This window comes from Myzus persicae, unplaced genomic scaffold, assembly GCF_001856785.1.
Source record: "Myzus persicae strain clone G006 unplaced genomic scaffold, MPER_G0061.0, whole genome shotgun sequence".
Lineage (NCBI taxonomy): Eukaryota > Metazoa > Arthropoda > Insecta > Hemiptera > Aphididae > Myzus > Myzus persicae.
In genome coordinates, this window is record NW_019102665.1 from 13,348 (window position 1) to 157,526 (window position 144,179).

Below are 144,179 nucleotides of genomic sequence, written 5' to 3' on the forward strand. Positions count from 1 at the left end.
TTTATATGAGCATTTTAATTTGGATTTCCAATGATTTGTATGGAGTGATTTGCTTATTTATTGTTTAATTCAAAAACAAATAACTGTAAATACTTGATATTTACACCATATGTTTGTTTAGTCATTTAATATACTTTATACTATTTTTACTTGTTTTGAGCTTTTTACAGACATGTTCAATTTTCAATGTTTTTTAGTTTTTTTTTTTCTTAACTGCCAATAAAATATTATTTGTAGGGTCCACAGGCTTGTTAAATACAAGGCTCCTGATATATTGCAACAAAAGCAGTTGAAAAATATTTTAATTTCAAATACATTTTTATAAGCATTTAAAGTTCAAATTTTAATAAAATGGATCAAATTGAAAATGTAAAAATGATTTTGGAGTTGAAAATGTATAAGCTGTTCAAATTGTATAGCTAAAGATTGAAAATTTAAAACCATATTCCAGGTAGGTAAGTAATCCTGTAACCAAAAAATCTAAAAAATATTATGTAAACACAGTTTTTTTTTTGAACAAGTTCAAATTTGGATGAAACTACATAGCCAAGTATAACAATTTTAGTTATTTTCATGTAATTTAAAAATATTATTCGAGGATAAATTTTTTAAGCAAAGGATATTTACTTGAAACTTCAATAGTAAATTATTATTATACACAAATATGATAATAAGCAAAATGATAATAATTTTATTACTGGCTACCGAATTAATAATATCAGTATAAATATAATATAAAATATCTTGGGCTGACAAACTGTCTTCGTTCATAATTTTGCAGGTAAAGTTACAATGATAATGATATTATATCATTGAATTCAAATTTAACACATCAATTACAGTGACCCAATTGTAACCTACTGCACAGCACAGTGTCACCTACTTACCTCCCTTTGTTCATTGAACTATCGTCTATTATTAATAATGGATAAATAAAAATATAGGTACATAGTTATCATCAGTTATTGACGTGAGACTCTCATGATATCAGAAAACGAAAATATTATTTATTTTACCATTTTTTAACGTAATCGTTTTGTAAGTTTTTATTATTCTTTTGAATAACAACATACGTTTTTATTTTAATACTCCAAAACAGAATATTATTCGAAATATTTTGTTCAATACAAAAGTACCTACCTATCTAATTTATTAGTTAAAGGTATTTACAGTTTAGATGAGTGGAGTGGTGGACCAACAATTAGCGAGTCACCAATTCGTACTCCACCTATCTTAGCTTTAGTATAACTTATAAGTTATAAGTTACAACACTTATTAGAACTCATAAAAAGCTAGTCAAAAATTCGATTTTTTTTATGTATCAAAGCAGCTCCCCAAAAAATATTCTGCTTTTGAATGGGGATTTAAAAATGTGTAGGTACCTAATCGCATAAAAAAGTTTAAAAAAATAAAATAATGATAACGATCGAAAGTGGTAAAAATATATATATATATTTAACGACTTGAATACACGTCAAATGTTTTTGAAATAATGAGTGTCCTGCAGCGTTAAATGGGACACCTGGTAAAATATTATATTATAATATAATTAAAAAATATAAAACTAATTTAAATTAAAACTTGATTAACTCCCTGTGAGTAGGCGTAATAGGTATAGTAGAGAAAATTTAGTTTTAAGCTTTATCAGAACAAAATAACAACGTTGCTATCCAAAACATAAAGTATGTAAGCAACTACTATTATATTAATACAAACGATGATTGTAAACGATTACACTAAAGCGTTTTTAATCATAAATTTGAAAATAAAATGTGCGTTGATATAATTTAAAAATGAAATTGATCAAAAAATAATATCGATGTGGTATATTATGTTTATTATACTGGTTATAAGTTAGTACCAGTCACCAGTGGAATTTATATGTTTTTCACAGGTAATAAATAAGTCGTAGGTACCGGTAGAATTTACGATCGTCCACCAGTAAGTACCGTTAATGATTGAAATTATTATAATATTATTACCCACTTATATAAACTTATATTATTATCTTAAATGTTAATATTACCAGGACGCGGATTTTTAAATAATAAAAAAGTCAATATATGTAATAAAAAACATGAAATATAATATTTACTCAACAAAAAGTTTATATTCGATATTCATATTTTAAACATAGGTATAAAAATAAAAGTACCCACTAAACAAACAAACGAGAACAATTTTCATTGGAGTAATAAATTGTTTGGTAACAGATATGGCAATACTATTGAATCAAATATCGCTAAGGTATTTGTTATAGTAGATTGTAGGTATCTATCTCCGTAATCTTTTTTTTATGACGTTCTCAGCTTTAACTATTATAGCGGTATTGCGATTTACGACGGATTGAATTCATATTTCTCACAGAATTTTTATTACTGTCAATATGTTTGAGAATAAGTAATTATGAAAATATGAAATATATTTAGCAGGGTTACTTATTGGTAAAATATTTTTAAAAAATATGCAACATCTTGTAATGATTATTAAGATTACATTTTAGCGATAGACCTACTACCACTTTTTTGCAGACAAGATAAGTTAGAAAGGTACTACTTATATTATGTATTATTCTGTCTATTTTATTCAATGTTTGCTATTGTGTGTGTTGTAGGGCGTGTTTAAATGAACAAGATATTTTTATTACTCAATTTTATAACATAAAAACGCTTTTATTATACTAACGTAATGGTTCAATATACGAGGAGATAATTATAGTGCGCAATAATGGTTATCGTAAAATAAAGATATTATCAAGATAACAATAATTGTATTATGATTCCATAAATTAGTTTTTATTTATATGGATCAAAAATTAAAATGGCAAATGTCCAGCTCCAGATAATTTGGGGGAATTTTGAAAATACCATAGAAAGTGCACCGAAAAATATTGAATAATATTTTAGAATATTAAAATACTACATTTCCAAAAAAAAAAAAAACACTTTGGTAGATTAAAAATGTTCATTTAAGCAGGTACGCTTAATTATCTTAGTATAAAAATATCACAGTTTAAAAAAATATAAAAGAACAGTAAATTATAACAGTTTTTTTTTTTTCTTAAGAATCAATTTTGATCAACACGAATAATGGATTAACTTTAAATTGCTTTGGCTTTAAAACAAAAGTCAAAAGTTGCATTCTGATACTACATATTTTTCACTTTTCCGTTAAAAATACCCAAGCTAGAATTTTTCCCTATTTTTCTGAAAAGCCAAAGTTCTTTTAACAAAAAATACAATTCTGTTTGAAAATTTTAAATGTAACAAACTTTTCACGATTTTCTAGAAAACTGGGTTTAAGTTAGGATTTTTTTTTTGATCCTTAGATACATGATATTTATTATATTTATCGTAAATCGTTCATGGAATATAATAATTGTCTCCTATGTAATTTAAAATTATTACTGTAAAAGCTGTATTTACAATTTGAGCCCGGGTCAACCATATTTTTGCCCCCCCCCTCACCAAAAAAATTTATCTACTTTTTTGATTTTTCTTAACACATTTTTAGTTATAGTTCTTTATCCTTATATCATAGTTGGCTATCTACAACAGTGGTTATGTTAAAATAATATTGATATATTCTATGCACTATCACTTATCAGTTATCGCTGATAGACAAATTATGACCGTAACACAATATAAATTCTTTCCAAAAAAAAATATAACTATTGATACAATATTACACCGGGCTAGAGCGGTGTTCGGCCACCCCCATAAATAGATCAATATTTAACCATCCGGGGCAAATGTCCCCATACCCCCCCCCTTTATACGGCCCTGTATACTGTCTCACATTTCTTCTTGAATATTGTTTAAAATTCATCCACCATTAACTAGCGTGTAACGTAGTTTTTATTTTTACAAATATATTTAAACTTTAAAGTAACAAAATATACATTTAAAAATAACATAAATTGGAAATGTACCTACCAATACTTATCAGTTTGACGGTTTATATATTATCAACTCAAATACAAAAAAAAAATGTTTGTTGATTTTATTTTATTATTACCAGCTAAATAGAAAAATTAAACTTTTTTTGGACAACTTTTGCATTTTTATAATTCAATTTATTTTGAAATTATCTCTTATTTGTTGATGCAATTATGTAGTTTTTATTATGCAATGTTTGTGTGTTTTTAATGCAATCTAATCCGGTGTTTAGTAATGCGAGGTATAGTAACTAATAATGAATTTTGAATAGGTAGGTTCGTTATATTTTCTTTAGGATGTTATCAAGCGTGTTCGTTTTTATAATCAGAATTGGGAAATTTGCGTTCAATACAATTATGCGTTTAATATTTACATACAAATCCATGCTATAATAATTAGTTTATTATTTTACAAAATCTATTTAGGTACTGTAATCAAAGCTACTTCCTACAATAATATTGCAATAGTACATGACAAGTAGAATAAGTGTTGTACGTGATGTGTGTAATAATTTTAGGTAGGTAGGTAGGTAGGTACCTACTACCTACCTACGATAATAATTAAATTATACAACTTACTTTTGCTTATAATTGTTAACCTTGTCCCGACGGGCAGTGGAAATAAGCTGTTTTTAAGACGATTAAAAAATATTGTAGACAGTTTCTACGAGCTTTTAAACTTTTGAAGTTCAAATTTTGTTGAAATTGGATATATTTTATAAAAGCTTTCTCGGTATTTACGTCTTATTCTTGTAAGTTTTCTGTACAAAATATAATTTGTGCAATATCGTATTATTCTGAGCTGGCTACAGCTGTTAACAGATATAATAATTAATAATTAATATTAAATAACTGTAACCTACTAGTATTAATCGATTAATAAGTATAGTATATTAGTATTGTAATAAGTTGTTAACTTTATAACTGGAGATTAATTTAGTAGTTTGTTTCGAAAATTATACCTGGATACTCTCTAGCGATTGATAATTATATTTAATGATTTTAATTTAGTTGTTTTCGCATTAACATTTATCATATTTATTTTATAGGAGCTTCAAATATTTGATTTTATAAATAACCTGAAACTATCAAATCAATGGTGACATTTTATTTATAAAAAAATGCATTTTTTAATTTAAAATTTAATTTTAATTATTTAAAATGAATGCTGTAAGATTGTAAGATTAAGTTTTAACTACTTATCTACATGTTTTAATTCATAAATAATGTTTACATTCACTACTTATACGAAAGAAAATATGTCACAAACAATTCTTTATCATCAAATAGATAGTGAAACAAAAATTGAAAAATTAAAATACTTTGACCTCCCTTTGACAAATTCCTGCGGACGCCCTTGGTTAATCATAGAAACTCGAAACCATTAAAGTATCACTAAAATTATCATTTACTTTACACAATTAAATTTTCCAAATATTTAGACTACTATTTTATACCACGAAGTTACGCGCCTATTCACACCGCGCGTACGTATACATTCGTGACTATACATTGGTATTATATATTATAAGTCAACAACAATTACAATATAGTATATAATCTATAATAACTATAATACAGAGTGTAACAAAAAGATATGATAAATTAAATATCATATTTTTTTTTAATCAATATTTAAACATTAAAAAAAAAAAATAATTTATAGACATTTCTTTACAATTACAAGTACCTATAGGTACCAGCTACAATAATGTTTTTTTTATTCTGAAAATAGCAAATTGTTCTTTGTCTTTTATCATCATAAAAATGATGCAATTTTTGACATCAGCATCTTTCTTGATAAAAAAGTGAATCTGGTTTGTACTTTTAAAAAAAAAATTGAAAAACAAAAAAAAGGGAAAAAATCATTATTTTGTCGGTGTAACTCAAAACCTAATAACCATAAAAACTTGAAATTGTCATCAAATATCTATAATTTTTATTTTTATTTAAATTTGAAGTATATCAACGAATTCCAATTAATCGATTTTCATATTTAATTGTAATTCAAATACTAATATTCGTAGACATTTGAAACATTCACCAATTTTTTAAATCAGCATTTTCCATACATGGTTAATTTTTTTAAATATTTGAACACTTTTTGAGTGATTTTTATAGCCATTAGACATTTTCGAATTTTGTAAATTGTTTCAAAATTATTGTCGATAAAAACTTTTTATTTAATAAAAAGCTTGAAAATCTATCTTTCAGTTTTTCGTATGCAACGGTTTATCATAACACATCCACCACAATAACATAAGAACGCAAAAACTTGCATGCTCATTGCTCGTACTTCGCCACCCGAAAGACAACAATAGAACAAATCTGTTTTTTTTCTTATTTATATCAACTTAAAACTTAAAATAAATAACATTAAAAGTAAGAAGGTACCACCATGCTGTATTGTAGGATTCGTGTGTTACTGTAGCGGAAGTGTTGAATTTGAATACAATGATATAAAATAATACAAATATACATTTTAAATTTTGAATTCTCAAAAGAACCTACCAACTAGATTCACTTACCCGCTAAACAAAATACTTAAGGTATCTGAAGTACTAAGATACTACAAGTTAGGCCGTAGAAGATCGTAGTATTATTTCCACTACATCTACATTCCAACAAAAATAAAAAATACACATAACTCATACTATATAACTCAGAAAAAGTTAAGATCGTGTATGTTAAAACAATCCTAAATCTGCACCTGTAGTAGAGTTATAAGTTATCACATATAGGAAATATTTAAAATTAACTTATCTGTAACGTAAATATCTTATCTTTCACTTATAAGTTAAAAGTTAAACTAATGGCGTACACAGATATTTTCGATTGGAGATATTGAATTAATAAATTACGTATAAATCAAATATTTTTTTAAATTGTATTAAATTGTGTTAATTAATTTATATGTATGTACTATGTATAGTAATTTACTAACTACAAAATATAGCAGTGGCGTAGGCAGGATTTTTTTCGGGGGGGGGGGGNAAATTTTTTACACAGCGGTGGTTTAGTTTTTGATCGAATTCCATAGACCAGCGTTTCTTAAACTGTGTTCCGTGGAACCTCAGGGTTCCGCGGAGGTCACTTCAGGGTTCCCCGAAACTTGTGGCTTTTATTCAAAATTTTAAATGTTGACACATAATTATAACTTTTATTGCAAATATTCCTTACATAAAATGACGCATTGAAAGTATTGAAACAATGTAGTGGTTCTAATTGTCGAGCTGTAATAATTTATTGTTAAGAGCTCAATAAAAAAAAGCTAAAAAAAGTTAGGGGTCCACGGTGAAAGTGCACATAAAAAAGGGTTCCACGGATAAAAAAGTTTAAGAAACGCTGCCATAGACCATTAAAATAATTTTTAAATTGCATTAACAGTTCGGGGGGGGGGGAGCTGCAGCCCCCTAAGCCTCCCCTGGCTACGCCACTGAGATATAGTTAGACACTCTTCCCTCGTGTGTATATATACCACTGAATTGAGCCAATTTCGATTTTTTAAATTACCTTTTATTTGATTTCATTTAACTTCAACTTTACTCATTTGCCTCTACTTTAACTTGAAATCAATTTATAAGTTTATTTTGAATTATTATTATTTAGTTTACCACCGTTAATAATATTATAAGTTCGTAGAATATAAAAACTAAAATTACCTAGGAGAATAAAATTGTTAGGTATGTTTACGAAGAACTTCGTATTTATATCTATCGATAAAAACAAATTTATCTTACTACTTATATTACTATAATATTTGCGAAACATTAGACTTCCGTGTACAGACACCACGTGCTCACGATTCACGAACTATATTCACAATAGGCACTTGTCACGTCATATAAATAGTTACTAATATACGATTATCAAATAATATTATGTGTTGGTGACTGTTTCGATGTACATATTATTGTATCTCGAAGGTACCCATTAGTACCCACATTATTATACTTTTTTACATTTTTTTTCTTCGCCCACTCGTTAAACTTCTGCTGCATTATAATTAAAAAAGTAATCATTGATTAGTTTACTTACTGCGACCGGTCATAGTGTACTAGCTACTGCAGAGGTATACTACCTACTTACCTAATAATTGTTTTGAATCACCTAGCATAATAGCTGTTTGTTTCAAGCTCCAACATTTGCTTTAGATATTATTCGCGCGAATAAATTGAATATGTCACACCATCAATATTATAGGTAAAGTGATGGTTAATAAACTATAAGAGATACATCAATAATTTATCATGTGAAATACATATTTGCTTATAAGTAATTAATAATACACTTAGAGTATGTAGCTTTTTAAAAATTTTTTATATTAGTGTTCGAGTTACCTATTTATCTTGTAGATTTTAAATGTTAAATATTACGTATTTATATAGTTATCACATATCGATGGTTGAGATACCAAAAGTTGTAAGTCCAGTTTTTACAAGATCGTTTCATAAGTAGTCCATTAAGTTAATCTGGCCCGTCTTTTTCATTCTGCAAAACATTTTAATTAAAATAGGTTTTTTTGTTACTTATATTGTATTTACTTATTTTAGCTCAAAATAGGTTTATTTAGGACACACTTTAACAAGTCTTGAACGTACGAGTTATAAAAAATACAGTAAATATTTTATCGTGATCTAAAATGTATTAAACTGACAAATATAACAAAAGTCCGGAATTGTTACTTTTGTCAAAAATAATTCAGTCAATTGATTCAAGTTTTTTTATATCAAATCAACAATTTTTAATATGCGGATAAAACCTTGTAAATAATACCCATAGTATTTAAATTAAAAATATTCGTTATAATTACGTTGAAAAAATTCATAAAAAAAACCTTTTGTAATCTACAGTATAATATTTTACAAATAAATCAGTTATAACTCTGAAAAACAAAAAAACTATAACACACACCTATTATATTTGGTTTAAAATAATTGAAAAACTTAAGACTTTTCTCTTGTAAATTTGATAGTTTGTGACATACGAATTTCGGCTTCTATGCTATCGATATTTACACTTGAATACAAACTTAAATGATTCCAAGACAAAGCACCTAGACAGGTTTTAAATACATACTTACATTCAGGTAGTTAGGTTTAATAAATTACTATCTAAGTGATAATATATACATTAATAAATATTATTATATATTTATTAGTATACCCATATATATATATGTATAGTTATTTTAATATTTTATGTAATTTTATAATTGTTTAATTAACTTAACAATTTATACCATGAAGTTAAGTTGATGATACGAGTCACATTAAATTTTAAACTCAATTGGTGTATTCAAGAATCAAAATGTTTTGTTAATTTAATTTTTAACCTAGATATAAAAAAAAATAATGATAACTTAACTATGTAAACTGAGTTAAGTAATTTTATTAACTTTCATAGCGCTGTGACTTCTAATAAAACTAGAACAACACATTGCACAATATAGATTTATGGAAGGTACCTACCTAAATGTATGACCATAATATAGACTGTTCAACACATCGAATCAGGGTATTTATTATTTTTACATTTTACAGATTTCATTTGTTCGCTTGAACGCCGCGTCATATATAATATATGACATATATTATATATGTATAATATATACACACCTACTGCATGGTTACACGCGGAGGACTAATATTATATTGAATGCAACGCCTAATTAAAATATGGTCGACGCGACGAAATGAACCATTTATCATAACTTATAATTAGTAGCAGTGCACATTATTATTATTATTATTATTATTATTATTATTATTATGATAGAATGATAGATTATTATTTTGTCACGACCAGTATTAAAGGTGGCATCACGGGTGTCAAGGACGTCACCAAACAATAAGACGCACATAGACCCATAAGTGCATGCATGTGATGAGTATAGACTGTTGTAGTTGTAGGCGTAAACCGTCAATAGTTAAACGCGAACGATGTACAATGCCGTACAATTTTCCGTCACTAAAATATTATTGTTTTGAAATACCCACCTGCCCACTTATGAATAAAAAAAATTAGGTTATCACTCGCATCCGTGACGTGCAGACGAAAGCCGTGGGTTCGTAACTAGGATTTAATAATCACAGGTACCTACTATAGGAAATCCTGCAGCTGTAAATAAAAGTTGAAAATGAACCCTAGTGTAAAAGCGCGTTCCTCCCTCGTTATTAAAAGTAAGATGTCAACAATAAAATAAGTATGATTTTAATGGGTGTCAACTATAGTTGCGTCCCGCGGTATAAATCCGAATTCGGTCTTCCGAATTGCAGCACTGATTTTTAACGTATTTAATTTTACCACCTAATCAAAGATTGTTTAAATATGAAATTATACACTCTAAACTTAATTTTTCTTCCCATTCTAGTACAGACTTTAAGACTGTCTGTAGCATCGATACTGCAGTAGGTTAAACATAATTATTATGTTTTATTTTTTAAAATTAATATTTTGGTTGAAATGATAAAAACTTATGTGACTTTTTCGTTATGTTAAAATGTTATTTTGGCTATGTTTAAAACGATTTTCGTGAGTAGGTACTTATTTTATTCAATTAATATTATGACACCGGTAAAAACTAGTATGATATTATTTTTTTGTAAATTCAAGTTTGGCAATTCGGCTTTCTTTCGACTGTTTCAAGGCATTAAAAATGAATGGTTCTTTTTATAATATAATTTGTATGAATCCTTAAAAAAGAAATCCGACTCAGCGGTGAAACGTTCTCAGCAGTAGAAAAGCTATGACTAAGGTGTTTATTTGGTAATCTGATTTCTGGTATCTACATTGTACTGTCGTCTGTCATTATTAAACAGTCAAGACAATTATCTTGAACAAATTAAAATAAATGTGATGTAATGCTATAAGCCTATATATATTATGACTGCTTGCTGTCGTTATTAATGTACGGGAACAATAATAATATTAATAGGTGTATTATACCCTCCGCAGGGTATGAAGCAAAAAAAAAAACTCGCACAATAATTCGATTTAAGACTTTTTTCGTAGTTATCTTTGGGACTTAACTAGAATGTAGCCATTTATATTTTATGCAACTGTAATCACCTATCTATATTTAGACGCAAATGATTATAAGATATCATTATCGATAATCTTATTAGATAATTATCTTTATAAATGTATTATAAGCAGATCACTGAATTCGTTTAGGATTACAGTCGATTCGAGGTATGTTTTTATTCTCTAGTTACATTAAACTCGTACAAGGTACATCCTCTACATTAATATATTGCAAGGCGTGTGCAGAAAGACCTGACAAATGAAACAACTTTTGTTCTGGTCAACATTTGAAAATTTCTATCTGATTTACTGACTCGTGTAATGTACGTATAATAATATCACGTTATTTATTTTTATTTTTTTAACACTAAAAATAAAATCTGATTTAAATATTTTTTGAAAATGACAAAATAGCCAATTTTTAAGTCTGGTTTTTAGAAAACGTTTGATTGTGACAAAAAAAAAAAAATGTTTCAAACAATTTTAGAAAATAAACCACATTCCTTAAGTAAATATTTGTACACTCAACATTTTTTTATAAGTCACATACACAATTTGGCCATTTTGAATTTTTCGAATAAATTCACATCAGAATTAATTTTTTTTATTTTCGGGATTTAAAAATAAAAAATATAATATAGGTACTATACGCGTGGCGTGAGCATCTGTAAATAATACTTAAAAAAAAGTATTGATAAGAACAATCAACTAATTAAAGTTATTTCATTTGTCAGATCTTGTTGTTAACAAAAACAGTTGGTAAATAGGTAACCACTCAACTGCGCGGTACCTATGGTTGTCGAGTGGATCTCGTCTATGTGTAAGCTAGTCAGCTAGTGTACTGCGTGAGTTAAATTTGAATTCAATGATAAATAATTGCATGTGAAAAGCCGTTCTGAGAGAAAACGGTTTGTCAGCCTATATTACTAAGTACCTATAAGTACACAGTCTTATCGTATTGATATTATAGTAATATATTTACCATTAGTAATACGGTAGGGTGAATTAATTTTTGCGAAAAACATTGCATTTGCTATAAGTAGGGCTCGGGACCAGCGCCGTATTTACAATTTTTGCGCCCTGGGTCAATCATAATCCCCCCCCCCCACCAAAATATAGATCCGCTTTTTTATTTTTCTTAACACATTTTTAGTTATAATTCATTATGGTTAAGTCATGGTTGTCTATTTACAACCTTGGTTATGTTAAAATAATATAAATTATATTCTATGCTAGCACTTATCCGTTATAGTTGCACTGCTAAGTTCACAAGGGTCTATAGATTCTTTCGCAAAAAAATATTTATTGATACAATACTGCACCGAGTTACAGCGGTGCCCGGCCGTCCCCCAAAGAGATCAATATTTGGCCGTCCGGTGCAATTGCACCCCCCCTAAATACGGCCCTGCTCGGAACTTATAAGTTATAGTATTAACTATTTTTAATGATTTGACATACAATCTAGCAGAGAGCTATAGAAGTGTACGTCATGTTACAACGCGATCAAATATGAAGTTTGAAAGTGTATTTTTTTTGCTTTTTTTAGCATGTTTAAAAAAAAATAAAAAATGATAACTATTTTGTTGCATTTAGTCATCGATTAAAGTATATTAATAAGTACCTAACTGTGAAACCTCTATAAAGTTACCAAGTTACTTATTAGCTTAAAAAATTTTTATATGAATAAAAAAGTAACTCATTTTTAACTCAACGAGCTAAAAAAAATTGTTAACTTGCCCAACCTTGGGTATAATCATATTAAAATATTTATATTTTATAGTATCATATATTATTGTTATCTTCTTTCAGTTAATATCAAATTATCGTAGAACGGTATGAACAACGAACATGTTCACACTGTTCTATAGGAACTGATAATAAAATAGCATACAATGAATTTAAATATTTTGAAAATGTAATATTATGTAGAAGTTTAGGTACCAATCTAACTGTATAGAAAAATAAAATAACATACGTAAAATATGTTTAGTTAAGTAAACTATAAATATTATGTATCAAAACAATTTACATTACCACAGTAAATTAAATTAATAATTATTATAATTAAAATATTTTAATAATCAACAATTTAAAACGTAATTATAAATAAAAAAAGATAATAATTTATTATAATTATTATTATTACTATGATAACAGATCCTACGATAAATTTCGAGAATCTTGCAGTGATGTGTTTGTTTTTTTTCTTGTCTTTCATCAAGTCACCATACATTTCCAGTAAGGGTAGCACAAAGTTTCTCATAAATTTCGTTAACGGAATCTTAAAAATATTTAAGATCCATATGCATGATTAGTTTTATATGCATTTTAAGTTCAAATTTTGAAAAAATTCATCAAATTTTTAGTTATATTAATGTTTAAATGTTTTCTTTTTACACCCAACATTAAAAATGCTAATAAAAAATTCCATGCTAGTTTTTCTACATTAAACAAAAGATACACCGTTTACCAAAAAGGAACATTAATTTTTTATGTGCGTTTGAATTTATAAATTTTACGATATTTATTTATCTTATCGATTTTTGATATTTTGTTGTAATCTAAAAAAAGAAGAACTATAGTCTCTTAACATTTTTACTAAATATTTAAACTAGCGATTTCCATACATTGTAAAATATTCAAATTGTTTTCAATATTTTTAAGCTATTTTTTGAAAATGTATACATTTTGAAAATTGTTTTTCAGTTAGAAATTCATAAACGTTGTTATTTTCATACCCTACATTAGACATTTTAATAGATTATTTCCTGGCAGTTGTTTCTGCTTTTATAGAAAAAAATTATTTACTATGAAGTTATGCTTTCAATGAGATATTTTTTTTAAAGTTTTTAAATCAGAATCGTTTTTCGAATGCAATTGAATTCAAATTTAACACATTAATTACACGCTCTTAATATTGACCAGTATGAATCTATATAATAAAAACTTATATTTTGACGTATAATATATATTTTTAATGCTGGCTGGTATGAATTTACTTCTAATAGAACCGTTATTAAAATTATTTATTAAATTCTGAAATATCCTATCTTGATATCGACCATTCGACCATCTTAATGAACTATAATCGTCTATGTTCTAGTCAGACGGACGGATGGACTGATACAACATAATACAGTGTTCTAAACTCGTATGTTTAGAAACCTAAAATTAAGGTTGGAATGAATAATTATTATTGAGTTAAAAAATATAACGTTAGTTTTTAGATACAAGTGCACATTATTGTAACAGTTAAAGTGAGAAAGAGAGTAATAATAACGCAGATTATAATAGGTATTATTGTATTACCAGTGTCCAGTAGGTACTCGTATTACATTACATTTACGTACACCTACGGCTCACTACGGTAGCAGTGTAGCACATACTTATAGTATAACATTAGGTATGAAGTATTTTGAAAAACTCATTTCAGAAACCATACCTGTACAAAATTTTTTTATTTATAGATTGGGCGTTATGACTTATGTAGCTACACTAGTATTAATTGGATTAGAATTTATCAAGTAATTTAGAAAAATTATCAACTTTGACAAAAAAAACCAATATTGATGAAGACGAGAAAAATTAGACTTACACGTTTGATACATAATATTAAATATATATATATTGATATATTATGTTATAAACCAGAATCCAGGCTATAACCGAATATTAAACTTAAATCGAAAATTATGAAAATTTTAACTATAAAATTAAAAAAATTATCAAAAATAAAATATTTTGTAAAAATCGTTTGATTTTAATAAATCATATGACCAAAAGAAACGTTTTTACCATCATATTTTGTCTAATAATTAAATTTAGAAATTATGTTATTTTATATTTTTCCAAAAAATTTAATAAAAATAAAAAAAACTTATTTTTCTATTCGACTTCCTTAGACAAATTCAATGGCAAGTAGCAAGTAAATGTTTACGTAATATGTGTCATCAACAGTAATTGTTTTATATTTATTCATAGTTAATAATTTATATATTTACGTAACTTGGAATTTATTAAAAGTAACTCATAATGTATCAAGTTTATATCAATAATAATCTGTTAAATTAAAAATCAACTAAACTATAACTTTTTAACTCGTTTATGCCCAGGGTTAAAGTTTAGTATGTTAAAAGTACTATTCTATAAGTCTTCATAATTTAGATTAGAAATACTATATATTCATTTTTGATGTTCACCAAATTTACAGTATATTATATTATATAATATCGTTACTTGTGAAAAGCAGTATAAACTTTAAAGTAAATAGGTATCTATAAACATTATATAAGCAAATTCTCATACACGTAACTATAAAAGATAAGTAGTTATAACAATTTTCTCATTTTCTGAGAAGACATTAATCGAATAAGTAACTTCATAAATAAGATTACATTAATCGAAAAAGAAATCAATAAGGACAGAACTTTCAATCATAAAATAAATATTGTATTTAAACATAAACAAAAAAAAAATGTAACAGTCTTGTTATTTATATATCCACAATTAGTTGGTTACTGCAGGTACACCGGCAGTTGTTGAATTATCGATACCACATTCGTTTGTGCTCGTTGAATTTTGAGAAAACCGTTGTCAACGTGTGTGAAGTTGCCCCCCCTCCCACTTTAACCCAGTAACTTCAAACCACTCTAGAAAAATTGCTATAAATTTGCTAGAATTTGCTATTCACTTTTTACAATTTGCATGTTTTTTTGGTTTTCCCAGGAAAACATTTTTTTACTTGGGGGGTCCGTTGTCACCTCACCGAGCGTTCCACGAGTTGACCATCAACCAATACGGGGTTCCGTCTTCTACACCCCAACCGATCAACTTCGCGGCGTGGCCTCCTAAATATGTTGCATTTTTTGATCGAACGTAAACACCTTAAAAACATGAAATGTCAGCAAAAAATATTATAAATATTAAAATAAAAACACATATTGTGTAGGAAATCGTCTAGGCCGGCTTATCTGACTTGTAACCGGGGAAATCGTCGTACACATCGAACGATGCTCCAATTGGCCCGTAAGTCATAACGTACTTTTGGATGCTGCCGTAAGTTAGGTAGTAGTATAGTCACGTGCTATAATCATAATCAAAGCAGATTACTCAAATGCATGTAGGTAATAAAATATTAACAAAATAAATCATACTTTATCTGTGGTCTCCGTCGAAATCGAGGTATTGATTTCCGTAGCACATTCTCGCGCTTCTGTGATTTGACTCTATTGGCTGACCTGCGCATGTATTATTTCCATCATCGCTATAAGGACACACCCGGGGGGGGGGGGACTCTGTACGGTTCACAGCCCTAAAAGCGACGTAGGTATTCTCGATTGAACCAAATATAATGTAATAAAATGTAAACACTCTTATCCGAAAAATTCACTAACCTATCCCGATTTGTAGTCACCTCCAGTTACTAGACCGTGTTTACTAAAACGTTCCCATGCTTTTATCGGATAACCAGTAACCACCTTCACATCGAAAACCACACGTACGACAGCAGAAAGCGATTTCTTCTGCGGATAACAATTCGTTGAAATCGCCATTTGTTGCTACACACAGACGGTCAGCAAAAGCCAAGCTCGTGGCCACCGCCTAAATAAATGATTTGTTTGAAATAAGATTAATGTTCAACTCAACTTTCGACCCGTATCATTTGATATTTGTCTATACCCAACAATATTATATTATCTATATTATGAAATCAATGATAAAAAATTGTTTTAAGCGATGTATGAATTTTTATGGTATCTACCTGACATTATGTTTAAAATTTGTTAAATATACATTAAGAATCTATTTAACCTTATTGAATTATAATAATTTATTACTACGAAAATAAGTTGTCATTAACAATATTCAATTTATAATACAATTTGTTTGTGTACGTTTTCACTATATAATATAAATTCCATAACGATAGGCACTAAATATTTTTTTTACATCGTTTAAAGTGTTCTCGTGTGGTTTTTTAAAATTTTTTTTGTGTTAACTATTTATTACATACTACAAAACAGAATATTTTTCTGTGCGCCTAATTTTCCAATTCATAAAATTGAATTTTGGACGAGTAATTAGTTTATGATTTATAAATAGGTATTTAAAGTTTATTTGAGTGGAGTATAGTGTCACGTAGTGGCTTCTCCGAAAATCACTGAGCCATTACTCCTCTCACCTAAACCTTAAGTATTTTATTCATTTGCTATTCACGGAGAAGAAAAATGCTTTAGTCACAAAAAAATAAACATTGAGTTCAAACGGGAATTTTAATCGAACCCAGTTTTTTAAGAATTAGATTTTGTTGTTTTGGGTGTACCTAACTCAAAAACAAATAATCGCAATACTGAAGAAAGTATATTGTACACGTACAATGCGTAATTAGCTTAAACGATAATATGTTGACTTCGCTAATCCATACACATGACATGACATTTTTAATATTTAGAAGTTTTTTTTCTATAAATGTGTATAATAATAAACAACATAATATAATTCAAAATTCCTTATGTATATGTGTTATTACTAGACGCATACCTATAATGGTAATAAACTGTTGTAGAAAGTATTTTATTTATAGATAGGTCATAGGTACACTGTTTTTTTGTATAATCATAAGATTTCTATTATTTTTACATTTTGGCTATAAGTGCATAATCTTATCAACGAATAACAGTGTTTTTGGAATACAAACCCTTACGAAGGATTTTACTATGCGCTAAATATAATTATGCACGACATTTATAAAAACATAAATAGTGAAGTAATTATTATCTTCCACGTAGTTGCTTGTTCATTGGTTTTGTTGATGAAATCTTCTTGTAAAAAGTATGCTTGTTCCGTCACATAGACGCTGATAAAAATCACAGACAATAACATCAACACTCTAGCCATGGCTGCAAATTTGTTGCTTTAAATGTATTGTTTCACAAAACCAGAGTGTTTCTGCACAAACAATACAGTATATTGAATGAGTCTAATGCATTGATGTTTGCCATTTATAAAGGTACAATAAATATTACATACTTGATATTGTATATGTAAACGTTTCTCCGAAAATTGTGTGCAAAGATCTCTAGTATTTTCATAGTGAATAATCATTTAAATAATATTATCAAATAATTGAATGACAAATGAGTGATGATACACTTAAAAATGTTATTTTGTTTATTTGAAGTGATCGCTTTATATTTTTAAGTAAAAGACTCAGTAAATATATTGAAACTTTAAATTAATAGAATACTATTATGAGAAATTATTTATGAATATCTTATGATTAACCCTTTATGTACTGAAAAAAATTAAAAATGCAAATCATTGTAAAATTAATTGATTTATGGCTGAACTCAGATTCTAAAATTATAGACATAATAATAAGGGAGTACCTAGAGTTGGACCAGACCAATTATCGAACCATACATTTATTATGGTTTTTTTTCAATATTTAAACAATATCAATAAACCATACAATTTAATTTATTTATATATTAAATGATATATTGTTCATTATTTTCGTTTTAATATTTCTTTGCAAATCAATTAGGTTGTTTTAAATTATTAAATGTATATAACTATTCGTATACCCATTTTTCAATTTTTGATGGTCAATACATTATACATGAATATAGTTAATTATATTTTATATTCTGATGAGTTAAAATCATTGACTAATATTTAAATATTGTAGTTGATTAAGAGTAAAATTCGTTGAATTTGTTTGAAGTGTATTTAAAATATTAATAATTGTATACACTTTAAAAGCATTATTCATGCAAACTAATTACAAAAAATAAATATTTTTTTATTGATTATGATCGTTAGATTAAGATGAATAATGTAGGTACTAATTCCGATAGCAAAATTTGCTAGAATTATTGGATATGAAAATACTAGAAGATATTAATTAGCAGTATCTTCTAAGTATACCTTTAATCAAGTATTTGATTTGAGTATCTACCTATCATAAAATGAGTACGGATATGCGTATTAATATTTTTTTTATTGTTGTCCATACAAGCACCAACAGTGGGTTTCGTGTTATTTTTCATTCGTCATGTGATTTTTCAGCAATACAATTGCTTAAATAATATTAGTGTATTCCACAAGACCACAACTAAGTATTTTTTACCAACATAATTCTTTTACCCTGCTAATTATTTAATTTATATGTATTTAGAAAATATATAATATATAATGTATTTAGTTACCTGAACCAAATTTTTATACTTCTTAATATCAAGATTTGTTTTTATAATCTCCTTCCAATGAATTTTTGAGAAATGTATTCTCTGATTTTTAATAACTTTAACAAACAAATAAAAAACGAATTTGTTAACCAACACAACTATTGTCATTATTTTTTACAAACTATTTGTATCAAACACAACTATAGTCTGTAGTCTACTGTTGCGGGCTACGAATTTCTATCAACCATAGGTCTTCACATAAAGAGTTTTTTTGGTTTCCAAGAGAATTAGACAGGGATCGCAGGTTAGGTAAGGTTATTCTTATCAGCAAACAGGGACAAACAAATAATATATAATTATATAATATCAACAACAATTTGGGTTAAAAATAGTTATAACTTTAAGTATCGAAAACATCGTTTTATTGAAATGAAATAACAAAAATCAAATATCACATTTCAGAATCGCGAACTGATAATTTAATACATAATATGCATACCCACCTATCAGTTATTTATTTATTTATTTTAATAAATGTGCACATAGGCCCCACAACTCACAAGCCTACAATAAATAATTTATTTAACAATATTATAAGAGGAATTAAATTTAGATTCGTTACATGCAATTATCTCTAAAAATTATCAGTTACATAATTTTTATTAAGACATAAAGTTTCTCATTTGAAAACCAAACGTGATATCGACTTAGAATAGTCATGTAGCGAATTCGCAGATCAGTGATCACATAATATGTGTGGGCATCGTCATTCGTCACATACTGTAAACATAATTTTTGCTAATGAGGAAGACGGTATAGTCATCACTCATCTGGATACTCATAAACATCTTTACAATTGTATACATATTATATAAGACACCCACAATGTAAAGTTTGACAGTGACCATGGTATTCGTAAGTCATAAGTCATTTTCTATTACTTAAGAACTGTGTGATAATGAAACATATAAAAGTGTAATGGAACTTAGTTTTTGATCTATCTTTCATGAAGCTCCCTATAGTTACGGTTAAAGTATAATCTAAAGGGCTTTGAAAACCCACACTGAATTATTTAATTCCCCAACCACGCTACAACCACTTTGGAAATCTAGTTGATTATCCGAATACTTTTATTTCAAATACATTTCAAATACTTTTTTACGAGTGTATTTTAATTACTTTAAAAATACTTTTTCTTAATGTTTTTTTGGTAATTCTGGTTACATGGTAGAGTCTTGCTATTCCGATCTCCATTGAACCCGGATATCTAGTTAATTCGAACAATCAATTTTGTTTATTATATACGCATATTATGTCATAGCCACGTCGTGAAATCGATATTTCCATGAAAATATGACCATTTCATGAAATGGAAACGGAATTTTTACATTACATTCGAAAATATTTTACAAAATAGTCACTTTTTCATGAAATGATCACTGTAATTTAACATTGTGTCATTTTTTGTACAATAAACTTTGTTTACTATTTATATTCTATGTGACTATCATACTGCAATAAATTACTAGAGTATCTGAAATATGTAGATGATATTTATTGAATTTGATAAGTCATAATCATAATGTCACATCAGCATTTACGTAATATTTTATATTTTAATATTAAAGTATATTGTTGCTTCGTGGATCATTCGATCAGATTATATTCTAAAGGCTAGAGTACCTCTACGTCTGTAAGTTGTATATTAAAAATTGACGAATTTAATGAAAAATTGAGTTTTCCCAAGAAAATGGAGAAATAAAATTTGGATAAGCTTGGTAAATTCCATTTATCTATGGCTGATAAAGTATCGTCGGCTTTATGACCCGGGATTTTGAGTTCGAAATCTGGCAGGTGTCTGGAGTAGAAAATGAAGCAGCCGACGTGGTGTCGGGTTGTCTGACCGGACCGAATACCATTGAGTCGAAGACAAAAAGTCGTAGAAGAACTGCAATACCCACGATTCTCCGGAAGTTTGGCATGGACCAATTATCTCTCAGTGAGGAGTGGTCCAACCGAAGAAGGACGACAGAAAGGTAAAGCTGCAAATAGTCCGAGACTGAAAACAGAATGAATGTTACACGCACTATACACATATCTTGTTTTAAACGTTTTTTAGTTAAATTGAACATTCACTTCGTGAAATTGGGTTCATAATTTTGGTGTCTTACACATTCGATTTTAATATTATATATGGTTATATTTTTAAGTATGAGGTTTATATTGTAAGAATTTTTCATTAACCATTTTTTTTTAGTTTTAATTTATTTATATTTTGTAATTTAAATTTAGTAGGAGTAATAATTATGTAATAAGGTATTTCTTGTACATGATTTAATCAATCTATAAAAGTATAAATTTTCTGATCAGACACATCTACTACATTATTCTGACAAAAAAAAAAAAATTTTAAGTAGAATATGAAATAAAATACTTTGTGTTGTATAAAATATGTTCAGGCATGGACAATAAAAATGGGATATCGTGTCCAATATGATCAAATTTAAATTTCAAAATACTTTTATAATAATTAAAATATTATCATTACCCGAAGATAAAGTTGAAAAAAAACTATGAAAATTGATATCCTATAAATGACAATAAAAATTACAGTTTATCGATTTAAATTAATAAACCAAAAGAAAAATATTTAAATAACATAATTAACAATGAAAAAAAAATATAAATAAACATATTAAATAATAATAAATAAAATAATAAATAAATAAAATTATAAATTAATTAGTATAAATTAATTTATTCAGCTTACACATAACTTGATTTATATTTATGTATTTTTTTTTCTTCTTTTTCCTTAAAGTAGCTATACTAATGTAACTCTCTTATTTATTTATATATTTATTTAAAATGTAATTGGAATTTATTCCGTAATAAAACATATTATTATTATTATTATTATTATATCTGCACTCGTGTAGATAAATGTTACAATACAAGAGTATTAAAAATAAAAGCATTTTTTATTTCAAGCAGTGGCTCACAGTGTTAAAGAAGAGTTACAAAGTGGTCCTCCCGCTGCTGTTTATCATTAAAAATTGAAAAATAAATTTAATAAAGCCAAATGAAATTACAAATAGCTAACAAAGACTTAGTATTGGACTATACGACTAAATATATTTTAAGATATTATTAACAGAAGGTACGGTTAAGTTGTATTATTGTAATTAAACAATTTTAATATAAGTTATTAATGAAAAACATATTGTAATTAAAAATAAAACTGTGTGTATTAAATACAGTAGTAATAGTACTGTACCCACTTTAAGAGTAACAAGTGTATCGATCAATTATATTTTTAAATTATAAATAAATAATTAAAAAAAATATTTTTCGATTAAATATCTAATATCATATATTTTTTAGATTTTTTTAGTAAATTATATACTGCAAATGGGAAACCTAGTTTCAAATGTCCAACTTTTAGCTAAAACAAATGATTATTAAAAATTGTTATTCAGTTAATAACTATAAAATATACTGAAAATTTTCAATACTAACGAACTTTGTAAACATTTGAATTCAGAAAAAATAATCATTGATGCTCTAGTGTGAGACTCAGTAATAACTATGTATTTTTAGTATTTTTAAATGTACACAAAAAAAATTTATGATAAATACGGTATTATATTTTTAAATTTTTTAATACCTACTAAAAAAATTAAAAATAATTTTAGAATTAATGACTAAAAAAGACCATAATAAAAGAAAACTGAAAACATCTTTACACGAACCTAGGAGATCCATTTAAAATCGAAATGCCAATGTGTAAATATAACTGAGATGCTGGTTATTAAGTATTTTTTCAGAAAATTCGTATCCCGCAATAAATTATTTAAGTTGATTTATTTAATAAAGTCATATTTTTTGATTGTTAAAATACTAAAAATCAGAGAGTAAATTATAAAATATCATAAAAACATATGTTCATATTCAAAACTATAAGAAATAGGTGCAGTAACTCACTTTTATAGGTAAATGGAATAGTTAGTCGAGTAAACAAAATAAAGTTGATAAAAAATACTTAGTTGTAGAATACACAAATATTAAAAAAACAATTGGTGTTGCTAAAAAATCACACGAGAAATAAATAACAGCAGAACGTTCCCCAATAAAATGAATTTTATTTAAACATAAGTGATAAAAATTGAACAGTGTTCTTATTGAAATATCAACAATTAGTTGGTTACTGGAACACCAGCAGTTGTTGAATTATCGACACCACATTCGTTTGTGCCTCGTTGAATTTTGAAAAGACCATTGTCGCCCCAATCTTCGTTCCATGAGTTGACCATCAACCAATACGGGGTTCCGTTTTCTTCGCCCCAACCGATCAATTTAACGGCATGACCTCCTACATATGTCGCATTTTCTGATCGAACGTAAACACCTTAAAAACATAAAATGTCAGTAAGAAGAAAACAAAAATATTAAAATAAAAAACATATTTCGTAGAAAATCGTTGTTGCTGGTTTACCTGACTTATAAACAAAGAAATCGTCGTATACATCGAACGATGCTTCAATTGGTCCGTAAGCCATAACGTCCTTTTGGATGCTACCATAAGTTAAATAGTAGTAGTCACGTGCTATAATTATAATTTAATGCATTTAAAAAATTTAACGACATATTGTACTCAGTTTTAAAAGTAAATCATACTGTATCTGTGATCGTCATAGAAATCGATTGACTGATTTCCGTAACAGCTTCTAGTGCATCTGAGATCCCATACCGATGGTTGCTTTGAAGATGTACTATTTCCTTCGTCGTCATTGGTAGGTGGGAATTTGTATGGTTGACAACCCTTAAAACATTGTAGGTAGGTATACACAGTTAAACCAATTATAATATAATATTATGTTAACACTCTTCTCCGAAAACAAATTTACCTCTCCTGAGTTGTACTCTCCTCCAGTTACTAGACCGTGTATACTAAAACGTTTCCAAGCATTAATCGGATAACCACCGTGACATCCAAAACCACAAGTATGACAGCAGAAAGTGATTTCTTCTGCGGATAAAAATTCGTTGAAATCTCCATTTGTAGCTATACACAAACGGTCAGCAAAAGCAGAGCTTGTGGCCACACCCTAATGAAACAATCAGTTCAAAATTAAAGTTCTCATTTCACCACGAAAAAATCCATATTTGTACATACCCAATCCGATCCACAATTTCCTTGGTCAAGCACTTTTCCAATTGTGTCACAATGTCTCCATTTTCTCCTAGCATCGAAGTGCTTAGGAATCCTGCCAAAAAAGTTGTCGTAAGCTTCATCGTGAGTCTTGTACAGCTTAGAATTAACTTTGTCTGGAATTTGCACTCCTTTTGATCCCAGAAGTCTTATGAGGTGATCATGTGGAGTATTTGGGTCGAAATTCACACCAGCCTTATTAATTTAACGTTATGGTTAGTATAATAAATTATTTATTAAGTGTATTATACGATTTTCATTATAAATATTGATTTTCATTATTTATTCAAATATTAAGTACATTATTCACTTTTTTATATTGTTCTTTCCAATTGAATCAAAATAGTTGATTTTACACGGACGATTGATATTTGTCAATCACAAATTAAAAATCTCTAAAGAGATAACCTAACCATAGTATCACTATACACATAATATTTATCGTACGAATATAACAAGTCATCATATGCAGCATACTATTTATAATTAAAATTTAGATATAATTAATATGAAATACAAGATAATAACCTAACCTGATTATAATCACTTCAATTATATACTTTAATTATAATGAATTAATACTGGAACGAAATATCTCAAGCTTTATTTAACATGGTATTTCTCAAATACAATACAAACAAATCAATGACTTACCTTCCATGTAGTAGCTTGTTCATTGATGTTGTTAATGAAATCTTCTTGTAAAAAGTATGCCTGTTCCGTCACATAAACGCTGATAAAAATCACAGACAATAACATCAACACCCAAGCCATGGTTGCAAATGTGTTGCTTTAAATGTATTATTTAACAAAATTAAACGCAAACCTCACTGTTACTGCTCGTGTAGACAACAGTAGCAGAATAAGTTTCAATTTTCAAATATTAAAGTATTTATACGCATTTAACGATAGGTAGATACTCAAACTAAATACTTGATTTAAGTATACTCAGAAGACATTACTAAATATTATTTCCTTGTATTTTTATATTTAATTATTTTACAAATGCTTATTATCAGAATTAGTTGTTAGTACGTTATTCATTTTAATCTAATGTTCAATATCATTAAAAAATATAAATTTTTCAGAATTTGAAAATAAGTTAATATATGATATATATGAATTTAAAGTGTTGGTAAACAGTTATTCACATTTGAAATACACTTCAAACAAATTAAATTACGCCACGGTCGGATATAAATGTTTGAGGGGGACTGCAGACGTCGATGTAATTATTGGCCATAATACAATTAGTCAAAATAACCGGGGTATATCGCTTGACGAGGAATGGTCAAGCAAATCGTGAAAAACATTTGAAATCGACAAAAATGTAGTTTACACGGTTTTATCCAGATGGCAGAGGAACATTGAGATCAACACAAGCACGTTAAAGAAGTGCAGTAGCTAATGCATGTCACATTATAGAAGGTGTTTTGTCTGAACAGTGGACAATTTTGTATGTTGTAAGTGATCAGAACTTTTTTATAATCCTGCTGACGTTTCCACCTAGTCCATAAAAGAATCACACTCCCTGGATCTTGGAATGTATTTCTTCGGATTGCCATGTCCGAAATGGGTATACAATTTGGAAATAAGTTCATCAACTAAGAAGGACGCAAACTACCCAGTTATCGGAGTTTAGATGTCAATGATAGAATAGTAAGTCCGTATACCTACACACAGTAACGCTATGTGATTGCTATCAACACACGATACTTATTGGTCATCGCGTTAATGACTTCTTGGATACCCACGTCCATTCGTTGCTCAGACAATTTATGGGCGAACACTTAAACGCGGGATTGATACTCAGACAGCAACCTACGAGCAGTGTCGGAAATTATCTAGATAAGATTGTTTTAATTAATTATCTTTTAACGTGTCTAGATAATTATTTTATGATTTATCTAATGTTTTCTCAGATAAAAATGGTCTTATCTAGATAATTTTAATATTCTAGAGCTCCTACAAAAAATTAATTTAATGAATAATTATAATTTTTTTTAAATTTCTCTATTATACTACAAACATGAAGAGGCATATAACTTATGATTATGAATATAATAAATGTAACTAAAATTCTAATATAATGCAAATTATTAATAAAAATAAAGAATTAAGTGAACAATATTTCTCATTATTATTGCCAACAACTACAATGCATGAGTTCTTAATATCGTTCTCTAAGCCATACATCATAATGGCCATGATAAAAATGTATTAAGTATAAGTTTATTTCCCCGTCTAATAAAAATAACCAAAATTAAATTTGTAAATAAAAATGAAAAGATAGGTATGATTAAAAAAACAAGACGAAATCAGTTGTCATCATAAATATTATACTATAGTGCCATTGTATCGGTATCATTCTAACAATCAAAAAAAGTTTGAAAAAAAAACAACTTTATTTTCATCTAAATAATATTTTGTTAAAATTACCTTATTTTATCTAGATTATTTTATAGTTTTACTGTTCGGACAGTCTTTGGTGATATGAACATAGTAAATTTACATAGTAAAGAACGCATTTATCGAAATCACTGAACCTTCATGGGACACCAAAAAAAATGTACATCCAGATCCCAGCTTTTGAAATATGACATTCACTTGGAATGGTCTAGACGTATTTGAATCTGGGTTATCCAGTCGTTACCTAATAAAATCAAGCATATCTCGATGAAGAACTTTAATTTGTCCGGGAAATGACACAGAATCGTGAAAACGTTCTAAGATCGAGGAATAGATGATTGCGTTGAATCAAAAAAGGGAAAAACGGGTTGGCTGAACGATCAAATTGGTGATGTGTTATGATTTACTAGACAATTTGTAGGCAAAGATGTAGATGAATAAGATCCACCAGATATCACTCCACATTTGTACAACATCGTCAGCCAGCTTTGTGAGATTACCGGATGATTCATAATTAGTAATGATCAGTTGGACACCCTGGGTCTTGAAAATTATGTTGGCGTCTCCTAATATGGTCAATCGTGTATCGGTGAGGTGGTACTGTTGGAGACATTGGGAGAATTTCTCTCCAGTCCCTAACCGTAACTGTGATGCAGTCTTTGCATGGTTGTTGGCCATATCTGCGGCCACCTCCTAAAACATTGTAAGAATAGTCTGGTCAAATACGAATATCATTGAAGACGGCGTTTTGAATTGGTTGATGGAAAATATACACCAGACTTTGATGAGACAATAGTTGTAATAATAGAAGATGTCGTAATTGGTGGATTTGAAGTAGTGACCGTATTGGTCATGGGTATTATAGGCATCTTCATCTTGCTGGATTTAATAGAGCATCAAGCATTTGACCGGGTGGATTGCTCTCACTCTTTCCTGTACTCTTCATACAATATTATAATAATATAACAGAGTAGTAAAAATAACGCAAGAATAAAATTTAAATATATCTAAACAAAATGTCCTGGTATTTAACAAAACAAAAATAAAACACGAGTATATATGGTACATGCAATAAACATGTATTAGTTATCTCGGAGAACCATTAAAACAATAAAAAGAAAAACAAATTAGCAGAGAAAAGGAAGTAAGATCATTGATGCATTGAACATAAACACTACTGAATAATTTTCAAAACGAATACAATATAAATCAATTAGCAAATAGAATATAAAATAGTTCAAAAAGTAAGGTAACTCTGTCGGCCGGAGAAAGTGGGAGAAAGTAGTGATGAGGCAATTTAAAAAAGAAGTTAAGAATACTCAATACTACATAAAACAAATATTATTAGGTAATCATTTATTTCTAGTTATGTCTCCTTTGGTTAATTGACCGGCCAGCATCAGATCAAAAAGTATGTTAGTTATGTTAAATAAACACTATAGAGGAAGGGATGTCAAACTCATTTACTTTATTTTGTTATGAGCAATATCTTTTTATTTTAAAAACTCTGTAACTACTGCGCATTTCTTAACCAAAATTATTCAAATTGTTGATAAGTCTTTTATTATTTTATTTAAATACTAACTTTCTGTTTACAAACAAGTACTTTGCAAACAATAAGTGTTCAATCAAATTAAATAACTAGGTACAAATTTATTAAGTAAAAATTTGTAGAAAAACAAATAACAAAATAATTATACTCAGGGATGACTAGGGGAAAAATTGAAAAATTGAAAAATCCATGTACAAGCTGTTTATAGAAATATTAAGAAACACAATACTTTGAAGATTTCATCATGTCTTAAAAATTATAAAATAAACCTTTTGGGAAATATTTCATTTACTTTCGGTTATTTCATTTTTTAGGAGTACTTAGCGAAGATTACTTATCAGGGATTACATTTCGCAGTTATGAAGGAGCGTCTCTTTGAAACTCCTTCACAGGTGAAGTATAATTCACAAATACGAGTATGTACGTGAGCACTACTAAATGATCCAGAATGCGGTGTTTGAAATTGTTTGAACAAAAAATCAAAATGATTATAATATTATAATAATAATATTTAATATAAGTAAACAAACAACGTATTGTACCTAAAAGTTATGAGTATGCTAGAGGCATCATGGTGCTCAAGAATCAACAAATGATGCACATTTAAATATTTTTGTTAAGGTTCAAGGAATTTAAAAATAATTCTATTAAGAACCAGTAAACTAAACACTTAAATTTAGTGCCAATGTAGAAATAGCGCTGAGATACAAGATGTTTATTTTTATAACTTTTTAAAATTCATTCCCTGAAATAATTTACGGAAGTTGTGTTGGGAAAAAATCGAATTACTTAAAAATACTAAAAATCAGAAAATAAATTTCTCAGGGCATGCAACTAGTTTACTTGCGATATAAAATTGATTTGATTGTGATTTTTTATTTTTCTCTTTATGTCAGTGTGCATTTGAAAGTCATTTAACTAATCGTTGAGAATGGCACAGAAAATTAGTCATGTAGTAGTGATATTTGACTCATTCGGCTATCATTACAACAATTTACAATTAAAAATTCTTTGATGTCAATCAATATGGGAAAAATTCATAGGAACTCTTCACTGGAAGTTTTTGAAAAAAAAATTCTGAGTATTAAGTGACAAATTGAATAAAAATGTTGAATCATATAGAATTAGTATTTTTAACGAGCAACAAAGTGCAAGTATTAAAATATACAACATTTTGTTGCTGAAAAATCACATGCTCACTGATAAAGAAATAAGAGTAGAACGTTCCCCAATAAAATTAATTTTATTTAAACATAAATGGTAAAAGTTTAACAGTGTTCTTATTCAAAAATCAACAATTAGTTGGTCACTGGCACACCAGCAGTCGTCGAATTATCAACACCACATTCGTTCGTGCCTCGTCGAATTTTGAAAAAACCATTGTCACCCCACTGTGTGTTCCACGAATTGACCATCAACCAATACGGGGTTCCGTCTTCTTCACCCCAACCGATCAATTTAACGGCATGTCCTCCCAAGTATGATGCATTATCCGATTTCACATAAACACCTTTAGAACGGGAAATGTCAGTTAGAAATAATATTATAATTTTAAAAATAGAAGCTCAAAACACTTCATATTATAATATGAAACAATATTTGGTGCTTATCGTTTACCTGACTTGTAACTGGGGAAATCGTCGTAGACATCGAACGATGCTTCAATTGGTCCGTAAGTCAAAACGTCCTTTTGGATGCTGCCGTATGTTAAGTAGTAGTAATCACGTGCTACAATCATAAGTAAATACATTAAATATATTAAAATACATGTACTACTTTGACCAAATAAATCTTACTGTATCTGTGATCGTCATTAAAATCGATTGACTGATTTCCGTAACAGTGTCTCCTGCATATGTGATTTATTGCCAACGGTTGATCTGAGGATGAACTATTTCCATCATTGCTAGGTGGGACTCTGTATGGTTCACAACCCTAATAGTGACGTAGGTATACACGGTTAAACCAAATATAATATTATAAAAATAAATGTTAACACTCTTATCCGAAAAATCCACTAACCTCTCCTGAGTTGTAGTCTCCTCCAGTTACTAGACCGTGTGTACTAAAACGTTTCCAAGCTTTAATCGGATAACCACCGTGACATCCAAAACCACAAGTATGACAGCAGAAAGTGATTTCTTCTGCGGATAAAAATTCGTTGAAATCTCCAGTTGTTGCTACACACAAACGGTCAGCAAAAGCCGAGCTCGTGGCCACCGCCTAAGTAAATAATTTGTTTAAAATAAGATTAATGTTCAATTCAACTTCAGTTCAAAATTAAAGTTCCCCTTTCGACACGAAAAAATCGACATTTGTACATACCCAACACGATCCACAATTTCCTTGGTCGCGCACTCTTCCAATTGTGTCACAATATACCCATTTATTCCTAGCATCGAAGTGCTAAGGAATTCTGCCAAATAAGTTGTCGTACGCTTCATCGTGAGTCTTGTACAGTTTATGATTAACTTTGTCTAGATTTTGCACTCCTCTTGATCCCAAAAGTTTTATGATATCATCATGTGGAGTATTTGGGTCGAAATTCATACCAGCCTTATTTATTAAATGTTATAATGTGTATTAGTGTGGAAAATGAATAAAAAAGTAAAACTTAAAAATTATATATTTATGAGTACAACAAATATTCAACTGTTTTTTTTTAAAATATAGTTAGTTGTATTGATTTTAGAAAAACAGTTGATGTATCATAATATTGTTAAGCCTTTTGCCCACTTACCCATAAACAATATGAAGGCTTATCTGTGTATTATTAAATCAATGTTAATAGGTAAATGATTCACTTTTCTTTATTGTTTTATTTTATTGTTATTTATTTATGTAATAAAAATTCGTTTCGAATTGCAATTTTTGAATATGTAATATAGGAGATATGTTCAATATTTTTTCAATTATATATTGTGAAACTCTTTAATGTTATCGTAATTTATAACTATGATACAAAATTGTTTTATACAGGATTCAATCTTAAGTTCAATAATTGCTTATTTATTTAGGGTCCGTACACACGATATTCTGTGTGATCCATTAACCAGAGGACACTTATGTTTTAAAAATTATTGTCGTTTTTGAAAATATTTATTACACGGTTTCAAGTGTGATCAATATTGTTTTGCATATCAATTTTTAAGTTTTTAACTGTTTTAAATAAGTACCATAACATTCAGTTTTAATTTCGTATTCGAATGCACAATGTTTTTCAGTTTTTCTTAATATTTAATACTTGGATACATAAAATTCGAATATCGGACTAGTAGTATATGATTCATAAGTATTGACTTAAGTTTATATGAACGAAGTAGAGTGTAACTTAGCTTATCAAAACTTTAAATATTTGTCTTTCATAAGTTACTCGTATAATAGAGAACAATGTACATTCTTCAAAAGAAAATTTATATCCAAACGAAAATTGTAACGTGAAGCCATTTCTCAAAGAAATAGACTTTGTCTATAAATTGTAACAAATGTTTTCATTAGCTTACATTATAATGTTTTTAAAAATATTTTGAGGTTTTTTGAGCTATAAATAGAGTTTATATTTTATTTCAATACTATACTACAAATATTACAGACATGTGATATTTTCGATTGTTTTGAGTTTTATTTTCTTTAAACGTCATTATTTGTAATATGATTTTGCTTGGTTGAATAGTACCTTTTAAAATTATATTTGAGGTTCCTCATCTTTATGTATTATTACTCTACATAAATCGTACAAAATGAGCATAGAAAGTATTCTGTTTATATATCATATTTTAGGTATAATTATAAAATGTTTATTATTTTTTACACGCACATCACATTATTAACACATAACAGATTCTTCGAAATAAAAAACTCTTATCAAATATTTGATAATGTAATAAATATAACTAAAAACGATATTTATTGTAAAAATAATAATTAGCTAGGTACATACCTTCCATGTAGTCGCTTGTTCATTGATATTGTTAATGAAATCTTCTTGTAAAAAGTATGCTTGTTCCGTCGCATAAACGCTGACGAATATCACAGACAATAACATAAATACTCTAGCCATGATTGCAACTTTGTCGTTTTAAATTTATTATTTAATAAAATTGAATTAAAACCCACTATTGCTGCATGTACAACAGTAGTAGAATGAGTTTTATTAATAAACACCTACCATTTATATAGGTGCGTCTGAATACTCAAATTATATATTCAATAATAGATAAATAGGTACCTACCTAAACATTTCTCAGAAAATTGTATCTTGAGATGTCTATGTATTATCAATATATCAATATATATTACATCTGCGTTATAATTGATTTTTATTGATGTATATTGAAATGTGAATAATTGTATGCACTTTAAAATCATATTAATAGGTAATTAATAAGTATTTGTTTTATTAATGACCAACAAATTGAGACGCAAAATGTACCAATTACCAACTCTGATAACAACAATTTCTAGAATTATTAAAATTAATGAAAATACAGGAACATATGAGTAGTGTCTTCCGAGTACACTCGAATCAAGTATATAATTTGAGTACCTGACCAAAAATGTGTATATATACATTAATATTTGAAAATTGAAGCTTATTCTACTACTGTTGTCCACACAAGCAGCAACAGTGGGGGTTTCGCCATGCTTTGTACAAAAATACAGTCTGCAGCTAATTAACAATAATTTACTAATAATATTAATGATCCAACAACTTCGGTTTGTAGCAATGTTCGTACTGTGAATTATGCCTGCCTCGGATTGTTACATTTGTGGGCGAAAGTCGCTTCCTATCAACACGTCGATCGGGCCTGGCACATCGAAATCCGGATCATCGAACGCCAAGTGATCGTTTCACCCACGCACCGCCGTAGTCGGTGTATTTTGTAAATTGATTTTGAATAAAACACCCCTTTTGAAATACCTCGCTATTCGCCCGAGCTCAAAGCACGTATGTCTGAGTGACGTGAATGTGTGGTGATGCTCAGTACTCATCAACTATGGTGCATTTACTATTACTGTTTGCTTATTTTCGGTATAGTAGAATAGTTTCAAGAATAACAAAAAAAAATCCTGTGTATTGTTGCGGGACACGAATACCAAGAAACTTTACCAATTCAGATAATTGTCATCGTAGTGTTATTGCGAAAAACACATTGACACTTTGTTATAAGTGGTTAATTAGTGGTTTGAAATATAATTGTTTTTGTTATTCCCGGAACTATTCTACTACTTTTATTAATTTGAAAATATTAAAAATACATATAGTTCTTAACTGGGGCTCGGGATTAATGTTCTTTGAAAAATAAGTAAATAATAATGATTTATAATATTCATGATAAAAGGTAGACATTTTTTGTTAGCATTTGAAGTTCAAATGTTGACGTAATTTGTCGGTCTTAAAAATGTACAAGTTATTTTTTAAAGTTATAAATTTAATAATAGTTTCAAATTATCTATTGTTATTGCTAAATCTTGAAAATGTAAAACTAAGTTTCTTTATTATAGTTCAAAATTTACCAAAAAAATTTAAAAAATATATTAAGTCAGTTTTTTTGTTAACATTTTAAGTTTAAATGTGGTCGAAATTATATATTTGAACAAAAAAATAGTTTTTTAATTATTTATCTATAATTTAAATACATTTATTGGTTTGCAAGGCTGGGCATTAATGCGTTAATAATTTAAGTTGAGTAAATTTTTTTTTATGAATATTAACTTAATTATTAACTTTTGAATTTAACTTGAGTTAGTTCTATGTTTAAAAAGTTAAGTTAATTTTAATTTTAATTATTATGTAGGTAGGTTAGTATATGTTTTCAATTTCGTATAAAATATATATATTTACTTATATTATGAAATTAAGAATACTATCAATTCCCGTTATATTTCGGCATCGTCGCCGTTATTTGATTTTTATCATTTTCTTTTTTTTTTAATATTTAATTACCTACCAATATTGTGTCAACAAGGGAGTTTTAAGCTTTTAGCTTTATAAAATATATTTTATTATATTTATACAATTTAAATGTGTAATTTAAAGTGAAGTTTATAATGCTATTTTATTATTATAAAATTGAAAATAATGAACAATTAATACTCAGGAATACTTGCAGAAAAACAATAAATACCATTTCAAATGTGTATAGTAGGGTGTTTCTTAGCCATATACGAGAAAAAAAAATGATATATTTTTAGTCTCCCCTCCCCTAAATGTGTGTGTATATACCTATAAAAATGAACTGCAAGAAATTTTAAATAAAGTTAACCAGTGCATGGACTTGAATTTGAAGTTGGTCTTAATACATTTTTAAATAATTCTAGACATTTTTGGTATTTCCGTAAATATTTCGTAAGCCATTATATTATATTTTCATAGTATGTTTTTTCAAGTAAATGTTTGTTCAATGCCAACTTCAAAATCTTTGAGACCCGTAAATCCACACCTTAAGTAAATACATTTCTATTGTCTCATTTTATCTCCGAACTTTCGATATCTTGATTAGATACTTTTAAATTTTATATGAATAATTAAAAATGTGGATTTATTTCATACCCAAACTGCGTTAAGTAGTTTCCGGTTGAATTATTTAAAATGTGTAATATTATTAATTAACTCGTTTGTATAATAAAATATAATAAGTAGTTTTTGTAAACAAAGCACTATCCGAGAACAACGCATTTGAAACTTTTTTATTTTAAATGCTATAAGTGTTATCTGTAGTTGGATACAGTATTTTCCTCCAATGCGAAGAGGTGTATTCTGATTTCTATGAAGATACTGATTATGACTTTGCAATTAACAATAATAATTAGACAGATAACCAATAAGTTATCAAAAATTGAAGTCAAATTAATAAATAAACAGTTTTACCTATACGCACATTTTTGAGTGGGATCTTATTCATGGGAATATAATATTTTTATTTTTTTAATGTATTGTTAAACGTTTATGGAATTTTCAATTTAATAGATTATTAATTATATATTATACTATAATATAATATAAACACTTGACAATATTATAAAAGTTTCTTCTGATAAATACTCATTAACCAATAATGTCAAGTTTCTGAGATGTACATAAATATAGTAATGTATACTTTAATTATGAGACATTGAGACTTGTTCTACTCGCAGGCTGCGTAACTGTGCGTCGAACTTTATTTTATTTTTGTTTCGTCATGTCATACATTTAGAAAAATAATTTGAACAATGACTAGGGTATTAATAATAGTGTCAGTTATTTTGATCAATGCTTATTTGACGAAACAAGCATATTTTTTGGAAAAAGATTTCATCGATAACATCAATAAACAGGCAACAACGTGGAAGGTAAGTAACTTATCATTTAGCTACTTACGAGTAAACTTATAATGATGTCTAAAGACAGCTATAAATGTCCACATTTTTGAGAATTCAATAATATTTATAGAACAAACACTAAAAAACATAATACGTGTCACAAATGTTTTTAAAAACTTTAAAAATAACATCATGTATCCGGGGTTATTTTTTATTAAATCACAAAAAGAAAGTAAATCATATTTTGACAAAAAATCATTCAACATTTTACACATAAATATCTAAGTTAATAAAGATTTAAAGTTCAGAGGCACATAAAAAGTATGTTTTAAATATTTATAAAATTACATTTTTTAATAATTAAAACAATAAATTATGAGAAACCTTGTATTGCATTTTTTAATGTTGAATGTGTGTACCTACTAAACATTTGGGAAATTTTTAAATACAAAATAATTTGCAGTTGTCAGTATTATAATCATAAAATGTGTATTTAACGAAATACGTAAAAAATCAATCTCAAAAAAATATTATGTGAATTAATGCTCTACTTTATTTTTTTTTTCATTAAAAAGTACTCATTAAAAAAAAATTAAAGAATTGTTAAACTGTTTGTACCAAAAAATTTTTTCCAACATTTATATAATAAGCACTAAAAAACTCAAAAATGTCAAATATGTACAAATAACTCAAAAAGAATCAAAGAATTTAGAAACCTACACTAGGTACTTAAAATTCTAATGTAATAAGTAATAACTAATACAATTTGGTAAAAACTTCAAATATCTACTGTTTTTTCGTTTTTAAGGAAAGAGGAAATAAAAATATTTTACATGAAATCACTGTTTTCCCTATTCATTGACCTTTTAAAAGCACCTACTAAATTCAATTATTCCTATCAAAAATGATATTGAAGTTAAAAATTGAAGCAATATTTCTACTATATATATATGATATAGTGTACTCATACGTGAAAAAATTACAACTGCGCTTCGTTCAGAATATAAAATTATTTCAATCAAATATTATGTATCAATTTTTATTCAATTTAAATGTAAAATATTAACTATTCTACTTATCGTATTCAACCAATTAGGCTGGTGTTAATTTTGATCCAAATACGCCAAAAGAACACATCTTAAGACTTTTGGGATCGGAAGGTGTGCAAATTCCAAACAAAGTTAATTTTAAAATGTACAAGACTAAGGATGACAATTATAATTCTTACGTAGAAATTCCCATTAAATTTGACTCGAGGAAGAAATGGACACGTTGCAAAACTATTGGAGAAGTTCGAGATCAAGGAAATTGCAGATCGGATTGGGCAAGTTAAAATATATACCTAAGAGATTATGTTAATGTCATACGTTCAAATTTAAATTATTCCATTAGGCGTTGTCAACGAGCTCAGCTTTTTCGGACCGCCTGTGCGTGGCTACAAATGGAGATTTCAATCAACTTTTATCCGCCGAAGAAATCACATTTTGATGTCACAACTGTGGTGATGGATGTTCAGGAGGTCATCCGATTAGAGCTTGGAAGCGTTTTAATAAACACGGCCTTGTTACCGGAGGAGATTATAAATCAGATCAGGTGACTTTGAAATGTGTTTTTATAATATATGACTGGAGTATGATGAAGTTGTGCCGTACCTATAATGGGAATTGTAAGTAAATTGTTAGGTATTGTTCATATTTCGACTTTTTCAAAGCACATCGTCCACCGGTCGTCGTCAGTGCCAAAGATTTGTTTTTTCACAATTATGTTTGTAAAATGATGTGTATAACATATTTGAGATAATTCTATTACAATTAATTGTGATATAATATTACCCAATAGCAACTCCATAATGAACAAAAAAAATATGCTTTTTCGTGTGCTGAAAAAACAAACAATAAGCGAGCTAAATTTTAGCTACCTGGGCATAGGGAATGAAAAAATAAACACCATTTATTCTCGACGATCGATTGGACATAATGAAACATATCGACCAAATATAAAGATAAAATTATAAGTTTATATTATTATATTTATTATATTTATATTATGTAACATATTTCAACCATTTTATAGAAAAACAAATACTAATTTTTACTAATTTGTTAATATGGCTATACTAGCTATAACACCTGACGTTGCCCAGGAAAACATTTTCTTTAAGTAAAACTTCTTTACAAAAGGCACGGAAAAAAAACGATTGTCGTTTTACATATAAACCTTTGACTCTAATTTTCTCGGAAACTACTCAAAAGTTTATCTTAATTTTTTTTTTTAATAGAAGATTATATCTCGGAGAAGGTTCGTATATCATTTGTCTAAGTTAATAGACAATTGAGTGATTTATTAATTTAAATAAATATGTAAATTGTATACCTATTTACACATAAAAATAGTAAAAATAGTAGTTGGCTGAAAATAAATAATAATTAAACTCGACAAAAAAGGATGCTTCCAGGCAGGTCAGTATCGACTTTAAATAATAAATAAATAATAATTATTAAAATGATTTAGTTTAGCCTAAAAAAAAAACAATTAATTTTATCTCAAAAACAAAAAGAAAGATGTTTCTTCTCATAACACTCACATTTTTTTAAAAATATGTATGTAATATATCCTTAGGCTGGATTGAATCCTTGTTGTGCTGTCGTATGTCTGGTATTTTTTTGGGTGTAAAAAAATCTAAACATTCAAAACCGGGTTTAAGTGTCTACCAAGATCTCTTGAAAATCGATTTACGTAAAATTTGGTCACTTAGGTAGGCTACCAAAATAAAATATAAATAGTTTATCAGGTAGGTAATGCATTAGCGTTGAATTGTAGATAGGACGGTGAACTGCAGTAAATGAAACTTAACTACCGATCTATGTAGGCGATATATATGAACTATGACCATTAAATACTCGTAATATTTACAATTAATGTATCAGAAAGATCACCAATGAATATATATATATATATAACAACAACGAATAAGTAATTGTTTTTTAACATCATTATTTCTCACCTCAGTACGTAGTTGTGGTAAGATAAGACCAAAAACATTAACGTTTTTCAAAATATCAAAATAACTTTTTTTTAAATGTTAAGTACTATCGATCCCAGTTAATTGTATATATATTATAAGTTTAATCATACATCCACAATTTTTAGGGATGTCAACCATATACAGTCCCTCCTTGTCCATATGACGAACAAGGGAAAAAAACATGCTCAGATCAACCAATGGAATCTAATCATAAATGCATGACAACGTGTTACGGAGAAAAAGATCTTGATTACCAAAAAGATCACAGATACAGTAAGATTAATTTTTATAAATTATGACATAAAGCAAATGCTTGGGTAAACGTTGAAATTATGATTATAGCTAGAGACTATTATAACCTCAATTATAGAATTATCCAAAAAGACTTGATGAATTATGGACCAATTGAAGCATCGTTCGATGTGTATGACGATTTTCCCAGCTACAAGTCAGGTAAAATATGAAAATTGAGTGCATAGTATCCACGATATAATTCACTACTATTGTACATCAATTTTCTTTCATACATTTTATGGATTTTAGGCATTTACGTGAAATCAGAAAATGCCTCATATTTAGGAGGACACTCCGTGAAGCTGATCGGTTGGGGTGAAGAATACGGAGTCCTATATTGGTTGATGGTCAACTCCTGGAATTCAGATTGGGGTGATAAAGGTTTATTCAAAATTCGACGAGGCACAAATGAATGTGGAGTCGACAATTCAACAACAGGAGGTGTCCCCGCCACTTAATAAATTATGCATTTATTGAAAAATATTTTTAATATTTTTATGTATGAACACTGTCATATTATATTTTTGATTGTTACCACTTCAACTATAATGTTAAGTATAGTTGATTTGACGTTTTTATACACCGCGGCGATTTTATGTTGTCTGTACAGAGGAGATAATTGTTGTTTTCTTACACTATGACATGTTACGATCTCGTTAAAAAAGTGTTGCTAAATCATAATTATTTTTACCAAGAATATTATATTATTTTAATACTTCTTTGGTCTATTCGTGTATTACACGTGCACATAAAAAATATTGCTTACTTATTTACTGATCTTAGTTTAAGTTTTTATTCAGTCTACCATAATATATTATTAATAAATAAGCTTAGTTCTCTTGGCGTTTATGGCATTTGCTTTCGTTGTTTGGCTCTTTTTTACCATATAAGACTCAAAAATGTAGACCAAATATCGTCACGGGCTGAAGTTAGCCTCATGACATTGCCTGATCTATTCCGGACCAAAGATATTGTTTTGCAACTCATTGGTAACACTCTTTTCATAATTTTTAACTCTTCACTTTGGGCCCTACACAATTTTTTTCATGATAATCCTTTTTGTATGTATGGTTTTGTACCTGTATGACACTACAGCTACAGTAGCCGAAAACTGCAATCATGATATGCTTTTAGATAAGGAGTATGGTATTCGTTGGTTCACAAGTCGAGAATTGTCTGATTAATGTTGAAATATTAATATTAAGTGAGTGGTTGCGTGTTGGAAATATACGATAGAATAAGGAAGTTATAAATAAATTGTTTTTAGTGGTATACACCAATGTGTAATGCGTGCCAAATAGTTCATAATACTAAACAACAAATCTTAACATAACTTTTATTTTAATAAACAAACTATCCGTGGCATCTGTGACCATTGGACGTAACGGTACATTATATAATATATAGACATATAGTCATTAGCCATTTTATTAAGTGCCTAGGCCAGGGATGGCAAATCCATGGCACACGTACCCGAGGTGGCAAGCGAAAATAATTTGTGGGCACGTGAAAATTTTTACTGTTATATAACCTACGACTGCTCGCGCATTACTTTCGCGAATATTATAGGACCCATAATAACCTAAACTAACCTTTTTATACAAATACATTAATTATAGAATAAAATTAAAGTATGACAAAATATAATATTTTTAATATTTTTTTTCATGGCACGCTCTAAAAAAAAAAAGGTTATTACTAATTTTGGGCACGCAGTGTTCATAAAATTTGCCATCCCTGGCCTAGGCATATATCCAAAGAATTTAATGTTTATGAAATTTCACTATCCGCCTAGGCATTTAGTTAAATATCTAGTCATTTAATTAAATGATTAGGTATTTGATTAAATGTCTATTTCATGTCAGGCAAATAATAAAAAAACATTTTGTATTATTTTAAAAATTTTAATATATTTTCTACCAGTTATTTATTGCTATTTTATATATAAAAAGGGATGTATTATTTATTAATATAAAAAACACGATGGTATATGAAATAATATGTTAAATTTCGTGTTAATTATTACTATTGTTTTAAAAATGAAACCATAAATATATACAGGTATACCCTCAGAGTCAGGAATCTGTAGAAAGATCAAATCAAGATTTTGAAAACAAGTTACGAGCTTGGGTCGTATAAATGAAAGTACCAAGTGGTCAATCGGAGTTTATTTTGTACAATGGCAAAAAAACATTTCACATCATCGAATTTAAGGTCGTTCGCCATATTGAGCCTTGTTTGGTACTGGACCGAAAGTAAGTCTTCGTTCTACAAACTTACCTTCCAAAATTAATCAAAAATTATCAAATGAAGAAGACTTTGAAAATATTTTACAAGACAATTCAGAACATAATATTGACAATATACCTTCAAAGAAAAACAAATATTGTGACATAAATAATATCTGCAGTGTTTGTGAAAAATTAGGTAGTGAAATCAACTGTACTATATGTAAAAGAAATATTCATTCTGATAATTGCAGCTATTCTATAAATAATAGGAACGATATTGAAAATTATTTTTCTACTATGCAATAATGAAAAACAGATAAAGTTAACCACATTGAATCTTACAAACGACAAACGATCGCAGATAAAAAAAATGGCAGAAAATAGTGGAAAACTATTTAAAGAACTAAAGGTTGGTGATCAAATAGTAATTAGTGTTCCAAAAGTAGACCGAGGACCTCTAGATAATCAAAATATAAATTAGTGATGAACATTCGGAACTGCGTTTATCAAATTGGCACAGAAGTTGGAATAATAAAAAATTGATGTTGAAGAGAAGAACTTCAACTAGTGTCAAATAATGGCTTAGAAGACAGCATAGTGAAAAAAAGACGAATTTGTGTCCATACGTGAAGCAGTAGCAAACTTATCAATTTGCAGCGATCAAGGTTTTGTTAAATGTCAATGTCAATCAGGAAAGCGGCAATGCCAAATCAATCGGTGCTCATGTTTTAAGAAAAATCTCAAATGTTCCAGCAAAAGCCACCAAATAACAACATGTGACAACAAGTAATAGGTAACAAAAGCTTTTAATAATATTATAATATAACTTTTTATTTATTTTTTATTATTTCATTTTTAAAACAATAGTAATAGTGAACACGAAATTAAATATATTATTTCACATAATTATTATATTATTATTATTATTTTCTACGTGTTTGACATATTTTATAAATTATACATAGCTTTTATATACATAAAATAGCATTAAATAACTGATAGAAAATATATTAAAATATTTAAAATAGTACAAAATGTTTTTTTAATGACTAGGCATTTAACTAAATACGTATCTTCGCGGATAGTGAAATTGCATACAAATTAAATTCTTTGACTATATGTCTAGCCATTTAATAAAATGCCTGATTTGACTATATGGCATATATAACATATAACATGAATTTTTAAATGATAATATTCAGAAAATTTCACTAAATATTGTGATAATTCTGTCATCTACTTTAGAGATGGCGTTATATTCAATAGATAGGAACTGCCAGAGCTTCTGTAGAATATATCGAAAATTTTTTTGATAGTTTCCATTGAACTGAAGTTTCTTTCTTCACATATGATGGCTATCCCGAAGCGTCATTTGATGAGAGATGCATCCATAAATGTGTGAGTTTGTGAATGAGTGAGTGAGCGAGTTATCTTTGAATACATTATTGTAAATGTGAGGGCAGGTAGGTTTTTGGGAAATCGATGTATTTCAAGATTAATATTAGTGCTGAATTGCTATAGAAGGCATAGATAAGTCTCAAATGGAATTATGTTTTTATGATAGTATTTTATTTATGCTTTGTTGAAAGTATGTTTAGGGTGATGTATTGAGAGGATCTTGAAATTCTTGCTGTTAATAAGTAAGTTTGTTCTCTCCACCGTATTTCTATGTAGGGAATTCAGTATCATTTGTGATACTTTTGATGGGGCAGGAACGGATGGAAGGTTGCATTCCCGAATTATGAATAGGCTCAAATATTTTTAATTGAGTAGATTTTGCTGATGAAAAGATAAAGTCCTGGAATGTAATTTTAAGAGTATGAATGCGTTGTGTATCATAATAATGATTTGAGATTGAGCTCTCCATGAGTTGTGAGAGTGAGTTTTTCTTATGTTTAGACTTGGAGAGGCATACCATTTTTGGATGTGAGGAAGCCATGAAGCTTTATGGTTGAAAATGACGCTCAATATTTTAACACTGGGTTGGTTTTCTATATTTGGTTTCCGGTGTTAAAATGAATTTTCGACGTAGTCCTTTTTTGGTTGTTAACTATAAAGATGGGTTTTTTCGGGGGAAAAACGAAATTCAGATGTTTTCGACCAGGGCATGACTTTGTTCGTGGAATCTTGAAGTATCTGTTGGATAGAATTAATGTTTGTACTGTGGCAGAGGATAGTGAAAATTGAATAAGATACCCTCAGCTACTTTGAGCCCAGCGGATATTGTTTCAGCTGTCTTTTATGTGGAATTAGAACGGAATATTGGTTTTCTTGAAAGAAAAATACAAAAACGGTTATTCGATATGTGGGAGACGAAAACAATGTTTTGACGAAATTATTTTTCTATGTTTATAATATAGTCTCTTTGACGTATACCGTCTATTGAATTTAACACAAGGGCTTCTTCTCTGCTGGAATAGTTTTCATTAGCTGCTACGGAAGCGTAATTTAGGTTTGCGTTTTGTTGGATACGGTATTATCAGCGTAGGAGAGTTGTTTTGGCGAACTTGTGATTCCGCACCACGGAGGACTCAACGACCACATGTACCTCAAGCTTGTCGTTCCTGTGCTTCAGGATTGCCTCGGTTAATAATTGTTCTTAGCTGTTGATAAGAAATCAGCTCGTGTTGTTGAATTGGGGCTGTAAATATTATTGTATGGTTGTTGTTGTTCGTGCTTAACATTTTTATTTTTTTATTTCTAAAATTCTTTTTAAGTCATTCTTCGATTTGTGTGCCACTGACAATACGGCCTCAACCTCTGATCTTAATAGTGTCATAATTTTATGGTTTTGCTGTTTCTTGCCACGCTGTCAACAGGGACCAATCCGATGATATTTGTTCCGATTATATGATTTATGTATATAAATAACCATTGAATATTGACTACAATATGACAGATAATTATTGTTCGTATTTTAAACTATAGGTATACAAAAAATATGTGTATAGAGTTCAACGTTTTGGTGTTCTTTTTACTTTATAACTAAAAGCTCAACTATAGTGAACTGAAAAAACTTACATGTACGTATAATGGCACATACAAAAAATGAATATATGTGTTTGTATACTAAGTATATTTTAATATTATCAATATTTTTATTAAATTCTGAATATGATTTAAGATAGTATGACCAGGAGATACAATTATAAAAATTGTATCACGAGTCAAAGAATCACGTGGTCTACAGCATCTTTCGTGGTAAAGAAAAATTTGTCGAAATGTTCAATAAGCAAATAATTGCTAATAATAATAACTAATAATTAGTGTTTATTTTGTTATTTACCTATAGACTTTGATAATAATTAGTGAACAGTCATTAATAAGATGAGTAAATGACACACAAACAAAATAGTTCACTAGAAACGCTAGTTGGTACCCACCACTTGGAGGCAACCATAAGTATTATCTTGGATCTTTGAGTCAATCATGACTTATCACACAGCGTTGTGAATTGGTTCTTACAATATATCTTAGCAAAATTATTCAAAATTTATTGAAAATTTAATTTCATAAGATAAAATATCATTAAAATATTCGAAAAGATTTTATTTCATATTTTCGAATGACATCAAACTACTGTAGAATCTCCCTGATGTAGACTTGATGAGACCTGACTTCAACCAGCTTATAATGGGTTGAACAGAATAACATTTAATTTTGCTCATTTAATCATATTTGTTGTAACTAAATGACTTTTTTTATACGTGCATCATGTAAATAATTAATTGTTTAAATTAACCGGATGCCTGTATCAGTGGAGACTTCGACTTTAACTAAAATCGTTATTCTTTTTTAAAAAATAATCAATAGAAAATTACCGGATACAGCATCTTAGTGGCGAACTATTTTTTACATTTATGAATAAATCTATATTTTGGTAGATTAATATTAATTAAACAGTTTGAAAAATAACAGTTAAATTTTTGTATTACAAGTTTAATAATAAATAATAAATTACACATTTACTTGGTCATATAAGTTGTATTGCATGAACATAATACTATCTACTACGTAACAACTTAATTTTTATTATCAATAAATGCTTATGGATTAATATTGCATTTAATAATTTTCAAAAAAAAAATTAAATAATATCCTTTCAAGAGACTGTTATTCTTAGTTCTTAAATTAGAAAAACTCTGAATTGTTTTATTCGATTTCAATACATCGACATTTTTAGAAAAATTGATGGTTTAACAAAAATATGTACCTATGAACTAATTTGAAAAACCAATGTTGGAATCGTCACAAAATACTCCCTAAATGTTACGGACAATTTAAGTATTCAAAATATGATGAAAATACCATGAATTAAAGTTCTTCAATTTTGAGTAACGCCTAAAACTAAGTTGATTTTTCAAAAACTGATTGTATATAATTATAATTCTCGTTTTTATTTACATTTTTTTTTATATTTAAAAATCAAAAGAACTATTTCACTGTTGATCCCCAAAAGTTTTAACTAGAATAAATGTTCAACCAGAGACCATTTAAGTTGAAAATTGAATCATTTTTACTTAAAAGGCCAATGACGATAACAAAAAAAATTAAAATTAATTTGTCATTATGCTGCCAAAACATTGATCGCTCTGCTCAGAATTTAAAATAAGAAATAAATGTTCAAAAAAAATTATTTGACACCTGATATACCATTGAAAACCAATTGCAATGAACACTATTATAACTACCTACAAAATAAGCGTCCACATTGACAACTAATCCATAATACATAATAAAATATTATAAATTTATTGCACGTAAGCAATAGTATAGTCATGTGATTATAATTTCATAGATCAAAACAATATTATTATACGTTTTGTTGATTAATAAGATAATGAGAAAATAATTGTGACTTTTCAACAGCATCTTTACCATAACATATTTAAAATTTGACAAATTTTCTTCTCCATACATACAATAGTATAATATTTTCAAAGTGTGCAAAAGCGTCAAATCAATCATTAACAGTTGAAAGTAATAAAAACAAACATTTGACATTGTTCAACCACAACAATTATATGTTTTTAATACAATTTATTATTGAATGATTAATTTATTAAGTGGCGGGGACACCTCCTGTTGTTGAATTGTCGACTCCACATTCATTTGTGCCTCGTCGAATTTTGAACAAACCTTTATCACCCCAATCTGCATTCCAGGAGTTGACCATCAACCAATATAAAACTCCGTATTCTTCACCCCAACCGATCAGCTTCACGGAATGTCCTCCTAAGTATGAAGCATTTTCTGATTTCACGTAAATGCCTAAAAACCGTAAAATGTAAAAAAGAAAATTGATATGCAAAATGTAGGGAATAATATCGTGGATACTATGCACTCAATCTTCATATTTTACCTGACTTGTAGCTGGGAAAATCGTCATACACATCGAACGATGCTTCAATTGGTCCGTAATTAATCACGTCCTTTTGGATACCTCTGTATGTGAGGTAATAATGGTCTCTCGCTACAATCATAAGCTCCACGTTTACGCACTCATTTATCTCTATATGATAAATTGAAAAAATAAATCTTACTGTATCTGTGATCTTCGTCGAAATCGAGATCTTGATCTCCGTAACACATTCTTGTGCATCTGTGGTTTTTTTCCATTGGTTGACCCGAGCATGTATTATTTCCTTGGTCGTCATTAGGACAAGGTGGAACTCTGTATGGTTCACATCCCTAAAAATGATGGGAGGACGGTTAAACTAAAATGTATACATATTTAAAGAAGTGTGTACATGTTGAGTGAGTTATGGTAGAGCACTTCATTTGGAAATCATGTTATGTTTAAATGTGTTTATTAGAGTTGGAGTACAAATGAATACAAAAAAATAATTATATTTCTAAATTTGGATACAAAATCTAAATATTTTAACATTGTAAAATGTTATTTTGGTTTTTCCAAGAAGTCATATTTTACCATATTATCCCATAGTTGTGGTATTACGGAATATGATGTATAAATAAATACTTTTATAGTATTTTATAAATAATTATATTTATTATTTTTTTATGTGATATTTTTTCTTTGTGAGTAGTTACTCAGGTAGAAGTGATATGTAGAGAAATGTTCCCTAATAGATATCTGATACCTCCAAAAAGTAGACGTTTTTTTGTGAACAAACTGCTCACTTATTACAAACTAAACATCTGAATAGCTAGAAAAAATTCGACGACTGAAAGTTTCCGGTACTAAAAAGTTCCATTGTATAATAAATTGTACAATGGACCACAATGAAGTTATTACAAAGCAGGTTCCCCGTCTTCCCCCAGGGGCATGTCCATGGTTGTATGGTTTGGTTAGAATTCAACAAATACTTTAGCATTGAGAAATGTTCAAACAACCTTGCAAAAACTTGAATATAAAAAGTTCATGTAATTTACATTTTTATAAAATGTTAAATTTGTTTTCTTGAAATGATGTATTTATTTATATTTTTATTTTTATGTCATAGGTAAATATTCGTATAAATTATAAAAAGTATTCACTGTTTTTACAAAAAAATAAACAATAGCCAACACAAATGCAAGTGTATTTTTTGATATTGATCATCTAAGTATTTGAACATTTTTTTTAAAAATATTAACAATAAATAAAAATCATATTATGCATAAAACAAAACATATTTAATAGCCAATCAAAGTATAACAATGTTGTATTGTCTCAGAATATTATCAACATTGATTTTTAACAAAGTTATTGGCTTTTCCCCTTCTCCTTGCCCTTCACAACTTGTGAATACACCACTGCTTAAGTAATAATTTAGGAAAGATAAACTTCATTATTAATGTAATCTTCACAAGTTACAACATTTTCTTTAACAATATCTCCGAGGCTCGGATATGTTTTGTGATAGAGCATGTTTTTTTCTATGAATCTAATTTAATACTGACCTAAATACAAATTTGATTCGTATTGTACTGAATTTATTTCGCATAATAGGTATGCATATTTAACTGTTTCAGAACCTAAATTGTTGAATATTTGTATATAAAAATTAATGTTGGTCTGTCTGTCCTTTATGCCTACCTAAACGATTGGACAGATTTTGTTGAAATGTTTTGAGTAAGTTTGTGTAGTTCCTTGGAAGATTAAGATTCACAATTGAACCCGATGAGCTCAAACAGAGATTTCGAAATGTACGAAGGAAATTTATGTTTATACATACTTGCTATTAGTTTGTAGGAGAAATATAAATATATTTAGTAAAAATTGGTAATTTTTTTTTGTTAATTGGTTGCCAGTGGTTCATCGGGCAGATCAGGTCCAAGAATTGCATACAATTTAATTTTCGCACATTGCCTACCGAGGTGGCTGAGTTGCCCTTATAGCTGCTCTTCGGTGCGGATTTTATTAAAATAAAAATAAGTAAATAAAAATCAAATATATTATTTTAATGGATTACGCATGATTATGCACGAGCCGCAGGCACCAATAGGCAAGATATACTGCTTGCATTATCACAGTTGAGTCTCACATAGAGTTGGCGTTTTCACAAATTGCAAAGGCTCAGCTAGTTTACAAAAGTCTAAAGCAACTGTGAACTAAATATCTATGAACTACGTAAAATAATATAAATCTTATACCTAAACATTGGATTTATTCCAAATATTTTTAGATTTTACATGATAACTTATCGATGTTGATGATTGATATGTAGGTATGTAAGGACGAAGTATTAGGTAGTACGATTGCAACCACTGTGCCTGTCTACTACAGACGAGTGTTGTGTTTTTTCCATGGTTAGCTATACTACATTTAATTTAAATATGCCAAAAACTCAACTATCTTGTCCGGATCGTCTTAAAGTTCAGGGATGACGTATTTCTTATGAATGGTTCGATTCTGTATTGTAATAGGTGTGTGAAACCAAATTCAGTTTTTGAGTGCATGTTTTAGTGTTTTTATAAGTAAAAGTGCACATTTAGGTAAAGTTTTTTAATTCATGCATTTAAGTGCATAAATATCGGAACCCTAATAACAAGTAATTCGTAACTAATAACTTCATAATTACGAGTATAAGCACTATAAGCATACAATTTTCATAGTTTGTGAAACAGTGATTTTTCTTTAGTTCTACATCGAAATTTACTGATTAAAATATCCTGATTTAGTAACAAAAATAACAAGGCAATATTTTTGCTGTCATTAATAATTGTAAACTATATTAATACAAAGGGACAGCATGTATTGACAGCATAGTAAATAAATATAAGCAACAGATTTACTTACAATTCCTGTCTTACCTTACGACTTCATCTCCAATCTCCCTTAAATATAAAAAAAAAGTTTCCAAATTAGTCACCTCTCCAGATTTATAATTTCCTCCTGTAACAAGTCCGTGTTTTTTATAACGCTTCCACGCTCTTATCGGATAACCACCAGAACATCCATCACCACAAGTGTGACAGCAAAAAGTGATTTCTTCGGCGGATAAAAGCTGATTGAAATCTCCATTTGTAGCCACGCACAAGCGGTCTGAAAAAGCTGAGCTTGTTGACATCGCCTAATGAAATAACACATTTAAATTTGAACATTTGACATCAACATGATTTTCGTTATATATTTTAACTTGCCCAATCCGATCCACAATGTCCTTGATCTCGAACTTCTCCAATAGTTTTGCAACGTAACCATTTCTTCCTTGCGTCAAATTTAATTGGAATTTCTTGATAGTTGTCATCGTCGTCACCGGTTTTGTACATTCTATAATTAATTTTATTTGGACTTTGTACGCCCTTTGATCCAAGAAGTCTTAAGATATGTTCTTTTGGTGTACTTGGGTCAAAATTAACACCTGCCTAATTGATTTAATACGATAAGTAGAATATAGTTACCACTCAAATAGAATAAAAACTGATGTAAATATTGATGTATGTTCAAGATAAGAACAGAGTATATGTACTGTAGTATTTAGAATAAACTTTGAGCGGAACGATGAATTGTTGATTATTCAATGATGTGTGTTTTTTTTCGTGTCATCGCAGTTATTTTTTACCGACATTTTAAGTTCAAATTTGGACACAATTACATGTTAAAGCCCAGATTCATTATTTTAGTTATTTTGTTGTCATTTGTAAATATTATTCGTGGAAACTTGAGACTTTTTAAATACATTATAGTATTGTATAAAGTATACACACAATTACATTTTCAAATACGATTTTCAGAGCAAAAATTAATTTAACTTACTGTAGTATTAACTATTAATACCTAATAGTAAAATTAAATATTTTAATCACAATTATATCATAAAATTTATTTAGTAAATATTATAGGCCGACAGATTGTGTATGCAAACATGATTTATAATATAAAAAAGTATTTTATTTTAACTATATATTATGTTCCGGTCAGAAAGTAAATCTAGATTCTTGATAGTACCTACGTTTAGAAAGGTGAAATTAAAATCGTAATACATTTAAAAATAATTAGGGAAAACAAAACACAATAAGAAATAACTGAGATTTTTACAAAATAACGATTTAAGATACTTAAATTTTCTTCGATTGTTTTATTTTAGAATTTTCTGCATGTGGTATAACTTTTTTTAAATATTTCCACTATTTTTAACCATTTGATGTTTATGATTTTTTTTTAGTTTTTCTATAAATACCTTTAAATGTTCAATTTTTCAAAATGTATTATGTAAATGTTTCCACTTAAGATTTTATTAAAGCTATTTAAAAATATTAAAGGTAAAGAGGCATGCATTTTTTTTTTTTTTGAAGCATTTAAAGTTCTAACTTTGATTGTATAATAATTTTATAGTTACAATCTCAATAAAGGAACTCTCACAAATTCATCATTATCATAACAATTCTCAACTTATTTTGTAAATATTAGTTTGTTTAATTTTTAATTTTTATACTAAGTCTTGATAATTTAGTACAAGTTTCCTTAAATGGTCATTAGGTAATACTGGAAGTCTGGAACCAAAATATATAAAAATGTAAAAACAGATTTTAGATACCGAACGAAGGGAATGAATATTTGAAAGCGCCATAAAAAACAAAAAAAACAAAATTATAATTTTTATGCACAACTAATTTTTTAATTTTATTTTTTTGCTTGAAGACAAAAACTAATAAATATAGATACTTGAGATTTTCTACCAAATATTTATATTAGTATTTTGAATGCATGGAATAACATATAAAAATAATTTTAATTTTATATAGTTAATTACATATTTTACGTATTGATTTTAAGTTTGTTTTTGAATTTCTATGGTTGGCGATATTTTACGAGAATAAAAACATATCAACCTTGTAACACTACCTATTCGAAAAATAATTACTAATTTTATATACACATAATCTTAATTATTCTGAAATAAACAATTATTACCTATAGGCATTCCACATTATATATTATAATATTACGACCCAATATTATAATATACAAATGAGCTCCGCATATTTCGATGTAGAATAAACATATTATAATAATTACCGTCCATGTAGTTGCCTGTTCATTAATTTGGTTGATGAAATCTTTTTCCAAAAAATATGCTTGTTCCGTTACATAGCCATGGATCAAAATAATAGACGCTAAGATTACCACCCAAGCCATAATTAAAATTGTTTTTTTCTTAAAGGTATAACAACAAAAAAATAAAATAAAGTATTCACTGTTAGGCGTGTGAGTACAACACTAGTTGTACAACAAATTTCATTACTTAATTATTGTACTACATTTATACACATCCCACACCCTTGACTGTTGAGAATTTATCAGAAAAAAACTTTTAAAATATTTCAAGTGTTTGTATATCAAAAAATGTAAATAATTCCATAATCATTCAACAATAGACTGAAAAATAAAAATTATAAAATTCCCATGAATAATCACTCGAAAATTTGAGTATAGGTGGGTACCTACAACTATTTCTTCATCAAGTTTGGCTGAAGTTTTGATAACGTCTTGGTTACATGTCTTTACGTTATTGTCAATATTTAAAAGTTATAATCAGTTTATTATCTTAATCATAAGTCGCCTCTTTATGTTGGAGGAGTATAAAGTACCTACCTACCGATAACACTAAAATTGTACAAGAAAAAGAACATTTTTCTAACGCATTTTTCTATGTTCCCTGTGTGTTCTATTTACAGTAAATACTTATTATATTTTGTAATACAAACAAGGAAATTGTGATTACTATTTATACTACGCATTTCAAATGATTCACATGCCATCTGCAACATGATATGGATATGAAATTAAAATACATTCTCAATAATTTTTTACGCATAATATAAACATTGACAGGTATATAATCACGGTTAAATCGTTTATTCTTAGCCATATTTAAAATTAAAAAAAGTACTTGTGAAATAGGTAAATATTTTATCGACGAACTGTCATGGAAAATTTGAAGTATGTTGGTAGGTAGGTATATAATCTAACAAAATAACTTACGCTATTATAGGTAGAATAAGTGGGTATGGTTAAACATTTACATAAAAATTCCTTACTAGCGACCCGTCCTGTCTCCGCACAGGGGCAATGCTATTGTTAAATCGCCTAAATCTGTAATATCCCTAAAATATTCATTTAAATTACATAATGTAAAGGGCAATACTGATCTATATCAAATGCACAATATATTTAAGGTAATTAATTGGATGAGGATTAATGCTGTATTGCTTAAAATCGCTTCGTAAATGAGCCATTATTTCTCGTAAAAATTAAAGGATAAAAAATGGTTATTGTGGGTTGCCTCTAAAGGGATAGGACTTTATTGTAGACTTTTTTAAGGTGAGCAATATACAGTGGTACAATTATTGTGATATATCGGTTCAGCCAACGTTTGCAAAACGTTTTCAAAAAAAAATGTGTTAATTTACTACATCACAATAGAAACCATTAAAATTATCAGTGTTTCTCTACTATATTATGCATGTTACGTACACATAAACCTTCCCCTTGAATCACTCTATCAATTAAAAAAACCCTCATCAAAATTTACCGTGTAGTTTTAAAGATCTAAGCATGCACAGGGACAGACGACAGACTACAACGTGGAGCCACTTCGTTTTGTACTATGCAGTGATGATAGTGATATAGTGATTATAGTTTTATATTAAATCAAATTTTCATGTACATATTATACGACCTCCAATATACATAACATTCACAAATAACCTCGTATATTATATTATAGTCAAACCTGGGTGGCTGGGCATAAACGAGTTAAAAAGTTAAAGTTGAATTAATTTTAAATTTTAAAGATTACATTATTTTTCAGTAACTTAATTTTTAACTTAAATGATTTTTATTGATATGAACTTCATAAATAACGAGTTACTTTCAATCAAATCCAATTTCGTTCATTTATAAATAATTAAAATATAATAAATATATGTATAATACAATTATTATTGATGATATATATTGCGTAAACATATACTTCTAATTATTTTAAACCATAGATACACCTAGAATCTAGATCCTAGATACCTAAAAAATAAATAAATAACTTAACTGAGTTTAAAAAAAAATTAGGGTAGGTAACTATTAACTTAAAACTTTTTAAAATGTTTTCTGTCAACTTAGCTTAGTTAAAAATAATCATTAACTTTCCAAGGCTTGATTATAGTACTAGCTGTTCAACTGCAAGTGACAAAAGAAAAATTATCATAATGCTAAATTGAGCATTGAGGTTGATTTTATTTTTGTAAAAATGGTTAAATGTAAAAGAATCCAACCTGTTATTGCTTTTGGATAAACAATTGCCTAATAATAATACCTTATCAGTGGTATAATTGTGAATTTAGATATAGAACTAGGTATATTTTCAATCGTTATTCAAACTACCCTCAACATTTTCTAAAATTTCCAATAACAATTTCTAATACTTTCGTCAACATCAGTAGATTAGGTTTTAAGACTTTAAGCAACAAACATAAAGACGTCGTCTTATTTTGTGCTCTTCAATATAAAATATGGATTTTAATAACACTTTGGAAAAATGTCACAGCAAGTTGGCTTTCCTGCAAGTTTGTACCATTTTGTTTTAAATGTTCGAATTTTTATTTCACCGGACAGATGGTTCTTCTGGTATTCTTCTGTATTGTCTCTCAATATATAGTGAATTTGACTCGATTACCACATCAGTAATTGTTATATAATTAAATGATTTGTACAAATTTGTAACCACAATTATTTTGAAGTATACAATATTTACCTTCCTGATTGTATGAAGTAATTTTAATTCATTAATGTAAATCCAACTATTATTAAAGTGTGTTCATTGTTCAATGAGCTATTATTTACCGGACCATACAAAAAGAAGACTCAATTTCGCGTACATCAATTCCACTTGAAGAAAGGCTATCTCAGCTATCTGTTGCATTAATGTATTGACTAGGTACTAATCTTATAACAAATGTATTAAATTTAAAAAATACAAATTCAAGTAACAATTGTACTTTGTTTTAATTAATAAATATAAACAATTATTATACATCTTAATTTTCATGTAACAATCACTTTAATACATTAATGGCGGGTAAGTGGTTAATGCTTTACTGTTCATAAGGTGTTTAGAGAGTCACCGTAATAGATGTGTAAAATATTTAAATTCAATGACATAAAACCATTGTTTACAAAAAATGATTTTGAAGGTCTGTCAGCCTATAATATTAACATGTAGGTATATTTTATAAAATTATTGTGATTGGATTTTCTAAGTTATAACTTAAATTACAAACATATTTTATTAAATTGCATTACATATAGACTTATTTATAGCTTATAGCGTATAATACATTCCTTTTAGCTTATAGCCATATTAGTATAACTGTCAAGGTGTTCTATCAATTGAATGATGAGGTTGGCTATAATGATACACAGTTAGATTTATTTAATTTTACTGTATTTATCTTTTTCTTTCTATCTGTTTTAATGATTTGGTTATTATATTTCGATTTAAAACTTTTATTGAACTTTTCCTGTTTGAATAAATAAATAATTAAAAACATTTGAGTAGGTAGTGTTTTTAAACATTTTTAATTAATGAAAAGTTCATACCTATTATCTATTTAAAACTTATAATATAATAATCATTATTATATTAATATATACCTAATAAATATGTAATTGGCTTGTTATTGGTAGTCAAATTTCTTGGTTATCTTACTATTTTACTATTTTAGTATTATTAATTAAATATAATTGTATTATTTATTAAAATATACCTGCCTAATTCATGATATATTATTTAACATTTGGTATTCACTATACTCAATTGTACTAAGTATTAACAATTAGGTAGGTTTCATTGTACCAATGGTTGGTCTATTGTATTTAATCAGTATTACTTAGATAATATAATAGGTATATAATTATACCTATAATTAGGTAGGTTGTGGTAGGTTGGTACTGTAGTATTTCTATAAATCTATAATGTATAATACAACTTTTAAATCATATATTCCGGCATTGTAGGTATACATATATATTACATACTACTTGCTTACCATCATAACTAATTCTTAAGCCCACATACTTACCTACACAATCACTATTTTCATTAATAGTTTATGTATGAAAACATTTCAACATCATTACATAAAATATTATTATAAATCTCAAAAGTAACCAATAAGATTTTTTTGTTGCACATATTATGTTCAAAAAAAAAAAAAATGTATTTATTAAGAAGTATTTATTAATTTGCTCATTTGTAGACCATAGGTCTCAAACTCAAATTTAAGTATATAATGAAAGAACAGAATGTATTAAAATAATGTTAATATTATTAACGTTAAATTTTTGTAAGTACTTCTACTCTATAGAATATTTGTAAGAACAGGCATGGAGCTAGAACTTCATTCCAGTGGATGCTGAGTGGAGCATATACATTTTGTATATGATCTAAGGTTTTTTCAAAAACTTCAGAAATTATTCAGATAAATTATTTAATTTATTTAAACATAACATAGCCACGGTAGCCCACATTTAACTGTTTATAACACTCAGTAGTTTTTGTATTCTAAGTTCTAAATAGTTAACAGATATGAACTTTTCATTAATTAACAACGTTTAAAAACACTACCTACTCAAATGTTTATAATTATTTATTTATTCAAACAGGCAAAGTTCAATAATAGTTTAAAATCGAAACATAATAACCAAATCATTAAAACAGAAAAATAGAAAAAGATAAATACAGTAAAATTAAATAAATCTAACTGTGTATCATTATAGCCAACCTTATCATTCAATTGATAGAACACCTAGGCATTTATACTGATATGGCTATATTCTACAATAATTAATAATATCACAATAATTTAATCAAATATACCTACTTATTAATATTATAAGCTGACAAAACGTTAAAATCATTTTTTTGCATACATCGGTTTTATATCATAGAATCGAATATTTAACACATCTACAGTATATGTATAACAGTGGCTCTCTAAACACTTTATGAACAGCACCCATATTACCCACTTATCCGCCATTAACGTATTAAAATTATCATAATGTGAAAGTGAAAATATAAAACTATGATTTATGTATACCTATTAATCGAAACAAAGTTTTAGAAGTACCTTTTAAATATTTATCTAGAAGAAAAAATAATATGATTTTAAATTTAAGACATTATAGACAATATTGTAGGCTGATAGACCATCAGAATCAATTATGGATTTATATGATTGAATTCAAATTGTACACATCCATTACACTATTACAGTGACTCTCTAGACCAGCAGTTCTCAAACTTTTTTTCGCGTACGACTTATGTGCATTATTAATCAGTCGCGTACCACTTATGTGACCATTGTTCAAACACAATTTAAAATATTCATTTATTTACTCTGCGTTCTATATCTTAGTGGCCTTTCGCATATCGCCATGTAATCTTCCGCGTACCATAGTTTGAGAACCTCTACTCTGAACACCTTAATGTAGAGCAGAGCGTTACTCACTTAGATACCTTCTATTTATGTGTAAATGTTATTATAATATGAAAATGAAGATTTATAATAATCGTTTATATTTATTAATCGAAACAAAGTACAAATTTAACCTGATTTTGTTTATTTTTAAATAAATACATTTGTTAAAAGAATATGTTAGATTTATAGTCAACACCTTAATGCAACACATAGCCTTTCTTCAAGCGCAATGGATGTACGCAAAATTGAGTCTTCTTTAAGTACAGTCCGGTAAATAATAGCTCATTAAACAAAGAACAAAATTGTATAACAGTTGATTTAACATTAATGAATTAAAATTACTCCATACAATCAGGAAGGTAAATATTGTATACTTCAAAATAATTGTGGTTAAAAATGTATATAAATCGTATAGCAATTACTGATGTGGTTATCGAGTCGAATTCACTATATATTAAGAGACAATACAGAAGAGTACCAGTAGAACCATCTGTCCGGTTAAATAAATTTCGAACATTTAAAACGAAATGGTACAAACTTGCAGGAAAACCAACTTGCTATGACATTTTTCAAAGTGTTATTAAAATCTATTTTTTTTTTTTGAAGAGCACAAAATAAGACGACGTCTTTATGTTTGTTGCTTAAAAGTCTCAAAACCTAATCTACTGATGTTGATGAAAGTATTTTAAATTGTTGTTGGAAATTTTAGAAAATGTTGAGGGTAGTTTGATCAACGATTAAAAATATAACCTAGTTCTATATCTAAATTCACAATTATACCACCGATAAGGTATATATTATAAGGTAGGCAATTGTTTATCCGAAAGCAATAACAGGTTGGTATTCTTTTACATTTAACCATTTTTACAAAAATAAAATCAACCTCAATGCTCAATTGAGCATTATGATAATTTCTCTTTTGTCACTTGCAGTGGAACAACTAGTGCTATAATCAAGGTTAGAGGGAGGTGTACGAATTTTTTGATCGTGGATATTTGTACAAATTGTTTAACAATTAATGACGTTGTTTTCGAGTCGAATTTCAAACATCCGTGTGCCAGCGTTACGCACCTTATATAGTGGATAAGGTAAATACCTATACAAAACTGTGTTTAAAATCTGCACCGTATATGTAAATGTTTAAATTGAAAAAAAAAAATTAGAATCCGTTTGGTAGTGTAGAAAGATTCTTCTCTTAAGTGATGACAGATCAGAATCAAAATCCCTACGATAAGTATATGAATTGACAAGTTCAGAAAGCAAATTAAAAACCCACCAATGTACCTAATAACTGTATTTAAAGGTAAATTTGTTTTATGATTTTTTTTTTAAATGTCTTTGTAAAATATTTGTTGTTAATTATTGTAATCATTTGTATTTCTACTGAACATAATAGTAACATAATCATCAACTAATGGCAACTAATTGAATAAGCGAACAATTCTTATAATTGAAAAATTAATTTATAAACTTACTCCAAGTGTCAAAGAATCAATTGGTACACATTTATTGAAAACTGTCCAGTCAATTTTGAGTAAATTAATGACATTGATTGTTTGATACAAGGACACAAAAAATAGATCAATGAAAACGAAAATATTAAACTAACAGATTCGACTTTATTTCAACACAAAAGATGACATAGCGTTATTTTTTTATTTTAAGTAAACTTAACTAATACTCTTAGTTGGTAACTGGTACACCAGCAGTTGTCGAATTATCGACTCCACATTCGTTTGTGCCTCGTTGAATTTTGAAAAAACCATTGTCACCCCAATCTTCGTTCCATGAGTTGACCATCAACCAGTATGGCACTCCGTATTCTTCACCCCAACCGATCAATTTAACGGCATGTCCTCCCAAGTATGAAGCATTTTCCGATTTCACGTAAACGCCTTTAGAACGGGAAATGTCAGTTAGAAATAATGTGATGATATTTAAAAAATAGAAGCACGAAACACTTCATATTATAATATGAAACAATCGTTGGTGCTTATCGTTTACCTGACTTGTAACTGGGGAAATCGTCGTATACATCGAACGATGCTTCAATTGGTCCGTAAGTCATGACGTCCTTTTGGATGCTACCGTATGTTAGGTAGTAGTAATCACGTGCTACAATCATAAGTAAAGAGATTAAACACATTTAACCAAACGGAACACGTTGACAAAATAAACCATACTGTATCTGTGGTCTTCGTCGAAGTCGAGGTCCTGGTCACCGTAGCACATCCTGGTACACCTGTGGTTTGATTCCATTGGTTTACCGGCGCATGTATTATTTCCTTGGTCGTCATTAGGACAAGGTGGAACTCTGTATGGTTCACAACCCTAAGATCGACGTGTACAAGGTTAAAATCTTTTAAATTATATCATATATTTTGGTTAATGCTCTTTTCCAAATATGTCGCATACCTCTCCAGATTTGTAGTCTCCTCCGGTGACTAAACCTTTTTTACTAAAACGTTTCCATGCTTTAATCGGGTAACCACCGTTGCATCCGAAGCCACATGTATGACAGCAGAAAGTGATTTCTTCGGCGGATAATAATTCGTTGAAGTCTGCATTTGTTGCTACACACAAACGGTCAGCGAAAGCCGAGCTAGTGGCCACAGCCTACATAAATTATTTGTTTAAAATAAAATTAATGTTCAACTCAACTTTTGGCATTTATCAACTGATTTTTGTACATACCCAACAAGATCCACAGTTTCCTTGGTCACGGACTCTTCCGATCGTACTACAATGTCTCCATTTTCTCCTAGCGTCAAAGAACCTTGGAATGTATGTGTTGTCGTAATCTGCATCTTCGCTCTTGTACAAATTCATATTATTTTTGTTTGGAATTTGTACTCCCCTTGATCCCAAAAGTTTCATGATATGTTCCTTTGATGTTTTGGGGTCGAAGTTCACACCAGCCTTATTTGTTAAATATTATGATTAGTATATAAAACTATTAAAAACAGTGCAATACAATGTAAACATAATATTTTAATTAAATTTGGGCATGTAATATGTATATTAACGTACCTACTTCGATCCCTTAATTTCTTTTATTAAAAAAATTTTTTTTCATATAAAGGCAAAGTTACATTGTTGTTAAAATGATTTTTAAATATTAAGAATTTTTTTATAATTGTCATCTGTGTATGTATAATATTACGAATCTCGTTAAACTTATTATTACTCTACTGATAAATTGTTATAAACAGTAGGTAATCTCTTTAAAGTTTATAAAATGCATATAATTTAATATTAGTTTCTGAGCGGTGAGATGAAGGTGCTGAATTAACTATGATTTCGTTATTATTTCTTTACGTTTTTGTACAAGATACATAGTTAAATTAATATTCTACGATCATCAAAAATAAAGCTAGACATTTTAATGTTCTGATAAGTGGACAATTTATTTTAAAATGTAAATTGTAAATTAAGTACAATGCAGTCTATAGACTGTAAATTGTAAGTAAATTACTTGATTAAAAAAAAAAAATATTGAAATAACTTCACTGCTTTATTTTCAACTGCGTTTCAATTCAAAACTTTTGAAATAATCTAGAAAATGTGCACATAATTTTGCAGTAGAAAAAAATATGAAATGTTTAATCTTATTAACAGCCCAGAGCTTATGCATTAGTAGGTGAACCCTTAAGTAGTTCTAAATCCAAAAATATATATCGGTAAATAATTGCAATATTCATTTTAAATAAATTGGATATGTTTTAAACAAAGAACAGCCTTTTTAGTAATTTTTTTGTAAGTGGAAAATATTTTTGTGTAGACTTTTATTTTTTATATACACATTGTAATTTTCAAAACATTTAATAATATTATATGGAATTGCATGTTTATAGTTCATACCATATTACTAATACTGAAATATAAAATTGGATTATAAGACCATCTCCGGTCAGAATCGTTTTTTCGTATTTGATGCTTTGTCATTGAATTCAAATTCAACATATCCATTACATTTATCTACTCAATGACTATGTACGCTCGATTCCAACTTTACTGAAGGACGCTTACCTGTTCCTTCCCCCCTTTTAAATTCTGAGTGAAGTTATAAATCATAAATGTTTTTAGTTTTTTTATCTTTCATTACGTATTTCTGCGGCAAAAATTATTTTCAACATCATCTAATTGAAACTGTCAAATTGAATAGTTTGTTAAAAGCGAATTGAAAATTGAAATAAAAACCTGGGATTCTTCGTAAAATCACTTTTCGGCTAAATTTAATTTGTATTTTAAGAGTAACACAAAACTAATGACCCTATAGGCTATAACATACATTAAATTTTCATCTTATGTTTATATGAATATTTCCATACACGATAATAAATGTTTAATGAGTCAAACAACTTGAAAATGAAGTACAATGTGTTTGTAAGTTCTTTTAAAAGCATTTAAACAAATAAAAAGTGAAAAACACGTGTGTGCAATTTCTTCTTTAAAAGCATTTAACGTTCAAATGTTGACTAAACAATTTCAATCACAAATGTTAACTGAATAATTTCAATCACGTAGAAGTGATTTCGGAGCAAAGAATGTTTTGAAATATTGTCTCATTCCACATAGACAATGAACATTATTTGACATGATATTTTTTGATTACAACATAAATAATGAATGACTTACCTTCCATGTAGTCGCTTGTGCATTGATATTGTCAATGAAATCTTTTTCCAAGAAGTATGCTTGTTCCGTCAGATAAACGCTGACGAAGATCACAGACAATAACATCAATACCCTAGCCATGATTGCAACTTTGTCGTTTTAAATTTGTTACTTAATAAAATTGAATTAAATCCCACTGTTGCTGTTTGTACAACAGTAGTAGAATACATTTCGATTTTCATATACCAGCTTATATATACACATTTTACGATACTCAAATGAAATACTTGATTCAAGTATTTCTCAGAAGACGCTTACTAATTATTATTTTCTTGTAATTTCGTATTCGATAATTCTTGTTATTTATTTATCAGAATAATATTTTAAAATGTATATGATACTTAACTAGGGAGTACATCATTCGTTCATTGGTTTTTCGTATTTTAATCTAAAATGCATCATCAATGTAAAAAGCATTTATTTTTCCTAATAATTAGATAAATGAATACTTATAATATATATGATATAAATGTATATTATACAGGTAATCTATTATTCACATTTTATACGATCTTCAAACGAATTCAACGAGTTTATCTATGATGTGTATTGCAGTCATCGACTATGAAGTTTACTATTAGTCATTGAAATTTAATTAAATAATCATCAAAAATGTAAAGATATAAAATTAAAAATTAAAAATATTTTAAAACAATTTTCTAAGATAATAATTATTAAAATAAAAATTATGTACCTATTTACATGTATTTGAATATTTATAATTTTCTATCCTGTTCTTTTATTCAACAATATGATGAGGTGGTGCCATTCCTGCCTTAAAATAATAAACTAAACACAAACTTTTACCGTAATATTGGTCAGTGGTAATGTAGTAATCGGCGTTATAATACAACTTTGGGTGGTTCTACAAAACATTGTACCATAGTTTTCATCTTTGAAAAAATTACATTTTGTTGTTATTTTTTAGATTAATAATGTCTAGACATAACTACTAACCTATATTTCTCACCATGAAATGTCGACTAATCAAAAAACAAACGGCTGTAAAAACTTGAAATTTTCACCAAATGTTTATTTTATAATTTCTGTACATGATAAAATTTTCAAAATAAATTGATTAGTTTTGTTCTTTTTATAGATATTTTAAATGTTTAGATTTTTTTCTATACATGTCAATAACATTTTTTCTATTTATATCTATAAGACTTAAAAATGTAAAACAAAGTTTCTCATAAATATTTCATACTGCCACACAGTTTTATTTTATAATTACCTACTTTAGGTTCAAAATCGGACGACATTAGATATTTAAACGAAGAACAATGAATACAGTTATTTTGTTTTAACTTAAAATTATTATACCTGGGTACTTGAAACTTTTAAAGTATATTGTTTACTGTATACAAATTCAATTTATTTGGCAAAAATCAATTAAGCTTACTCTTTTACTTATGTCTAATAGTGAAATAAATAACTTTATTAGCAATTACATCATCAAATATACTTTGTAATATTATAGGCTGACAAACAATCTTTGGTTTTAATCGTTTTTCATTAACAATGATTTTATATCATTGAATTCAAATTAACCCACCCCGTTACAGCGACCCACCTAGACATTTACTGCGCAGCAGAGTGACTTCCCCTGTTTTATTTTTATTTTTGTTATGTGCATTTAATAAATCTGTAACTACTCTATATTTCTGACTCTTCTATTACCTACACTATTCAACTTACGTATTGAGGTATTTGCATTGTTTATTTAAAATGGAATTTATTGTTCTACCAAATAACATGCATAACTGAACCTTAACTTTACAACAATTTTTATTCGTTCAAAATGTGCTTAACGTTCAGTTTTATTTTAAAAAAAAATGAATTTCTCATAACGGAAAAAAACTTAGACAATTTCCACGCTTTAAATGGATTTTCTACAAAACTTCAGAGATATTTTGAAGTCACTGGCTCGAGGCTTCATCCCTGGCCATAGTGGATAGTTGATGTTCATAAAAAAATTAGGAATAATAGTATATTAATTTTATGATGATAAAACAACAGCTACCATCCGAAATGTTTTAATTAAATATTATCATAATTCCGAGCAATTACTTCAAACAAACAAGATAAGGCTATAAGTGCATGAAAAGTGATTTTTTAATTAAATAATTTGACAATATTTTTTTAATGATTATTCAATACGAAAATACTAGAGATCTTTTCACACAATATTCTGAGAAATGATGGCTAATACATTTTCGATTATATGATTCGAGTATTCAGACGTACCTATATAAACTGTAAATATTGGAAACCGAAACTCATTCTACTACTGTTGTGGAAGCAGCAACAGTGGGTTTTAATTCAATTTTATTAAGTAACAAATTTAAAGCGACAAAGTTGCAATCATGGCTAGGGTGTTGATGTTATTGTCTGTGATCTTCGTCAGCGTTTATATGACGGAACAAGCTTACTTCTTGGAAAAAGATTTCATTGATAATATCAATGAACAAGCGACTACATGGAAGGTAAGTCATTCATTATTTATGTTAGTACAGAAAAATGTAATTTTAAAATATAATGTCAATTAATTAAAATTATCTATAAATCGCTCAGAAATAGTCAAAATATGTTGATATATTATAATATACAATAAAATATATGTCATATTTGGAAAATTTTAACCAAACCCTTTATTAAACAGTATTTTCAAGTGTAATCGTTTTTGAGTTGCATCAAAAATAAATGATTGTTTGATGAGATATCTGTTTTCATACCAGAATATAATATTTCGCCAAAGTTTAACCTTCAAACGATCAAAAACATATTAATTTAATTCTGAATAACGCCAAACTTTTTTTTTTCATCTAGAAATAATAATTTATAAAAAACATTGTTTTAAATTTCCAAATGTTAGGTAGAAATATTTAAGGTTAAGTATATTATGAATTTTTACCTGAAAAATAATTTACACATTTTTATGATAATGTTAAATACATATGCGATAAGTATAAAATATTATTACATAAACCAAAATAAGTCAACAAATTTTGATAATGTAATCTTGTGTCCCAATATAAACATTTGTTATAAATTTAATGTATCTACGATTACTGAATTACACTAAGTATCTAATAAATGTTTATCTTTATTTTTGATGATCATAGAATATTAGTTTAACTATGTATCTTGTACAAAAAAGCATAGAAATAATATCGAAATCATAGTAAATTCAGCACATTCATCTCACCGCTCAGAAACTAATATCAAATTATATGCATTTTTTAAACTTTAAAAAGATTACTATTTATAACAATCCATTATTAGAGTAATGAACGAGATTCGTAATATTATACATACACAGATGACAATTATAAAAATATTCTTAATATTTAAAAATCATTTTAACAACAATGTAACTTTGCCTTTATATGAAAAAAAAATTTTTTAATAAAATAAATTAAGGGATCGAAGTAGGTACCTTAATATACATATTACATGCCCAAATTTAATTAAAATATAATGTTTACATTGTATTGCACTGTTTTTAATAGTTTTATATACTAATCATAATATTTAACAAATAAGGCTGGTGTGAACTTCGACCCCAAAACATCAAAGGAACATATCATGAAACTTTTGGGATCAAGGGGAGTACAAATTCCAAACAAAAATAATATGAATTTGTACAAGAGCGAAGATGCAGATTACGACAACACATACATTCCAAGGTTCTTTGACGCTAGGAGAAAATGGAGACATTGTAGTACGATCGGAAGAGTCCGTGACCAAGGAAACTGTGGATCTTGTTGGGTATGTACAAAAATCAGTTGATAAATGCCAAAAGTTGAGTTGAACATTAATTTTATTTTAAACAAATAATTTATGTAGGCTGTGGCCACTAGCTCGGCTTTCGCTGACCGTTTGTGTGTAGCAACAAATGCAGACTTCAACGAATTATTATCCGCCGAAGAAATCACTTTCTGCTGTCATACATGTGGCTTCGGATGCAACGGTGGTTACCCGATTAAAGCATGGAAACGTTTTAGTAAAAAAGGTTTAGTCACCGGAGGAGACTACAAATCTGGAGAGGTATGCGACATATTTGGAAAAGAGCATTAACCAAAATATATGATATAATTTAAAAGATTTTAACCTTGTACACGTCGATCTTAGGGTTGTGAACCATACAGAGTTCCACCTTGTCCTAATGACGACCAAGGAAATAATACATGCGCCGGTAAACCAATGGAATCAAACCACAGGTGTACCAGGATGTGCTACGGTGACCAGGACCTCGACTTCGACGAAGACCACAGATACAGTATGGTTTATTTTGTCAACGTGTTCCGTTTGGTTAAATGTGTTTAATCTCTTTACTTATGATTGTAGCACGTGATTACTACTACCTAACATACGGTAGCATCCAAAAGGACGTCATGACTTACGGACCAATTGAAGCATCGTTCGATGTATACGACGATTTCCCCAGTTACAAGTCAGGTAAACGATAAGCACCAACGATTGTTTCATATTATAATATGAAGTGTTTCGTGCTTCTATTTTTTAAATATCATCACATTATTTCTAACTGACATTTCCCGTTCTAAAGGCGTTTACGTGAAATCGGAAAATGCTTCATACTTGGGAGGACATGCCGTTAAATTGATCGGTTGGGGTGAAGAATACGGAGTGCCATACTGGATGATGGTCAACTCATGGAACGAAGATTGGGGTGACAATGGTATTTTCAAAATTCAACGAGGCACAAACGAATGTGGAGTCGATAATTCGACAACTGCTGGTGTACCAGTTACCAACTAAGAGTATTATTTTAATTTATTTAAAATCAAAAATAAGTTCATGTCATTGATGTCTAAATAAAATCTGTTTTAATTATTTAAACCGTTTTGTTGTTATTGCTTTTGTTGATATTTGAACTTTTTTGTTTTGAATATTACCTTTATAATAATGTATTCAATGTCTGTGTGTTTAGTGTGCGTGATCCAAGTCTGAACTATGAATTAGACTAATTTGAATGAATAGTCTCAAGTATAGGTATAACAAATTGATCATTTTTAATTTACACTGTTCACAGTGGTGTATGTATTGATGACAGTTTATTTTTTTCTTAAACCTTTTACTAACATAAAAGAAAATATATGGTAATAATAATAATATTTTAAGAAATCTTCAATCAATATTTTTTTCATTGGCAAGTGACGGTCAAAACAAAAGTTAAAATTTATATTCTATTACAATCGTGTAAAAGTTAACACTAATTACTATAAGCAATTAAGTGACTAGAGCAAATACGAACTAAAAAATTTGGATTATTTATCGCGTCCATAAGTATCACTTTAAAATTGTATTTATATTTTCAATTCATATTTTTATAATTAAATTTAAATTTTTTTTGAAATTACACGTGGTGAATTAATAGCTCGTAAATGAACTTATGAATAAATAAGCTACATAATTTAATAAACGTCTAAAATTTGATGATTCGAAACCAATAGTCCTTCACTTAATAATTTCCAACCCCACTTCAGCCTTACTCTAAAGTCTGGATAAAATGCCATATTGTTCTCAAAAAACGGATGCGTATTTTTTCAAGTCTATAGACTATATATCCATTCAATTTAATAAATTGACTAAAATATTTTGCATAGGATTCCAAACAACAAATGACAACTCTAAATCCAGCCTGACGAGAGATAAGTTTAACCAAAATTTATATTTTTAAAACCAAAAGAATTGTTTTTTAAATAAGCAATAACACCTAAGTTTTTGCAATTTATTATTTTGTAATAAATTACTGTACTCGTAATCGTCACTCATGTAAGTATTTATGTCGAGAACCATTGCACGAGCCGCGATTAATGTTATTCGAGCAAATAACTGAGTCTTGCCGCAGCTGTGCAAACGTTCGAGGCTTTAAAGAGCTAGACGACTACGAATTGTTTATATTGTGTCACAGTTCCAAATGATCCGACTTCGCTGTACCATGCGGGCGTGTATTACTTACTTGACACTTTCGTCTACCTCCACTCACCTAAGATCAAGATATAATTCATATTGTTAAAAATCCGAACACAAAGATAAATCGTTAATACAAACTCACCGAATTTCCAGTGCACTATAAATGTGCGAATGGAACATGAATTTGAATTCAAAAAAAAAAACAAAATTAAATTACAAAACTGTAAATATGTCTTACCTATTTCTCTAGTTGCATTAAAATTAATTCAGAACAGCATTCATCATTCGGAACTATGTTAAGAAATACGAATCATATAGCAATTTCAATGATTATTTTACATATTCTGAAAACATTAAAATAAACTAGAATTGTATATAATTATGAATTTTAACCATCTCATTTTCACCATTTAATACCGCGTACATAATATTTAATTATAATACATCAGTTATTACTCACTTAATGCACTTAAGAATATAAACAAGCATGCACTTATGCGCTTAAATAGTTTAAACCTGCCCTTATTTTTTTTTACTCACAATTTTCATGAATACAATTTTTTTATTACAAAATATTTTTATATTTTACAATTTGTACTTAATATATTTTAATAAAAACTGGGAATTGTATGTTAACTAAGTATTTTAAAAACTTGATACATTAATACCTAGTGAAAACTCTCAAAATAAATACAGGTTCGTGAGTACATTTTAATTTATTTATTTTTTTATAACTAAAAACTACAAATTCGATAAATATGCAAAAATATATGCATCATGAACTTTTAATATTTTTTTTGTAATGTCATGAAAATAATTTCAGGCTAACTCACCAATAAATCGAATACCCCCCCCCCAACCCAAAAAAAAAAAAAAACAATGCGATTGCAGCAATATTTGAGCTCTAGCACTTATTAGCCTCCAAGACTGTTTAAATTATAGTTTTTTTCATATGTTCTGGACTTTCCAGAACACTAACGGTTTTGACTTGTGTCCTAAAGAGATGTCTCGAAAATTGCCAGATTGAAGTTTATAATTTTGAAAACGCCAATATCATATTCAATATTTTCTTCATATTATTTCAATTTCATTTTCATATAAAAATGTTGATAAATTTAATTTGTCATAAAAATACTTGGTGGTTTGTTGAAAGCCTGGCTTATCTAATCTTACTTTTGTTTTTTTTTTAATTTTTCGTTGTGTCATATTATCTATATAGGTCGTATAACAATTTATTTTGATATTTTTCAAATGCCTTGTGCCATAGTTCCCTGTATTCGCTTGATTTAAGGACACTTGCAAATGTACCTGTTAAGCGATGGAAAGATAATACAGAAGATTAGAATCTATCCAAGATTTCTAGATAGTAGTAATTTATTTGTTATTTATTATTTTTAAAAATGTCCCGATTTTGAGTAATAATGATCTGATAACCCTATACAGTGTAAATATAAAATAAAATAATACCTATGGATATAGTTATATTATTCAACGTGTAGAATTAAAAATTAAAATTACTGTTGGAAATTTAAATCGTAAAACATTTGAATCACTTATGGTTATTAACTACCTTTTAGTATGTGATATAATGTGATGCTATTTCAAAATTAATTCTTAAGTTTTGACTTTCATCTGAATGTGTTAACGTGTTACAATAAACAATAATGTAAAGTGGTAAGTATGCTGACCGGAGCCGATAGACATGGAGACATGTCTCTTACACTTTCTACTTAACTCTGAGATTGTGGTATTAGTCGAACACTTTTAAAAATAAGTGGATAAATCTTTTTTCACGACAGTTGTTGTTCCAACCCTGTCAAGGGTGATAATAATATTAACACATTTGTGCAGTAATGAGCGACGCCCTATTATTTAACTACTGGAGTTTTACATAATACTACATAATGTACCTATATAAACAATGAAAAAATAAGTATTTATTTATATTGATATTTTAGTCATGTGAAAAATGTGTATATTGTAAATTGTAATTATAACAGTTAATAATAATAATTATAATTATAATAGTTAATACCATTAAATATGTAAATATTTATTTCAAATTGTGAACTTATAGCCACAAACGAACATCTTCAGTGGGGCCCATTACAAACTAATAACTAGGTATAAATTGTTTTGATGATAGTAAGTAAGACATATAAGTACCTACAAGACCAAAATAGTGAAACAGACAATGTTTGCAATTTGTATGAAGACCATATTGGTGTAACTAAGATTTACTAGTTACAAGTTCTAGATTCAAATAATGCCGACATTTAAAACAAACCTCCATACTCAACATCACGAGAGTGTCATAGAGAGTCTTTTTAACTGCAACTTAAAAGAAACCATAATATGGTGTAAAAGTATCCCTACACTCTTGTCCCCTAGTCGTGAAAAATAAAACGTGAACGATAAAATAAGTAACAAAAAATATATCAAAACTGCTTTATGTAATATATGAAGTTAATGAATACGTTAATTGATCTAATAAAATAAAATAAACAATTATAAATTTATTATTCAATTTTTCAAGCATATTTGTACAGTCATAACATCATAATATGACTAAAATAGTCGTTTACAGTGATAATAAAATATTATTATAGCTGTTCACGCTACTTATGTAGGTAAGTGTTTTTAGGCTACTTACGTATGTGTCATCAAGCATTTGAATTGGATATTTTGATATGAAATATATAATAACAATAACCGATAGTGAGACCGGGTGTGCCATCTTCACGAACTCACGAACTATGTCTATTTTAAGGGCAGGAACTCAACTTCAACAGTTTGATTATTGATCGTATAAAATTATTTAGGATTTATTTGATAAAATATCTATCTAGTGTGTAAAAGAGTATTTTTGATAGTTAACAAAAAAAAAAATATTTTTCTTCTTACAAAAATATTGAAATGTAATCGGTAAAAATAAATAAAATCTACGTCATGATTAAAATTGACAGTGAGCAATCAAAAAAAATAATAAAATATTTTCAATAAAACTAAAAAATTTAATGCGGTTGTATTAAACCATTAACTATAAACTACATTAATTAATTGTTTTCGTTTTACTTAGTAAACCACTGGAATACCAGCAGTCGTCGAGTTATCAATATTACATTCATTCGTCCCGCGTCGAATTTTGAAAAGACCGTTGTCTCCCCAATTTTCGCCCCAAGAGTTAACTATCAACCAGTATGGCACTCCGTATTCTTCACCCCAACCGATTAACTTCACAGCATGTCCTCCCAAGTATGTAGCATTATCGGATTTCTCATAAACACCTGAAATCCACAAAGTTATGGTTAACTGTATAAAAATGACAATTCTTCAAGCACGTGTTCCCTATTTTCTCCTCAAAAGGATTCGATAGAGACCACATATTTTAATGAGTTCAAAAAAGCCAACCTAAATCTAAGATTCGTATGAATATACTGGGCGCTAGTTACAAGTTTGTACTTGATGGGCAAACCTAGTTTACTGTGACAAGAAATCTAAAAACATATATAGTACTAAAATATTCGATATGAAATTAATATAATCACACTGAAGATACGAATATTCTTAATTTTTTTAAGTCTTAAAAACAAATTTAAAGAAAACATTAGATCATCATTTTGGTATAAAGTTAGACGATATAAATTAGTAAGCTTCATGTCGGATTCAAGTGTGTTTTAAAACTAACACTATTAGTTGTATGCTTATAATGTAGACAAATATAGGTTTGTTTTCGTAAAAATAGTGGTTCGAATCTCCTTAAAAAAAAAAAAACTGGGAAACCATAAGTTGTAGAATGATTAGTTATTCATATCAATCCACTTTTACCCGACTTGTAACTGGGAAAATCGTCATACACATCCATTGACGCTTCGATCGGTCCGTAAGTCATAACTTCTTTTTGGATAATTCCATACGTTAGGTAGTAATAGTCTCTAGCTGTAATCATAATTTAATCGAATTTAAAACGCATAGATAAGTAAGTTTGCCCAATAAATACGAAAACAAATCATACTGAATCTGTGGTCGTCGTCATAATCGATTTCTTGATCTCCGTAACACATTCTCGTGCATCTGTGATTTTTTTCCATTGGTTTACCCCTGCAAGTGTTGTTCCCATATTCGTCATTGCAAGGCGCGATTCGGTAAGGTGCACAACCCTAACAGTCCACGCGAATAATTAAATTAATGATGCACGTAAGCAGTGCACTTAGCGCGTTAGTATGCTTTTCTTCCAACTCGTTTCATTTCTACTTACCTCTTCCGACATATAATCTCCTCCTGTCACGAGACCATGTCGTCTGAAGTAGTTCCAAGCTCTAATCGGGTAACCTCCGTGACATCCGAAACCACACAAATGGCAGCAGAAAGTCAACTCTTCTGCGGATAACAGTTCATTGAATGCCTGGTTCGTAGCTATACACAGCCGGTCGGCAAACGCTGAACTCGTAGCAAAAGCCTAATGAAAGTGTAAGTAAAACATATATTTTATTGTTACGGTTCTGACTCAATCTTATCATCGTTCATACGTACCCAACACGACCCACAATTGCCTTGGTCTCGGACTTGTCCGATGGTGAAACAACGTCTCCACTCTCTCCTCGCATCAAACCTCCTTGGAATTCTGCCAAACAGGTTCGCGTAAGCTTCGTCATCTGATTTGTACATTTTAAGGTCGAGTTTGTGTGGGGCTTGCACTCCTTTCGATCCCAATAGTTTTACTATGTATTCCATCGGTGTTTTCGGATCGAAGTTAATACCAGCCTAATTGTATTATTTTATCTTAAGGTTAATATTTTTATCTTTACTTAAAATAATATAGACGCTATTTTATACTGTACAAACTTTGGTTTATTAACTATTACAAAAATATAGTTTATAATATATTTCATGTAATGTTAAGAGTGTATAGACAATCTCATTGGTTAATAAATTGTGACATATATCCGTGTAATTTTATTTGTTTAGTAGTAAAAATATCAAGTTTTAAAAAAAAATTCTGATTTGCATTTGATTTTAAGATTTTAGTATGAGTACGTATTTCATTGTGATGTTAATTTAGTAATCACAACATTCACAACGCACTAGTAATTGTAATCTATAAAAATTTTGAATTTTGAATTATAAATGATTGATAAAATATTTTCAATCTATAATAATGACACAGTACCTATACTTATTTAATAATTCAATAATAAACTAGTATATAAATTATAATTTATCTAGGTACAGAATTAAAATAATTGAATTTGTGATATATGAATTATGTCAACATTATGACAGCTAAATTAAAAGTTCATAGTTTTATATATCTAGCTCTAGCAGCTTAAAGTTTATATTATGGGACAAAATATTAACTTAACTTGGATAAAAAAAAATAATTTTAGATTCTGAGAGCAGCGAAGAAAGATTAAGTTTTACAATAATCAGTGTGCTTTTTTCGAGTTTGTCGTCACCTTTTGAATCCGATGAAAACATTGTTTCATTATGAGCTATTTTTTTAAATATTTGACTTTTTGTTTTTTTTTTTTTTGATTACCTGTATTAAAATTGTATTATGCATAATTAAATTTATAAAAGTTTTAAGTTAAAATTGTGACAATTTGTTAAGTATTTGAACAGAAAATAATGACTTATCCTACAGAAATTTTAGTTATTTTGTTGTAACACGAATAATTGTGTGATAAGTGTCTTAACACTTTTCCCGATTACATTAATATTAGATACCTAAAAAATAATAATAACAATAATTATATTAAGTATTATTTTCTAGGCCTACAACGAGAATTGGAAAAATATTTCGATTAACTGTACTATTTATATTACAAATTCATTCCCACTGTTAAAAAATCGTACCTATTGATATTTAATACATCTCAACTGCCATTATCTCAACTTACGAGGAACAACATAAATTTAAATGTATTAAATTTTCTATCATTTTTGACACAAAATTCATGGACATTTATAAAAAAAAAGAAATCTAAATACAAAATATTTTTAACATTGCAGAATGACGTATGAACAATTATAAAATAAGCATTTGTTGAAAATTTCAATTATCTACTGTTAATGGTTTTTTGAATGAGAACCAAATAAGGAGATTGTTCCATGACGATTTGTTAATTTATGGGTGAATGGCCAATGCCTGTAGCCTATATTCAAACAATCAGAAGGAATTTATTTGACTTTACTGTAAACCTTTTTTTTTGTTAATTGTTATAAAAAATTGTTTATTAAAAATAGTTTGCAAAATGTTTGTGATTTTGATGAATTTAGTCGGAATTCTAACTATAGATGCTCATAAAAAGTTTTCATTGTATTTAACTTTCTCTTTGATTTCCATTGAAAGCAACACCGGAGGAACCTTGTAATAAATTCAAAGTATTTTGACCGATCAAAAAAATTGTTATCGACAGTAATTTAAAAAAAAACTAATACAATTAAAATTGCCGGGTTCCTATAAAAAGCTCAACAATTGTCAAAATATTTAGAAAACTGCTTGGTTTATAGAAAATTCTGATATAAATATTCGGTTAAAGTCGTAAGGGTCTTATTAATTTTTTTTATCGCCTTAAAAAATTGTTGAACTAAAAAAATTTCAAATAAAGAAGAGGTGGTCTTACCCCAACTTCGAATAGTATAATTTTGTCAGCATTATCGTTGTACGGTAGCACAATATGATGTTGTGTATACGTAAACACATGTAGTTAATATATTATGTTTGTATATTTTGTTTTATTTTTTTATTTTAAAATCATATTAAAGTAGTTTTTAATTTTAATCACAGTTACTTTTTACATAGATATAAATACTTTTTTTATAATACGATTAAAATTGTAGACAAATGATTTTAATTGATCGTATTATTTTTAAATAAACTGAAAAAACTAAGTTATCATAGTTGGCATTTTAACTAGTTACAGTGATTATGTTAACTGGGAGATTATATTATTATCTAATTAGTTAGATTGGATGATAAAAAGAAAATTCAACTTTTTAAATAGATAATTTGATTGCTTCTCTTTGCAAATTGAAAAGGACGTTTAGTATTCGTCTGCGTGCCTCTTATTAGTATTACATGTTCTTACTCAGGTGAAATTAATTACGTATCTACCTAAGTAGATTATTCTTAAAAATGGTTATATTTTTGTTCGATTTAAATCCATCTACAATAAAAAATAACTCTTTATACGGTGTAATAAATAAAATTAGATGGAAGCATATAATTTAATTTTAACTGTTTTTTTCTTGAGGGTTATAACATAATAGAATACTTCTTTTTATAGTTATATTGTAATTTGTAGGCCTCAGATTTAAACGCAAAAAGCGTTTTTTTTGGGTCCTCGAAAATTATAATTTTTCGTTTACTTTTTGAAAGCTTTTTTTTGGGGGGGGGGGGTATTGAAATAAAAGTCTTAGTAAAAAAAAAAAAACATTTCATGATGGTTTTATCTCTTGTCTCAGAAGTTTTCAATCTCAGGTCACGACCCAAATTGAGGTCACGAATGCGTAATTCGCATATTATTTCAGTATGGTGTGAAAAAATCGTCCTGAATATTGTAAATAATGGGTCAACTCGTTAGTATATATAATTTCTATTTTTTTTTTAAATTTTATACTTTATTTTAGTGTAGTCAACGAACGTTGAATTTAAAATGTTAGGGTCGCACTCATAAAAGGTCGAGAGCTACTAGGCCATCTATTTGCCATCTTGTACAGTTTATTAATTAGGTATTGAAATGTGCCTCGCTGTTATAATAATGTTTTATACTGTGTGTAATTATCTCACCGTCCACGTCTTTGCTTTTTCGTTGATCCCTTCGATGAAATCTTCTTCCAGAAAATACGCTTGTTCCGTCACATAGACGCCGAGGAGTAAAATCACAGACAACGGAATCAACGCCCTAGCACCCATGGTTCCGGCAGTCGTTTGTGTTTTCTAGCAAGCCGGAGAAAATGTCGTTCGAAATTATTTTTCGGTGCCAGCAACAATAATTATTGTGGGTACCTGTTATTGTAATAGGTATGTATGGTCACCCGTCGTCCGTCGTATAATATTACAGTCGCCGTCTGTACACGTAGAACGAACGTTGGGCGATTAATGTTTTACATCGTGTAAAATATGATTTAGTAGGCGTACTGCAATGTATATAGGTGCATCATATTATTAGTATTTTAATCCCGTTCATCGGGTACATCGAATAAAGATATGCGATACTACACATGTAATAGTGCCGTTGTAAATATTTCAAGGCAAAAACACTTCAACTCCGACGTCGAGTGTGTGACACTGCTTCGTATCAATTTATCATAATATAGGTAGGTATAGGTAAATAGTTGTATCATACAGGTACACGTAATCGAATTATTTGTGTATTAAGGAACCAAAAATGTACACCGTATAATAGTGTATAGGTACTGTGTAGTTAATACATTTATTATGCGTGTTTTGTTGCTAAAAAGCACTTGACATTTAGTTCCGATCACCGCATTTTTAGATTTCTTCACAATTTATTGTTAACAATGATAATGTCAAATAATATGTAGTACAGTAAATAATATTTCTGAAATTCCGATTCAATTTTTAAAGTTTTAAATGAACGTTTTCATAAATGTATTTACATCTTAAACCGTGATGTACCTATATTTGTTTGTTTTCATTTGTCCGGCGCGTTTATACAACACTTACAATTTCCTTATTAGTTTTTCTTAAAAACTATAGCGAAACGAGGGCAATCGGCTGAGTCTCCAGTGTATCCATTGGTAAACAGGAACTATGTACTGTCTACTGTTTAAAATGCAAAACACGTACTAAACACTCGTACGGTCGAGCGAAAGTGTACATTGTAAATTGGGCAACATTGTACAATCATAAAATTCTGAGCATTAAAGAGTTAAAAAGTTTTAATTTATCATAAATTATATTATATACAATTCTATAGACGTCTATACATATATTAAGTAGTATAATATATATACATATATTACATATATATTATTTAAGAGTGCTAAGAGTACAGTATAACATTTTTCATTTTTTTTATACTGAAAATAAAAGAATTAAAAATATATTAAATTTTTTTTCGAAAAATTCAATTTACATAGCTAATTTTTAAATCTAATTTTTGGAATAATATTGTTGACAAAAACTTATACCTATATAAGTCGGGTAGTTTATTTGTTTGCAATTTTTTTAAATGTCAATATTTTTTTTGGAGTACCTAAACTAATTTGTTTTGTGATATTTTAAAAACATTCTTTTTGGGAATTTTGAGTAGTCATAAATATAGATTTTCAATTATTCGTTATCGGTTGAGTTCTGCACAAGCAACACGTATGTTTCGCTTTACCTAACTAGCTAGGGCATCTGGTAGGTACATACGAGCATTCAAATTTTTTAAAAAGTCTACCCTTTCAACAAGTTTAGTGATCGAACTATTGTAAGACTTCCATATTCTTGGTGAATTTTCATCGACATTGTTAGTGCGGCAGAAATAGCAATTCCGGTAGCTATCGCCTATCAATGGTCTACCCTCTAGAAATAAAAAAAACTATAGCGAATAAAATGGCATAGTACACCAAACCCAACGGATAAGACGGAATAAAATAGTGTTGGAAAAATTCTTGACGTATTCCTCGACGTAGAAAAAAGATTCCTCATCAAATGATCAACTGTCACATACCTGATGTGCTCTTCTTGAATCATACTTGACCGACAGTCAATTTCGAGTCAACAGGAAAAATCCATAACCGAATACTGTTGTAAAAACGTGTCAGCTGGAGTATCGCAAGGTAGTTTTTTAAGACCTATCCTGCATTTATTTACTCTATATATATTTTTTTTATTTATTTAATCTATAAGGCTGATATACCAAACGATGACAACACAATGTAAGCTATGTTTTCCAACGATACGGCAATTTCGTCTACACATTATAGTCGGCTCACTGCAACTCATAACTCACAGAAGTCAATTGACAATATTAATATATTTTTTTTTTTGACCTGTTCATAATAGTTAATCGCCTTTTGAAAATTCTTCGAAGTGTATTGCATTTTAACATCATATTCAATGACAAAAGAATGTATGGTGGGAGAATCGATCTTGAGTTAACGTCATAAAGAATTCAAGTGTTTTCAGATTTCTTATCACATTAATTTTGTAGTAGGTCTAATTTAAACTTTGCCAGAGAAAATTGGAAGTATTTAGGTCAACGAGATCTTGTATATAAAATACCGTATATTTAGTGTAGGTACCAAAATAACTGATTTTATATTAAAGTTTGCAATCTCGATGTTATATCCGGTTGTCGATAGCTTTCATGTAATACCTCTGTTATTTGTTAATATTTTTGAAACTGATTTGGTACTTATACTTACTCTATCAACGAATTAATTGTAAACAGTAACGGTTTTGTTTTTGGGTTGTCTTAGCTCAAAATTAAACAATTAAAAATAATTTCGTGTAACTTGTTTAAGAACCCGAGATTATCAATTCAATTAATAGTCATGCTACCTATATAGTTGTATAACATAAAAAGTGGGTGGTCGAAGAAAAAATTATAATACTATACAGTGCAATTTTCCTAGCGTGTTCGCCATCCTTTTTCTTTGATAATATGCAATTATTCAAAATCTGATTTTTGGAAATTTTAAAACCTCTACTTAAAGACTATATTTTCGATTATATGAAATATTTGTACCGTTCAAAGTGCGTTTCGTAGTGATACAAAGTTCTGTTTTTCAAATGAGTACACGTCCTTTTTACTTTAAAATATTTTGGCAAGCGATAAACATTTGACGTTTCTAAATCAAAATTTTAACGAGTAGCTTACGTGTTATTAAGCATAATTATTAAGAATAATAAATATAATGCTTTTTTTAATAGACATAACATAAAATAAAATAAATTATATAATATTTATTTGTTTATATTTGACGAATAAAGTTATATGAAAGATTTGATGAAACTGGAGTAATATTCTGTATTGTTTGCACTATATAATCGATTTAAGTAATTATTATAGTACCTCCTTATATAAAGTATATTAGGTAATCTCTTCGCATCTTAAAACAATTTTTAATAATTGTTTGAATAATAAAATACAATGAGAACAAGTTCAAACAAATATAAAATTCACTTAAATTTTAATTGTATGTATAACCATGATAGTAGATCGTTCAGGCTATTATGATATACTTCAAGTGCCTAAAACAATATTATCCCATTAGTAGGTATATCATAAAGCTTAACAAGTCGAAAACTATAGTCGTTCAAATTTGGAAAGCTGGGTGATTCAAATATTTGTTTTAACTTGTTAATGTAGAAAAATGTTAGTTAGGTATGTTAAAAGTTCAAAGTTAAATTTCCTTTTTTTAAACTTGAAAAGTTAAAATAATAAAAGGAACTAAACTTGGAGAAAAATAAGTTACTTTTTTTCATGTGAAATTAAAAATTATACTTTTTTTTAAAGATAACAAAGAACATTGGTAGTAATTTAATAGAGGTCTAACAGTTTTAAATAAATGTATGTATTAAAATTTATGATTGTAAGTAATTATATATTTTAAAGCTTTTAACGCTTTAGTAGATACTTTAATCAATGACTAAATACAACAAGATAACTATTTTTATGTATTTGTTTACCTAATGGTCCACAATTACGTTTACTAAATTATAATTAATTATTGGTGTATAATTAATTACCTATACATATTATAATATCAAATATTATTCAACTCTGTTGTAATTGTATGAATGGATATAAATATAATGATAGGTAGGTACGTAATAGCTGTTAGTGATGTAGATAAATGAGTACTCAAACGTGTATGATACACTGAGAGAATAGTTATATTTTTCTTTTCTCAATGACACGGTGACCCATATCATTTTTTTTTTTTTTTGTTAATATAATACATAATATAATCTGTGAAAATGAAATATTATAACCATTATTACAAATTATTGTTCATTATATTTATGAATAATATTTGATTATACTTCCGATTATTGTTATATTTTTTTATACAAAACCTTTTTAAACACAATGGATTATGTTTTAAATCTGTGGTTTTAGGAAAATATAACTGAACGTGATTAACTCATAAGTTACTTCATAACATGAAAAATAAAAAGTAACTAGTTGCGCAACATAGGTAGGGTTGTTAATTTGTCCCGAATTCGTGACTTGTTTCCCCAGTGAGAGATATCTGGACGTAATAATGTACTAGATTAATGTTTATAGTGTTGAAAACGTCGAATTCGGTAAAATGCATAGACAAATTTGATGAACACAAATTGCCATAAAAATGAGGCCAGAAAGCAGCTTATCTAATCTCACTTGAAGATACTTTAATATTTTGTTCTATATTTAATTTCCCGCGGAGGCGTATAGGTTTTATCTGTATTTATGTTAAGTAGTATATAGTTATTTATTTTGATCTTGCACATACTTTGAGTCATAGTAACATATATTCACATTATTTTAAGGGCCTAACTGCAAATTTAAGTGTTAAGCGAAGCAAGGAAATAATAATAAAGTAACGGATTGATTAGAATAGAAGGTAATACTATTATATGTTAGATAGTTGCTCGAGATAGTAATGATTGGTTCGTTACTTTCTTTTGACATTCTGAGTAGAGCGATGAATGTATTGATTTTACATAAACGTGTGCTTTTTATTTTTTTTATATTTTTTATATTTTTCTTGTATCTGTCATCACGTTTTGAGGCAGTACAAATGTTTTTATTTTCTTCAACAGCAACTTTTCTGATAGGAAATCTAGTTAGCCCTTTTGGGGGTCAAAAGTAAAAAATAAACCTAACATTAACCTTCATACAATTTTTCGAAAGCTTCAGGAACAAAAAAACAAAAAATTAAGGAAAACCGGAATTTTCACAAAAACATGGTTTTCGACAAAATTGATTTTGGTTTTTGATATAAATCTATAAAAAAGTACAGTGAATACATGCAATTTTTAGGGAAGGTTTAAATCCGAGTTTTCTATAGATACACCACTTTAAAATGTAATACAAGGTTCCTCGTAAGTTGTTGTTAGTGGAAATTTAAAAAAAAATTGAGCTTGAATCCACAATAATTTGTCAAGAGCGTCTGAAGTTAAAATTTTAATAAAATGATCAAAATCAAGAAAATTGTCGAATTATTAATCATTAGAAACTCATAAAAATAATGTTAATATGTACTCGTATATTTAAGATTTGTACAAGATTCCCCGTAAGTATTTCTAGATTCAAACATTTAAAATATTCACAAAATTCGTAAAAATCACGAAAATGTGCAAATTATTTTGAGTTAGTTCCTCATAAACATTTTTTTTTTGCACCTAAGATTTTAAATTTGAATACAAGATTCCTTATAAACTTGTCTATCTTTGTCAACAAAAAAAAAAATTCTACAAGAGAGTCAAATTAAATTTTTATGAAAGTTGAAATTGAAATTTTTACAACATTTTATATTCACTCCATTTCTCATATTATATAGGTTTACTTATTTTGTTGTAATGCAAAATCGAATATTTTCAGATACTTTAAATTTACACCATATGTCCATATGTTTATATTATCAATTTATATACTTGATAAGATTTTCAAAATATTTTGACTCGTTTTTAACTGTTAAAGGACATTTTCAATTTTCAATTTTTTTTAAATTTCTTTTTTCTATAATTGTCAATACAATTTATTTGTTCAGTCTAAAAGCTTGACATTTTGATACAAAGCTCTTTAATAATATTAACAATATCAGTTGAAAACTATTAAAAATTCATAGGCATGATTTTTTTTTATAATCATTTACAGTTCGAATTTTGACAAAATTCAGATCTAATTCAAAATTCACAAATAATTTCAGACTTAACATTTTTTCAAATTTTCAACTTTAATAGCCAAGGGTTGAAAATATGTAACAATGTTCCACGCAAGTAGACTATTCTGTAACGAAAAAATCCAAAACTATGTAAGCACATTTTTTTTCCTTATTTGTTCTGTTTTCTGATGTGGACGAAATTACATATGAAATATCCAAGAATAATGATTTGTGTTATTTTGTTGCAAATTAAAAATATTATTCGTGGGTACTTAAAACTTTTTAAGTATACTACTATATTTTATACACACAATGACTTGTCAAATGTATTTTTTTTTTTGGCCAAAATTAATTTAATCTACTGTAGTAGTAATGCTTACTAGTAAAACGAATTAATTTGATTACAATAATATCATCAAATATACTAAATTACTGAGTAACAATATAGACTGACTGACAGTCTTCGCTCAGAATCGTTTTTCATATAAAACGATTGTAAATCATTAAATTCAAATTTAACACCACCCATTATGGGAACCCACTTGTAATCTAAGTACTGTACAGCAGAGCGACATCCACCAGATTTTTTGAAGTATGTCCCGGTTTTGACTAGTTATAATGATCGGGTAACCATAGACTTAAAAGTAACTTAACTTAAACTTTGTGACAGCCTTGAAATATATATTTGTATGCACCAACATTTTCTAAGATGTTTTAAATAAATAAATAATTTGAAGAACAAAAGGGAGCAGTTCCCTTTTGCAAAACAAAAGTTTGTATCACAGGGCACAAAAAACCTCGAGAAAGTATTCGATAAAATAACATAATTATTTTTTAAGACGTATTCTTATGCAATTAAAAATTACAAAAATCAACTGATTTGAATAACCGCAGCTGCATTATTGGAGAACAAAAAATTGTTGAGAGCATGATCAGTGAATCACTCTGTATACCGAGCTATTGAATAATATAGTCCGCGGGCGTGGTGACACGTTCTCTAGGTATTACAGCTAATATGACGTGTTCGTGACATATTTTCTTATGAACTTAATGAAAAAAAAAAACAAACCGCAGAAGGTTTCGTAGCCAAATTGCATACCTATTTATTATATATTATTATTATGTAGGTACTCTTGACGAATGCAGTAAATTTATTATTACGCATATTATACCAATTTTATTTACCGACACGCCACGAATTATTATAGTTATGACGAATACGGTTTATTAAATCCTTTTAATCGCGATGATTTTGGCTTTTATTCATATTATATTAGGTATGTTTTCACAGCACTGTCAACACTACTGCAGCAATCGATATGATATCATAAATAAGTACAAGTAGGCTGCGTTTTTAGATAGCTCGTGCATTTTTAAAATTGAATAATCAAATGTGAAGTACCTATGCCTACCAAATATCAACAATTATTGATAGCGTGTACTGTAATTTTGATACTCATAAGCTAGGGTTAGGCTGTTTGTGCACTGTCAAATTAATAAATACGTATGCAGTTATGGACCAAAAAAATAGCTGCTAAATATGAGTGAAATAATTGAAAAATAATTTGCGCTAAACATTTTTTAAGTTTTTATTATTTGATGAAAACATTATTTTCAAATTCTCGGGATTCTTTTTAGAAAAATGGGCCACGTGTTGTTTAGCACCTTTTTGCTGTATGTTATGCAAGAAAAATTTATATTCATTAATTTATAAGCTTATATACATTCAGCATATGTTTACAGTTTATTTTTGAACACCACCAAATTGCGACTTCGTGCCCATTTTCAATGTTTTTAATTCGCTCTTAAAAACATCGAATACCTCGGTGAAAATAATATGTGAAGCAAATATCTTATGTTAAGCAATCTTCAAGTTTTATTACTGATGAACGATGTTGTATCAAACATAATAGTTAATATGACTAATAAAAAGAAAAAAAGTCTTAAGTTGCAGATGTTTGTAAAAAACTCATATACTACAAAAATATTTTGAACCTTTTAATCACATCATTAATCGTATATTGAAACATTTGTTAAATATCTCGAGTATCTACGATTATTTGATTTTGAATTTCAATAAAAAAAAAAAAACGATCGATTTTTTTCAAAAACTAATTTTGAGTAAAACTATTCGTTTTTATATTTTTTTTTTTTTTTGCAGTTTGTTTCAAATACTTATTATTACATTTTTTAATTGAAAATATTAAATACAAAATTCGTTAACACTTGTAAATTTTGATTTTTGGTTTTTCTACTATTTTTTCATCTCATAAATGGCTTTTAGTCGACAAGACGACCCTGTACGGTACTTATAAATTTTGTTATCGACGACGGTAATTGTAAATATTTGACAAACAATCAACCACATAACGGAGAAAATAATTTTTGTATAAAAATGTAAGTATTCAATACATTTTTATAGATTTGTGTTTGTATTTAAACCAGTATTAGTTGAAGTACTTAAATACCTATTTAAAATACGAAAGAAAATTTATCAGAACACCTTTATGAAATCCTAATCCAAATAGATGCAACCAACAAAGTAATTAATTTTTAAAAAATACAAAATTATATAAACTAATATGCTTATAGGTAGTAATAAATTTGAAAAATATAAGTTGTAATAAAAAAAAAAATGTAAATATACTATAAGCTAGATAAACTTTTTTGTAATCATAAGAACTATATAGGTTTATACCTATATATGTTAATTCGACTAGACAATACCTAATAAATAGAGCAGTCATGCAAAACTTTACTAAATTTAAAATAAACATAAACATAATTCAAAAATGTGTCTACTCTAATACTCTACTAAAACCAAGTAACTGTGTATCAATCACCGATCACCCATTGGCCATTGTCTATAACAAAAAATAATACTAAATATTAATAATTAGTTTCCAAAAACATACATATCTTTTTTATAGTAATTTATGAAGGGCTGACATAATTTGATACATTTATCAAATATTTGTATTATTGTTTTTTATACATTTTATAATTTTATCAAAACCATAACAATTCGCAAATTGTATTTATTTTTAAAAAATTTAAGCCAAGATACCTCATACGTTTTTTATATCAATTCAAAAATACATTTTTTTTATATCGAATGATAATCATGAAGAATTGAAATAAAATAATTATTGTTATTTTGTTAATACTTAACCATTATAAACGTAAACCAAAGAGAGATGACCGATAATGATGATACGACAATTTGTAACGACATCACTCGTGCAAATAGAGTTAAGAATCTTTATTATTTCCTGGAAAACAAAAATGGCAGAGCTGTGTTACATCCTTTGGCTTGACTTAAGGTAATGACTTAACACATTCGGCAGTCATCAGACAATTTGGATTTACCACTCAAAACACAATATAATATAATGTAGATAACTCTCAACTCTCGAGTATCTATCAGAAAAAGTGTATTTATCTCCACATTTATTATTCAATAGTCCCTTAATAGAACCCTTAAAAGTTTAATATAGTGTCGTCAGAAAATTGAAACAACTTCCAATTTTTATTTTTTTTTTTTTTGAAGTTCGGTTCGAATCGGTTTTTTACAACTAAGGTTGACTATCATACTCGAACTGAACACCTTTAGTTCGGTTCAATTTTTCGAACTTTGAACAGTTCGACCCACTCCAAGTGTACCTATAGGTACTACGTTCGTCATGATTCAAAAATAAAAAATATTGACTTTTATAACGTAAAATACGTACACAAGATCGGCGCATGTATTTTCGTCTACCTATCGCCGTTCATTTGTGTTGGCCACTGTTGCGTGTCCATGTGAAATTGATTAGCAGCCAACCGCCACTATAATACGCCAGGCGAACGAATTATTAATAATAAAAATGCATTATTGCCAATGAATTAAGTACCTGTCAATTTTTTGTATTCTTATACCTCTCGGCTCTCGGTTTTCAATACTACAGTATAATTCATATTATACGAAACCGTCGTCGTATTATATTGTGCAACCGCAACTTTTATAATTATACAGTATGTACGCCATTTGTGTTGCAGTTTACAAATTATACACTAAAACTATTCATTGACTTTAGAGGTAGTCTTAGAACTCGAAAAATTTTAACTGTAGGCAGAGCAGGTAGTTTATGAATAATAATATATATGATTATATGACGTTTGTAAGCGGGTAAGTACCATTCGTGTTTTGGGTTGGTGGATCGTAAGTTTGAGGTGAGCTGTGTTGTATTTTGCGAGTTGATTGCAACTGATCTGGACTATTTTATTACTAAACGTTTTTAATCATAATAAGGCACCGTCTTATCAAATATTCAAATCTACAGTTGTAAACGTCCAAGTCAAAATAAAAAAATAATACGTATGGGTACATTTTATTTAGTATTATATGTATCTATAAATACGTTTTCAATTTATAAGATACATAGTATAGGTAATAATAATATAAAAGTATGATGAAAATAAAAATATGCTATTTTATTTATTATTATTATTATTTTTTTTTTTGATTCTGAACAGTAAACACGGATTCTTCAATGCCGAAGGTGGATTCTGAATGTAAATTGGATCTAGCTTGCAGTTTGTGCTTGTTAAGGTTAAAAAATATCCACAAACTTTTTTAAGTAATTGGAAAATACTGCTAACAAAATACGGAACAACGGGAATATTTATGCAACAGCAATTTTTAACAGTTTTGACAATTTTGATCAGATTTGATTTTCTCATTGTAATTAAAAAACAAATAATTGTATATATTTTAAGTTTTTAATAAATATTGACATATAGTATAATATTTAGAAAAAAATCGAGTCTTGAACACTGTTCCCTGACAAATCATATTATAATAGGTACCAATACAAATAATTAATAATATTTTTGATTATTAGGTACATCATAAACTAGTTCCAATCATAATAATAATATATTCTACTTCATTCACTTTTAATTGAAGTCCGCTTCCCATTCCTTGCCCACTGTACACGGACTTATAGTGAAACATTTAACGTGTTAGAATTTTTTGGGGGTCGGTTAATTTTTTTTTAAAACTAAATTCGATTTTTTGAGCACTGAACAGTTCGAAGCACCACAATTTACAACCTGTTATGTTGTTGATAAAATTATTTATTTATTTTATTTAAAGTTTAAACGTAAAAATGTAGTACAGTTTTACAGCAGTGTTCTTATTTTAATAGGCCGGTACCATTATATTATAAGTTAATTAGTCACTGGCACACCACCGGTTGTCGAATTATCGATACGACATTCATTTGTGCCTCGACGAATTTTGAAAAGACCGTTGTCTCCCCACTGTGCGTTCCACGAGTTGACCATCAACCAATACGGAGTTCCTTCTTCAACACCCCAACCGATCAACTTCACTGCGTGTCCTCCCAAGTACGAGGCGTTTTCGGTCTTCACGTAAACGCCTAAAACCAGTAAAACCCATAGTCAAGTAAGGGCAAGTTAAGATTAAAGGTCCAGTTACAAAGACATAATTAAAACTATTATTATTCGTTATGTGTCATTCAAACAAAATGTTATAAATATAAAAATGACTGATAAGATTTCTCCTAGCATTTACCCGACTTGTAACTGGGGAAATCGTCGTACACATCGAACGATGCTTCGATTGGTCCGTGAGTCATGACGTCCTTTTGGATGCTGCCGTAAGTCAGGCGGTAGTAGTCGCGTGCTACAATCGTAATTCAATCACATATTTCAAACAAATACTTCGACTGAAAATCGTAAACATTTTCAAAATAGTTCATACTGTATCTGTGATCGTCGTCATAATCGAGGTCCTGATTTCCATAGCACATTCTCGTACATCTGTGATTTTTTTCCCTTGGTTTACCAGCGCACGTGTTTTTCCCTTGTTCGTCTCGAGGGCACGGTGGAACTCGGTATGGCTCGCATCCCTGCAATACGTATACACATTACGCAACGATCATACAATAATAATTTTAGGTATTTACTGGAGACCAAAATGTCGGCAAAAAAAGGATTCCTAAAAAAAAACCTGAAAAACCAAGAATAATTTTAGAATATTCGGTACGTTTGCAAAATAAATGTTTAGGTAATGGAGAAACCTTTTTTTTTCAGCTTGGGTGCTTTTATGTTAAGAGGTGATAGCAATAAGTAAAATTTGGAATAAAAATATAACGCTTGGTTTAAGTTTAGAATTTTCAACAGTTTAATTTAAATTTGCTCTTTGAGGGACCGTTCAAAAGGCTTTCTCGTTGCTTGTTAAATAAAATTCAAATTCTCAAGCATACTTAAAAACATATTTATAAACTATAATATTATACTCTGCAAAGCCTTATTATAACAATTAGGTACGTGGCAAGTGCAGTGCAAGTCCTCTGTTATACCGTGTACAACTGTACAGGTCATATATATATTATATAGCTTAGTATAATATTTAATAATAAATAATATTTGTACATAATTATGCATTAGAACTATTATTACCGTGCAACATAATATTATTATTTATTGACATGTGTGATACAACATTTTAGTATCTAAACATAAATACTAGATACTAGACTTTGTACTTGATTTTTTCTGTTATGTCGGTGTTGGAATACACCTCATTCTCTGTTAAGTTAGGTTAACATTCATCATAAACCATTGTCAATTAAACTCTGCAATAATGCTACACACTGCGCACGGAATATAGATGATACATTCATTTTTCTCCACAACGATATAATATATTAATACCTCTCCAGATTTATAATTTCCTCCGGTGACCAACCCGTGTTTACTGAAATATTTCCAGGCTTTCAACGGGTTGCCTCCGTTACAACCATGTCCGCACGTGTGACAGCAAAACGTTATCTCTTCGGCGGACAGCAGTTCGTTGAAATCTCCGTCAGTGGCCACGCACAAACGATCGGCGAACGCTGAGCTGGTTCCAAATGCCTATAATCAGAATAACATGACGTTAAATCAATTTCACGATTTCGATACGACGACGCGTGCCCGCCGTTAATCGCACCCAGCAGGAACCGCAATGTCCTTGGTCCCGAACTTCTCCAATTGTCTTGCAATGTCTCCACATCTTCCTGGCGTCGAATGTCCGCGGAGTATAGCCGTAAAATTTGTCGTAAGCGACGTCGTCCGTTTTGAACTCATTTGCACTCGCTTTCATGGCAGATTCCACCCCCGTAGATCCCAACAGCTTAACTATGTCCTCCTCTGGTGTACTCGGGTCGAAATTAACACCAGCCTAGTAATCGTGAATCGAACGAAAAACAGTTAGCATTGATCATAAATAATAATATAATACCCTTATTGTATAATATATTATTTGTTCTGATAATTGCACTGGATTTTATCGAATCCCAGATTTTTATATGAAAATGTGAGTGCTATAATGTGGTATATAATATACAATACACAATTTAATACTATATTAAAATGTGCATTCAATAAATACAACGCGATTGCTATTAGGCCGCCTTCTCCGTCTTTTCTTATACGATATCCAGAATTTCGTTTGGCACCCCTTTGTAATGCAGTTAACAATTATATCTTTATTCCAACAACAAGTGACACAGATTAACTCAAATTATATATAGACAATAGCCATAATATTGATATCATATCCTAATGAAGTATCGTAGTTTTCCTTGAAATTGTTGTTTTTATTTTTTCTCGATCGTCAACAATTTGTATAATATATTTCAAATCAATAAAATATACTTTTACACACATAATTATATTTTTAATGAAGTTCTTTGAACTCATCGAGTATTTCATTTATTTTTGTCAATTTTTTTTTAGAATGAGTATCTTCTTTTAATGATTAAGTTCTTCAATTTCAAGAAAACTAGACATAACAAATACTCGAATCAACGAAGCATAACTAGTGTTATGGATTATTTAAATATCTTTCTCGAATTATTTGCATTGAATTTTTTTTTTGTATTGAAAAGAATATTTGTAATTCATGAAACAAGGTATAAAAAGCTAATTTCAGCATTATAATTTATACATTTAAACAAATTATAATGACTGATGTGAGAAGGGAGGACATCCAAAGATAGAACCCAGTCATAGATAGAGTTTAAACATATTTTTATGTTAACTACATTTTATAATAATTTTAACTATTTATTTTTACAGTATACGTTGTAGTATCGATCTGTTAATTAGTATTTGATTGATTCATAAAATATAATATAATAAAGAAATACATTTATTTATATATGTGACTTGGTGAGGTTCGGTAGTACACTCAATCTGCGGCAACAAACTTACAACCCGTCGTTGCTAGCACTCGGATGGGTGACCACCCGGGCTTTTAGCAACACATCCTTGCCACACATACAAATACGTGGTTAAAATCAACTATTTCCCCCTACCAACAGCTAATGATCAAAGTTGCAAGGGCTTTTATAGATCAATCAAAAAAAAAATATATTACTATAAGTACTCTTAATGGTAAAATGATGTAGTTCATTTTTTTTAAATTTATCGATAATTTAACACTATTAATATTTAATTATTATAATAGCACATTTTATAGTTTATACAGACAGTGACAGTGTGTTCAGTGCAGAAAAAATTATAGTAATTCGTGAAATAAAATTAACGGTAATTATTTCATAAAGTATTCGGTGTCAGTGGATGATATTTTGAAGTTACCATTTCTTTGTAGAAAAGGCGTAGGTATATTATTATTGACACAAAATTGAGGGTCTAGACGACTGTGGTAATGTTGAAGAGAGGATAAGTTCATGAGCAAAGGCATGAAGTGCTCAAGACTAAATGGCACTACATCGTCTTTTATATTATTTATAAATGACTAAACTAAACTAAAATGTATACTACGTATACTTATATTATTAAATATTATCATAATTATTCATTATTATCATTATTATATTGTAAAATTACCTTCCAGGTACTCGCGACTTCGTTGATCGTGTCGATGTAACTTTTCTGCAGGAAATACGCTTGTTCAGTCTGATACACGCTGAATAATACGATGGACAGCAGAATTACGAGTCGAGCCATTATTACGGTTTAGCTGGAAAATAATCCTAAAAGAAGAGAATAAACTAAAAAGCATCCGCTGCAGCAGTTAAAACAGTAACTAGTGATTTTAAAGTGCCCTGCAATGGCCGACTATTTATACCGTCCGAATATCATGTCAAGAAGGTACCTAATTATTTGAAATTTTTAGATATTGTTTAGTTTTTGAAGCTCTTACAGATTATCGAGTGTCCGGTAAATAACAAAAACTGTTATCAAATAATAGTCAAATATTTAATTTAATATAATAATAAATAATATAAAATGTTACATAACTAAATAACTATTTTACATAGGTATCTTTTTAGATTTTGTGTCGTCTTAACACTTAACATTTATTCTTGATTATGTTTGCACTAATATATCAATAACTAATATCAGACTGTAATATTCAGAAATCACCTCAAAAATGTTATGTAATGATCCAATTGACATAAGTATTACAGACTACAGTTGTTTGTTTTTAGTTATCGAGTTTCAATAATATTTTAATTACAATTAAATAATTTGTATGAAATTTAAGTGCTGGCGATAACCACCTTAAAGCAGTATGGATATTTTTATAGAAAATATAAGCAAGAAAAATAATATAGATAACAAATTATATATATTTTATTATATAAATTATATTATGGACTAAATTTCAAGTGTTAAAACGACTTCAAATTTAAAAAAATACCTGAGTATAAAGTAATAGTGTGTTTTATTTTCTTCAACAAAATTTTTTCTGGTAGAAAGGTAAATTTAGTCATTACTTTAGGAAATGTATATAATAATTCTCAAAAGTTTTTATAAGCATGATTAAAAAGAACAAAAAATTAAGTAAAATCTGAGATTTTTACTCTGAACCAGTATATTAAAATATTGATTTTATTTTTTTATTTAAACTCGGAAATAACAATAGATACACGAATGACATGATTTTCACTGAATATTTATATTACCCTAAGCACCATCCAATCTTCGAAGTATTGTGATTATTTAAAAAAAAATTAAAGGCATAAAAAAATTAAAAGTTTCATTAGTTTTTTTACACCTTTCATAAATAAAAAACGTGTTCGTTCGTTCAGAAAACTTAACAATTCGATGTTCCTTATACATTTTTCTTAATGGAAATTTTAAAAAAAGTTGAGAGTAAATTTTCAATTATTTTTATGAGCGTCTGAAGTTAAAATTTTAATAAAATTTATCGAAATAAAAACATTGTCAAATTATTTAGAATTAAGAACTCATACATCTTAAACGTGTTTCTTGGTTAAATTTTAAATTTAATCCAGCTATCAACTGATCTAATGTTTGAAAAACATGGCCATCTAATGCACAAAAAAAAAGATTTTAAATTTTTCTCCTTGAACTTTGTCTGAACTCCTGTTATAGGTACGTTCAGATACAGTTGCAACACCGTCAAAACAAGTAGAAATAACATTTTTACCATTTTATTTATAATTTTCAATTAATTACATTCAAAGCATTAAATATAATTGTGGCATCAACTGTCACCATTCTCTTCGTTCATACAAGTTGTTCCATTGGTCCGTTTTTGAATTTATCCAAATATCTAATTACAACAGATAATTGTTCATTAAGACCGACACGTCACTATAGTCTCATCAACCATTATTGACACTTTTTCATTTATTAACGCAACTCTTAACCATCGTAAACCGTAAAATTTTGAAAGAAGCGCGGCGTGGTTGATGTTGGACATAATTTGATATATGCATAGCAATAGCTACATCCATAGTATATGATCTAAGATATTATAATATTATCATCTTTACTTGTAAGTCCGCGTATATTAAAGCAACAAATTTCGTATTGAAAAAAAGATAAAAATATATTTTTTTAGAGTTAGGAACCCAAGTTTCAAGGAACTATATATTAATATAACACGTACGGTCCGCAGCAGGGGCAGTTGCCTACTCTGCTCTCCCCCTTTAATACCTCATATGTAAGTACACGAATCAACTTTTCCCATAAAAATGTAACATAATATTACATACATCTAAAATACAGTTCTGTTCAAAACTCCAATCGTAAATTAGAAATTTAATAAAATCCAAAAAATGTCTTATATTTCATCGTTAACGTAAAAAAAAGTTTTAACCTTTTTATTGAATTAAAAACACCTTATTCTAAAGAAGATTATTTTTCAATCGACGCTATTCAAATAAATTAATTATATAGGAACATTGATCAGTAAGTAGAAACTAACCAATTAACTCAGGGAAATATTTTTTTTACCTTCATGTAATAAAAATATATTATTAATTATTATATTATCTTATCTATATAATGCGTCAAAACTGATGTACCGCCGTGATAAGAGCGCTGAGAATATGTTCGTTGCAAAAATAGGTTAAAATATTATTTTATTTATAAAATGGTGGTAAATACAAACTAGTAAATTAAATTATTAATATTTTTCGAATTACAGAACAATAACTGTATAATAAACATTTTTTTTTAATTGCCAGTTAAATTACTTTTGAAGAATATTGCTTGTATATTTAAATAAATAACTATTAATGTTGGAAACTAAAATAGTTCATGTGGTACACATACTATTTTTTATCACGCCTCTGCGTTTACCGATAACGGCAATGGTAATGCAGGTACCTATGCAACAACCAGACCATTCAACGAAAACAAGTACATACGAGAAAAATGTTTAAGCGTAACGAAATAAGAGCTTATTAATATGAATATAAGATGTAACCAAAAGTTCACGTTTCGTAAGGACCGTGGTTTATATTCCAGTGTCTGGTTGTGGAGAGGATACCGGACATGCCCAGCATTTTTAAGGATTTTCGGAAGTTTGATAAAAATTTTAACAAACGCCGGAAACATATTTAGCTCAAAACATTTGATTTTTTTTGTAGGGTTGGTTCAATTTTTATTTTTTATTTCTAACACCCACATTCAATTTTTGGAACTTTTGACAGTTCAACGCCCATCAATTTACAACCAGATATATTGTTGTTAAGTCGGATGTTCACGGAGAAATCATTCAGAACAAATCATAAAAGAAAAAAAATTTATTTATTTTATTTAAACATAAAATACAGTTTTACAGCAGTGTTCTTATTATAATCTTTCGGTACCATAATATTACAAGTTAGTTAGTCACTGGCACACCAGCAGTCGTCGAATTATCAACACCGCATTCATTCGTGCCTCGTCGAATTTTGAAAAGACCGTTGTCTCCCCACTGTGCGTTCCACGAGTTGACCATCAACCAATACGGAGTTCCGTCTTCTTCACCCCAACCGATCAATTTAACGGCATGTCCTCCCAAGTATGAAGCATTTTCCGATTTCATGTAAACGCCTTTAGAACGGGAAATGTCAGTTAGAAATACTATTATGGTTTTAAAAATAGAAGCTCAAAAACAGATCTTTTTGTAATATGTAATAATCGTTGGTGCTTATCGTTTACCAGACTTGTAACTGGGGAAATCGTCGTACACATCAAACGTTGCTTCGATTGGTCCGTAAGTCATGACGTCCTTTTGGATGCTGCCGTAAGTCAGGTAGTAGAAGTCACGTGCTATAATCGTAATTCAATCATATAGTTCAAACAAATACTTCGACTAAAAATCGTAAACATTTTCAAAATTTGTTCATACTATATCTGTGATCCTCGCGATAATCGAGATCCTGATTTCCATAACACATTCTCGTACATCTGTGATTTTTTTCCCTTGGCTTACCGGCGCACGTGTTTTTTCCTTTATCGTCTCGAGGGCACGGTGGAACTCGGTATGGCTCGCATCCCTGGAATACGTTTACACATTAAGCAACAATCGTTTTTTTTTTTTTTTAATTTATTTTTTAGCTTGAGTGCTTTTATGCTGGGAGGTGAAAACGATAAGTCAAATTTTGCTATAAAAAAGTTTGGTTTTATTTTTGAATTTACAGCGACTTATTTGTCCACTATTCGAGTGTTCTATCAATAAATTTTTCTTAAAAATCTTTCTTTGTTTGTAAAATTAAACTCAAATTCTCAATACATACTTTAAAACCTATTTATAAACTATGATTATACTCTGCAATGTATTATTAAATCCACAAAGCATATGGCATGTGCAATATGACCGTGCACATGTCATCTAACTATATATAGGTTAGTAGTGACTAATAATAATTGAACATAATTATTATTTATCACTATTATTATTGTGCAACATAATATTTATATATTTTGTTGAAATTTGTGATACAAGATTTTAGTATTTTGTTACATAGGCTGTTATGTCGTTGATTGGATACATATCGTATTTGGTTAGATTTTTCAATCCAATTTTAAATGGTCATACATTCATAAATCATAGTAAATAAAATTCTGTAATAACGCTCAGAGAATAAGAAAATAGGTAATATACCTAGGTATTTATTTCGATTTTTTTCCTACAAAAATATAGAAATTAATACCTCTCCAGATTTATAATTTCCTCCAGTGACTAAACCGTGTGTACTGAAATATTTCCAGGCTTTGATCGGGTCGCCTCCGTTACATCCAAATCCGCACGTGTGACAGCAAAACGTTATCTCTTCGGCGGACAGCAGTTCGTTGAAATCTCCGTCAGTGGCCACGCACAAACGATCGGCGAACGCTGAGCTGGTTCCAAATGCCTATAATCAGAATAACATGACGTTAAATCAATTTCACGATTTCGATACGACGACGCGTGCCCGCCGTTAATCGCACCCAGCAGGAACCGCAATGTCCTTGGTCCCGAACTTCTCCAATTGTCTTGCAATGTCTCCACTTCTTCCTGGCGTCGAATGTCCTCGGGGTATAGCCGTAAAGTTTGTTGTAAGCGACGTCGTCCATTTTAAACTCATTGGCACTCGCTTTCATGGCAGATTCTACCCCCGTAGATCCCAACAACTTAACGATGTCTTCCTGTGATGTATTCGGGTCAAAATTAACACCAGCCTAGAAATCGTAAATCGTTCGAAAGTCGATTAGCGTTGCTCCTGATTTTATAATCTCATTTTTTTTATATGATAATGCATGAAGTGCTGTATGTACTCATATATAATTTAATATTATAATACAATTTACATTTGATACATTTTGACTTCGATTGCTATTGTGCTCTTTTCCTAATTCTATACAGAAAATGTTTTAATGACCTCTTCCTCCTCCCCCGTCACATTTAGAATTTTTGTTGAACTATACCAACTTTAATGTCTAAAATGTACGGTTGATGACAATATTTATTTCAACACTAATCGCTTATCTAAGCTGTTTAGTACAGTAAGTTGAATTAATATTATTCATAATATTATTTTTAAATCATAAGTCATAATGGTAAAATATTATATATATTATATACTTATGTAAATTTCTTCTGTTTTGGAACCGAATTACAACAAAATGATTAAAATCGTTACCAAGTCTATGTGAATATGTAATTTCGTCTAAATTTGAACTTAAAATATCTGTAAAAATAACTTTATTTATATTTTTTAGATTTTTTAGTTAGAAAAATGTTTTTAGAAACATTTTATAACTAGTCAAAATATTTTGAAAATTGTATCAAGTATATATAAATTCATAAAATAAACATTTGGTGTAAATTTAAAGTGTCTATATGACTGTCAACGGTTATTTGTTTTTGAATTACGACAAAATAAAAAAATCGTTACATGAAAAATGTAGTGAATATAAAATGTAAAAATTTCAATTTCATAGTATTGTCATATATTTCTCATAAAATTTTATTTGATTTTTCAGTATAATTTTATATTTGACAATCGCGGAAAACTCTAATTTTAATCCACATTCAGTCTAAGTTGAAAGTATCTGTTTTACTTAGTTACACACCAACCTTTTTATAAACTTGATAAATGATAACACATCTGACTTTCAATTTTTAAGTAATTAGATAGTACCTATCTATAATGAATAATTAAATATTCATGATGATATGTACTGAAACAGAACAATAGATAAATTTCTAATTATCTATTGTTATTATAATAAAGAACTAAATTTGCCAATTAGGTAAGACAACAACAATAGAAATAACAATCGTATATTTACTGATAAAAACGATGGTTCTAAGATTGGCTATTTTACCTTTTTTTTTTACGAAAAAAATACCAAGTAACCATTCAAGATTTCATATTAAAATGATACATCAGTAAATGACAATACATTTTAATACTTTTTTTTACAGATGATAACATAAACATTTGTAATTTATAAAACACCATAATTCTCACAAAGGTGGAGGTAACTGACGCCTCCTATCATTTCAATACGATACTGTCCATTACCGCACAAACATGAGACAATACCGCACAAAATGCATAACCTAATACCGCAAACACAAATAGCACGATACTGCTCAAATTCAAGTGTAAAAATATAACAAACATAGAATTAAATTGAATTTTCATAAAATTAAAATACACAATCCAAATTAAAAAACCGAAAATGTGTGATTTTCGAAATAATCAAAAGTAGCATCTATACAGTATATGTATATATGTATTCAATATGGGGTGACCAATATTGTATTTTATAGGGTGACCATTCGTCCCGTTTTTTGTACCTTTGTTCAATATTGTCGATTGGGGAATCTTCGGGACATTAAAATGTGCCGTTTTCAGAAGGTATACCAAGAATTAACTAAAATCAAAAAAAAAAAATGTTGAGTAGCGGCTGGAACTGAATACCAGAAACCAGAAATTAGTAGGCTACAGTAAAATCAGATGGCTTGTACTAATAATGCCTGTTATCCAAAAATTCTTACAGTTATAAGTCCCACTAGAAAAGATTATTTCTTGCGACCATAAAAATGTCTCCAACATAGTTTTAAAGAATTTCTTCTACTTTCAAAATTCTGAGTTATGCCTTTTTTGCCACTTGAAAAGTATACGACTAAATGTGTGTGCTGTAATGAGGTACCCAGTATTTTTAAATTTGTATGCAGTTCAGTCCTGTGCGGATTTTGCACATTTGTGCGGTAATGGGCGACGCCCTTTCGATAGTACAGCGTACTGAGATATTATTGGCAATCTGGTATAGGTATTATCTATATGTGTGGTGTCTAGACAATTGTCATAATGTCGGGAAGGTTAAGTTCACGAGCAAATACTTGAAGGGCTTAACTCCAAATGACTTAATCCTCTACTCCAGCATGTATATTGTATTATGTCTATTGTATAATATATTACACGTTGTACTGCTAAGCTAAAATATGTACTTCAAGTATAGGTACATTATTTATTATTATTATTATAATTATTATTTAATTATTAGTTACCTTCCAGGTACTAGCCACTTCGTTGATCGTGTCGATGTAACTTTTCTGCAAGAAATACGCTTGTTCAGTCTGATACACGCTGAACAATACGATGGACAGCAGGATTAAGAATCGAGCCATGATTAAGGTTTGGCCGGAAAAAAATCGTAAATTAAGAGAATAAACTAAAAAGCATCCGTTGCGGCAGTTACAACGGCAACCAGTGAGTTTGACATGTCCAATCGCCGACTACTTATACCGTCCGAATATCGTGTCAAGTAGGTAGGTACATATACTACATATACTACCTACATCGTAGTTGTTCAAATGATGTTATTTCATTTTTCAAACTCTTATAGATTATGGAGTGTCGGTATGATAAAAAAACAAAAACCGCTATCAATTGATTGACGACAATTTAATTTAGAGTAATTGTAAAACACATAATACCTATTATGCAACTAAATGCCTATAACTATCATGATAATAACCTATTTTATAATTTCGTGTATCGTTGTAGAAGTGAAATTTAGTCTTGATTGTTTTTGCGCTGATACGTCGATAATTATTATCAGACGCTTGTACCTACTCAGAAATATCCAAGTATCGGAATAATTTTATGAAATATTTCGATTGACATACTTAGTCCGTGGTTATATTATTTATTTTTAAATATAGTGTTTCGATAATAAAGGTAAATAAGTTATAATATGAACATTGAAGTGCGAGTGATAATTATCTGGAAGCGGCACCTATCACATATCTTTGGGTGTTTCTATAATATAGGTGCCTAAAATGTAAACATTATAAGTAATATCCCAATGTATTATATTATACGTATGTATATAATAATATAATATGTGTACGTTTAATATTTAATCAATTAACGCGTAAACAGAAACTAGAAATATTTGAAAAAATTTTAATTTGTGACCTTAAATTTGTGCATTTGTAATACTTGTACATTTTACTAGGTATTTAAAAAATCAATACATACAACAAAAAATATATTCGATATAATATAACGTTATATTTTACTGTTTTTAAATCAAATAATTTATGCAACAATTGTTTATAGATAAAAATTTGAAATATTCTACTTATTTTTTCCCAATTTATGTTAATAAGTAGGCAATATTAATAACATATTTGCAATTATAAGTCAAAAAGCTTAAGATTGTGGTATACATCGTTCCTCATAAGTTACATAAACGTAAAAATATCAAAACTGTTTGTTGTAATAATCGATTAATTACAATATAATATTATGTCCGCGATCTGTGCCTTTTTGTTCCATTGATAGTGGAGATTACGTTAACAATACAATATGTGTCCATTGAGTTAAAGTGTTGTTATTATTGTATTAATTAAAATTGTATTTTGTTAGTATATCAAGATTCCGCTGGTATAACTTATAGACACGTCCTATACCTACGGGAATAACATTTTAATTAATTCTTTATATCGTGTGTATAATATATATTATTATACATTTTTTTGTAATAACACATAAAGAAGAAAAAATATTTGTTCGTCTGTTGGGAGTGATTTCTGGAACTATTTATTACTGTTCGATCGCGGAACGGTTTTTCCTGTTGGCACATTATATATATATTATCGCCTCGGGATACCACAGGCATGGCAGAAGATAAGCTGCATCCGGCAAGCTCCCCCTTCCGCTGTCTGGTGACTTTTTCATCAGCCGATGGCCGAGCCGCTAGCCAGCCCGGCGTTTTGTTCTTTTTCGACGGTTGACCTGAGTGCGACTTGCTCCGTCACCGTTCGTATTGCGTGTAGCAACCAACCTCGTGTGATCACGAGGTGTCATTTTGCCACTTCGAAAGTTTGTAATCGAGTGTGCCCAAATTGTATACAACGGGTGCTTGCCATCATCAACTGCAGTCATCGTCGGCATCGAGGAGACAGATTATTCAGTACTGTCGGCATCAGGTCGTATTCTATTCCACTCATACTTGCGCTCACTCGTGTTCAGTGGCCATTTCAATTATTATTTGTATACTACGACCTTATATATATTTTTTTTATACCTGTGGCATTGCAAGTCATTTGTATTTTTGTATTTAAGCGCCTATATTCTATAGGAAGTATTATATGTTCAATTATTGTTATATTGTATCATTTGTATTCTAACGTATTGGGCGCCCGCATATTATTATTCTCTATTACGTATTTGTTCATAAACTTTATAATCTTGTATAATATATATACCGTACGGTCAACGGCGGGAGTATTGTTGTATTTTTAAAAACAGTATTATTTTATCATTCGTGTGAGTAACCCCTCCCGCTCCTGTTCTCAACATAATTCGCGAGTCGTTGCCGATAACCACCGTAATCGTAGGATCGGCAACGGCGAAAACAATTACATTATCTTACCATCAGAAAGTTACACTATCCAAAACATTTACCTATAAGCTATATTTTATCTCTATCCATAGCCCTTAATTTCATTTATTGCAAATTTAAGAATTTTTTGTAGAACATACACAAGTAACAATAATATTTTTTGTTTATCATAGGATTGCTATTGGTTACAAGAAACTAAATAGTTATTATCTTGAGTAAAAAAAAAAATTATTAGTGTTATTATCCTAACACATAAAAATTACGCATACAACGAGTTTACGTGCAATGCACTCCAAAACTACTCAACAGATTTTGATAAGATTATACTCAGGGTGTGTTTGTCCAAATTAAAATATAAGTCGTTATTTCGATGAGTGGCCGTTAATTCGTGTCATTTAAGAAAGGATTTTGAGATGTAAGGTGGACATTTTTGTTTATAAGTTGTTGTTTTTTGTTACAGCTTACGGATTGTAATACTGTAACAGTGATAGGAAAAATTTGTATTTATGGCCATTATTGGTTAGTGGTTACTCGAGCAGATTAAGTAAAAGCATGCATTAAATCGTCGCTTTTATGGTCTCGAATTATATCTTTAAACAAATGTGAGAGTTGAAAATGTATATTTTTAGCTTATATATATGTAGGTACCTATTCAAAAACTAACATAACCTAACCGATTTTATGAACATTTCAAATCGTTCTTATAGAAATTAAGACAACGCAAAGAGTATATAATTTGACATACGTTCGATTTGTATATCATATCAAATGCTATTTCCAATCCAATTGGTATTTTTTACGAACAACGAAGTGTAAAGGATCAGCTGGTGATTAAATTAAATTTTATTTTGTATTTGGTCATATCATCAAAATGAGAGTGCAAACCACAACCGCTAATACTAAACTATTAACCTATATACACTTATTACAAAGAGTATTTCTAAAGCTAATGTTTCATAATTTTGTTGTTGAATTTAATCATTAAAAATGTTTACAATTTTATTTTATTAAGTTTATACTAGGCATGAAGAAAAAACTAGCAATTAGTTATTAGGTACCGATTTTTAAAATTCGTTCACCTATGCAAAGCTAAAAATGCTAGAAAAACATAGCCATTATGATTGCATACAATTTTAGGCCTATACTTCACATGACTTCTGTATAGTGGGTATGTTAAAAATCATCAATGGTGATTAAGATGGGGTAAATCCGCGGGGATTCGTCTCGAACACAAATTTTGAATCATATTAGATAGAGTTGGTATTTTTAACGGTCAACGAAGTGCACGAGATCAGTAAATAGCTAATAAAATAATAACATTACAAAATATAATACTCTACTTATGTTTATTTAATTTGAATGTACTCCTTTAATGTGCAGTTTTTAATATTTTAAATCAATAATCAATTATTTTGAGTTGTTTTATTTTTAAAGTTAATTTTAAAATCATTGCTAACTTGATGATAACTCCAAACATTTTTTTGATGTCAGTACAAGTTAATATTATTTCTGATTTTACTTAATATTCATTATTGACGGTTTGTAGTAGATATAATAGATAGATACTTAGTAATAAGTTATAAAAATGATATTAGTTCTATGTACCCACTTAGTATTTATTTTATATTATTTAAATTATAAAATATGAATATCGGCGTGATGACGAAAACTATATTAACTTTTATGCTCAATAATCGGATAAACTGGACGACCATACCGACAAACAATTATGGTAGGTAATTATATAGTTAGGTACTTAGAATAGCATTAAAAAAATACTATATGCAGTAAATGTGCCGGCTTGTGTGAAAATGTGGCTTTACAAAATGATAAACATTTTTATTCACAATCAAAAATTGTATAAAAATTAAAAATTAAAATTACTTACTAACAAAGAAAAAATGGTCACATATTATTACGCAGAACCGGAAGAAAACTTGAAAGAACCCAACAACCGCCAGAGGCTGTCCAAATGATAATAATAATTAAAATGAATATTTAATGTTAATAGCAGTTATTTGTAACATAGGTAGTAAAATATAACCTACAAGCTGAATTACTCGGCTTCGCCCGTGTGTAGTTTTTGCTTTCTCTAAATGAAATTCTTAAATCAACACACATTGTTGTATTTTAAAGAAGAAAAAAATGTATTTTACTTAATTTTGAGTGTTGCTCGCTTATCGAGAAGAGTGTTATTATTTTTCGATTACGCAATTTATAGCATTGAGCTATTCGCGGTATAAAGATTAAGTGATCGGTGTTTTCCATACAACTCCCATCGTAATATTAAATCTATATTATATTAATTTATAGTTTATGATTTCGGCAAGTGTTTATTTACGACGGAGTGCCTAAACAATTATAATTTTTATGACGAATAAAATTAAATTGTGAATAATAGATGACTCGTGGGAGTAATTACTACAACCTTGTGAAAAAAAATTGGAAAATGTTTAAATAGCATCGTCACAAAATTGAAACATAAAAAAGGCTTGTTCTTTTATATATAATACAAGCATCATTCAGTTTCTTGATTTTAATTGATGTTGTTGTTTTAAATCCATATATTGCCGTTTCCACATTGTTTTTTACTCTTTTGTTCAAAATATTTTGAAAGTTTTTACTTTTGACCTCCTCCCTCCTCTCACAGAGTACCTTCCGACTAGATCTTTGAACATAAAATGTTAAGTCTATGAAAAAATAAAATAATATTTTTCTTTTTAGATTTTTGGTTTCAGTAATAATAACTTATGAACAATTTATAGATCTTTAGCTACAAAATAATATGCAACATTTTGTTAAAAACTTTAAACGCTTATTAAAAAGAGTTACCGCAATATTCGTATACTGCAATAAGATTAAAACTTAATCTCTCTTAAATATTTCTTATAGAAATTTAAAAATAATGGATGTAATGTTTCTAAATCAAAATCTGAGCTATTAGTTTTGAATTATGTAATTATGTGTACTAACGATAATAATATTATGTATGGTAATACTATGGTAATGAGTTATTAAGTAGCAATAGTATCAATAAAAATCTATACATATAAAAATGGAGCCAAAAATATAATATAACAATTCATCAAGTGAGAACGGCTGGGCCGATTTGCCTCAAACTTTTTTTTAATTGTTCGTAATTGCCTGGAGGGGTGCGTTAAGATTGCGTATGATACTATTGCGTATGGACCTTTTTCATTATTACGATTGCGTACATTCTACCTACCCAAACTTAGTGCAACGTTTCCGTTGTTCAAAATCATGAAAATTTGTAAAACAACTTATTTTAGAAAATGATTGCTTATATTTGATACTTATTTAACACTTAACAAAAATTATTCTAAAAATTAGAAATTAAATATACGTAGATAGGTGCTGTTAAAGAGAAAAATTGGAGTGAGCATGATTGAAAAATACCTTCATTAAAAAGAAAGTTCGATTGTTGAGGAAAAGCAAAACACCCTTTTTCAACACAGCCATTTCGTTTACCGCCACTTTTGAGATTTTCCTTAAAATAATATGCAGACTACGGTACCCTGGCAGACCAACGTCTAGGACCAAGGAGACGACTGTACATAAGGTTTTTATATTTTTAATAGTTCATATTATTTCTTATTTTACTAAATACCTATCTGTTTTTGACGATTTCGGATTTGTACGTAGTAGGCAATAATATTATGCGTAATAGAGGCACTTCGTAATAATAATTATAAAAATTATATGTACCTACATTGTAATAGTATTTTGTATTGGTATAAGTCTTATATGGGTACTTATTACTGATATTATTTACGTACGATTATAAATAAAAATAACTTTGAAGCCTAATCAACTAGCGGGCACACTGGGCGACCATATATTAATATATTATATGCACCGACTGACCATTATCGTATGTGGTCAGAGTTGTATTTAAAAAAAGACGAATATCAATATGGTCTGTGTGTCGGCTTGTGTGAAAAATTTGTCTTCGTAAAACTGCAACTTGGTACCTGCAAACTGCTATTGGTGTTTAGATCTATTATTCATGTTTAACGTGCGTAATGCGTGGAGTGATGAATGTTATATAATAATACACTTGTGCACTTTTTATTTGAGTTAAAGTTTCGACAAGTTATAATACGTTATCCGTAGGAGTTTTATTTCATTTTTTTTAACATTTATATTTGTTTTTTTTTTTTATATACATATCTTTGGTGATGTCTGTTGCAACCTCTTCAAAATTAACACCAATTAAGCCACTGACTGTAGTATAAGTATTCAACAGTGAATGTAGTGAATATTCAATATACATAGGCAGTGAGTCACATTAAATCGACTATTTTCATCGAAGGAACGTATCTTTCTGTTACAGAAAACTAGAAGGATAAAGAATGAAGAAAACTAGGTACTTGGAGATCATACAGTATTATAATACCTATACTTACTTAATACTCATACGACGTAACTAATAATAGTGTTTGGCGCATAGTGTCGTATAACACTAATCGTAACTCGTAATGCGATTATTGTCATTGCTTCGTTGTATACTGGAAATAGGTCAAGTGAGATGCCCATTAGACACATTAAACAATTATAATTATTATACCCTCCGTTACTACACCGCAGTTCAATATTTACCTATATACCTACACATTTGTTGTTATGACTTTTATCGGGCATCTGTTATAAATTATAATGTAAACACGATCGTGAACAATTAATCAATCGGAATGTTTCGATATCGTATCTTCCAATTATACGCAAGGCGAATCGACATTATTATTATAAAATAATAATATATATTCACTGCAATCACTAATGGGAACAAATAACTTCAGTAGGTACACTGTTCGCCGTGGTCGATTTAAAATACGAAAGACCCAACTACAACGAAACAGTGGTGATGCGTTCATTTGAACTTCCACTTCGGAATAAAATTAGTTTTGTACTTGAACGATTTCCGCCTGTATAAATTGTGTTTCGATATTAATTATAATACAATATCGAGTGTACGACAGATGTAATAAAAATGAACGATGTCATTGAACTTTGTATAAATAAATTTAAAAAAAAACTCTTTTTGCATACAGTTGAACAATATTATTTTTATAATTTGGTTATTCGTCATATTTTTAAATATTTTAATTAATCATGCTCAGAAAAATTATAATATTATTTTAAATTTTGAGTGGAATTTATTATTATTTATTGATTTTACAATGAAGACATACACACTTTTTATAATAGAAAAGAGTATTAAGTAGATATTGAAATAAGCACCCATAGCCGTCGTAGACTTTTGATACCCCTAAAAACTACTTTATTAAAAAAAAATCAAACTAAATGGAATTGAAATAAGTATTGCCAAATTACGGACAATAAGTGCGGTTAATTTTGTAACTAGTTACAGTTTGAATCGTTTTGAATAAGAATTCAATAATTATAATAGAATAGTAGGTAGGTACAAATACTTGCAAAATGTACGAATTTTATTTAAATTTTAAGACAACAAAAAAATTTGTTTAAATATTGACAATATTATAATGGTATACATGAAATTAGCTGTATTCAAATATCATTTAGTATAGGATTACAAATATTAGCTAGAGAAGCTAGTAGATAGGTACACTGAACGCAAATATTTTGTAAATATTTGTTTTTTGCTACTCCAAAATTTTAGTGATGCCCATAAGTAAACCCATTCGAACAGGCGATTTTCGTTCAAACGTTAGTTTTATTCTGAGAAATTAACAATAATTTTGTTTATAAATACAGAACTACAACAGGTACCTATGATGTCATCTAATGTTACAACAACTACCTCTATATGTATTATTTCATACACATTGTTTATATGTAAAAATTCAATTGGAATTTATACCAATAAATTAATTTAAATTAGAATGAAATATATTATTTTAAGTACCTGTAGGTAACATTTTTGTTTTTCGTTATAATCGTAATGTTGATTGGCTTAGTTCTCTTCCCAAATTGGGCTTATGCAGTTATCTCGTCGGATTGGAGGCGTAAAATATAAAACAAAATATTTAGTCATCGCGACTAGGCGAAATTAACAAAATGAGGACAGTTTTTCGGACTTTGTTATAATCATGTTAACGTACTAATCAGAACAAACAAATAATATTCACCATAATGAATTAACCACAGCGAAAAAAGCAGACATGAGTGCGTGTACGTAGAACGTATCGGCCAAATTATATTTTATAGTCAATATTCTTAATCAAAAATTAATGTTTAATTTTAATACTTGAAGTTTGAAAATGTAATACATGATTAATCATATAAGTATTTTCCATTATAGAAACTTAAAAACAAGTTAAGAATATAGCGCCACAAACATTTCTTAGGACCGATTAAAGTTCACATTTTGATTTTGACAAGTTGAAATAGGTTTCATCTCATCTACTATGTTATTGAATATCAAATCAGTTACCTGTTATGTAAATAATGTATGTTAACATAATATTAAAATATAACACAAATAATATCATAAATATTTTTTATTTTCTTATCAATATTATTAATTAAACTGCATTTTTACTTTTCTTACTTAAATCTGTAGTATTATTCGCATGAACTTTAAGTTAAGTGACTTAATTATGGATGCAACTACACGCTACTCAGCATTCATAGAAGACCACTAAAAAATTATGATGTTGTTAGGTATGTGTCGTAAGTTTTTACAAATTAGAATAATGTAGATGTTACATTTTCTACCATATTAAAATAATTATTAAAAAAATCTATTAAATATTTAAATAATCATACAATTATCAAGCATTTGTCATACAGGTAAATTTCCAAATATATTTGTATTCTTAAATTTTGAGTACACCATACTTGTCTGTACTAAAATAAATTAATATAATGCTCTTTGTTATTAATGTAAGATTATTGCATTAGGTATTACTTATTTATTATTTAAATTTGTTTGTTTGGTTTTATTTATTGTACTCTTTATCATAAAGGTTCATTCAAACAGATTTTTCTAAAAGTTTTAAAATTCTTATGACATTGGTTACTAACTGTCATAATAACACATTAACACCCGAAGAAAACCAAGAAAATAGACCTAACGTTAAAATGTTTGAATTATTACACAATATCAAAATATGCAATTATAACTAGGTAAACAAAATACATTCAATAAAAATAATGAATTTTTTTAATATTAACTGATAATAAATTATGAGTATTTTTTTTTTTTGCCGGTAATCACCACATGGGAGCCAAACTATTTTCTCATTACTTAGCCCCCTAAATAAATTATAAATGTATATTATTATATAAGTGTATTATAACCTGGATTCATTTTTACTTATAGGTGGGTACGAAATATCAATTGTTTATTCAAATTCAATTTTATACTACAATTAATAACCAATGTATATTAAGAGAACGTGATACCTGCATGTGTTGTCTCTGTCTTACAAGTGCGTAACATAGCAAATTTTACTCACAGCTGAACACGTGTAGCTCCGTTAGTTTAAAAATTAGTGAGAATCGACCTCTTATAAAATCTAAAGGTAATATTATTATCTAGGCAACCTCATAGGTTTTTTATTATATTTTAATTTCTAACGCGAGTTATGAGTATTTTAAAATTGTAAATTTTTTATACATCTTAAAATACTTATAACTCGCGTTAAAATAAAAATATAATAAAAAGCCTATGAGGTTGCCTAGATAATAATCTTAAATTTAGATTTTATAAGAGGTCAATTCACTTTAATTTTTAAATTAAAGGAGCTAAACGTGATCTGCTAAGTGTACAATTTGCTATGTTACGCACTTGTAAGACGGAGACAACACATGCGGATATCACGTCCTCTTAACCATTATGAAGGTCAGTACTCAATTATTGTGACGCACATCTCGACTGGTAGACGTTAACCCGAATTTTCGAAATTTTGATACAACATTCCCAACTAATTCCGTGAGTCTCTCCCATGGATTATACTAAAAGTATTTTGCTCTGAGCTACACCTCTGCAGGCGTTCCTGGGTATAACGTAATTAGTAGTTAAATTGGAAGCAGTTTGGTATAATTGTTGACTTTTGTTTGCAATGCACCGTAGCAATAAGTTTAGTAGGTAAGTACATTTTGTCTTTGTGATCCTACTACATTCAAATGGAGATCTGTAACTTTGTAAACACAACTTAAATCTCCTTTGTTTAGACCAACAACTTCTTGCAGAACTTGTTTTCCAATATATGTTTGATTCGGTAAGACAAAACCACTATCCAATAAATGATTTCTAACTAGTTTTAAGAGATGTGGAACGTCAGCAAACATGTAAATTTGTTTTCCAGAAACAGGATGCTCAAAGGAAGTTTTCGTTGGTGTGATTCCAAGACATTTCCAAAGTCTAATATTTGTAGGCCCCATGTCACTAACAATGGCTACTACCTCAAAACCACAGTCATTTAGCTGAGTTATAACTTCAAACAACAACTCTTGAGTCATTGGAGAATCGTAATCATAATATAACGGTTGCTTCCATTTAGCAAATAGTCCTTTAAAGTTAAACAATTTAATTATATTGTACACAATTTTTATGTTTATTGAGTTATTATGATTATCATTACACACCTCTAGCAACCATGACCTGAACACACTTAAATGGACCCAAAACTTCTTCTATTTTTTTGTCAAAACACAATTTTTGTGATACATAAGTTTCATCAAATGAAATCACTGTAACTTTGTCCATTTCTGTCAGAGATTTCCCTATATTTTTTAAAAGCATAAGGACATCTTTCAATATGCCTTTGTCCGTTATAAATTTACCTGCCCATTGTCTTAATGTCGACAAACCTACAATAATTTTAAATGTATTAACAAATGGATTTCTTCCTTATAATTATATTTGATTGTATTATATTTTTGATAATGCTATTGTTAATAATAATAAATACTTATTCCTTATAAATATATTTGAATGTATTATATATGTTAATACTATGATGTAAATATGTAATAAATAAGTAAATACTAAATAGTAAGTAAATATTCATCAAGTATTCATCTTTAAAACTTTATCATTAATATATTTTAAAAATGAACATTTAAGAATTTGGAATACCTGGTAATGGAAACTCCAATTTATCCCTAAGATATCTATAGGCTTTTGGTGATATACTTCTTAGTGTAATAGCCGATGAAATATCTTCTGGTTCCCATTTTCCAACTTTCTTTTTTTTATGAAGAATCATTGTGATTTGCTGTGGTGAAAACATATTGGATATGGCGCTTTTAAATTTATTTTCAAACCTGCAGGCTTCTAAGTCAATCCAATTGTTTTGTTCAAAAACTAATTGTTGTAATTCAGCGTTTTTTCTTACAAGTTCTTCATTTTGTAATTTAATGATTTCTAACTCATTTTTTAATCTAAACATTATAAAATAAAAATGTTTTCCTCATACTTCATTCAATAATTACATTTATTAAATGTTGACTATTGTTTTAAGTATTCTAATAGAATTATCTTTAATATTTTATGCTGCTCTTATAATCATTTAAATTTTTAAGTAAGTAGGTAGGTGTTAAAAAAAAAAATTCAAATATTTTTTTTCTGCATAAATATCAAATGTTTATTAAAACAGACATAATGATAAATCAATATACATAAAATATTAACTACTACAGACAAAAGCATAGAATAATTTAACAGATAGGAAAATCAATACATATAAAATATTAATTAAAATACATAAAATTAAGAATTATTTAACACATAAAATAATTTAAGATAAGAAATAAAATAGATTCAATGAAGAGATGATCCTTGAGTGTCATTTGACAAAAAAAAAAACATTTTTATGTTAATGTTAATAGGTAAAAGTATATAAGTTATATATATATTGAGATGCTAATTAACTTTTTTAAGGTTATTACTTATTTTTAACAGGAATCGGTGAAGAGTTTTCATCCGATAAAACACATATTCCTTTGTTGGAAGAACTTTCTTCACAAGTGACCTCAAATAAGTTTCTTTTGCAAGTTATGCCAGAATCCTCGGTTGATAATATTTCTAAATCACTACGACCTGGAGATGGTGCTACTTTAAAAATTCCACTTGGAGTACTAATTTCAATAATTTCCATTCCAACTGTTGGAGAAGAGTATTCACACCCATATTTACTAAAAATGAATTTAAATTCAAATTATATTCTTGATATTTCGGAGAATATATTATTACCTCAATGGAATAGCATCAGTTTTCAATCTTCTACTACATTTAGGCGTACTAATACCTTCAAAACAAAGTGGCTTTGGTTCTAAATGTTGTGGACCAAAGTGTAATGAACATACCACAGCTATAGTAGGTACATTTCAAACAGAATATTTTAAACAAAAATAATTTATATTTATATAATTTATATAAATAACTTACCTGATAATATGTAACAGTATTTAAATAAATAAACTATGAACATATTAAAATCAACTAATATACTTACCATTTAAACTATTCTGTGTACTTACCTTTATCAAAATTAACATACTGTATAGATGATCCCTATTTTATTTGATGCAACCATTTTTTCCGAAATTCTACGTTTTTTGGAAATTTATGTAAATGTATATTTTTTGGTTTTATGAGGTTTTTCTACTTACTACCACTCATACAGCCCTCAAAAACGCAAACAGGCATTGTTGATAAATATGTAAAAAACAAATTCAGAATAAAAATCGAATAGTTAAATCACAGAATAAATCAAATTTCATTTAATATTCTGTATAGTAAATATTTCTACAAACAATTTTTGGTAAAAACGAGATAATCGATTACCATTTACCGCCAAAAGTTTGAATTCACGATAATATGTGAACCAATGAGAAGTGGCGAAAGATCAGCGCCATATTTGCGCAACAAAAGACTGATATACGACTATTGACATCATACCTAGTTTATTATATCATGATTAAGACAATATCATGTATTCATGTAGACTCTTATTATTAAAAAAAGAAAAACATAGTGAAATCAGTCAAAAATCTATCTCGCCTTATAATTAGAAAGCAAGTGAATTTAGAAAGTTTTCATTATACACAGGAATTATTCTACTTCACTCAGTTATGCCTTAGATAGTTTATAATAATTTCTTATACCTTCATGACATTGTATCAATGATAATATTTTTGAGCCTCAATCATAATCATTAATTATCAACATTTGATAAATTCTTATTAAATGATTTTGTTAGGGAATTTGGATATTTCTATGGGAATCACTTTAAATCTCATAACATACATAGACTTATACTTGTACATGATGATTTTGAGAAGTTTCGTTGTTTTAATCTAATTAGCTGTTTAATATTTGAAAAAAAATACATAGATCAACTTAAAAAAATTATTCGCAAGCATCAAAAATCCCTCAAACAGGCTGTAAGGAGTTCTCATGAACAAAGCATAGAAGTGTTGAATAGTTATAAAAATACCAAAAATATAAATTATGAATCACAATTTGAAATGCCACACAAAGAAGGTCCATTAGTTAATGAGACAAAATCACATCCACAGTTTAAATTTTTAGTTAAAGGAAAAACCAGAAGGATGCTGATTCATATGTTGATGCAAATATTAATGGAGTATTATATATTGTTGAATACCTATCTTTAAAATGCTACACAAAATTGAGATGACAATTGACAATTCATACTATTTAAATTACTTTTATTACATTAAAAACAAACACAAAAATACGAGACACAAACAAACATACAGGCCTTGCTGGAGGATCTGCACTGCCTTTCTTTCGCTGTATTTGAGTGCTTAAATATAATTTTACAATAGGTTATTTTTACAATAGTATTACAAATACAATACAGTCATTATTTATAATATTTAATTTAACTTTTGTGCGTACCAAAAATGTTGGCATATACAATAGTATTATTAAGATTGTAAATGTGTGTCATAACAAGCAACTAAATACAGAGGAATACAACCTTGAAATACATGATCATTTTTTTAAACATTCACTAAATAGTTTTACATAAGGAAATTACAAAGTTAATACATTTCTAAAAAAAATTCTGTACGAAACGTACTAAACATATTATTTCAACTCCTGATGAAGGGTTTACAGAAGCTCTGCCATTTATACATTTTAATGATTAGTATTATATAATGTTATTTTGAAAATACATAGTTCAGTAGTAATATTGTCTTAGTTATAAATTTCTGTAATTTTCAAGATTTTTAAATTATACTGTAAGAGCTAATTAAAAGAGTTCCTATCGAATTATTTCATTGTATATGCATGTAGTATATATGTGTGTGTGTGTATGTGTGTGTGTACATAACTAAATATTTTTAAGATTTGTTTATTGTTTCGGAATGATAAACCTAAATATTTAAATCAAACAAGTTCATTATTCATATTTTTAAATTGTTAAAATTGTTTTACCAATTAAAAAATCGACATAGGAACATATTGAATTTAGTAGAAATTAAATCTATCCTACGTGCTTCCTTAGATGTACTCTCAGATTACTTAAAGTTCTGAACAAATAGTCACATTCGTAACAAGTATATGGCTTCTCTTCCGTGTGCGATAATTTATGTGCTTTCAGATGAGAGCTTTGAGAGAAGGATTTGTCACATTCGTCACAGGTGTATGGCTTCTCTCCCGTGTGGGTTCTCTGATGTACTTTCAGATGTGAGCCTCGAAAGAAGGATTTGTCACATTCGTCACAGGTGTATGGCTTCTCTCCCGTGTGGGTTCTCTGATGTACTTTCAGATGTGAGCCTCGAAAGAAGGATTTGTCACATTCGTCACAGGTGTATGGCTTCTCTCCCGTGTGGGTTCTCTGATGTACTTTCAGATGTGAGCCTCGAAAGAAGGATTTGTCACATTCGTCACAGGTGTATGGCTTCTCTCCCGTGTGGGTTCTCTGATGTACTTTCAGATTTGAGCGTTGAGAGAAGGATTTGTCACATACTTCACACAGGTATGACTTCTCTCCCGTGTGTAACAATTTATGTGCTTTCAGATGAGAGCTTTGAGAGTAGGATTTGTCACATTCGTCACAAGTGTATGGCTTCTCCTCTCCCGTGTGCGTAAGCTTGTGATTTATCAGTATCCGTTTCCATCTGAACGATTTGTCGCATTCGTCACAAGTATATGGCTTCTCTCCCGTGTGCAATAATTTATGTGCTTTCAGAGAAGAGCTTTGAGAGAAGGATTTGTCGCATTCGTCACAGGTGTATGGCTTCTCTCCCGTGTGCGTTCTCAGATGTACTTTCAGATGTGAGCGTGCAGAGAAGGATTTGTCACATTCGTCACAAGTATATGGCTTCTCTCCCGTGTGCAATAATTTATGTGCTTTCAGAGAAGAGCTTTGAGAGAAGGATTTGTCACATTCGTCACACTTGTATGGCTTCTCTCCAGTGTGGAACAATTTATGTAATTTCAGATAAGAGCCTTGAGAGAAGGATCTGTCACATTCGCCACAAGTGTATGGCTTCTCTCCTGTGTGCGTAAGCTTGTGGTTTATCAGTAACCGTTTCCACCAGAACGATTTGTCGCATTCGTCACAAGTATATGGCTTCTCTCCCGTGTGGAATAATTTATGTGCTTTCAGAGGAGAGCTTTGGGAGAAGGATTTGTCACATTCGTCACAGGTGTATGGCTTCTCTCCCGTGTGCGTTCTCAGATGTACTTTCAGATTTGAGCGTGCAGAGAAGGATTTGTCACATACGTCACACGAGTATGGCTTTTCTCCCGTGTGCAATAATTTATGTGCTTTCAGATGAGAGCTTTGAGAAAATGATTTGTCACATTCGTCACATGTGTATGACTTCTCTTTCCCGTGTGCGTTCTCCGATGACATATCGCACACACGCTTACTCTCTTTCTCGTTCATTTAATGCTGTTAACTCTGACTCAAACTTCACCACCGTGGCACCGTCACCTTTTTTCGGGACCTGCTAAATAATAGATATACTGGTTAATATGTGATCAAAGTTTGGCTTAATTGTTTTATGTAATAGCCAAATTACGTTTTATTCGGCTGCTATAGGCTATTCTAGTAATCTGTGTAAATTTGGTTGAAATTGATTGATATAATCAGGTTTTTAAGCCAGCAATTTTTGTATTGTTTTCAAATTACTTAAATAATAAATTATTAAGTCAAACATTTTAATAGTTAACTTTAACTGTTATATCAGACTAACCACTTTTATAGGACAAGCTTTCTTATAAGTAAATGGTATACATTGTAAACAGAACTACATAAAATACTTAAATACAATTTTTTTTGTTCTAATTTGGACAAAATTAGTTATTTTAGCAAAAAATAATAATTTTGTAGTAATTTCAAAACATTGTCTTAGGTTACTTGAAATTTGTTATATTATAGTATATTATAATATACAGAATTACATTTTCAAATGCAATGTTTCCAGAAAATAGTTATATACAACTACATATTACTGATATTGAAATAAATTAACTAATGATCGGCATTTAAATTTTGTAATTTAATATATTTATTAGATTCTGTACATTTGTAATAAATAAGAACAATTTTAAATATAAGTGATACCATTGTTAATTATTTTTTTTATTATTGACAGATATATAGCATGTTCCAATTTTCTTGTGGCAACCGATTTCAGCATGATATATTTAAATTAAAGAATAATGCCCAATGTGAAAACCTTTTTTAGACTTAATAACCTAAAAAAAAATAGTCAATTAATGATATTAATTAGACTATTAAAACATATTATTAAGTACCCAATTCCATACTAAAAGTTATTACTTGGAACATGTTTCAACGATTGAAACGAATGTGGTAGGGTAACTATTTTTTCCTAATTTTTTAAGACTTGCGTATAATATCGGAAGTATTGAGAAGGTTACACTTGGATAAATATCAAATTCATATGTCAGAAATTTTAGGTACTTTTGGTCACTGAATACATATTGTATTTTTTTAAATTTAGATACCTTATTGCTCTATACCTAGATTGTTTATATTTACGAAAAAAGTTAGATAATAGATTGTATAATATAAGAAGAATTCAAGAATAACATTTTTGTTTTAATTGATTTAAAAATTATAATAAATAAGCTACCTGTATTAGTTTGTTTTTATAATTTGTAAAATTTACTAAATAATAACTAATAAAACCATAACAAATATTAAATTAACATAAATTATATGATGCTTATACCTACATAATCGAGTGCCCAGGGTCCGGATTATAACCATGGACCATTATCCTTTGCACAAAATGTGTAATAACTTTAAAACTGCTCGTTCAAATTTTGATTTCAATACATCAAAATTCATAAAAAGAATTATCTGCTAAATGATTTACAGTAAAAAGTGCGGTTCTCATTTGAAAAACAAAAGTTCAAATCACAACAGGACACTCCTTAAGAGGTACAAAAGATCTCAAGAATTTGAAAATATAGTCTTGGAGGATATTTAAGGATTCCAAAAATCAGATTTTGAATAATTTCATTATTAAAAAAAAGGGTGGTAAGCACATTTATTGGATCACTATGTATAACTTGATTCTAATAAATGTTTTGTTAGTGTTTTGAACAATTTGTAAGTACCTATATTGATAAAACTTTTTAAAGACTTGCAGTTTTAGTTTACAAGGTGATTTACACAAAACCAACTATTTTAAACCACTGAGCATATTAATAGTTTAACCTAATTTGTATGTAATTTATTTGAACATTTGTCTCATACAATAATATGATAAATATAGTGAAATAGTAAATACATAATTCATTATTCAATGAAAATCACTTGAAACCTCTAGTACAAAAAATGTTCTCTAAGTTTAAATTGTGAAGTATGTTTTAATTAGGCATTTACTAAACTGCTAGCTTTCATAACCTATATATTTATTGATACCTATCTTAGATATAATCAAAGTATGTATCTTATATAGGTACTATAGATTATTTTATGAAAAAAAAGAATGATCTTTCGAAAATAATGAATTTGCTTTCAAATTTAGTTTACCACACGTATTTTGATTGCTCTCTAATATTAATATACTAACATTTACATTTAGTTCATCGCTTATTTGTCTTTATAGGTATCAGTTAATGTTGATCCTTATATATCAAGATAGTACACATTTCAAAAATCTGTACATTTATGTGCTTCTAAATAAGTTACGAAATTAGGAACAAAAATGGAAATAAAAAAGTTTTCAATTCCGGACTAAAACCTAACCCTATTCACCACTCTGTATATATTGCTATAATCTTTACTGATGCAATTGACATATTTAAAATACCTACTTGATTATGTTTGATGCCATGTCATGACTGGGACTTAGATGTTTTTATAATTATATTAAAAACTTATAATATAAAACTTTATTTTGCTCATTGTACAATTTTTACCTATTAGAGTAAAAAAATATCATAAAAATGTAGTTTAAAAATTAAATTGCTTACACAAATGTAATGCATTTTACTAATGCTGTATAAACATTGTGTGACTCTCATGTGATGGTGGCTTTGAACTCTATGACACAAATAACAATCCCTTCTATCTACCTATCATTCTTTTTTTTTTTTTGTTCCAAGACTTTAGAGCAATAGGTACAACTATTCAAAAAAAAAAAAATTGATAATACAAATAATAATAAAATACATTTTTCAATAAATTCAGTCAAAATTGTATAGTTATATTGTATACATATTTCCTCATATTCTTATGTATAATTGTTTGTGCTTATAGCTTTTAAGTCCCTAAGTCTAACTATAAACTTTAAAAACTTGTAATTAATCTAACAACATTCAAGTCCTAGTTATTATAATTAACCATTGGGTTGATCATATCTTTATGTTGTGCAACGGTGATGTTCTTTCAAAATCTGTTTGAATATGCATCATTATTCATTTGCCATTATGTTGAACGAGAAGTTTAATCATACAAGTTTTTGAAATCAATGTTGTCATTTTGCAGTGTTTAGAAATGGTTCAACTAATATTAAGTTAATTTAAACAAAATATGAAAGTAGGTATATTATTAATTATTACTTATTATTTAAATTAAAAAATATATTTAGGTACCTAACCTATTTATATTCATTTTAAATAGTTGTATGCTATATAATATAATTTACACAACGGTTTGGTTACACTTTAGATACATTATAAGTAATAAATATTGTGTATAATTATTGAGTAAATAAAAACCTTTCTAGTAATAGCGTTGGTCATAGATAATACAATATAAAATATACAAAATATTATCTGATAGACTTTTTTTTTTTACTGTCAATACAATAATGTAATTTTACCTGCATAATATAAAATTAAATTAAGACACACGTTTTATTACTACAATAAATTGATAGTGAGATAGAGTTAAGATTCTTAAGGTTGTACAACAATGGATCGGTGTGTAACAGAAGCGAAAACGTACATTATTATTATTATTATTCATTGATGACATTTTACAAAATAAATACAAAATTCAATTGAAAATAGCTTCTTTAACTATTGACCCATAATTATGATTAATAAATCAAAGTGCACTAAAAAATAAATCCTGTTTGAGTTTTAAGAGTTACCCTTAAAATCTCCCCTTTTTAATTATTAATATCAAATTAGTTAAGATTATATGATTCAGCTAAGAGGTTTTCACATAGGTCATTTTTTCCTAATCTTATTATATCATGCTAAAATCGGCTGTCTCGTGAAATTCTTAACACCTGCTATATATTAAACCATATTTAAATGGCCATTTAACAAGCTTCGGTAGAATTCTGAATAATTTTTAAATACTTTCTTTCAAAGTATTTAATACAGTATTTTGAATAATTTTTACAAGTATTTAAAATATAGTATTTCCTAATTTTTTAACTTACAATCAGGTTTTCTAAATGATCTTCTTATTTGTCTGTATAAATTGCATTTAAGTGTACTCAAATAATGTTTAATAAAATATGAACTATTATCTTTGTTATCAAAATAAACTAAAAAAAACATTCTTAAAGTAATTGGAATACTTTTAATGAAATATTCCAAATACTTATTATAATATTATAATCAGTAAGACGCATTGGCTTTATAATATAATAGTGACATTATTATTCAAAATAAATTTAATTTTTATTGGGATGTGGTTGTTTGGGCGAGTAGGTCTATAGCAATATTTGCAAGCAAATTAACTGTCTGTTTGGGTGAAAAATCATTTATTTTTTCCATTGTGCACGATCCTACATGGACTTTTATGCGAACGACATTATTAGCTATATTATAATATTACCATAGTAATATTAATTTAGAGATGGATCTAATTATAAAAAAACCGAACGTTTTCATCATACGTCGAACACGAACCATACAATTTAGTGTGATGTTGAACTTGAACCAATAATTTTGATTAATACCCAACTGAAACCAAACCTATGTTTTGAATTAAATGTTGAATTAAATTTTAGTTTTTTGTCTAACCTGAGTAACAAATTTAATTCAAATCTTATCGGCTATAATATATATTATGTGAAGGTTTTATTTTTTTTTTTTTTAATGGTTTCCATATACTTACGAAAATTACAAAAGTATTATCCGGTGATGCATCTACGTTAGAAGGTACTCCAGAAGATTTGACAACCAATGATTTGTTTCATTATAAATACGCACTATTGAACCATTCAATCCTAGCTGGTGGTTGTTGCCTTGACTCTATCCAAAAGACTTCGATTAAAATAATTGTGAAATTAATAAATGGATATTTTATTTTTAAGCAGGTGTACTTATACTCCATCCAGCGAAATATCACGCCGCGCGCCCACCAAATCTGGTTCCGACACGCGACACCCTGCCATGGCGACCCGGTTTCGAAGGCCGGGTGGAGAGGAGGGATACACAGAACTGCGACGTTCTCTCACTGGATATAGTATAGTTGGTTTATTGTTACTAGAATGTAATACAATAAAAATATAATATCAGTTATTACTATCAAGTTTAATATGTAATGGGGTAATAATAATAACAAATAAACAAGTACACATTTACATACCGACGCACAGGCCTTAAGCCTGCTCGACAATTTAAAACCTCGTGGCCTCAAAGCCCAAATGGCAAAGAATACACGGTTGTACTCTGTACGTCACTAGCGGTGAATAATGCATCGATGACACAAATGCCCACGTCACTATTCGACAGAATAAGAACACACCACTTATATTACGACGAAAAAATGTTAGAAGTAAAGATGCATCGTACGCATCGGCCATTAAGACTGTTTTGCCGATAAACGGGGCGGTTCAATTATAAACAACGGGTTCAGATAAACTAAATAATGTACCGCTCGCGTTACGCATGCGCAATATGTTATCGAGCGCATAACCTAGATATCAGATAACATTGATTATCAGTAATTTAAGCGGCAAATAAAATTTTGAATTAATAAGGTAATATTATATTGTATTCAAAACTTACGAACTAATACCCAGATTATATTTCAAGCTATCTTAATGATATTATTTTGTTTGGGGGAACCAGTAAAACACATTTTATCTAAAATACACATGACATGGGAATTTATTTATGTTCTATTTCCAACATATTGATTGTAACAAGGTGAAAATTTCTGGATATTCATTGATGACTAGTGACTACGATATACTAAAATCTGGTCTGCATTAATTAGTGTACAACTTTCTTTGTACCGCTATATATTTTCTCTTGTAATTTGTAATAAATCCTTCTCAACAAAATACTCACTCGAGAGATATAAAAAAAATTTCAATAAGGTAGAAAATATTATTACATTTTTCAAAATGTAGTAGTAGCATTGATCTTAATTTTAAGAAAACTACTGATTGATCATTTAAATTCTGAGCATGGAATGTCGATCAATAAGGAAACTTTAAGACTTAATAATATCATAGATATTTATTAAGTTTTTTCACTAAAATAATATTTTTGACATACTTTTATTTGTATGTTATCATTTCAAATATTCAAATTATTCAATAAAATGTTTTAAATTGAAAATTATTATTTATAGAATTTTATAACTAGAAAATGAAGCACGAATTAGAAAATAAATTTTAATATGTACTTAAAACAGATAAAGAAAATTGTAAATACGGTACTAAAAGTTATTATGAAAGTGGTCGTTCAGGTGCATACGAAGAGAAATATAAAAAGAAAGATATAGAAAATCTTAAGGAAAACCAAAAATTAACTATAATTGGGCAATTCATACAATATTATTAGAGCCTTTCGATTAAGACGAGTATATTGCAACAGTTTATAGGAAATATTATGGAGTTACAACTAATGGACTTCAACATTTAGATATACTCATCAACAACAAAATGGAAATTGCACCAAAAATTTCAAAATATTTCAAATTTCACAAAATATATGATTCAACGGACATTAAATTCAGGGCTCAGTGTTTTGAAGAAATTAGTTTCAAATACCTATAGGGTCTATTTTGATAATGGCAATGTATTTTGGGAATGCAATTCAGTTAGTTTCATTCTGAAGCAGTAGGTACTCTTTAGATCTTATATCGATATGATTTCTATGACTACAGCAGCTACATTCAAAATGAGTGAACTGTTATATTGGAACATAGTACGTAGTTTTATTAGAGTAATATGATATGTATACTGGGCGTACGTGACTACGGGAACGGACGCTCGAGCAGGAATCTGCTTATCCAGCAATTCCTACCCTGGTCGTTGCACAGAGGGCTCCATGGTCACGGCCGCCCAGTCAGTCGTAGAGTTATACGCACTCAGGCAGAACCTCATTTGTTATACAGAAAATCTATGTAATAAGTCTAGAGTAATTAAGCATTTAAGATACAGTATATTGTAGTTTTCGTAATAATAAACACTTCTTTTAGTAATTTAATAAGCGCCTTTGCGTATATTCTTTCAAAATACGTCCTTGCTCTCTTCACTAAGAATAACAACGTGCCGGTACACATCATTTGGTGGCAGCGGAAGTCAACAATTTTATTGCGAAATAAAATGTTGAAGAACCTACGTGTACTACCGATTTTCTTTACGGATAGAGCAACGGACATTCGGCAAAGCATCAAGTAATTACAATAAGAAACTCCAAAGCATCTTAGAATCAAAACGAAGAATTTACAGAGCATCAAGATTTTCAAGTCCGTATATTCGTATATTATACAATACGACGTACGAACGTCGCATACAAAATCAAAAAATCTAGAAACGTCAGCACCAACAACGACAACGCCGCCGTCGCAGAAGCCGAGAGCCGCCCAACTACGAACGTAACCGACGACGGTCGTGTCTACACGACACACCAGCTACACCGATCGTGTGCGGAGTGCCAAGGACGCGAGCTCCACCACCACCGTGATACATCGAAGAAGACGCCGCCGCAATAATCATATCACAGCTGTTGTCACCGCGTATCAATCATAACAAGTAACAACCGAAAACCACAACAACAATGTTACTATATATTATAGCACGTATGTTCCGCTAGCAATATTTGAAATTTTTCAAAAAAAAAAATGGCGGGCAATTTTGTTTTGCTAACTTCTCCAACTTAAAATCGAGAATATAACATAAAATGGGATGTAGGTATATTTTGAAATTCTAGCTTCTAAAAGTTTATTTACTCAAATATTAAGGGGGTAAATGTTGAGTTCAAAATTTGATATTTTTCAACAAAAAAAAATGGCGGGCAATTTTGTTTTGCTAACTTCTCCAACTTAAAATCGAGACGCGGCTTTTTTTAAAACAGAAATTTGATCTAGAGGTGTCACTGCATTGAACCTCAAAGATTTCAAGACGATACAACCCATATTAAAGGTTGTACTGGTTTTACTTAGGTTTGTGTTATTAGCTCAAATATAATACGTGTTAGAGTGGATTGATCTATTATTTTATAGGTTTTAATATTTTATTCTTATATGCTTATCGATTTACATTAATAAATAATGAGCTACACGCCTACTAAAATAAGTGTGAAAAAAAGTTCAAGACATTTATTATTTGATACGTTACACAGACGTATCCCACAAGAAGACGCCTTGGTAATACGAAAAATAGTATAATTTGTTTTCTAACTTATTGCTACTACGATTTCGGGCGAAATAATGGTCGTACGTACTTCGACCATAGAGGTTTTTTGAATCCTTATACGCCAAATAATCAGATTCTAGAATTTAGAAGTGATCAAACGAAAAAAAAAATCTAAAAAACACGTAAATACGTAATTTTCTAAGTACAAAAAAAAACCCTAAAAATCTTAACTCCCGAACCAAAAGTCGGATAACCTCGATCTCGGTGCCAATCGTTCAGGCGTAAAGTGCTCTATAAAGTCCCACTACAAAAACGGAGTGGAGCGCCCAAAATCTAAGTGTACGTAGCACTTCGTGCTGAAAAACACGAAAAACGCAGATTTAAAAATTTTTGAACCCCCAAAAGACGGAGAAAAGCTGCTCGCTCAGTCTCGACACAAGACGCCGAATTTGATCAGCGACCTCCAAACTATACAAATCTCGAGTTTCAGAAACGTCGTATAAAAACTGAACCTTTCCCAAAATACACCAAGGGGGGGGGAAGGGATTTCGGGGACCCCCGATTCCGGGAGTACGTTTTAGAAGGGCCTAAACCGAAAGTTTGGTAACTTAAAAGTATAATACGTATAATACGTGGACGTCATCTACATTCTACATCTTATGGATTTATTGAACTTTAAAAACTATTAGGTACATATTTATACGTTAGTTGGTAATTACGCCAGCAACACGCCACAATCTATGTCAGTAGTTTTCCCAGAAGTAGTTACCTATTCATATAATCACATCGATACTAAATCTATTTAAGAGTGTTAAACGTGACCAATGTCCAATTGTTTATATAATTGATGAACTTAAAATTTCAATCATCAAAGTTTAAGATTTATACGTCTCGAAAATGATTATAACTAATTGTATTTTGTTATAATACTATAATATGAGTATATGACATGTCTTTAAATTTACTAACGCTGGGCAATATAGGTATAAACGCAGAGTAAATTAGTAAATGACAGATGTATGTTATAATATGAGGTGTGCACTATATTCAGAACTCTTGTGGTCGTCTGTTTATAGATAAGATTAATCTCACACAGGAGAACGCGAGATGGTGAAATCTCAAGTTTATCGATAGAGAATTTTATGGAGATTCCATTTAAATGGTCAGTGTAACGAAGTTTTTAGTAGTTAAATAGATAGCTTACAAAAATCATAAAAAAACCAAAAATTCATAAAATTTTCTCTTTATCAATTAATCTTAGATTGTAAATTATGATAACGAATAATAAATTAGTGTAACCACGTTTCAATAGTTGAGGTTATGTTCAACTCATTTGTTAAATTGTAAATAATAATATTATTTATAAATATTTTTAAATTTATTAATTTTTTTTACTTTTTAAGTGGGTTTTGTTTAATTTTAAACAAAATATAAATGATTGTAGGTATTTTAAAAAAAATGTCTAAGTCCGGCCGTCCGCAGTTTCGGGTGCCGCGCGATGTACCGGCTAGGCACCGTGTTCCCGCGAGCTCCTGACAATTTTCCGAGAGGAGTCGACGCTATCTGATTATATATTCGGAATCTCCAGTATGTTTTATTCAAAATCTTTAGAATGAATGTGTTAAGCCCGCCAGCAATAAGTTCACAAAACATTAAGAGGACACTGTCTACATTCTACAAAATATTTTTTGTCATAGGTAGCTACTATCTACACTACTACACCAGTACCTATGCATTGCCATTTGGCTCCGTCTTAGTGTCCTACAAACGGATAACATAGCAAATTGTAATTTCTAAATAATCCATTTAACTCTGTTTTATTTTATGTTTGAGTGAATTAACGTATTATTAAATTTATTGTTGATTTATTATTCCAGTCTTTCTAAGTCCTCATTATTATTTATTATAGCAATATAGCCTATACCTAATAATATATTAAAACTTGACTTAATTTAAATGCATTTTGAATCTAGTAGAAATGAACTAATGTACATTAATTGTACCTATGATTTAAATGCGTTTAGCAAAAAATAAAAAATAAACCAATTACTATATTATAGTAAGCACCTATTGCAAATAAGATAAAAAATAAAATTACATGATAATATTATGAAACCATTTTAGTTTACCGTCATTATAAAATATTTTGAATTCAATTTTGAAAATTATTAAAAATCATGATGATTAAGTAAGTATTGAAGGGAAATTTTAATATAACTAAGTAAAGATGAATTTTTTAGGTAGTTTACAAAATACATATAAATATAAATCCCTTTTAAGATTTGTAGGTATAAAACCGCATTGTATATTATATCACCAATTTCTCATGTTTCAATGCATATCTTTCAATACATATTTTCATTTTAAAATAGACAATATAAAGTTAGCTTAGATTCTTTAGAAAGAATAAATAATATAAAATACCACACATTTACATGATTATCTAACATTTTTTTTACAATTCAAACACAATAATCACTAAACATTTTTATTTTTATTCAAAATTAATTATGAAAAATTATGTTTCACTTTTAAAAACGTGAGTAACTTTATCAAATATACTAGAATACTAAATTTAATATAAATCAGATACGGACCAAAACGAAACATTTAGTTCTGAAAATCTCATAGATCTTGAAATTAGTGTTAGTATCCCTTCTAGTGGAGAACTATACGAACCCTCTGACGAATTTGACTCGGACGATAGTAGGTAAAACAATTTATCTCAGGCAGGATATATTCTAGATAGAGCGAACAATTCCATAGGTAACACTGACTCGGTTCTCGAGGACGCAAGAAATTTACTTAACTTAATTCGCAATCAAAATCAAGAAATAAAAGAAAAAATAATGTCGAAGTTTATGACCACACACCAAGCTTTAAACTTGATCCCTATGTTCAATGGAGAAAACGCTGATGATAGTTTTGCATTTCGTAATGCGTGCGAATATGCGTTACAAAGTATCGACCCAGCGGAGAAAGAAAATCTAATCAGGGGCATAACAACTAGATTAATAGGCAAGGCCATACGCCCATTTAGACATAAAAAACCTACCACTTACAAAGAACTAAAGGAAATTTTAGACCTCACAGTTAATAAGAAACAAACGTTAACACATTTACATTCGAAATTATCAACGTTCAAAATAGCTGCGGGGGAGACTATTCAACAGTATAGTGACAGGGCTGAGCAATTATATTACGATATTATAGAAGCATCAATGGCAACAAATGAAATTTCTAATACGGAAGACTTATCTAAGATAACAAAAAGGCAAATTTTATCAGCATATACCGAAGGATTACCACACGATACAAAGATTTTAGTGAAATACTACTAGACCGGATAAATTATCGGAGGCCGTCCAAATTGCTTTGGAAGAAGAAACTTCACGCATAAACCAAAAAGAAATTCTCAAAAACATTAACGATTATAAAAACAATAGGTCAGATTTTAAGTCAGGTAATAGTTGAGCGAGTAAGGCAAATTCGGTACAAAAATCTAACAGTAGACCACCTGGCGCTTGTTTTCGCTGTGGACGTACAAACCACCAGGCAAGACAATGACATGCTTCAGAAGCCGATCAAGCCCGTTACAGAGAATCGCAGAATAAGAAAAAAACGGAAACAAAAGCTATCAGAATGGTTACGTGCAACTATTGTAAAAAGCTGAACCACACTATAAGTGAATGTCGCAAACGGAAATATGTTAATGAACGCAAGGCACAGGAGCAACATGGCACATCGTCGAGAAACGAGCAAACACCGGGCCCAAGTGGCGCCCGCCCGGTGGGAGATATCAAAACAGCCACTCTGAACCTGTAAAGGCTTTCTATTTCGAGGCAGAATTAATTAATAAACATGTTACCCTAAACATTCCACAGTGCATAGTAGAAAATGTTAAATTACTTATAGATACAGGTAGTGATTTGAATATGATAAAATTATCCACAATAAGAAATGAAGTAATGGTTGATGAAACTCAAAGCTATCAGTTAAAAGGAATTAATGAATAATTAGTACGCACTTTAGGTTCTGTGATCCTCAATTTAAATCTAGGAACTGAAACTCTTACAACCAAATTCCAGGTAGTTCATGATAATTTTCCAATTCCTCACAAAGGAATTTCGGGAAATCCATTTCTCACCGAACATCGTGTTGCAATAGATAACTATTCGTCAAAGATCTTTCAACTCAATACCGATCCTCTTACACTTTTGCCGCGTTCAGAAACTATCGTTACAATTGCTAGCTTAAGACCGGAAGGAACAGTTTTTGTAGTTCATTCACAAAGTCTACAAAAGGAAAACGTTCGTCTTGGGAATGTTTTTAACACAGTTAAACAAGGAAAAATTTTAGCTACTGCCATCAATACTTCAGAAAAGCTCATCACAATACCACCTTTAAAAATCAAAGAAATCGAGTTTGAGGAATTCCGCGAAACCTCAATGCTGATTGCGGCAAATACAAACGAAATAACTGATGATAGGCAGCGCATTGATCGCATTCGGGAGGCTATAACATATCAAGAATTAAATGCGGAAGAATCAGATAGTCTCTGGAAGGTGATTGGCGAATATCCGGATATTTTCCACCTAGAGGGAGATTCATTTCCTTCAACCGATGCAATACAGCACGAGATCCATCTAAAGGAAGGCGCTAAACCTGTTAATGTTCGACCGTATAGACTGCCTTACGCTCACCGTCAAGAGATTGTAAGACAAATGGGAGAATTGGAAAGCCACAATATTATACAGCCATCCGAGTCCCCGTGGAATGCACCACTGATCGTGGTCTCGAAGAAATAAGATGCTCAGGGAAACCCAAAATATCGAGTATGTGTAGATTTCAGACGCCTTAACGAACTGACTATTGGAGACGCATACCCTATACCTAGGATAGATGAAATTTTGGACCAATTAAGCCGGTCGAGATACTACTCTACGTTGGATTTAGTCAGTGGATACCACCATGTATCAATTAGGGCAGAAGATCGTCAAAAGACAACTTTTTATACTGACAAAGGCCACTATGAATTCCGGAGAATGCCATTTGGGTTAAGTGGAGCTCCCAGTACATTCCAACGCTTAATGAACACAGCTCTAACGGGAATCAACGGTATCAAGGCTTTCGTATACTTGGATGATATAATTGTTTACGCTTCGGACTTAAAAGACCATGAATCCAAGCTGCGAGATGTATTTGCAAGGCTTAGAAAATTTAATCTCCGTTTGCAACCGTCAAAGTGTCAATTCCTACGAACAGAGGTCATATACTTGGGACATCTCATTACTGACGAAGGAGTCAAACCTGATCCGGGAAAAATCGAATGTGTACAAAATCATCCAGTTCCCAGAAATACAACAGAAATTAAACAATTCTTGGGTTTATCGGGCTATTATAGAAGATTTATCGAAGGGTACAGCAGAACGGCGAAACCACTCACTGCGCTTTTAAACAAGGACGTACCATTTGAATGGTAGACGGAATGTCAAAGAGCTTTTGAGACGCTCAAGCAGAAACTCGTGGAAGCACCAGTATTACAATATCCTGATTTTGAAAGACAGTTTATCTTAACTACGGATGCTAGCCAGTTCGCAATTAGAAGCATTTTGTCACAGGGTACACCAGGACAGGATCAACCCATTGCATATGCGTCTAGAACTCTTAATAAAGCAGAACAAGCATATAGTACGACCGAAAAGGAGTTGTTGAGCATAGTTTTGGCAGTAAAGAATTTTAGATCTTACCTACTCGGTAGACAATTCAAAATTTACACGGACCACAAGCCATTAACTTGGCTATTCAATGTAAAAGATCCTGATTTGAGACTACTTCATTGGAGATTAAAGTTAGCCGAATACCAATATGAAGTAATTTACAAAACCGGAAAGTCCAATACCAACGCTGACGCACTGAGTCGAATAATAGAAGTAAAAGTCGTCCATACTAGATCTCAACGACAATCGGCAGGATCATTTATGGATTTGAAACTCTTCCATGAGTATATCTCGGATAACGAATGTCAAAATTATTGGAACGCGCAAGTCCAAGAGGTAACTGGAGATCTCTTCATCGTTTCAGAAGAATTCCATTTACTACACTGCGTATCCGCGGATCTAAAGCTGAATCGAGGTATCGCCCTGGAATTTCGAAGAAAATTCGGACACTTACAACATTTAAAACTTCAACGTCCAAAGAAAACCGAAGTAGCATATTTTCAACTGGGATCGCAATACATCATCAACCTCGTAACGAAGGAAAAATTTTGGCAGAAGCAAACTTTAGAGGACATGTACAATTCTTCACGGAACCTCCGACTTTTTTGTCAAGAATTTGAAATTCGGAATTTGGCCATGCCTAAAATCGGTAGCGGATCAGACCAATTAGATTGGCCTACGGTACTCCGTATGATCAGATTCATATTTCAAGACTAGGAAATTAATATACAAATATTCTCCAAACAAAGCGTTGTTGGACTAGACAAACAACAAATAATAAGTGAGCATCATATGGCAGTACTCGGAGGACACAGCGGAGTCAATCAGACAATCAAGCGGATTCAAAAACAATTTGATTGGGAAGGATTAAGTCAAGATGTCACTGATTTCATTAACAAATGTTCGTCCTGTCAAATAAACAAGACATCATCCCGTAATATCAAGCAGCCGATGGTAATCAGTACCACTGCGTCAGAACCTTTTGAAAGGGTATTCATCGACATAGTTGGTCCACTGACTCGAACGTATCAAGGAAATGTATACATTCTTACCCTACAATGTGATCTGACCAAATTTTCAGTGGCAACACCCATGGCTAACAAAGAAGCTAATACTGTAGCGTTCCATTTCGTCACCACATTTGTGTGCATTCACGGCATGCCACAGAATCTTATAAGTGATCAAGGAACAGAGTTTCTTAATAAAATCTTCTTCGAAACATGTAAGCTAATAAGAGTGAAACGGATTAATACATCGCCGTACCATCCACAAGCGAATGGTGCACTAGAGAGGAGCCATCGCACGTTAGGAGAATACTTGAGACACTATGTAGATTCAGACCAGCAGAATTGGGACACCTACATACCATACGCCAGGCAAACAACCTTACGCACTCCTCTATGGGAGAACCTTACAAGTACCAACATCTCTGACAAAACCTCCAGAACCACAGTACAACTACGACGATTATCAGGAAGAACTCAAACAGAGGCTACGAGAAGCCCATCGAATTGCTCGAGAATGTCTAATGAGGAACAAAATAAAAACTAAGGTTAGTTATGACCGAACGGCAAACCCAATAACGATCCATGTCAACGATAGAGTGCTTATTCAGGAAAAAACCAGAAAGGGTAAGTTAAGCCCTAAATGGTTAGGTTCCATACGTCGTACTGGAAATCAACGAAAATGAGAATGTGACGATACAGAAAGGGAAACGAAAAACTAAAGTTCATAAGAATCTAGTGAAAATATTTAATGAATAGACATGGGGATTACCCAATTTGTAAATATATTTATATTTTTTTTTTAATGACTAATCTTGGGTTATTTTTAATATGCACTTTCTATTTAACAACACCCAAATTCATTAACATTGGAGAAGTTTTTGAATGCATCTAAAACTATTTTGTAACATAAACGAAATATTACAGGCTAGTAACGACCGTCCCATTGGATGTACAAGCAGAAAGAATTATACAACTTCCAGAACGTCTGATTAGATTGAATACTTTCCCAAATCATACGGGCATGTACTATGAATTCCGGAAACACGTTAAAGTTACGCACATGGAATGGAATCTCATTACTTTCGTGGATTTGTCCAATTATAATTCAAAATTTCAGTCGTTAAGGTCAACTTATAAAGCCACGGCAGAAGTCTGTACACAGCTACAATACAAAGTTAATGTGAACGAATTCTGGTATCCATGCAAACAATTTGATCAGTCCACTAATACCCATTTATTCGAGATTGAAGCAAATCTGGATAACATTTGGACAACAATAGGGCAGGACAGTAGTGTGGAAGGACGAGTTCGTCGCAGTTTTGGTACTTCGTTCACTAAACTGGCCAAAGTGTTATTCAGCTCAAAATCATTTTTAGATGTGAATTCGATTTTTCAAGGAATTAAGGATCTATCTATGGCAAGACAAACAACAAGTGATTTAGTAGAGAATCAAACTAGATTATTTCAAACGACTATGAGTGAGATTTCAAAATCAATCAGCAATATGTCCGACCATCAACAAAAATTCGAAGAAAATATTCAACTCCTCCAAACCCAGGCAATCAAGAATTCTATGACAATCAATACATTAATGGTAAAAACTACTTTATAAGAACAATCTATCATTTTAGAATCTCTCCTTAATCAGTACGCGTATGAAACGCAAAACCTCATTTCTATTATAAATTCAGCAATTCATGGAAAAATTCATTCCACAGTATTACCACCAATAAAGCTTCTCAGAGAACTCAGAGCAATCCAATTAACGTTGCCAGCAGGAACCCAACTCCCTGTAGAACCGAAAATACAGAACATTCCAAAGTTTTTAGCAATTTCTTCTATTTCTATTCTACAAAAATATTTTCTTTTCATCTTTGCATTGAATTTCCCGATAATCACTGTAAATAGCTATGATATGTATCATCCTATTCCATTACCTTTTTATATGAAGGATGATAAGTTATCATTCGATTTCTCTAGTTTTGTTATTGTATCTATTAAACACTGAAAGTGTGTTGTAATAACGGCAAGCTCATTTTTCAACTCTTTATTATGAAATAAACTACGTGCGTTTTCAATACACTTCGCTTCATTTTGATTTAAAGTGTTAATAACACATTTTACCTCATAGAAATATTTCCCATAATAAATTGCTGCTTCAAGCCATGTACCCCAACGAGTTAAAATTGGTTGTGGAAGTAAACTCAAATTGGGATACATTTCTTTGAAAGTATTTACACGTGAAGGTGCTTTTAAAAATATCTTTTTAGTATTTGAAATTAATCGATCGACATTTTGATATTTTTCTCTTATGACTTCAGCTACTCTGTGTAGTCCATGAGCCATGCACGTTACATGAATTAATTTAGGGTAAAATACTTTAAGAGCTTCGCCAGATTTAACCATGTACGGAGCAGCATCTGTTACATACAACAATACTTTTTCATAAAATATTTTTTCGGGCCATAAAATGTTCATGGAGTCATTAAATAATTGGGAAATTGTTTGAAAATTTGCCTTTTGTAATAGCTCAACCGTTAAAACAATTGGTTTTGTACATTCTTCAGATGATAATTTCCCAATTATGACACAAGCAACATATCGTCCCTGTACATCAATTGTCTCATCGATGGAAACCCAAATTGGACTATTCCCTATTTCATTCCTAATTTTACATAAAACTTCATCATAGCATAAAGATGAATAGTTCTTTCGAAGGGTAGATTCATCTGGTAATTTGAATTTCAGATATTTTTCAAAAAACAATTTAAACTGTGGATTGTTTAATTTAAAAAGTGAAATATCGTTAGCCACCATAAAATTACATAAATCTTTGTTAAACTCATTTGTATTTTGATTATTAGTTCTGACCTGATTAAATGTTTTTTATATGAAAGGTTGAGTGGTCTTTTCTTCTTTCAATCTGCGATTCGATATATGTTTTGCAGTTTCTAAATGTTGTACCACTTGAGACTTTCTATTACATGACACATTTATACAACAAAAATTGCAAAATAAAATATTTCCGTCTGTTTTAAATATGGTTGGATATTCATTTACGTACCGGGAAGCATTATTTACTTTAGGCATTATATAAAAATAAAAGTCACTAGTTAGATTTTTTAAACAAAATATACATACCGTACACTGTACACACTACACCGACGAACAACAGCCAGTAACTAATATTACTTTAATATTATGTTAGCTTAATCGCATGTCCCAGAAATCAGATTATGATATATATATATATATATATATATTATATATATATATATATTTATCTATAAGATAACGTCTATAATGCGTCTATACCTTTGTCTGTCACGGAATTCCCTTTTATAAAATATTTTGTTTTATTCGGTCGAATTACATTTGTCAGGAACGTCGGCGATCGGGCAAAATCGGCATGTATATCAAACTTTGAGTAAAATTTAAAATATTTTATCAAGTATTTATTATTAAATATGCACATTTTATGTAATTACCCCGAAATATGCAATTATTATGCATTTTGATGCAAATATGCAAAAATATGCAAAATAAAAAATTAACAGTAGAATCTACGTTTTACGAAATGTCAAGATATTTAATCAGAATTATTATACGTCAAATGTAGAAGAATATGCATTTGCATAAAAATCCGGGCTCTAATGATAACGCTGTTATAATTGAGCCAGAGATCGATTATATATCTTTTAGCGATGATAGTGAATTCTATTTTACTTGAACACAGCAACAAAGTGATTCTTGTACTACGCTAAGTTCATACACTATTTGCAAAGGCAATGAACCAATTCAACGAAGGGCATCCTCTAAAATATGTGAAGTCGAAATCTTACAAAAATCCACAATTTCTTCCGATCTCATGCAAAAGGAAATATATAAAACTTGATGTAAGCATTTGGAACCGATTATTTAAAACCGATTCTTGGATTTATTGTACTCATTCCGAATTTGTAACCTTAAATCGTAAAAACCCTCAGAAATCTTTCCAATTTAATATAAAAGGCATTGGCCGACTTAGTATCGCTCCTTCTTGTACATTACACACAACTACGGCAATTATGTCACCTATTTTAAACACATTTATTAATCATACATTAGATTTAGTTCCGGAAAATCCGTTATTTAATATAAGTAAAATTAAGGAATTAGATATAGATGACATTAATCCCCAGACACTTAATCATTTTGGTTTATATAAAAATCTCCGCCAAGCAATACGTGAATCCACAATAGAACAAAAACCTAATAATAAAACGACAGAAAACATGTTAATAATTCCAATGGAATATCATATTGTAATAGAATATGTTTGTATTTTTATATTAATAATAGTAATCACATTTTTACTGGTGAAAGCAAAGAAACAAAAAATCTATGTTTTTAAGCCAGAAATAGCAGAAACTGAATGTTAATCTACATATTATATACATATATATTTAATGATAAGTTAAGTCGCAGCGACTGCTCCAATTTGGCCCTGGGGGTATGTTATATTGGAGCGTAGTACGTAGTTTTATTAGAGTAATATGATATGTATACTGGCGTACGTTACTACGAGAACGGACGCTCGAGCTGGAATCTGCTTATCCAGCAATTCCTACCCTGGTCGTTGCACAGAGGGCTCCATGGTCAAGGCCGCCCAGTCAGTCGTAAAGTTATACGCACTCAGGCAGAACCTCATTTGTTATGCAGAAAATCTATGTAATAAGTCTAGAGTAGTTAAGCATTTAAGATACAGTACATTGTAGTTTTTGTAATAATAAACACTTCTTTTAGTAATTTAATAAGCGCCTTTGCGTATATTCTTTCAAAATACGTCCTTGCTCTCTTCACTAAGAATAACAACGTGCCGGTACACATCAGAACAATTATACAAAAATTAACTAAGATCAACGTTTATTGCAGATAAAAGTAGTCTCACCAGTTATCGTCAGTGTTTCCACCAGAGTAAAAAAATAATGAAGTCGTATATTATTATTTATTATTAGTTACTAATTTTTAGATAGAGAGGCATCGAGTAATTTCCTCTTCTCCACCACTACGCTCCCCAACCTGGTCCCTAAGACACGAGTCAGCAGCCTATATGTTGCTTGATTATGCAATTTATTATCTTATCCATTATTGTTTTTATTCGTAAGGTTATATGATATTTACTGTAGTTCACAAAAGCTCAAATTCCGGAAATTACAAATTTACAGAAACAGGTGTAGTCACAACCACCAATCCTTCGGTCTTCGGATGACGGTAACTAATCAAAATTGGACCTCATACCACTTCCTCCTAAATGCACAAAAAGGAGTGGCCAAATTCAATAGTGTGTCAAGCTAAAGAAAAGCAGTTTAAGAAGCAATGCCAGGAAGATGAGTGGGTAGTGATTGCATAGTGTTTATCGTATTTAAAGGTTTTGTGTTCATTGCTCAGGATCGCATAGATTGTATCATTGTAATGCATTCAAGAAACTCCTCGTCCCTGATCGACTGATAGTCACTAGAGATGCTGGACTGTGCTTCAATTGTTTATCCCCTACTCATATGTCAGACAAATGTAAGTGTCTTAACACGGTAGATTCAATTGAAAGAGGAGGCATAACTCATTACTTCATTTTGAGAGATAGTTACTCCAGCAACAGTGAAAGTGAATAATAATGTGAAAACTGATATAAACAAGATTTCGAAGGTATCTATGCCTGCTAAAGCGATCAATGGACATATATTTTTAGCAACCTCGTCGATATTAGCCAAGGATAATCCCGGTCTCTACACAAATTTCCGAATGGTATAAGACAGTGAATCGCAAGTGAATTTCATAAATATTAAATTGTTGAACAAGTTGTAATTGCCTACTGAAGAGTCTATTCTACCAATAAATGACGATTCGAGTACAAACAAGATCTCTCATGGAAGTACACTTGAAGTCAAGAGTGATAATATTTAATTTACTGGTATCGTGTTACATTTTACAAGTTATAATTTTACCTTCATTATTAACTCATTCTCTGCAATCCCAACCTAAATGGTTGGCAAATACCAGATAATTTATCGAATAATTCAGAAAATCCTGGATTTGCCAAAACAGCATCAATAAATTTACTCATTAGTGGAGATTCATTTTGTAATCTCTTGAAACCTGAATGAGTTCAATTAGCAACAAACCCACTATAGTTACTTAAAATTACCAAAAAACGAAAAAATTTCAAATATGTTTCCAAAATTATTATTGGGGTAAAACTCAAGTCAGTACGTTGTAACGTATGTGTGTATTTTTCAAATATAACTAATGTGGAATCCCCTTGATCAAATAAACACTAATTTGCTGTATTCAATAGGAATATCAAATAATCTAATTTTTCAAACTTAACCTTTTACTGCCTATTTAGAAGTATTTAAAATACCTACTCCCAAGTCCCGTTAGTAGAGACGGCAACAGAGCGCCAATAGTATTGATTTTCGTGAACAAAACCACGACTATTGCCATTTAACACAATCCCCGATTAGCTCCGGCGCCGACTCGAGATTACCGGGTATAGCCATTACCCACTACTCTCACTATTTCATTGACATCCACAAGGACTATTATATTGATTGATTGTATAAAAGGACGCCACACCCTAATTCGTTCACTCCGTCTAACAAGTTCGTAACATAGCAACGGCCAAGGACCCCAGCAACAGTTCAAACGGGTTAACTATTTATAATATTTCACAACATTATATTATAGTAAATTGATACATCTTGCTGCCAAACATAAAGAGGTAACCGGATAACTGTTTGTGTTATATTGGTGACATTGGCATGGCAGAATATTATTAGATAGGTACCTATAATACTCGTACCTCATGGGTGGCTTCAGGTGGTGGACTAGGGGCCAACCACACCCAATTCCGATACTTCTAAAAAATTTTATATCATTAAAAACAAAATTATAAAAAAAAATCATTATACTTACTAGTGAAAGTTTTCTAAAAACAATAACTTAACAATCCTCTCCAGCCCAGTCACTGGAGCCATCCCTGTCTATACTTTAGTTTTAAAACGAATCAAATATACGAGTTAAAGTGTGTAAAGTATTACAATTTAAAAATGCTCATATAACTTGCATATTACGATTACAATATCAACCAAATAAAACCCTTTCAACAAAATGTTGAAAATGTTGTTACCTGTGTAATAGTTCAAAAATAGCCAATATAGGTAAATTCACTCTAATATTAAAAAGGGGAAACCTCCCTATTAATCGTCTGTACAGTGGGTGTCGCGTGTGCCTCGTCATTGAAGAATAAGTCACAGTAGGTAATGTATATATTAAATTTGAATTCAATTGCATACAATATAAAACATTGCATACGAAAAACAATTTTGAGCGAAGACAGTCTGTGGCTTCCCTATGCTATACTAAAACCTGAATTGGGGAGGGTAATATATTTTAGTTCTCAGTTATAATTGACCAAAAAAATTCATCGAATAAGAAATTAATTTCATGGTGTGGGGGGGGGGTAGGATAACCCCCGCCGTTTGTTTGCTTTTTGTGCCAGCGTATAATACTAAGTAGGTACCTATAAATTTATATTGCTATTAAAGCATTCGGATCCCTGGTAATACATGTAATAATGATTTTTTTTTACATTCCCCTAGAGCGTAGAAATTTTGGAAGAAATAATGAATGATGTCCACATTTAATGATAATCAATAACTTCGTACTTCGAAACACTCATCATTCTTATTCAAGTATAACACATAAATGTTTTATTATCATAGTTTATGTATATTTATTGTATAATATAACTTTTTTTGTAATACTTTTGTCAGTATTGTTTTAAAAGTTAACTGACGTTAATTAATAAAATATAAAATTAAAAAATTAAGTACCAAAGTATGATACAAGTCAAAAATTTCGAGTACCCATAAATAATATTTTTAAATTACCACAAAGAACTTAAATCGTTATTCATTGTAAAAACATCCAGAATTTCGTCAAAATTTGAATTTTAAATGTAAACCCAAAAAAATTATACTCATGCTAATAAAAGAATTTGGTGAAAGTTTAAACTCCCTATCTACAGTCAAGTATTTACTTTTTAGTTACACAAAAAGACTTAGTTGAAAATTAATGGTATTGCTAAAAAAGTACTGTTTTTCTTCAATTTTAATCGTTGTTTTTCCTGAGTTTCTGAGTATTTAAAAAAGTTCTAATATTTTTTTTAATTTAGACCCACTAAAATAGCAACTAGATCCAATTTTCTATCATAAATCACCATCAAATATACTTGATAACTGAAGCATTTTTACTGATACAAAACTTGACGACAGACAGAAAAACTTACATTATAAAACCAATAAATTACAGTCAAAATCTAAAATAATATAGGTAGCTAAATGTGTTTTTCTTCTGTAAATATATATTTTATCGGGAGTTATAAAAGCCATACGACGTTTGATCTTACATTGATTAATAACAATAATATATTTCATTTAATTTCACAAATGTACTTAGTATAAATTAGACGATAAAAATGTCCAAATTATGAGTTGTATTGATTAAATTTTTTGACCCCCGGTTTTTTGGAGTGGTTAGGAATATTTAATCGGTTTTTCAAGTAACCTAGATTAGGAAATGATTTGTAACGTTTTAAAATTTTGGAGTATTAAACATCAAGTAGGTAGGAAATTACAAGAGTTAGGATGTTGATGACTTTTGCATTGTTTTTCCTTTAATTCTATATTTCTATACAATGCTATCCTAACTAAAAATTCGTTTCATGCTCCCTTGATGCAGATTATTCTTATTTTATTTTGAATTATTTTGAATTTTTAGCTATAAATGCATTTTTGTATTTTTTAACGTCATTTTTCAACGATCATTTTTAAGGTAATTTTTTAAGTTTTTTGGGCATTTTTGCATTTTTTTAGGGATATTTTGTGTGTTTTTTAGGTCATCGACATGCAAACTCTAGTAATCACTAATAAATAACCACAGGGGATTAAACAGGCTACTGCCAATACTTAGCAGTGACCAAAATTTCCTCTTAATACTTGCAAGGGTGAAACGACGGTAATCTATCGAGGTGTACTAAACATAATACTTTATGCACCGTATTTTGTGTTTATTCATTTTTCAAGTTTAATATATCGTCAAGTGAATATAAGATGAATCGTCGAAAATATGAGTTAACAGAAGTTTTATCTCATAAATATTAATGCAGGATATTTGGTCACTGGGAATTATTATAGCCATGCAATGGTTCACTTTTAGGAGATACGCCAATAATATAACCTCGATACTGACTACTGACAACGAACTAACTACTGTTTTAAAATTTGGATGCCGTTTTGAAGTAAGAAAAATGTGAGCAATTAGATGGATTCCTACCTTATAACTTGACCAAGAAATAATTAATTGATGAAAATAATTAAATTGGATATCGATTAATTATTTCAAATGTGATAGAATTTAAATAATTTTGGCACCAAAAAAAAGTTGAGTAATAATTTTCAAGTTTAAGCATATTGTAAGATGTGCAATTCTATGGTAAACGTAAATATTTACGTTATTTACGTTATTTACTAACGTAATATTTTTCTGTAAATATTACAGATTTATAAAATTTAAAGTAACTTACAAATATATAATACAGTGAGTTCCGCTTAATGTGATCACTGGTTTATAGAATCAACCGTTTAGTAGAATCAAAAATGAAAATCTCAAACCAAATTGTATGTTACTAATGTTAAATTGACCTTTTGTTAGAATCACTAAGTACCGGATATTTGAATCACTTTATGAACGATCTTATCGTTTTTATGGTATTTCAAACTGATTAATTTATAAACCAAATTTTATTTTTGAACTTATTAGTATGACAGTTTATCGTTGTATGTTATTGTGTTATACGATTATCTTTGTGCGTCTTGTACTTGTGTCATTTATTATGAATGTTACATTAAATATTTTGTCATTATATTTAAAAGATTGAAATTTGAAAAAAAAATGTTTTAAATGTTTTATAGAATCAACTGGTTAGTAGAATCAAAATGACCTGCACCAAAGCGATCACATTAAGCGGAACCCACTGTATTATGTTTGTTATTGTAACTATTATATACCTAGTGTGTAGAATTTTAAATAATTTGAACTAACAAAAAAATATTTTACCAGTTTGAGGATTATTAAAATAATATTTTAAGGGTTTTTTTAGAACATATAAGAATCATATTTTAAACTTTTAAGAAACTAAAAATCCCTTCTTTAGTGGTTACAAAAACGTGTGTAATGGTTCACTAGTTAAAAGTCTAATCACAAACCAGAAAACAGTTTGTTTGAAAAAAAATTTACTGATTACCTATAGGTAAACTATCTACCTATATAAATAACCCAGAACTATATGTGGTTCAGTAGGTAACATTGTCATTGAGAATAGGGTAATTTTAAGAGCCACCATTGCCATTCAATAACTGTAAATATATTGAAATTAAAAGTCACTCATGAAGTACAATCATCACTATCTGCCAATTACCTTCACCTTCAACTATAGGATTCTATATTATTTCAGTGATAAACATGTGTTTACATCATCATACTATAGACCAACTAAGATATCTATTCTAATATGGAGCTTAGTCTGTTGCAGACTTCAGTCATATAGACCTTATACTAATTTAAGGTCAATGGTTTCAGCCTATTTACGACATAAACTAATTTCATGCTCTATAATATCAAATTTTGTCCACCAAAATATGAAATCTCTACTGATATGAAATTATGATACAATTACTTAATTCTTGCTATTTACTTAAGCATTATTCAACAAAATCATCATATCAACATTTGTCGATTCCATCAAAACAGCCAATACGAGAGAGACAATAATAATAACTAGCAACTTAAAACCGTGACACGCCAAAATGTCACCCGACAAATAACCACAAGACATAAAGCCACTCGATAACGACAGGTGTCACCCTTAAAACTACTCATAACTAATCTAACCAGGTTAAGAGTATATACATAGTAATTATCTATGATTATGTTCCAAACATGATTTTAAATTATCAAAAGACAAGAATACAAGATCAATATAAATACAATACAAAATAAATATATTTATAATAATATAATATATATATATATATTGAAACAATGTTCTAAAAAAAAATAAGTTATCACATCAACATAAATTACTCTGAAAATTAAGTGGGTGACACATCAGTTATTATGGAAATACTTCACAAAATGTTTTCAAATGAATAAATAAAATTGTTGTTCACTGTATTATTAATTAGTTTGACAAACATTTTTCAAGCAAACACTTCTCGTGTAAGTATTTTAACTTTTTAATATATTATTCAATAATGGACCTACTCATTATAGATCAAAAAAACAGACATAATTACTGCATACAATTAAAAGAACACCATGTCCCAACACCGCCATTAGTTATATCAGTCTTAAAATCACATATAATATAGAAAATATATGTTCAGTCTATGCACTGGTTTTCAAATGTACAGAATAGATAAACTCTAGCATGCAAATATTTGGTTTTATAAAATCAACAGTGTAAGTTAACAAAATTTTATGAAATCTGAAAACGCTCATAAATTGCATAAAAAAATATGCAAAAAAACTAATGACGACTCAGAGATAATGTTATTACCATTTGATTTGATTATAGTAACCAATCAATTGACTCTAAAATTAAATCACGGACAAAACGGAATGAATACTACTGAAAGTAAAAACAGAGGCAATAAATATGGGGTGAACACTATTTAAAATTATTTTAACATATTAATTTGTTTTATTTTTTGAAGTATTTAATGATAACAGACAAGACTAGAATAAGAGTAATATTATCAAAATTATTAAATTTGACAAAAACCATAAATTATTTTAATACTCTTTCAACATAATATATCAACATATTGTAAAGTGTCTATGCCAAACATTTTATTTTTCTTACATTCTTAATAAATAATCATTATATATCTGCCGTTCTGAATTTTTAATTATATACAATAATAATGTAAAGTTGATAAGTTACACTTTATAATAAATTACTAATTTTAAGGTGGTAGATTAAATTTAAAACTAAAAATAAAAAGTGGTTTCATTTAATTTTTATTAACAGATAATAATTCTAAATACTGAAAAATCCAATGTTTTCCATTTAATATTTGATAATATACACCTAAATCATTTAAAATATTTACTATTATTTTATACACATTACAATTTTACAACACCTCCATAATATATTATTTTATTGAAAAACTACAAATTACCAATTAATAAATACAAATGTTATTTCCTTTTAAGTATAAACTACTTAATCATTTTTTTTATAAAATTTGATATTAAAATCAGAATAAAACAAATATTGTTGCTATAGAAATGTTACTGTATATTTAAAAAAATATATATATTGTTCAATAATCATTTCATTAGTTATACAGAGAATTCCGCTAAATGTGATCAGTGGGAGCATAACATTGGTGCAAGTCATTTTGATTCATTTTTTTTATATAATTCTTTAAGCTTCAGTAGGTAAGCTTCAAAAAAAAATTTTAAAAAAATTAAAAAAATTAATTTATAATAAAAAAAGAACCTATTGATTTTATTTTAGTTTGGACTCATAATTTGATTTTTATATTAACCTGAAATTAAAGCTCAATAAAACCATCATTTCTCTCCATTTCATCAATTTGCTTTAAGATATTTGAAATTTTGTTCAATACAAGCTAGGAAATTTTCAAAATGTAAATGTGGTTTCTCTTTAAGAACATTTTTCCAACTTATCAAAATAGTAAACGTTTTATGGATAAATCTTTCCATTTGTTCAAAGCAATGAGAGAAAAACAAGCACTTCAACAATTTTTATACTAAACAGGATGTATATTGATACACTCATAAGTTTAAAAATACAATTTACATAATTAATACTTAAAGCAGCTGTTGCACCTAACATGTCAGTTTCAAAAGCCATAGAACCAATAAAAAATATTCATAAGAGTTATTCAATTATCAGGTACATACTGATTTTAATAAAATATAAATTTAACATTTGTAATATAAGATTTGATTTGAATTTATCTGTTTTTATTCCAATAAACAATTGATTCCATAAACCAGTGATCACATAAGAAGAACTCACTGTAGTTATATTATTGTTTATTTCATTATTATGTTGATGCATGCATAATTGGACACTTGCCATTCATTAATGTATCATAATTCTTACAACTTTATTCCATATAATTCCAGTCTCTAGTTTTAACTGTTATCTTATACAAATTTAAAATTTACCCAAGCTTAACACTATTAATAACAAGGTTTTGTTCTATTTTTAACCTTTTTTTACAAAAAACACCTAAAATTGTAACAACTTAAAATTATGAAATATTGAATCGCACAATTCATTATTCTTTGACTTTCCATTTATTGTTGATTAGAACCACTTTCCCGTCCTTCACTAATTTAGCAAGATGATTTTTCACAATATATGATGCTACTTTCCTGTAATCATTGGGAATAATCTGAAAAAAATTTAAAAAAATATGATGATTCATATAATAACAAAATAAAAAGTAATAATAAAAATGTAGACTTGCCTTATACATTTCATTTACAATTTCCTCTTCAGAAATTGATCCTGATGGACTTCTATTAATCAAGTCATACAATTCCGCTTCTCTTTCTAATCTGTGCTTAATATAATTATTTACTCGAACAATTGGATCCTAAAAATTAAACATTATAATAAGTCATTCAATTCATAATTATTATAAAATAATTATTGAAATTTCAGTTAAGTTAACAAATACCATCAACTGAACTTGATTGCACTTAACAAATAAAGTTATTAAAAAAAAATCCGAAGCATGGTTAACTATTCTCCGTGTTTATGTCCAATGAGATAATAAGATAGAAGTACAAAGAACCAATTCTTACATGAATAAATAATGGTAATAAAATAAGTTTATAGATAACTGATCGTCCTAACTGGCAAGTAGGGGAAATAAACACTAAATAATACTGTGGCAGTTTAATTCGCGAGGAATGTAAAAACTGTTTAAATGTATAATAAACCAATATAGGTTAAGTTAGATATCTTTATGATTATAATATTATAACATATAAATTGAAACGGTCATACTTCATAACCATTGTATTAATAATTAATAAGTAGGCAGTGGTGTGTATAAGGGGGAAGCCCACTGGGACAGAGGCCATAGTGAAAATGCATGTTTAATAAATAAAAGCCTTAAATTCGTATTAATTTAAGGGGATCGGTGGCGATGACGACTGTCTTTGTCTAACACACGCGCGACATAAGAATTCAGAGGTGTTTTTTGGCAAACGTACCGATTGATACGGCGAAGCGATATGAATTCTGAAAACATATTTGAATTTGTCGTCAAGTCTACTTGAGATCGGTCAGTCTACATTTTTGATTTTAGATTCTGAGTGAAACGATGAATGTTTTTTTATTTTTAATTTTAATTTTTTTTTATCGTTTCACTCAGAATCTAAAATCAAAAATGTAGACAGGCCGATCTCAAGTAGACTTGACGATAAATTCAAATCTGTTTTCAGAATTCTAAAAGCTTCACTTTATCAATCGGTACGTTTGCCGAAAAACACCTCTGAATTCTTATGTTGCGCGTGTGTTAGGCAAAGACAGCCGTCACCGCCACCGATCCCCTTAAGTATATAGACAATATTATAAAATATAAAAGAATATACACTATATTAAGTAGCCATACCCTATCAATTGTTATGATCGAGCAAGTCTTATTAAAACAATTTTCAATACCTGATAAAAAATTTAATTTTTATAAATATAATACCATGATTTAATTTTCGCAATATTAATTACATTAAACTTTTTTAAATTTAGGACTCTATTAATAATACTTCGAGATCAACAGACGTAAATTATATACAAAAAAATTGTTACTGAAAAATTATTTTTTTTAATAAATATATTTTTTCAAGTTTATTCCATGTAAAACATAGTTTATAAGACAAAATAACTGCATATTTTTATTAATGAATGCGTGTGCACATATTTTATTGCTAAATAGCGGTTTTAGCCTTTAAGTTTCGAGCCCTGGGTAATACATATGATGATTTAGTTAATATTTATAAAAATTAAGCTACAAAATCTGCAATTCTTTGGAAATATATCATTA

At 29.0% G+C, this 144,179-nt stretch overlaps 11 protein-coding genes, 1 long non-coding RNA gene and 1 pseudogene across 19 annotated transcripts in view; 2 read left to right on the plus strand and 11 right to left on the minus strand.

Annotated features, from left to right (window-relative positions):
• Positions 1-7,335: 7,335 nt before the first annotated feature.
• LOC111032898 lies at positions 7,336-9,621 on the minus strand. The gene is made up of 4 exons (XR_002604350.1): positions 9,409-9,621; positions 8,278-8,428; positions 8,027-8,160; positions 7,336-7,932 (listed from the first exon to the last, which is right to left on the minus strand). It is a non-coding gene; the product is annotated as an uncharacterized LOC111032898 (long non-coding RNA).
• A 5,848-nt stretch (positions 9,622-15,469) lies between these two features.
• On the minus strand, positions 15,470-17,860 carry LOC111032903 (annotated as a pseudogene).
• A 5,414-nt stretch (positions 17,861-23,274) lies between these two features.
• Positions 23,275-25,234, minus strand: LOC111032913 (cathepsin B-like). The gene is made up of 6 exons (XM_022313396.1): positions 25,019-25,234; positions 24,329-24,559; positions 24,060-24,260; positions 23,830-23,974; positions 23,648-23,758; positions 23,275-23,560 (listed from the first exon to the last, which is right to left on the minus strand). Exons 1-6 carry the CDS (start codon positions 25,136-25,138, stop codon positions 23,349-23,351), a joined length of 1,020 nt encoding a protein of 339 aa, XP_022169088.1. The 5' UTR covers positions 25,139-25,234; the 3' UTR covers positions 23,275-23,348.
• Positions 25,235-29,549: 4,315 nt separating this feature from the next.
• On the minus strand, positions 29,550-32,502 carry LOC111032907 (cathepsin B-like). Its single transcript, XM_022313385.1, is given in 6 exon segments — positions 29,550-29,835; positions 29,943-30,053; positions 30,122-30,260; positions 30,348-30,548; positions 30,651-30,881; positions 32,266-32,502. Coding segments are annotated over 6 exon segments (1,014 nt in total). The 5' UTR covers positions 32,386-32,502; the 3' UTR covers positions 29,550-29,623.
• A 2,849-nt stretch (positions 32,503-35,351) lies between these two features.
• On the plus strand, positions 35,352-39,800 carry LOC111032905 (cathepsin B-like). Its single transcript, XM_022313383.1, is given in 7 exon segments — positions 35,352-35,657; positions 36,724-36,787; positions 36,860-36,951; positions 37,020-37,220; positions 38,778-38,925; positions 38,995-39,105; positions 39,196-39,800. Coding segments are annotated over 7 exon segments (945 nt in total). The 5' UTR covers positions 35,352-35,537; the 3' UTR covers positions 39,405-39,800.
• Positions 39,801-46,196: 6,396 nt separating this feature from the next.
• On the minus strand, positions 46,197-51,937 carry LOC111032906 (cathepsin B-like). The gene is made up of 6 exons (XM_022313384.1): positions 51,646-51,937; positions 49,767-49,991; positions 49,496-49,696; positions 46,721-46,868; positions 46,540-46,650; positions 46,197-46,448 (listed from the first exon to the last, which is right to left on the minus strand). Exons 1-6 carry the CDS (start codon positions 51,763-51,765, stop codon positions 46,240-46,242), a joined length of 1,014 nt encoding a protein of 337 aa, XP_022169076.1. The 5' UTR covers positions 51,766-51,937; the 3' UTR covers positions 46,197-46,239.
• Positions 51,938-58,785: 6,848 nt separating this feature from the next.
• LOC111032899 (cathepsin B-like) lies at positions 58,786-61,969 on the minus strand. Its single transcript, XM_022313375.1, has 6 exons — positions 61,746-61,969; positions 59,802-60,026; positions 59,523-59,723; positions 59,291-59,438; positions 59,112-59,222; positions 58,786-59,002 (listed from the first exon to the last, which is right to left on the minus strand). The coding sequence occupies exons 1-6, from the start codon at positions 61,863-61,865 to the stop codon at positions 58,791-58,793; spliced, it is 1,017 nt and encodes a 338-aa protein (XP_022169067.1). The 5' UTR covers positions 61,866-61,969; the 3' UTR covers positions 58,786-58,790.
• A 2,072-nt stretch (positions 61,970-64,041) lies between these two features.
• Positions 64,042-66,606, plus strand: LOC111032892 (cathepsin B-like). The gene is made up of 6 exons (XM_022313366.1): positions 64,042-64,270; positions 65,331-65,555; positions 65,634-65,834; positions 65,919-66,066; positions 66,135-66,245; positions 66,355-66,606. The coding sequence occupies exons 1-6, from the start codon at positions 64,151-64,153 to the stop codon at positions 66,564-66,566; spliced, it is 1,017 nt and encodes a 338-aa protein (XP_022169058.1). The 5' UTR covers positions 64,042-64,150; the 3' UTR covers positions 66,567-66,606.
• A 3,614-nt stretch (positions 66,607-70,220) lies between these two features.
• Positions 70,221-75,939, minus strand: LOC111032890 (cathepsin B-like cysteine proteinase 4). 2 transcript variants are annotated; one of them, XM_022313365.1, is made up of 7 exons: positions 75,736-75,939; positions 75,517-75,666; positions 72,258-72,488; positions 71,983-72,183; positions 71,740-71,884; positions 71,553-71,663; positions 70,221-71,011 (listed from the first exon to the last, which is right to left on the minus strand). In XM_022313365.1, the coding sequence occupies exons 2-7, from the start codon at positions 75,640-75,642 to the stop codon at positions 70,800-70,802; spliced, it is 1,026 nt and encodes a 341-aa protein (XP_022169057.1). In that variant the 5' UTR covers positions 75,643-75,666; positions 75,736-75,939; the 3' UTR covers positions 70,221-70,799. The 2 variants fall into 2 exon arrangements, with proteins under 2 accessions (XP_022169057.1, XP_022169056.1); XM_022313364.1 differs by having other exon boundaries at positions 75,517-75,938.
• Positions 75,940-77,387: 1,448 nt separating this feature from the next.
• Positions 77,388-98,143, minus strand: LOC111032908 (cathepsin B-like cysteine proteinase 3). 2 transcript variants are annotated; one of them, XM_022313387.1, is made up of 8 exons: positions 97,882-98,143; positions 95,310-95,540; positions 95,033-95,233; positions 94,228-94,375; positions 94,038-94,148; positions 93,857-93,929; positions 78,210-78,213; positions 77,388-77,423 (listed from the first exon to the last, which is right to left on the minus strand). In XM_022313387.1, exons 1-8 carry the CDS (start codon positions 97,999-98,001, stop codon positions 77,403-77,405), a joined length of 909 nt encoding a protein of 302 aa, XP_022169079.1. In that variant the 5' UTR covers positions 98,002-98,143; the 3' UTR covers positions 77,388-77,402. The 2 variants fall into 2 exon arrangements, with proteins under 2 accessions (XP_022169079.1, XP_022169078.1); XM_022313386.1 differs by lacking the exons at positions 77,388-77,423; positions 78,210-78,213 and having other exon boundaries at positions 93,623-93,929; positions 97,882-98,141.
• On the minus strand, positions 86,658-90,774 carry LOC111032910 (cathepsin B-like cysteine proteinase 4). Its single transcript, XM_022313388.1, has 6 exons — positions 90,462-90,774; positions 88,558-88,788; positions 88,281-88,481; positions 87,325-87,472; positions 87,136-87,246; positions 86,658-86,980 (listed from the first exon to the last, which is right to left on the minus strand). The coding sequence occupies exons 1-6, from the start codon at positions 90,579-90,581 to the stop codon at positions 86,769-86,771; spliced, it is 1,023 nt and encodes a 340-aa protein (XP_022169080.1). The 5' UTR covers positions 90,582-90,774; the 3' UTR covers positions 86,658-86,768.
• A 14,268-nt stretch (positions 98,144-112,411) lies between the features above and the next one.
• LOC111032912 (zinc finger protein 271-like) lies at positions 112,412-119,511 on the minus strand. Of its 4 annotated transcripts, none has more exons than XM_022313394.1 (4): positions 119,252-119,511; positions 118,986-119,148; positions 118,778-118,914; positions 112,412-114,167 (listed from the first exon to the last, which is right to left on the minus strand). In XM_022313394.1, the coding sequence occupies exon 4, from the start codon at positions 114,104-114,106 to the stop codon at positions 112,697-112,699; it is 1,410 nt and encodes a 469-aa protein (XP_022169086.1). In that variant the 5' UTR covers positions 114,107-114,167; positions 118,778-118,914; positions 118,986-119,148; positions 119,252-119,511; the 3' UTR covers positions 112,412-112,696. The 4 variants fall into 4 exon arrangements, with proteins under 4 accessions (XP_022169086.1, XP_022169085.1, XP_022169084.1 ...); XM_022313393.1 differs by having other exon boundaries at positions 118,778-118,926; XM_022313392.1 differs by having other exon boundaries at positions 118,778-119,148.
• A 22,241-nt stretch (positions 119,512-141,752) lies between these two features.
• Positions 141,753-144,179, minus strand: part of LOC111032904 (beta-lactamase-like protein 2 homolog) — an 8,381-nt gene continuing 5,954 nt past the window's right edge. For 2 of the 3 annotated variants that reach the window (XM_022313381.1, XM_022313380.1), the window contains 2 exons: positions 142,596-142,724; positions 142,404-142,520 (listed from right to left, as the gene is read on the minus strand). In XM_022313381.1, the coding sequence (XP_022169073.1) occupies positions 142,404-142,520; positions 142,596-142,724 (246 nt within the window). Of the gene's footprint in view, positions 142,521-142,595; positions 142,725-144,179 lie in introns of all 3 variants that reach the window. The other variant, XM_022313382.1, reaches the window with a different exon arrangement.

What these genes read in the sequence shown, in the direction of transcription:
- LOC111032890 (XM_022313365.1), bottom strand. Translation starts at nt 75,642, where the DNA reads ATGGGTGCTAGGGCGTTGATTCCGTTGTCTGTGATTTTACTCCTCGGC. An exon ending in TGACGACGACCACAGATTCA is followed by an intron (nt 71,664 to 71,739) that starts GTATGATTTGTT and finishes TTATGATTACAG; the next exon opens with CTAGAGACTATTACTACCTA. An exon ending in TTTTCCCAGTTACAAGTCGG is followed by an intron (nt 71,012 to 71,552) that starts GTAAAAGTGGAT and finishes TGTGGATTTCAG; the next exon opens with GTGTTTATGAGAAATCCGAT.
- LOC111032899 (XM_022313375.1), bottom strand. Translation starts at nt 61,865, where the DNA reads ATGGCTAGGGTATTGATGTTATTGTCTGTGATCTTCGTCAGCGTTTAT. An exon ending in CACAAGCGACTACATGGAAG is followed by an intron (nt 60,027 to 61,745) that starts GTAAGTCATTCA and finishes TTAACAAATAAG; the next exon opens with GCTGGTGTGAACTTCGACCC. An exon ending in GAAACTGTGGATCTTGTTGG is followed by an intron (nt 59,724 to 59,801) that starts GTATGTACAAAA and finishes TAATTTATGTAG; the next exon opens with GCTGTGGCCACTAGCTCGGC.
- LOC111032912 (XM_022313394.1), bottom strand. Translation starts at nt 114,106, where the DNA reads ATGAACGAGAAAGAGAGTAAGCGTGTGTGCGATATGTCATCGGAGAAC.
- LOC111032908 (XM_022313386.1), bottom strand. Translation starts at nt 98,001, where the DNA reads ATGGCTCGATTCTTAATCCTGCTGTCCATCGTATTGTTCAGCGTGTAT. An exon ending in GACATTGCGGTTCCTGCTGG is followed by an intron (nt 95,234 to 95,309) that starts GTGCGATTAACG and finishes TTCTGATTATAG; the next exon opens with GCATTTGGAACCAGCTCAGC. An exon ending in GAAATTATAAATCTGGAGAG is followed by an intron (nt 94,376 to 95,032) that starts GTATTAATTTCT and finishes AACGTATTCCAG; the next exon opens with GGATGCGAGCCATACCGAGT.
- LOC111032892 (XM_022313366.1), top strand. Translation starts at nt 64,151, where the DNA reads ATGGCTAGGGTGTTGATGTTATTGTCTGTGATCTTCGTCAGCGTTTAT. An exon ending in CGACGAAGACCACAGATACA is followed by an intron (nt 66,067 to 66,134) that starts GTATGGTTTATT and finishes TTATGATTGTAG; the next exon opens with CACGTGATTACTACTACCTA. An exon ending in TTTCCCCAGTTACAAGTCAG is followed by an intron (nt 66,246 to 66,354) that starts GTAAACGATAAG and finishes CCCGTTCTAAAG; the next exon opens with GCGTTTACGTGAAATCGGAA.
- LOC111032906 (XM_022313384.1), bottom strand. Translation starts at nt 51,765, where the DNA reads ATGGCTTGGGTGGTAATCTTAGCGTCTATTATTTTGATCCATGGCTAT. An exon ending in AACAGGCAACTACATGGACG is followed by an intron (nt 49,992 to 51,645) that starts GTAATTATTATA and finishes TAAATCAATTAG; the next exon opens with GCAGGTGTTAATTTTGACCC. An exon ending in GACATTGTGGATCGGATTGG is followed by an intron (nt 49,697 to 49,766) that starts GCAAGTTAAAAT and finishes TTATTTCATTAG; the next exon opens with GCGATGTCAACAAGCTCAGC.
- LOC111032910 (XM_022313388.1), bottom strand. Translation starts at nt 90,581, where the DNA reads ATGGCTCGACTCGTAATTCTGCTGTCCATCGTATTATTCAGCGTGTAT. An exon ending in AAGTCGCGAGTACCTGGAAG is followed by an intron (nt 88,789 to 90,461) that starts GTAATTTTACAA and finishes CACGATTACTAG; the next exon opens with GCTGGTGTTAATTTCGACCC. An exon ending in TGACGACGATCACAGATACA is followed by an intron (nt 87,247 to 87,324) that starts GTATGAACTATT and finishes TTACGATTGTAG; the next exon opens with CACGCGACTACTACCGCCTG.
- LOC111032913 (XM_022313396.1), bottom strand. Translation starts at nt 25,138, where the DNA reads ATGGCTTGGGTGTTGATGTTATTGTCTGTGATTTTTATCAGCGTTTAT. An exon ending in CTATGACGATCACAGATACA is followed by an intron (nt 23,759 to 23,829) that starts GTATGATTTACT and finishes TTATAATTATAG; the next exon opens with CACGTGACTACTACTATTTA. An exon ending in TTTCTTTGTTTATAAGTCAG is followed by an intron (nt 23,561 to 23,647) that starts GTAAACCAGCAA and finishes TATGTTTTTAAG; the next exon opens with GTGTTTACGTTCGATCAGAA.